General features: G+C 35.4%; 8 protein-coding genes across 9 annotated transcripts; 2 read left to right on the forward strand and 6 right to left on the reverse strand.

Annotated features, from left to right (window-relative positions):
* Positions 1 to 18,340: 18,340 nt before the first annotated feature.
* LOC142627063 (protein DETOXIFICATION 29-like) lies at positions 18,341 to 27,819 on the reverse strand. Its single transcript, XM_075800860.1, has 8 exons — positions 27,380 to 27,819; positions 26,732 to 27,273; positions 24,527 to 24,613; positions 19,787 to 19,843; positions 19,444 to 19,682; positions 19,155 to 19,273; positions 18,812 to 18,898; positions 18,341 to 18,622 (listed from the first exon to the last, which is right to left on the reverse strand). Exons 1-8 carry the CDS (start codon positions 27,725 to 27,727, stop codon positions 18,545 to 18,547), a joined length of 1,557 nt encoding a protein of 518 aa, XP_075656975.1. The 5' UTR covers positions 27,728 to 27,819; the 3' UTR covers positions 18,341 to 18,544.
* A 9,608-nt stretch (positions 27,820 to 37,427) lies between these two features.
* On the reverse strand, positions 37,428 to 46,916 carry LOC142629864 (protein DETOXIFICATION 29-like). Its single transcript, XM_075803910.1, has 8 exons — positions 46,488 to 46,916; positions 45,834 to 46,375; positions 42,842 to 42,928; positions 39,641 to 39,697; positions 39,310 to 39,548; positions 38,513 to 38,631; positions 38,140 to 38,226; positions 37,428 to 37,815 (listed from the first exon to the last, which is right to left on the reverse strand). The coding sequence occupies exons 1-8, from the start codon at positions 46,845 to 46,847 to the stop codon at positions 37,738 to 37,740; spliced, it is 1,569 nt and encodes a 522-aa protein (XP_075660025.1). The 5' UTR covers positions 46,848 to 46,916; the 3' UTR covers positions 37,428 to 37,737.
* Positions 46,917 to 53,203: 6,287 nt separating this feature from the next.
* On the reverse strand, positions 53,204 to 65,071 carry LOC142628067 (protein DETOXIFICATION 29-like). Its single transcript, XM_075802026.1, has 8 exons — positions 64,518 to 65,071; positions 63,864 to 64,405; positions 58,968 to 59,054; positions 55,731 to 55,787; positions 55,400 to 55,638; positions 54,510 to 54,628; positions 54,136 to 54,222; positions 53,204 to 53,812 (listed from the first exon to the last, which is right to left on the reverse strand). The coding sequence occupies exons 1-8, from the start codon at positions 64,869 to 64,871 to the stop codon at positions 53,735 to 53,737; spliced, it is 1,563 nt and encodes a 520-aa protein (XP_075658141.1). The 5' UTR covers positions 64,872 to 65,071; the 3' UTR covers positions 53,204 to 53,734.
* A 29,365-nt stretch (positions 65,072 to 94,436) lies between these two features.
* Positions 94,437 to 94,862, reverse strand: LOC142629042 (putative mitochondrial protein AtMg00860). The gene has a single exon (XM_075803039.1). It carries the CDS (start codon positions 94,860 to 94,862, stop codon positions 94,437 to 94,439), a length of 426 nt encoding a protein of 141 aa, XP_075659154.1.
* Positions 94,863 to 95,857: 995 nt separating this feature from the next.
* Positions 95,858 to 96,631, reverse strand: LOC142629043 (uncharacterized). The gene has a single exon (XM_075803040.1). The coding sequence runs from the start codon at positions 96,629 to 96,631 to the stop codon at positions 95,858 to 95,860; it is 774 nt and encodes a 257-aa protein (XP_075659155.1).
* Positions 96,632 to 109,961: 13,330 nt separating this feature from the next.
* Positions 109,962 to 118,257, forward strand: LOC142628082 (amine oxidase [copper-containing] zeta, peroxisomal). 2 transcript variants are annotated; one of them, XM_075802048.1, is made up of 12 exons: positions 109,962 to 110,446; positions 111,138 to 111,247; positions 111,373 to 111,678; positions 112,400 to 112,512; positions 112,645 to 112,975; positions 113,064 to 113,279; positions 113,399 to 113,635; positions 113,929 to 114,114; positions 114,955 to 115,095; positions 115,625 to 115,893; positions 116,417 to 116,498; positions 117,856 to 118,257. In XM_075802048.1, the coding sequence occupies exons 1-12, from the start codon at positions 110,212 to 110,214 to the stop codon at positions 117,976 to 117,978; spliced, it is 2,349 nt and encodes a 782-aa protein (XP_075658163.1). In that variant the 5' UTR covers positions 109,962 to 110,211; the 3' UTR covers positions 117,979 to 118,257. The 2 variants fall into 2 exon arrangements, with proteins under 2 accessions (XP_075658163.1, XP_075658164.1); XM_075802049.1 differs by lacking the exon at positions 109,962 to 110,446 and adding an exon at positions 110,859 to 110,877.
* Positions 118,258 to 124,896: 6,639 nt separating this feature from the next.
* On the forward strand, positions 124,897 to 127,056 carry LOC142627185 (uncharacterized). The gene has a single exon (XM_075800984.1). The coding sequence runs from the start codon at positions 124,978 to 124,980 to the stop codon at positions 126,856 to 126,858; it is 1,881 nt and encodes a 626-aa protein (XP_075657099.1). The 5' UTR covers positions 124,897 to 124,977; the 3' UTR covers positions 126,859 to 127,056.
* A 6,010-nt stretch (positions 127,057 to 133,066) lies between these two features.
* Positions 133,067 to 136,386, reverse strand: LOC142626957 (F-box protein At1g70590-like). Its single transcript, XM_075800705.1, has 4 exons — positions 135,690 to 136,386; positions 135,306 to 135,439; positions 134,742 to 134,924; positions 133,067 to 133,924 (listed from the first exon to the last, which is right to left on the reverse strand). Exons 1-4 carry the CDS (start codon positions 136,201 to 136,203, stop codon positions 133,757 to 133,759), a joined length of 999 nt encoding a protein of 332 aa, XP_075656820.1. The 5' UTR covers positions 136,204 to 136,386; the 3' UTR covers positions 133,067 to 133,756.
* Positions 136,387 to 144,179: the final 7,793 nt, after the last annotated feature.

The raw sequence follows: 144,179 nt of genomic DNA on the forward strand, positions 1-144,179 counted from the left end.
GTAATCATAGGTTATGCCCAGATCAGTGCACCCCCAATGTATTCAGAGTCTTAGGTTGTGTCGACGCTTTAAATGAACAAATGGGTCTGAACCTCACATGGCACGACGTCGTTTACATGTACGAGTGCCATAAACTTAAAAGCGTAGGATACTACCTTAAATCCAGATCTAGCATTGCTAGGCTCATATCCTGTCTTCCCAAATTCAACAAAGGCATGAAAGAAGACTTCCTTATCGCCTTGGGAAACTCGTCTGACGGCCCTCACTGCCCTGTCGAATGGGGAGACCCAGATGTGACTCGATAGGAGTTAGATTCCCTAACCCGTGACTTAGTCCCATTATCTTTCCCCTTTTTTGGTTACATTGCATATTATTACACCTTTCTTTGATATTTATTGCTGATTTAACCATGTTCGTCTCCTCGAATGTTTTTCACAGATAAACAACACGTACAGCCATGCCTAAGTCTTTGCAGCGTCGCAGACCTCAATTGCGTTCTTCGATTCGAAGTCTTTGTTAGCGAAGACCTACAAGTGAGAGCAGCTCACCTGATATTAGGATACGATCCTTTATCAGGCGACTTCCAAGAGATTGACAATGCGATCACCGCAGGAGACAAACGACGCAGAAAGATAGACGTTTCGCGACGAGGCTTCCTTTCTGACCACGAACTCCCAGACGACCCCTCCATCATTCTATACTCTCGCCCCATTGCAGCAATTCCTCTATCGGCACATTCCCAAACAACAGCCGTCCGAGAAGAACCTGCGTCCTCGCAACAATCGTTGGAGGAGGACATTGACCAATTTCGCCTGAAGAAGCTGAGAGACCTCGAGAGGATCAACTCGTCATCCTCTCGGACGAAGAGCACGTGCCTGCAGAAACTTCAGGCATAAAAGGTTTAATAATTGTACAGCCCGACTCTAGCTCCGAAGAAGACGACATGTCCACTCTTAGGAAGCTGATGTCCAAGAGGGGCATGAAAGCCTCTAAAAAGAACGCGAGTGAGTCACAGATCCCTCCCCCTTTGCCACCACCCCCTCCTCCCTCTGATCCTAAGATTCCCATTCTGGAGCCTAAGAAGAAGAGGAAAAACGAGGCCGAAGAGGCAGAAATGGAGAGGCAGAAGAAACTAAAGCAACAACAACTACAACCGAAAGTAAGCAAAGGAAAGGGGCGTGCCTCTTCGGTAGAGAGTGGGGAGAACCGTGACCTGGCCGAGGTACGCCGTACACAGGCCAACTGGACTCCCGAACTGAAGCTTGATGGGGCCCCTATCTCCTGTCAATCCAGCATCAGGGCGTTCCAGCAAGGACATGCTCATCACCTGGCTGAGGCTTTGGAACGGCCTCTTCTCCTACCAAAGGACATGGATGCCCTAGATAAGATGACCCAACCGCATCTTTTTCTCTCTCTCAAAAGGGACTTAGCTTTGGTGAGTGTCTCGTGTTTACCCCCGCCTTACTGCTTTCACTACACTTTAACGAAAAAATCGTTCTTATGTACTTTGAATTTGCTTTAACAATAATGCATTTATTTTAATACTTTAACGCAGGCCATTCAAGAAGTCTTTGCTACCGAAAAGTGGGTGGAAGACTTTCGAAAGAAAGCTGCAGCTGAACTTGAGGTCAGGCAGGAGACCGAGAAGTTTTTAGGCCAAGCTCTTGCGGAGAACGAGAACCTAACCAAGCAGCTGGCAGAGGAGAAGAGGGAGAGAGATGGTGCCGAGGCTAGCCTGAAAACGATGAGAACTCAGGTGGAAGGGCAACGCAGACTTCTGCGTCAGAAGGATGAGGACTTGTCCAAAGCCCAACAAGAAAACTCCAACTTGAAGAAGGAGCTTGCTCGAATGAGGGAAGAGGCTCGTACCCTCAAGGAAAGCACGGAGGCTGCGAAGAAGGCTGCTTACAAAGAAGGGGTGGAGGCGACAAAAAATCAACTAACAAAGGAGTTCGCTGAGCTATGCCAAGAGTACTGCCAACAAGTATGGGTGGAAGCTCTAAATGTGGCAGGGATTCCCACAACTTTCGAGTTGAGGAAGCCTGAGAACATTTGGCTTCCTCAGGACATCTAAGTGCTCGAAGAGCTTCCTCCTGTCACACCTACCCCCGAGACAGCGCCTTCAACACATCCATCCATGATTCCAGAGCCCATTCCAACTCCTAAAGAACCTGCGGGTTCTGACAAAGAGAAGAAACAAGGCGACGGAGCCGGGAAGCCTACGAGCCAGGATTCTAAGCCCAATGTTCCTCCACCAGTGGCAAGAGACAAAGGGAAACAAGTCCAGACCTCGTTCGAAGTGGAGCTGAAACAAATAGAGGAGGATAGCAAAGCAAAAAGGGCTGCCAGCACATCTAAGCAGGACCCCCCCACCAAGGTGTAGGACCTAGGCTAGTTAGGACTCCTTCCCCTTTTCTTATGTAATAATTTTTGTATTAGGGCTTTCATTTCTAGTGTATATTTTGACAAAAATTAATGAGAAATTTGAAAGATTTGATCTTCAAATGACTTCCAACCTTCAATACAAAAATACTAATTCGCTTCTCTTTAGCGCAAAATTGCATGAATGGAACAATTAACTCCACCTCCTAATACATAGTAAGGTCTTTGCAACATTTCGATTAGCAGTAACTTCAAATAACAGTACATACACTTAGCGTATATATGTAAATTATGCCTCCGAACCATAATACATGTAATACAACAATATACAATCTAAAAGTGAACTTAGCATTTAGTTTGGGGCATAAAGCAATCCATCAAACTTACTGTGGCTCATCAACACATCAACACTTATGAGGCATGGTTTCTGCTAATTTCCCCGAAGTAGAGGGTCTGAGGACCCGACGTAACTAAGGTTCTGTTTAACAGTCAATAGGATATCAATTTCCACGAGGTATGTGGTCCGAGGACCATGCATGACCAAGTTTCTATTTGATATTTAGAAATAGTGAATTGAAGTGTTAATTTCTCCAAAGTAGAAGGTCTGAGGACCCAACATAACTAAGGTTCTGTTTAACAATCAATAGGATATCAATTTCCACGAGGTATGTGGTCCGAGGACCATGCATGACCAAGTTTCTGTTTGATATTTAGAAATAGTGAATTGAAGTGTTAATTTCCCCAAAGTAGAAGGTCTGAGGACCCGACATAACTATGGTTCTGTTTAACAATCAATAGGATATCAATTTCCACGAGGTATGTGGTCCGAGGACCATGCATGACCAAGTTTCTGTTTGATATTTAGAAATAGCGAATTGAAGTGTTAATTTCCCCAAAGTAGAAGGTCTGAAGACCCGACATAACTAAGGTTCTATTTAACAATCAATAGGATATCAATTTCCACGAGGTATGTGATCCGAGGACCATGCATGACCAAATTTCTGTTTGATATTTAATAGAATATCAATTTCCACAAAGTATGTGGTCCGAGGACCATGCATGACCAAGTTTCTGTTTGATGTTTAGCAATAAATAAATCGAACTGCATAATGATAATTTGAACAACGAACGACAAAAGTGCTTTTTATTAATAATAATACCTTCGTAGGTTACTTACAGAAATGACCCTATGCCCGCTAAGCGATATGACCCTATGCCCGCTACATAAATGATCCGATATGGTCTTTCCCAATTTGGTGCTAGCTTTCCCCACGCTGGATTTTTGGAAGTACCCATGACTTTCCTTAACACCAAATCCCCAGGCGCTAGTGTCCTTAGCTTCACATGAGCATCATATCCTTATTTGAGCTTCTGCTGATAACAAGCCATTTGGAACATAGCGGTCTCTCGCCGTTCCTCAACCGAATCCAGGCTTCTTTCCAGGAGGCCATCGTTATCTCCCAGGCTGAAAGAACTCGTCCTTAATGTGGGAAACCCAGATTCTAAAGGTATCACCGCCTCGGCCCCAAAAGTCATAGAGAATGGTGTTTCTCTAGTGGATCTTCGCGGCGTAGTCCGATATATCCACAAAACGTGTGGCAATTCCTCTATCCATCTACCCTTTGCGTCATCCAGCTTTTTCTTAAGTCCACTGACTATAACTTTGTTAACGGTCTCGGCCTGCCCATTTCCCTAAAGATAAGCGGGAGTGGAGTATAACTTTGTTAACGGTCTCGGTCTCGGCCTGCCCATTTCCCTGAAAGCTTTACTATCAAATTGCACGTCATTATCTGAAATAAGTGTGTGAGGTACCCCAAATCTAATGATAATGTTCTTCTAGATAAATTTCTTGGAGTCCACATCCCTAATATTTGATAAAGGCTCAGCTTCGACCCAGTTGGTAAAGTAATCAGTTCCCACAAGTAGCCATCTTTTGTTTCCCACAGCCCTCGAAAAAGGCCCAACTATATCCAGTCTCCATTGAGCGAATGACCAAGGACTAGACAAAGGATTAAGGACACCACCAGGCTGATGAATATTGGGAGCAAACCTTTGGTATTGGTTACATTTTCTTACGTGGTCCTGAGCTTCTCTCTGCATATTGGGCCACCAATATACCTGAGTCAGAACTTTATGGGCTAAGGATCTCCCCCCAGTATGGCTTCCACAAATTCCCTCGTGCAATTCTTCCAAAAGTGCCTCCGTCGCTTCAAGATGTACACATAGCAGGTATGGTCCAAAAAAGGAGCGTTTATACAACTTCTAATCCTCGGATAACCAGAATCGAGGCGCCTTTCGACGAATTTTATCTGCTTCAAACTTCTCATCGGGCAGAACATCGCTTTTTAGAAAAGAAACCACGGGGTCCATCCAGCTAGGTCCGGGCCTTATCAGATGGATATGGACGACACTTGTGGTGGTTAAAGTCGGTTTCAACAAGTCTTCGACGAGGATAATCCTAGGCAAACACTGAGGCGAGGACGTCCCTAATGTGGCCAACGAGTCCGCATGCATGTTTCCACTTTTAGAAACATGCGAAAGGATGAAAGAATCAAACTTAGATTGTAAACATTTGACTTGGGTCAGGTACTCTTGCAGTCTTGGATCCCTAGCCTCCATGGTCCTCGTTACTTGGCCTACAACCAATTGAGAATCCGAGGACATATGAACTATCTTTCCCCCCATTCTCCGTACCATATCCATACCGACTAAAACGGCTTCGTACACAGCCTTGTTATTAGTGGCCGAGAATGCTAATCTCAATGATTTCTCAAAGGTAATTCCTTCAGGAGATACCAAAACAAGTCCAATGCCTGATCCCTTCTGGTTTGCTGCCCCATCAACATACGCTTTCCAAATCCAAGGCCCTTTGCATGTGATCATGCCAACTGATTTTTCATCCATGTGCGATTCCTTTGCAATTTCTTCTAACGATGGTTCAACGAATTCTGCCACCAAATCAGTGAGAACTTGGCCCTTCACTGAGGTGCGCGACATATATTTGATATCAAAAGCTCCCAGAATAATTCCCCACTTGGCTACCTTCCTCGAGTAGTCAGCACTTCGCAATACTCGCTTGAGAGGCAGTTAAGTCAAAACCACGACAGTGTGAGATTGGAAATAGTGAGGAAGCTTTCGTGTAGCATGGACTACGGCCAGAATTGCCTTCTCCAAAGGCAAATAACGCACCTCAGCTTCATTCAAAGATTTGCTAATATAATAAACCGGTCTTTGTACCCCACCGTCGTCCCTTATCAGAACCAAGCTAACTGCATGGACAGCTACAGCTAGGTATGCAAACAGGATTTCATCGACCTCCGGCTGAGACATGATGGGTGGCCGAGAAAGATATTCCTTAAGCTGCTAAAAAGCTAAAGCGCACTCCTCGAACCATTGGAATCCTTTCCATTTATTTAACAATTGGAAAAAAGGTCTACACTTATCAGCGAACCAAAAGATAAATCTGCTGAGAGCAACAGTCATCCCAGTTAGTTTCTGAACTTCCTTCGGATTCCGAGATGGTTGCAAGCCTTGAATGGCTCTGACTTGTGCCGAATTTACCTCTATTCCTCTATGAGTCACCATGTAGCCTAGGAACTTTCCGGAGCCCACCCCAAAAGAACACTTTGAGGCGTTAAAACGCAGCTTGTACTTCCTAAGTGTTTGAAAGGTGTCGTCCAAATCTTTCACATGCATAGGTACTGTCTTACTCTTCACTACCATATCATCCACATATACCTCAATGGTCTTCCTAAGCTGCGATTCGAACATCCTGGTCATCATCCTTTGGTAAGTAGCCCCTGCATTTTTCAAACCGAATTGCATCACTTTATAGTGATAATTCCCCGTAGGAGTAATGAAGGCAGTCTTCTCCTGATCACCCAACGCCAATGGTATTTGGTGATAACCTTGGAAGGCATTTAAAAAACTCATCCGAGGATGCCCAACCGTAGCATCCACTAGCTGATCAATGCGAGGCATTAGGAACGAGTCTTTTGGGCAGGCTTTGTTCAGGTCTATGAAGTCCACACATACTCTCCACTTTCTGGTCTTCTTTTTTACTACGACAATGTGCGCCAACCATTTTAGGTAGAAAACTTCTCTAATAGCCCCAGCCCTTTTGAGCTTGAGCACCTCTTCCTTAACGGCCTCGGCATGCTCTTTCGAAGAACGCCGATGTGGTTGCCTCCTAGGAACAACAGCAGGGTTGACGTTCAAATGATGGCAAATGAAACTTGGGTCAACCCCCGGAGCCTCATAGGGATCCAGGCAAAAACATCGATATTGTTTTTCAAAAACATCACCAATTCCATCTTCTCTTGGTGTGGTAGCCGTATCCCAACTTGAAAGAACCTTTCGAGGTCATCATTTATGAGAAATCTTTCCAAATCTTCACACGTGGCCTCCTCTGCTATCACCGTACCGAGCGCATCTAGAGTTGTTAATTGCTATTAGTCTGCCACAGCCGAGGTCGAGGATTCTGATTTGGCTTGATGCAGCACTACGGCCGATATACATTGCCTTGCTACTGATTGGCTACCAAGAATTTCTTCAATCAATCCACCCAAGGGAAATTTCACTTTAACATGTAAAGTCGAGGAGACAGCACCCAAAGTATGCAACCAAGGCCTGGCGACGATGGCCGTGTATGGAGAATATGCGTCAACCACAATGAAATCTACATCGACCGTTTTCGGGCCCGACTGTAAAGGCAAATGAATTTGTCCCTTTGGTATGACAGTCTTCCCTTCAAAGCTTATCAACGGTGAATCATAAGGAGTGAGATCCTCCAGCCCTAACTTAAGCCCCTTAAATAAGTCAGGGTACATAATATCCGCGCTGCTACCCTAATCGACCATGACCCTCTTGACGTCATAATTCCCTATCCTCAACGTGACCACCAGGGCATCGTCATGTGGTTGAATAGTGTCAACCCTATCCTCATCAGAGAATCCCAAAATAAGCGTACTCCCTTTGATCCTCTTCGGCCTCAAGCCAAACTCCTCGGCTTGGGAATGTGATACTGCCATCACCCTTGTAAGACAGGAACCGGTCCTGCCAAGTGCAGCGAAGATGACATTAATCATTCCCAAGGGCGGCCGAGATGAGTTGTTCTTCTGATTATTTGAACCTGAATGATTTCCTTGTCCGTTGGGTTGATACAGGTGCTGCTTCAATTTTTCCTCGCTAACAAGCTGCTCTAAATGGTTCCAAAGGGTCCGACAAGTCTCGGTAGTATGACCCACATCCTAATGATACTGGCAAAAGAGGTTCTGATTTCGTTTCGCAGGGTCCCCCGCCATCTTACTAGGCCACTTGAAGTAGGGTTCCCTATGGACTTTCTCCAGTAATTGGTGCACTGGTTCTCGGAATACAGTATTAACTACTTGAGGAGTGGCTGAACTAGATTGCCTAGAGAAATCTCTCCTCGGCTTATTGTTATGGTACCTGTCCGACCTGAAATCCCTTCTCTCCTGCAAGATAACCTTCGCCTTACCCTTACCTTGTTGTTGATCTTCTTCAACCCTTTTGTACTCGTCGATGCGATCCATGAGGCGACATACACTCCGCACACTCCGCACGAGCTTTTTGGTCAAAGATTTCCTTAAATCATGATCAGTTGGGAGGCCCACTTTGAAAGTGTTAATCGCCACTTCATCAAAATCTCCGTCGATTTCATTAAACATTTCCCAGTATCTATCAGAATACGCTTTCAAAGTCTCACCCTCCCTCATGGCCATGGATAACAATGAGTCCAAAGGCCGAGGGACTCTGCTACATGTAATGAATCGAGATGCGAATGCTCTAGTGAGTTCCATGAAAGAGTCGACAAACCCCGGCTTTAGTCCGCTAAACCATCTCATAGCAACAGGCTAGAGGGAAAGACTTTGTACATCAAGGCTTCGTTCTGAGAATGTACCACCATCCTCTGATCAAAATGGCTTATGTGTTCGACTGGGTCTGTCCTACCATTATAGATGGTGAAGGTGGGCCGAGTGAATCGCTGTAGGAGCCTTCCCTTCTCAATCCTGCGTGAGAAGGGTGACTTGGAGAGTTGGTGCAATGCTCGGCTCATAGCATCGTTTCCCAAGCTCCTAGAGGGAAACTTCTTATGCTTACGACTTGGAAGCTCATCCTCCTCATAAGAGAATGTTTCGCTAAGAGGAGTCCTGGACCTTAGACTGTAACTGTTTCCCCAGGACCCGTTAGAGGAAGGACTGGACGGAGGTGAAGCCCACCTTCGTCTAACACGGCGCAGATTTTCTTAAGGTGGTGAATCTCCCTCTGCATAGCCTTGGCATCATTCTAATGGGTGGCCCTGCTTCCACCACGCGAATGGCTTGCATCAGGGTGTACTGTATGCACACTTCCCTCTCGATCCCTCCGACGCTTAAGACGCTCAAAATGATCTTTGCGCTGGGACTCCTGAGACTCTGCATGATGCGAACCTAAGCCTGCCATGATGTTCCAATTCCTTCAATACTAGGTCCCCACAGACGGCGTCAATTGTAAGAGCACAATTTGTACCTAGACCCAAACGAGTGATGGGCGTAGGCCTAAAGAGCCTTATACAATGAAATTTGTAGAGTATGGGTTTGAAACCTAGGTTAGGGATATTGGAAAGTTGATAAATAGGCTAGAATGCCGCAATCTATGCAAGTAATAGACGAATATGACAAAAAAACTCTCCTTGGACGTAAGCCGAGGACAATTTGTATAGCCTTTCTATCTCTAAGCAAAAGGTTACAATTTTTGTTTTGTTTTCAAAAAGAGGTCCCCTCTTCTTTTCTCTCTCGTCTTCTTTTCTCTCTCATCTTCTTATAACCTTCTTCTTCTGCTTCCCTGTTTCATCTACGTGTAACACAGATCTTCCTCTTAGATACTTGTCCCATCCACCACCTTCTTAAAGTCTTTAAATAATAGCTGGAAGGCTGAATACTACTGTTCAGAGGTCATTTCCCCATTAATGCGGCTAGGGAGGTAGATGCATGGCCTTTAATGCGGTGGTAGCAGCTTTTTCCTCAGATATTTCTCACACGTTCCTGCTTCTAACGGGTGCTTAGATCATGCCTTTACCTAACAGATCTTCTAGAATTCTGTCTCCAAACCCTTTAGCAAGTCCTATGGCCTTTACTAGGCCTGTCCGAGGAGATACTTCTCATCGGTCCCTTGTAGTGCGGACTGGCTGGTGGGCCTCGAAGACTCTGGTTGAACAGATTTATACCAACTAACCAAGCCCAAGGCCCAAACGTGCATTTAAGCATTTTTATCCCCACAGTGAAAGTACAGGAATTTGGAGAATCAAAGGATGAAGATTGTGGATGAGTCAATCTTGTTTTTCTCTAGGGTTTCTTTCTTAAAATTCTCTCTGGAAGCTCTTTACATTTCGTAGGTATAAGGGTATCTATAGTAGGGTATGTATGAAATGCGAAGAGTCAGTTACAGCCAAACAGGGCATTCTAGTGACTCGAGCTAGCGACTGGAACGAGTCGCGAGTTTGAGTTGCGAGCTAACTTCCTGGCCAACTGGAAGTTTTGTCTTGTAATGCAACAGCTGGCATGACCCTTCAGCTCCCCTTACATGCTTCACACGAGTGCCATCTTTAGCTACTCGCCAATTGCGAGCCAGTCATAAGGCTCTTCTTGAATGCACACTCTTGAGCTCTTCTACACACTCTCTCACATACTACCCTTACATGATTCTCACCTAAATACATGGTTTCTAAATGCTGAATTACAAGAAAATTTAGCACGGAATAAAGCTAACAAAATGATTGAATAAATTCAACCTTACAAATACAATACTGCTAGTTAGGTTTAACCATGTGCTATATGTAACAATTTTTTTTAGTGTTGACCTTTTTTGAGTTGAATGGTGTAATTTGCCTTGGATTAAGAGGATGTCTAATCTATCTCTAATGCTTTTGCATTTTGTTGATATCTCTCTCTCTATCTTCTTTTCCCTTGTATTTTGTTGATCTCATTGTCTCTATAGCAACAGCTAGTCGGATTTGAGTGCTTTGATCAATGGTTCACATACCCTGGGCAGATTACTAAGGAGCTTGTCCCATCCTCTATCCTAAAAACAACCTGAAATGAAGTAGTCCTTCAAATCAGCCAATTCCACAAATCTCTCTTGGATGATAGGAGCCTTCGAATAAAACTGATTGTATCTCTCAAATTGTTTGATAGACCTAAACTTTGTATTGTCCATCTTCTTTCTCTTGTCAGCCTTTTGTGCAGTGGTCTTCTTCTTTGTAGTCATCTGCACAAACATAGTAGCAAAGACCACAAAAAAGAGCACAACATATGGTAACACCAAAAATTAGTAACAAATTAGTATCACTAACAAGGTCAAAGAAGTAGACCAAAGATTTAGTCTATAGCACAGATCTTGACATGAGAGAACACACAGCAACAAAACACAATAGAGTTTTTCATAAATAAAAAAAAAAAAAAAAATTCAAATAGAGCACACTGTGAGTGTGTGCTAAAAACTTTCAAGAAAAACCTAGGGCAAAATGTAGCACACACAACCAGTGATGCAAAACACAATTAGTGTATACCAAAGACACCCCACAAACATTACATTCCACAAACCCCTAAAAAAGTCTACGAGACATTTTACTATGGATAAGATATGCACAACACAACTCAGATCAAGAAACATACTCAAAAATGAAAAGCAAGCATGAGAGCATGTATATCAAGTATCATATTATCAATAACAACAAAACCCATTCAACAAACTCAACAAGAATTACCCAAACCATATTCAAAACACAAGTTTTAAAAACTCATCAAAAACCCAAAATCCAAGAAATTAAGGGGCATAAAATGAAATACTTTGAGAAAAATGGAAAACCCATACCTTTTCTTGAAGCTTGAAGTTTGAAGATGATGAAAATGGTGGATTTACTAGTGAAACACGGTGAGTTTGTGAGAGGGAGACAATGAACAGTCACAAAGTGTGAGGAAAAATGAAAAGTTTTTGAAAACTGCTCTGAAAGTAACCCTCATTGTGCAAAACATGCGATTTTCGTGACTGGATTGATTCGCGAACAAATCGCCAAAGCAAGCAGCCAAAAACCCTTGTGACAAAATTTGGAAAAATTTGTCTAAGTGTTTTTTGCGACTGGAAGTTCCACCCTCGAGTAAGTTGCGACAGGAGTCGCCAAACTTTCTGAGTAAACTTGCAATTGGAGCTTTCACTCTCGAGCAAGTCACCAAACTGAGTCGCGAGAATTTTAAAATCCAAGTTTTTGGAAATTTTTCTAAGTCGTTTTCGCGACTGAGGCCATGACCTGCCAGAAAGTTGCCAGGAGCTTCTAAGTAAGCTCGCGACTGGGGTCTCGCGACTAGCTTGACTCACAAGGCAAGTTGCCAAAACAAGGTTGTACAGTTTTTGAAATTTTTGAAATTTTTCAAAACAAAAATACTTTCCAAAAACAAGTAAAACACTTAAAAATCTTTTTGTGTTTGATCAACATATAATTGAGCATGTGCAACATATTTAATCATGTGCAATCACATAAATGAATATGGCATTCCTTGAACATAGACATGTGTGATGTGTGTGGGTACCAAAGATGAGATGATCCTTAGTCTAATGTGAAGTTTCAATGATCAATTCAACCGAGACATACACAATTAGCACGAGAAAAAGTGACCAATCTCAATTATAGAAATATGCATATATAACCTCCTACAAAACTTTATTACATAATCCTGATGCTTTTCATTTGGCTTCATACACATCATATCATTTGATCTTTTATAATCAATACATCTCATTTCGAGATCGATGCTTGAAATTTTTGATATTTCAATTTAATGAGCAAGCCTTTGGCTTTTTGAGCATCATACATTTTTCATAAAAGTCGCTTTCCCTTTTTCCTAGTCAAATACTAGTATGTGCGACGGTTTTTGCAGCTCATTATCTCTTTTCATATTGAGATTTACATTTGTTGAGCTCTTTAAACAACAAAAATAAATAAAAGAATGGGAAGATATATAGGCACAAGTCTATGCAAGTTTCAAGATCAACAAAACCAATGACTAATCATTCATGATAAGTTTGAAGATCTATTTACAACAGTCACATAAATTTCAAGATATATCCCACAATGATAGGAGTGCATAAAAAACAAGCTACGCTCGTAAATGCATAAAACCATTAGTACAAAGGTACAAGGCAAAACATGCTTGAGACGATACACAATAATATCGATCAAACTTTTTGGATTTTCTACTTTTTATGTGTTTTTGGATTTTTGACACAAAAAAAAATAAAGATTGACCAAGAAAAATGTAAAAACATTCAAAGCAAAAGGCAAACAAACAGAATATACTATACAAATAGCCAACAAAGTAGTGTGTGCCCTACAAAAGAGAAATCAAATCAAGATAAAGAGGTAAAGCACACATCACACATGAGATTCAAGGAATTGTACCAACACTAATGGTCTTACAGAGTGATTTAACCATGGACCATCGAGAGGCTTGGTGAAGATGTCCGCCTTTTGATTGTCTGTATGTATGAATTCAAGACATACAACTTTATCTTCTACCAAATCCTAGATGAAGTGGTAACGCATCTCTATGTGTTTTGGCTTTGAATGTTGAACCAGATTCTTAGAGAGATTTTATAGCACTGGTGTTATCATAGAAAACACATATTGTATCTTGAGGAATCCCGTAATCATGAAGTAGCTTTTTCATCCAAAGGAGTTGGGTGCAGCAACTTCCAGCAGCTATGTACTCTACTTCAGCCGTAGAGAGAGACATGGAATTTTGTTTCTTGCTCATCCAAAAGACAAGATTGTTTCCAAGATAGAAGCAGCCACCTGAAGTACTCTTTCGATCATCCACACTTCCAACCCAATTTGCATCTGAATAACCTGCGACGCAAGCATTAGATTCCTTTGAGTACCACAAGCCATAATCTGAAGTTCCATTGACATATCATATGATTCGTTTCACTGTAGTCAGGTGGGATTCCTTCGGAGCAGCTTGATATCGAGCACAAACACCCATGCTAAAAGCAATATCTGGTCTACTGGCCGTAAGATAGAGTAAACTCCCAATGATACTCCTATACAAGGTTGGACTCACTTCTACCCCAGAGGAATCAACATTAAGCTTTGTAGATGAACTCATGGGAGTAGAGGCATGCTTTTTGGAATCTAATCCAAACTTCTTGACAATATTTCTAGCATATTTTTCTTGTGAAATGAATATGCCTTCCTTCTTTTGTTTGACTTGAAGACCCAAGAAAAATGTAAGCTCCCCCACCATACTCATCTCAAATTCTTTCTTCATCTCCTCGAAAAACTCTATAGCTCGAGCGTCAATGGTAGCTCCAAATACTATGTTATCAACATATACTTGAGCCACAAGAAGGTAATCCCCGTCATCTTTAACAAATAAAGTCCGATCGGCATACCCTCTTTTGAACCCTCTATCCAGGAGGTAATGGGTAAGTCAATCATACCAAGCTCTAGGAGCTTGTTTCAACCATAAAGAGCTTTCTTCAATCTCAGCACATGGTCCGAGAAGTGAGGATCTTCAAAACCTTTAGATTGTTCAACAAACACTTCTTCATTCAGTTAACCATTTAGAAATGTACATTTTACATCTATTTGGTAGAATTTGAAGTTCATAGTGCAAGCAAATGACATAAGAATGCGGATAGACTTAAGTCTTGCCACGGGAGCGAAGGATTCATCAAAATCTACTCCTTCTACTTGAGTGTATCCTTAAGCCACTAGCCGAGATTTATTCCAGATAATCTCTCCATCTTCATCGGTCTTGTTTTTGAAGATCCATTTGGTGTCGATGAGATGAACATTTTCAGGCCTACGAACAAGTTCCCATACATTATTTCTCACAAATTGGTTTAGCTCTTCATGCATTGACTCAACTCAATTTTCATCTCGAAGAGCTTCTTCTACCTTTTTTCGGCTCAAATTAGGCAAGGTAGCAGTGGTATGTTACATGATTGGCCAGAAGTATGTTTCCCTTTCTAAGGCAAAGACCTTCATCCAAAGACCCAATGATGTTACTGATTGGATGGTTTTTAATCACTCTTGATGATGGCTTCTTTAATATGGACACTTCATCATTCCTGGAGAAAGGAGGATGAACTTTAGGAGGAGTGAGAGGATTTGATGTTCTAGACATGGATCTTGTTTCCATTCTTGAGTTCAAGGGAGTTGATTCCTTTTCCGATGAAAGTCCTTCAACTTCAATATCAAGAGCTTCGACCTCAACTGTGGGCTCTTTGGTGCTTGGCCCTTCTCCATCACTAACCATCTCTACGTTTGTTATAGCATCATCAATTTCTACATTGATGGATTACATTACTGTCTTTCTTCTCTTGTTGTAAACTCTATATGTCCGGCTAGTAGTAGAATACCCAAGGAAGATACCTTCATCACTTTTTGCATCAAATTTTCCAAAGTTCTCCCGATCATTTAGAATGTAACACCTACTTCCAAACACTCGGAAGTACTTCACTTTCGGCTTCTTTCCATTCCAAATTTCATAAGTAGTCTTCTTTGTTCCCACTCGGAAGAATATCCTACTACCAATGTGACATGAGGTGTTCATGGCTTCCCCTCAAAACTTTTGAGGAATTTTCTTGTTGAGTAGCATAATTCTTGCCATTTCTTGAATCACCCGATTTTTTCTATCAACCACCCCATTTTGTTGAGGAGTTTTGGGGGCTAAAAATTTCTTTTTGATCCCATTCTTCTCACAAAACGACTCAAATTTTGTATTCTCAAACTCCTTGCCAGGATCACTCCTTATCTTGACAATCGAAACCCCTTTCTCGTTTTGTAGTCTCTTGCATAGAATTTCCAATTTCTCACATGCTTCTAATTTTTCTCTAAGAAACTCCACCCAAGTGTATCTTGAGAAATCATCAACTATGACCATAATGTACCTCTTTCCTCCTAGACTTTCAGTTCTTGTAGGCCCCATTAAATCAACATGTAGAAGCTCTAAACAACGTGAGGTAGCAATCACATTCATCTTGTGATGACTTGCCTTTGTTTGCTTTCCCATTTGACATGCACCACAAATTATCTTCTCTACCTTTCCCAATTTTGGAAGTCCCCCAACAGCTTCAAGTTTAGATACTTTAGCTACTTGTTTGAAATTTGCATGCCCAAATCTGTGATGCCAAAGTTCCAACATGTCAACACAAGCACTTCTACAGGAAACTGGTGCCATAGGAACTACACTGTAGCAATTGTCGATAGTCCTATTTCCCTCCAAGACTTGAATCCCTTCTTCATCAATGATTATGCACCCCTTCTTTGAGAATTGAACAAGGAAGTCTTCATCACATATTTGAGTGATGCTTAAGAGATTTGCATTCAGCCCTTTGATGTATAAGATATCCTTCAATAGAGGTAATCTCGGTATCTCAACAGTCCCTTTGCCAAGAACTTGAGCATGACTCCCATCGCCAAAGGTTACATAGTCACCAACCTTCTCTTTAAGTGACTTAAACAGTGATTTATCTCCTGTCATATGACGAGAACACCCGCTATCAAAATACCATAAACATGAATTAAATACCTTCAAAGAAGTGTGTACAAATGAGCAAGCATGGGACAAACACCCTTGACCTTCAAACAGAAACTTGTCTTCATTTTCCATGCTCTTGTTAGATTGAATTTTATTTTTTAGATTATCAACCTTATCACATAATATTCTATTTCTTCTTTTATACTTCTTAATCAAAGAATTAGACTCACATAGACTATTGTGTAAGATGTGATTCTCATTTTCAAAATATTTCAGCATGTGAACAAACGTTCTAGCATGCTTCTTTGTTTTTAATAACTCTAGGAGTTCATTGTTCGGACACCCTTCAAACATACTCTAGAGTCATTATCACAAACATTCAAACCACAATTCAGCATAGCCTTCTTCATAGCTTCATCCATAGCTAAGGGGTCTAGGATCGTATTTAGGTAATTAAACCACAGCAAATGCACCCGTTCTCATACCAATGGAATGTTCAAAAAATGTGTAAAACACCTATGAATGTTTAGGCCCCCAAATTACAAATTACCAACACAAGTTTATTATCAAACAATGTATGTGCGGAATATGAAAATAAGCTAAAACAAAATAGGTAAAACAATCTAAACCGAAATTAATCACAACCACAGCAATAATTAAAGGGTAAAGATTAAGGGAAGAGAGATGTAAACACAAAGACAACACAACAATGTGTTATCGAAGAGGAAACCGAAGTCCTCAATGAAAAACCTCTCTACCACCCTCCAAGCGGTCAATAATCCACTAGAAGAAAAAGTTAAAATTTATGAATAATAGAAGACCCTCCAAGCCTAATCTACCCAGTGCACCTAAACCCTCCAAGCTTCTTGCTCCAACAGGATTACGCCGAACCTTGTCTTCTCTAGCTTACCGGATCCCACAATAGCCAATTGCATCAACCAAAATTAACTGGTCCCTTCCGAACTGCTTCCCAAGTACCAAAATGCCTCCTCATAGATATGGGTATGGTGAGATAAAGATTTGGCTAATGTCCCTCTCAAGGATGTAACAATAAAGACTGTGGATGAGTCAATCTTGTGGAGAATCAAAGGATGAAGATTGTGGATGAGTCAATCTTGTTTTCTCTAGGGTTTCTCTCTCAAAATTCTCTCTGGAAGCTCTCTACATTTCGTAGCTATAAGGGTATTTATAGTAGGGTGTGTATGGAATGCGAAGAGTCAGTTACAGCCAAACAGGGCATTCTAGCGACTCGAGCTCGCGACTAGAACGAGTTGCAAGTTTGAGTTGCGAGCTAACTGTCTGGCCAGCTGGAGGTTTTGTTCTGTAGTGCAACAGCTGGCGTGACCTTTCAGCTCCCCTTGATGCTTCACACGAGTGCCATCTTTGGCGACTCGCCAGTCGCGAGCCAGTTGTGAGGCTCTTCTTGAATGCACACTCTTGAGCTTTTTCTTCACACTCTCTCACACAATACCCTTACATGATTCCCACCTAAATACAGGATTTCTAAATGCTGAATTACAAGCAAATTTGTCACTAAATAAAGCAAACAAAATGATTGAATAAATTCAACCTTACAGATACAATACTGCTAGTTAGGTTTGACCATGTGCTGTATGTAACAATTTTTTTTAGTGTTGACCTTTCTTGAGTTGAATGGTGTAATTTGCCTTGGATTAGGATGTCTAATCTATCTCTAATGCTCTTGCATTTTGTTGATATCTCTCTCTCTCTATCTTCTTTTCCCTTGTATTTTGTTAATCTTATTGCCTCCAAAGCAACAGCCAGTAGGATTTGAGTGCTGTGTTGTGAAATGTCGATTGTTGCCTTAGATAGCTAAGTGTCACTTAAGTTCTTGATGATATTGTTTTGGTTACAACAAGGTGATCAAAAACTCTAAAACTACATAATAATCCACAACTTTTGTCATATTTGTCCATGTGTTAAACTGTAAGTGGTAGAGGAAAGCTAGTGAGACCATGTTGATGCTGCTAGTCATAGTTTATCATGTAAGATAGTTATAACAAAAATTGTGACAAAAGTTGTGACTTTTTATGTAGTACTAGAATTACTCTTGGGTGATGAGTAGGTGGTTTGGTTTTTGTGGATATATATTTTGTTGAATGAGTAATAGTGCATCATTGTTCTACATCTTGATTTATAGTCTAATTGGACTAGTGCTAAATTCGGAAATATAATTTGAAGAATATTTGCATGAGTATACTCTAGTTTTGTGATTTAGCAAATGGTTATAAATTTATGTTGCCTTTATTGTGTTTGCCAGAAAGAGGAAGGATGATATCTAGCCCGGATTTACCAAACACTCGCAGTTGGATAAAGGCATAGGCTAACCAAAAAGCCAACTCGTTTTAGCTTAGCTCCGCTAAAAATTAGCGCATCTACTGAGTTAAAATTGATCTAGATTTTCAGGCAATACGAAGAAATATTATTTGCTTCTAGTAAGGAAGTGAAATCATGAGCTCTCTTTGTCCCAGACCAAAAAAGTTGAATAAAATTAAGCTAACTAGCTTCAAAATGCTGATGTCAAATACTCATTAGCTGAACAATGATAATCTTATTCTTCTGCCAAAAAAAAAAAAAAAACTCAGGCATCTTTCCTTGAACTCTCAGCTCTGGTTTGTTTTCTCTACATCACTCTCTTTCGGCCCTCCCCATTTTCGTATTCTGTCTTCAGCAATTGATGCCTGCATTTCACACCAATTTAGTCAATCCTTCCATTCTTAACATGGGCTAATCGTTGAACGCTGTTTGTGTTTTGCAACTATATATTTAAGATTGAAGATGATTGTTTTCTTTCTTTCATTTTATTTTTGGTAAAATGTATTCATTGAGGATGGTTTTGCTAGTGTATGCTATGTGAAAAAAAGGTTTACCTCTTTGTTCCAGTTGGTCCTATAAACTATAATGAAGAGGACACCAGTCTGTACGATCGTTCCAATCATCATGCCGTACCAAATCCCCTGCAAGATTGAGAATGACAATGGAGTTCATGTTTCACATAAAAAAGAAAGGGTACGAAATTCATTTACTTGGTGATACATGGCTTATCTGAAGCAATGAGGTCCTCTTTGGGTATTACAAGTTTGTGATTGTTTTTTATTTTCATAATTTTCTCTCATAATTATTAAACATTCCTAGTATGCTTGCTTGCTACTTCCACCATTTTCACTTGGTAATAGAGATGAAATAAACAAAAAACAGGAGAGCAAGACTTACCGTGACACCCCAATCAAGCTTGTAACCCAGAATGAGACCCAAAGGGATCCCAAAAACGTAGTAACATGCGATGTTCACATAAGCAACAATACCTTGCCATCCTGCCCCAATGGCCACCCCTGTGAAAAAAAATTATTCACCCAATTAATTAAAATCTATTTCCATTTCCCTCAAGAATCTGAATTTTTATTTAAAAGATGAAGATAATATGATATAAAGACTAAAGACGCCAATGTGTTATAAAACAAAAGATCATAATTTTTTAACTAGAAAATTTCAAGTTTCTAACCAGAGAGAACAGGTTGAACATTGTTAACGATGATGCAAAGAGCCAGTACTGGCGTAAGCTCTTTGACGAGAGTTTCAACACTTGCATCACTCGAAAACAAAGATGGGTACACGTTTCGTGAAAGGATTAGAATGATTGAGATGATAACACCGATCAAGAATGAAGTTACCACGGCCACCACTAATGAAAATTTAGCTGTTCTTGGATGAGATGCTCCCAATTCATTTGACACTCTCACACTGCAAAAAATATATTTTGGTTTTAATTTTTCAGACATTTTGCAATCGAGTGCAGAAATATATATATATATAGCTTTGTTGAGGTGTGTTTCTCTGCCACTAACCTTATAGCTGCATTCATTCCAAGAGCTTCCATAATTGTCCAGCCCAATATGTTCATGCTACGACAAACATTGGCATGGCAGGAAATGGTTAATTAAAAAAAATTATAATCAAAGCACAATGATTGAATTAATTTCTTAGACTTTATAAAAAGATCCTATTAAGAAAACGTAACTAATATTTTCTTACACTTTATACAAATGATATTGTAAGGACTAATAAAGTTGATACAAACAAGTAGAACAAGATCTCATTAAGAAAACATAAATAAAAATTGGTTTAAATAAACAAAATCAAACAATCTCTGACATTCTACTCATTGAATGCACATATTTGAAAATGCCAAGAGCAAGAATTAAAGATTGAAATTTCTGTCACAAATTGATAAAATATATATATATATATATATATATATATATATATATATATATATATATATATATATATTACCTCATAAAACATAACAGAAAAGTACGCCTCAATTTAAAAAAAATATATATATTAATAAAATAAAGGCAAAGTTTTTCTTCCTTACACCAAATAAAAAAATAGATTTATATATTTACTTATATTTGTACATGCGATGTTGATTACATATGACAAAGAAATTTCCTAAAAAAAAGTGTTAAATTTAGAATTTTCATCAAGTTTTGATATAAAAAAAATTCTAAAATTTTAAATCTATTGATCATTGATTAAATTATAATAAAATTATATATATAATGAGACACGACCTTATCAACTTTGATGGAAGAGGTATAAAAGAAAGAACAAAGAGATGCAATTTCACAATTTAGCTATTAAAAATAAAAATGCAATTTCACAAACAATGATCATTGTTTTTAAACCCGAACCGGTCTGTCCAGTTCGACTGAGTTAACGGGAACCAATCCTTGGACCCGTTCTTAAAAATTGATGAAAATATGCTGCTGGCAGGACTTGAACACAGACCGTTTGTGAATACCATCTATTCAACTACACTCCATGCAAATCATTTTTGACCAACTATTCAACAATCTTTCGAAATCCGAGTAACAGTGATTTATTCCATTTTTTATATTGTTCAATTTTAATAAATCACAAATTAAGTTTGCCATGGTAACCATTATAAATAGTTAATTAAATAATTTGAAATGTCACCAACTCTTAGATAAGTTATTTGTGGGATGTGATTTGATGGGAACAAGCCTCTATATATAGTCTATTCAAAATCTTTATAAATAGTTGGGCAACTAATCTTGAAGAGTCACTAACAGATGCTAATAAGGATATCATGAATGATAACAAACCCAAAATGATATATATTAAGACGAAAATCACAACTACCTGCTTCAATCTAATGAAAATCTATAATTTTATTCTTTTTAAAAAATTAAATATAATACTCCTAAATGTGTTACTTTAAACCTCCTACTTTAATTATTGTACCAAACAAAACCACATAACATATGGTCCAAGCGTTTCAAAATTTTCAAGCTTTTGACACAATAACGAAAGTGTGGACTTTGAAGTGGCACATTTGAAATTATGGGTTGTATTTCTCACAAGAATATAATATTTTTTTCCATTAACTTTCCCCTTTATGATATGTTTGTCAAATATTGGTTGCAACTTGAAAGAATTATTTATTTATTTTAATTTTTAAATAAGTGAGTTTTCATCTCCCAAAGGAAGGTGCTTTTAAAATAATAATAATAATAATGTTAAGAAAGTTTTTCATTCGTTTTTTTGGGCTGAATAGTAAGTTTGTTTCTTCAAGAAAAAGGGAAATGGGTCTGCTCATTAGACTTTCACAGCTTATTATTTTGTTTGTGCTATGAATCTTGATCTGATTTATTGTCCTTTTTGTTCTCATTGTGTTGAAGTGCAGTTAGCATGAGAACTTGTCCACAATTGACATGATTACTTACAATAAAAAACGAAAAAGGAAATGAAAGTTGCTAGCACGAGTTCTTGCTCGTTACTAATGTACACTAAAAAAAACAAACAAAACAGAGCTGCTGGTGGCATGAGTTCTTACCAAAAAAATAAGGACAGCATGAGAAACTGATAAAGAACGAACTAAACGCTTGCAAGCAAATTAGGTGGAAACATATATGGGTAACAGGGATGTATGCAAAAAAAAAAAAAAAAAAAAACTCCTCTGATTTTGACATTTTGTGGTCATGTCACTTTGTGTTGTTGCAACAACCAGTGCCTTAATTTAATTGTTTGTGGTTTCGAGCATTCATTATCGACCGCCATTTATTACTATTTTGACCGTTTGGTGATCTTGACGATCAAGATATTATGGAAAATGGGAATAGGTAGATTTTATGTTATCGGTGTCTTTAAAATATTAGTTAATTATTTATTTTAGAAAAATTTTCACACTACCGCTCTGTTTGTTTCGCTGAAAAACTTTCTGTAAAGATAATTTTTCACATTTTTCAGTGTTTGGTAGTACAAAAAAGACCTGGTCAATGGAAAACTATCTTTGGTCAACGGAAAACCCAAATAAAAATAAGGTTTATTTTCTATAAGTTGTTTTCCAAAAATTTTTTTTGGAAAACAATCTCTCTCTCACACTTTGCATCTTCTATAAATATTATCTTCGTCTATAGCTGTGGAAAACATAATTTTTTGGCGTCTTCTCTCTCTCATAGTAAGTTTTCTCACTTTTTCTCTCCTCACACCCTCACTGTCACTAACTCTGGTCTCTCCTCTTCCCATAGATCTCTCTCTCTAACTATTTCTCCAGGCAGAAGTTACTTCTTTTTCATACATAAAGTGCAAAAAAATAAAAAAGAAGAAGAATGAATGAATGAAGTAAAAGATAGAAATTTTAAATATTTACCGTGGACTGATAATATTGTTATATAATGAATGATAATTGTTTAGAAGAATTGCATTTGTTGGTAAATACTTTTTTTGTTGGCAGATACTATGCAGTGATGATATATTATGCAGTACATTATGTAAATACATAATTTAGAGTAATATTGAAGACTTGTGGTTGATCATAATAAACAATTAGTATACCAACAAAAAGAGTAGATAATTAAAAATTATTGTTATTTATACTTATTAAAAATATATTCTCCTGTCAAATATATATATATATATATATATAGAGAGAGAGAGAGAGAGAGAGAGAGAGAGAGAGAGAGAGAGAGAGAGAGAGAGAGAGAGAGAGGCAAATGGTTGATATGTGTGTGTGTACGTACGTACGTTACTATCTATATATATGAACAAGATGAGTGGTAGAGATCATGAAAATTTGATAATTAATTAATTTTGATTGTATATTTTCAAAATTTTAGTATAAAAACCAAATTCATTCTTGGTTTTTTATTTATAATGATTACATTAGTTAGTTTACATAATATACATGTTTTAAATTATACAATAAATATTTTTAAAAAATTGCATACCAAACACTAGAATACATTCTCAAACTCATTTTCAAGGTCGTTATCAAACACTGGAAAATGAAATAATTTTCTAGAAAATGCTTTTTGAAAAATGAACCATTTTCCAGAAAATGTTAATGCTGAAACAAACAGAGCGTACTTTTATGATAAATAAAAAAAATTATTAAAATATTAATTATTTTTTTCTTATTTAAATTTTCTTTAAATAAATTATTAATCAATATTTTTAAGCCATTCATTAGTCTTTCCCTTTTATAATATATGGTCACAACTCACAAGGGCTACTAGAAAGTAAAAGCATTGCTTATTCCTATTCTTATTAGAGGAAAAAAAGAAAGAAAAAGAAAGACCTGCATGATTAGCACAAATTATAGGACGGACAGATCCAACTGCATCAAATGTGGTAGTCATCTTAATTTTTGCGTATAGAGAGAGTATCGAAATTATTAATTTAGAGTATTAGACACTATTTTGGTATTTTCTTGTCTTCTCAACTTGAAGTGAGTTGAGTTCTGTTTCTGTCTTAGAAAAAAATTGAATATAGTGAGACAAGAGTCGTCCTATTCTAATTTATGTCACTGCATACGTCACAAGCGATTTGACTGTTGACATATTAGAATTTGATGTTCATTAGTGCCTGGTATGTACGTATAGGACCCTATTAAACGAAATTGAAGTCAGCTGATAATCTTAAGGTAATTATTAATAAATTATAATAAAAAAATTTTAACATTATTTTTATGAAGAATATAAAAATTTATCAACAACTTTTATTATTTTATCATTCTTTCAATAAAGTATTTTTAAAAATTAATGTCAACTTTTACCCCCAAATAATATCAACTATAAAATTTAGTACCATATGGCACCAACTTATCCCACCAAATAATATCAACTACAAGATTTAGTACCATATGGGCACCAACTTATCCCGTACAGAGGTAGTTGGTGTGGTATGTAACGTTTTCCTTTATTTATGGCTAAAAGATGAATTTTATTAAGGAAAAAAGGGATCAGTCCCCGAGTCTATTCCTCCAAGATGTGGATTGATAGATTGGAGATGAAAAGAGCCCTAAAACGATTACAAAAAGGAATCTAGGCTGCATGGCCATGGGCAGCACAGTGTGCCGTATTTATGGCTTGGTAAGTGAAAATTTTATGTCCGGTATATTAGATATTTCTCACATAAATGTAGATTTTATGTGTGGAATTCACATGTGGACTCTATCTCTATATAAAGGAATGTATGGTATATTGGATGCATTGAAAAATTTTATATGATCAATGAGAGAGAGAGAGAGAGAGAGAGAGAGAGAGAGAGAGAGTTACCATATGGACAAGGCATCTACTGAAACTTCCGCATCTTGTAGATATCCAGCAAAGAGAATTAGCGCCATGAAGTACCACACTTCCAAGCTGCACAAAGATTAATTTAGAGATATATTCATCATTTAAAGGATTAGATTTAAAATTGAGCAATGTTGAATGAAATGTGAATCCCACAAATCCAAGTAAAATCATGTGAACCAATTGAAAAACGGAGATCTCATTTGGGTGCGTGTCACCCATCATGGATTTTTTTTTTTTTTTTTTGGCTGAATACTCCTTTCTTAGTAATATAATCATATAGGATAATTGTTTACTGATAAGATTATATGCAAAGTAATAATACTAATGCTTTTTGGAAAGTACAGTAATAAACTAGTAAATCAGTTCTAACCTTTCATTAAAATAATAGAAAAGAGAAAGAGAAAAGGAGCAATAATAACACGCCCAGACATGAAACAACTTTGTTTAATAATAGACCAGAAAGTATAAAGCATTTTATACCAAATAATATAAATTACCATGAAGATTTATTTTATCATCTAGGATGAAATAATTAAACTACAAACTTTATTCAGCCAAAAAAAAAAAAAAGAATTTAGTTAACGGATGTCCTTAAAATATTTGTTAATGGCCTTGGAATTGGAACCATTTTCTTTTTTCTTTTGCTATATATATATAGCCCTCCATTACTTTCCCAATCAGAGATTGTACACACATAGAGAGTCACACACACAAAATCATTTTCGTGACTCATAATATCAAATACAAGCTCTCTCTCTTTCTCTCTCTCGCTCGCTCGCTCTCGTACTCTTAGGGTCCATTTGGATAGAACTTATTATTGAAAACTGAAAATTGAAAACACTAAAGTAAAATAATTTTTAAATGTGTGAATAGTACTGTAAGACCCATTTTTAATGTAAAAGTTGCTGAAAAGTGAAATTTGTAGGTCTGTGAACAGTGCACATGTGCACTATTCACGGGAGAATTGGTCAACAATTGCGGCTAGAAAAAAAAAAAAAAAAAAAAACGCGCTGCTTGAAAACGCAAACGTGAAAACGCTATATCCAAACAGGCAATTAAAATGGAAAATGAAAAATAACTGTAAAAAAATTAAGTAATTATTGCACCAATGGTATGCAGTAATATCAATGTTGAAAATTGAAGAAAGAAAACGAAAGCTCAAAACTCAGTAAAAAGTAATGAACTTGTATAGACAGCCTATGCATTAAATTGTCTTTGCTGCCCTAAACATATAAGTTCAAGTTTTTTTTTTTGTCGGTAAAATTCAGGTATATTTAATACTATACTAGGGTCCGTTTGGATAGAATTTATTTCCTGAAAATTGAAAACTGAAAACACTGTAGCAAAATAATTTTTTTAAATGTGTAAATAGTACTGTAGGACCCATTTTTAATAAAAAAAATACTGAAAAGTGAAGTTTGTGGGTCCCGTGAACAGTACACATGACCCACTTATACACAGAAAAGGGCTGAAAAGTCTACTTTTGCAGCTACTGTTCATGCACAGTACATAAACAGTAGCTTTTGTCCCTTAAAAGCTGCAAAAAAAAAAAAAAAAAAAAACTGAAACGTGAACGTAGACGCAGACACAGACGCTGGATCCAATTGACACCTAAATCATATTTTAAATATTTGTATTTTAAAAAAAATGTTAAATTCTACACATATTGAAAAAAACACGTGAAAAACCTGCAATCAAATGAGTCATTGACAAGTGACAACACATGTTTTCAAAGTACGCTAGGAAGGTTGGAAATTATTAAATTTATTACAAATTTTTTTTTTAAAGATATATATGAACACTTAAAATACTCGTGCCAATCCTCTCGTCCAATGCATAGCAGTATTAGATGAAACTCACAATTATAATTATTTCATATCAAAAAAATTTAATCTGTGTACATACTATATATTATATGCGAGGAAATGCAAACACGGGTATAGATATAAAAGTATGATACACTAACAAGAACAATTTTTAAAAATTATAATATAAAACGGTGGATACGACATCAATATAATACAGTTACAATACAAATAAAACACGAATACGGCATTTTAAAAGAAGTGTTTGTGATTTCTCAATTATGTGTAAAATATAGAAACTTGGGATGTCTCTAAATGTGAAGTAACAATTTTACTAATCAAACAGTGTTAACATTGACATTACAAATGAGTTTCTTACCAGAGCATTACTGCGGAGGCCAGAGATAACTTAACGAATCCCCAAAGATTATGAAACGCCTTCAATGAGAACCCAGACCAAGCTCGACCACAACTCCCACTTAAAATGTACAACAGCTGCACTATCACTATGAACCACCAGGACGAGTCCAACACCACCGCCGCACCCACCAGACCCCAACCTAACTTCAAGATCAAAAGCCAGCTAAACACTGTGTGCAGAGCCAATGTAACAGCCGCAATCAAAGCTATCACAAAGATCTTGCTCTGTGATTGCAGAAACTTGACCATCGGAAAATTTAGAGCGTAAGCAAATAGCTGCGGAAGCATATAAAGTGCGAACACTCCCGCTGCGTCCGATATTGCTTCAGTCTGTCCAATCAGTTTCAACAGTGGCGCCGCGAAGAAGTACAAAAGACTGAGAAACAAACCTGTGGTGGTCAGGATCACCCATGACCTTTGCATGTAAATTCCTAGCATATCAATCTGTCCTGCTCCAAACGCTTGCCCACATAGCGTTTCGAGTGCGCTTCCCATTCCGAGCTATTGAAATTCAATTTTGTTAGAGTAGATACACAAAGAAAACCAATTGAGATACAAAGAATCAATATTGGTAACTGTGTATTGTAAAATTAACAGTAGAGGGTACCATGATGCCCAGTGAGAAGCCGGCGATGACAGAGTTTTCGATGGAGAAAGCGGCGAGGTCGAGTGTGCCGACCTGGCCCAGAAAGACTTGAGTGATGGCGCCGAGAGAGTATTGGCATATGGAGGTGAAGATGGCCGGACCAGCGAGGTACCAGAGCTTCTTTGATTCAGTAAGGAACGCTCTGTAAAAATCGACAGGACTTTTGATGGGAGGGATGTCAGCAGTATCGGCGTTAAAGGTAGCAGTAGAGGAAGTGTGTATTGCTACTGGAAGGGACTGTAGCTGGTGTTCTTGCTCTTGGTCCCCTTCTCTGGAGGACGAGAGAAGTGGCTGATTACCATTTTCCATGATTGAGATAGATAGAGAGAGAGGAGGAGAGAGAGAGAGAGGGATAGGACTTATAAGAGGGATAGAAAGGACTTATTTATAGTAAATTGTAGTCGGAAACGATTTGAATGTGAACTGCACGAATTCAGACAAGTATATATAATATTTAAACTCCATACTTTTAGTGTTTTTAAAAAAAATTAATTATTGATTTTTATTTTAAGGGGTTTGGGCTTTTTTTTTTTTTTTTTTTGGTTAAATAAGAAAATTCCTATTTGCACATCAATTTCTTCGCAAACTTTACTTGAAAGCAAGGCGTCTTGCATGACATGGTCAGGAATAGCGCTTGACGAAGACTGGATAAGGGTCTTCCTACCAGCAAGGGAAAGGAGACTAGCTTGCCATCCTGCTAGTTTTTCTTGCACCTTGTGGATGATGAAATTAAAATCCCTAGCACCACGGTTAGCAAATTTTAGCGGAACCCCATATATTTGTTAAATTTTTAGGTTTCTAGCATGCCCAGAGAACCACAAATTGCTCTTCTAGTATCTTCAGGAGTGTTTTTTGAGAAAAGGACTCTAGATTTTTCCTTGTTAACTTTCTGCCCGGAGAGTTGACAAAAAGTAGTTAGCACTTCATCAATTGCCTCACTGTTCTTTATTATGCACACAATATATCCGTTGAAGTGTCACTGCTCAAACCACTCAATTACTGTCAAGCATAATGTGAAGCGATATGAGGACTCATGTTACTAAGCCATACCCTTTTAGTTTGTTTTTATTGACAGAGATCAGATTTATTGGAGCATGAACTTATAGTGAAATGGCTTATGTTTTAGTTATCATAAAAGGAATTGGCATAAGGTTGTTTCTTATATAAAAAATTAGTAAGATTGTTTGCTTTTTAAAAAAGTTTATGACCATAGTTTTTCTCACAATTATTTTATTTGGCAAACTATGAGTGATGGAGAAAAAATGGTTAGTTCATGTGAAAGTATTAAACAATCAGTCACAGTCTACCACATAAGATAATTGTGAGAAAGATTATAGTAAAGGTTCTAGTCTTGGAATAACTATTACTCTACTAACTTAGTCCATTACCTATGTAATGCACGAATGGTTTTTGTACCGAAAGAAAACTTCGCTCTATAGCACGTCAAGTCCACCTACAAACGACAATTCACACGTCCAATTTCATAATTTGTTGAGTTGTGAGAATGTGAGTGGTCTACGTAAAGTGGTGGGCTACACAAAGTATAAAATGTCCACCACTCATAGTTACACAATTCAACAACTTGAGAAATTCTACGTTTCCAATGCACTTCGATGCTTTACACTCTGAATTAAGTTTGATTGAATCTCTTTTTGTTAAACCAATCGTCCACTATCAATTATACTTGTGAACCGTGATATATTAAAAATTTCATAGTCACTATTGCACATATATATATATATATATAACCAAAAACTAAAAGAAAATCCCATTAAATTCTAAATTGGTGTCTAATTTTGCGTCACGTGTCTTATCTAATTTTTAAATTTGTGTATCAAGTGAATTATTAGGTGCAAAAATCAAAAAGTCTAAATTCAATTAGATTCTAAATTGAATTTTAAAAAAGTTCAATTTTGTGCCATGTGTCTCATCTAATTTTTTAATTTTTGTGTCAAATGAATTATTTAGTAAAAGATTGTTTGTATTGCAATGAACAATACAATTATGTATTTGAATTTAATTAAAGAACAAAAGAAATAGAACCTAAGAGATTGTATCTAAATTTTGTCTATTTCAAAATTAACAATGATATTTAAGGATCAATGGTAACTATCTATTATAATTTAATACATAGTTTGATATGCACCATAACCTTAAAAGATCTACAATCAGTATCCTAAGTTAATGTTAATTTATAACAAAAGCAGCAAGGGCAAGTCAGCCACAGCGTGCATGCCATATTCTTTTACAACTTCTCAAGATCATCACCTAGAGATGAGCCTTCTTCCATCATTTATTACTTGCAACTACTCCACTACAGTCAACTAACCTTATAGTTCGTTTAAATTGAAAAATAGGAAGGGGAAGTAAAGTAGAATTAGACGGAAATTTCATTAAAGTCTACCAAACATGCCATTAAATTTTGCCATAGCCTAGTTCCATTCCGCTGAGGAAATGAATTTTTCCTCTCAAAATTATTACCATAAGCTACTTTCTAGTTTCTCCTTCTAATTACCAATCTTGGCAATAAAGCTTACAACCCAAAAACCAATTGGGAGCTCATTGCCCCAAACATTTTGAATCAAATCACCAATGAGTGTTGACATGAGTAGCAAAGTTGGCTCTCCATCTTAAACTCAGTCTAGGAGCTAAGCACATCTAGACATAAAATGAGGTAAGGTAAAGAAATTAAAGACCCGTCAACCTTTTACTAATATATTGTATGTACATTGAGCAAAAACAATTGCATGTACAAAATAATCGTGAATATATATGAATGTACATTGTAGTTATTTCACTCTTGTTTAACATTGCGTTTGGATAGGTGGAAAGAGGAGGGAAAGAAAGGGCTGGGTGGAAAAATTATTTCCTTCGTTTGGTTGATAGGAGAGAAAAGAAATGAGATATATAGGAAGCAAATGTACCCAATGTTGCAATATCTGCCTAATTTGAGCTGAAATGGACCGAAACAATGAAAGAAAAAAGTGAGGCATGCTCATAATGTCATTTATTAATCATCTATTAAATAAATAATTTTTTGTGGGTTTCAGTTAGCTCAACTGGTAAAGTCTCTGATGGTTGTATAAGAGATCTGGGGTTCAATCACCGCCTACACCAAAAATTGATTGGTGTCTTGGTCTGATGATAAAGAACCATCATCAGGAGCGGACGTCATAGGTTTGAAACTCTCTCTAAAAAAATAAATAATTTTTTTAGGTTTTTCAACAAAATAATAATAATAATAATAATAATAATAATAATAATAATAATAATAATTTGGTACCAGCTAATTCTTTCGTATTACACATCTCAAATTATAGGTATCTTGTGGACTTTAAATCTGGTACGTACGATAGAGCGGGATACCGACAGGGTACTAGAGCTTCTAGAACCAATGTTAATAAATTGAAAAAATCTAAGACGGCAATCTCTTTCACAATTTTTTTTTTTTTTTTTCTGTAATGTGCAAGTGTGAGTTGTGAATAAAAAAAAATTTTGGTTCATGTATAAGTAATAGACAATTACTTATAGATCCATTTGAGAACAGTTTATTTAACTTTTTGTTAAAAATTTTTTACTAAAAATGTACTAAAGTATATTTATACCTTAAATATATTTTAAAATGTGAGAAACGAAAGGGAAAAGTGTGGTTTTAAAAAAATGTATATAAAAGCTAAAATCTAAAAATTAAAGCTTAAAGCTGGTGTCAAACTCACCCATAACCTATTAGGTCAAGTTGTGGTAAAGAAATTTTGAAATAATACATAGTTTTAGCATGTCATACTCATAAGTCATAACACAGAATTAGCATCAAGCATATCGTCCCCATTCAAATTGAACTCATGATTAGCAATAGTAGATAAGATTTTCCTGGACCAGCTCCGGATTTTTTTAATAAAAAGTCTTATTAGATTCTCATTTTCTTGGTTGAAAAAAAAAGTTAGCATATCTAGACGACATAAGTTCAAAAAAAAAAAAAAAAAAAATTCCGCCTCGTGGATGAATCGGGCATTTTTTATGTTAACGGAATGTTAGGTGGTTTGTCATTACAAAAGAAAAGGAAAAAAAAAAATGGTAGATTTTTGTACCATACCATGACAAACGACAATTGCTAAAAATTGTAGGGGATCTATTTTTTACGTTAGCTGCTAATAGATAAATACAAAATATTGTTTAGCTTCAAACTTTTTGGTTTGCTAGCTTTTTTAGAGAGTGAGAAACTTTTTAACGCTTCTTGTCGTATTTTCCCTTCAATGAAGCCAAAAGGTCAAAAAAGGCAGAAAACAGAAAAAACACTTCTCTCTTTCTCTCTCTAATAAATATAAATATATATTTATATTTAATGTTTACAACCTATTAATAGTAAGTTGTATATTTAAATCCTTACTATTCACAATTGGTAAAAAAATAACAATTTTTTTTTTGAGAAGCTTTATTTGAAGTGTTAATTGATAAAAGGCGAAAATGCACTTTTGGTTCCTACATTTTGGGTCAATTCTCATTTTGGTCCCAAAATTGATTTCGTTACAAATGTAGTCCCTAAAAAAAGAAAATCGTTTTTAAAATGGTCCCTACCGTCAACCCACTGACGTAAATCTCCTACATGGCAGACGGAGTTCCTTGTTTGCTGACGTGGCGCTGATGTGGCAAAAAATTATTATTAAAAATAATTATTTGGCATTTTTTTAATGCCACATCAGATTTAAATTAATAAAACATTAAAAAAAAGGCCAGATCAGAAAATTCAAAAAAAATTTAATTCCTTAATTTTAGTTTTAATTAAAAACAAACCCAAAAAAAATACTTTTTTTTAGATTAAAGATTGAGGCAAAAGAATTGCCAAGCGAAGAGAGATTGAAGGAGGAAGAAAGAGTGAGAGATTGAGGGAAAGAGAGATAGATCGGGAAAGAGATGGAGATCGGGTCAACAAGATCAGTCTCCAGCGGCGGCGACGTTCTTCAGCAGCGGCGATGAGATTGGTCTTGGGTGGATCGGGTATTGTAGAGGGTGGGTTTGAGAGAAGTGTTTCGCGTCTGATCGGCAGTGCTGCTCGTCGGAGGGTGGAGGGACCTCGGTCCGTCGTCTGATCGGCCTTCTTGGTGGTTTTGGTGACCAAATCGGAAATGTTGACGGAAGTCTGAGATCTCCTCGCCGCTTCTTCTGCCAAGCCTTTCGCTCTCTTCCAAATGTCCTCCATTGTTGTTGATTTTTCTGAATCTCAAATCTGAAATTCTTTGTTTGTTTGTTTGTTTGTGTTACTTTTTTTAGTGGGTTCGACTTGTTGGATTGCTGGGTTCAACTTGGTGGGATTTACTGGGTTCTAAGGTCGATTTCTTGGTTCGACTTTCTGGTTTCTGAGGTGGGATTGCTAGATTTGCTGGGTTCAACTTGCCTAAGATGGGTTTTTCTGGGTTTGAGATTTTTTTTGTTTAGGTTGGTTATGTTGTATTTTTGGATTAATTTGGTACTTTGGGGCTTTGGGATTTGATGATTTTGTTGGTGTTTGAAAAAATGGTGGATTTGAGATTTATGATTTTGTTTTTTCGCTGAATTTTTTGGGTTGTTTTTGTGTGTTTGTTTCTTAAGAAAATTTTTGGGTTTGCTAGTTTGTTTGCCAGGGAAGAACATGAAGTTCATGTTCTGGAAAAGAATAAATATTCTTACGAAAAAAAAATGTAAAAAAAAAAATTAATTTAATTATATTAATGTTTAGTTTTATATTAATGTAAAGAAGAAATGTTTTTATATTTAATTTAATTTAATTATATTAATTATATTAAAATTGAGGAATTAAAATTTTTTTGAATTTAAATCTGATGTGGCATTAAAAAAAATGCCAAATAATTATTTTTAATAATAATTTTTTGCCACATCAGCGCCACGTCAGCAAATAAGGAACTCCGTCTGCCATGTAGGAGGTTTCCGTCAGTGGGTTGACGGTAGGGACCATTTTAAAAACGATTTTCTTTTTTTAGGGACTACATTTGTAACGAAATCAATTTTGAGACCAAAATAAGAATTGATTCAAAATATAGGGACTAAAAGTGCATTTTCACCTTGATAAAATAGCAACTGAACAATTTTTTACGCTCAATCTAATGCACTTGCACAGAATGACCAGCCTCTTCCAAAATTATAATATAATAACAAAAGCAAATAGGGCAATTCCCTATTCACTTCACTTGAATTTTCTGAAGAACTGTGTTATGATAATTTCAACGATATTGGACGTTGTACCAATTTTTTGGCTTCCGAGTAGATACTATATGCTTCCAACTTTTCGTGTTTGCTAGCATTGAAGAGTAAAAAGGGACTTAACAACCTCTATGTCGTCAAATCTACAAGTCAAACCCATATACTTATCCACTTTACTACTTCGTCAAGAATGTTAGTTATCAATCAATTATCAAACGTGCAGAGAGGGAGAGACCAAAAGAGCCAAACAGCTACAATTTTTTTTTAATTTTTGGACAAGGCTTCAAACGACAACTTTCTGCTCATGGATGTTACTCAGTTTGGGTAATTCAAGGTTTTGGGCAAGAGTGTTCTCACTGTGTTGTTATAGCCAAGCTTGTGTCGAAGATCACGGAGAAGAAGATAAAGGAGGTTGGTTTTGTTGTGGTATTTATTACTTACGTCAATGGCAGGGTTAGGATTTTAATTAAGATGGCAAGATTTAAGGTCAATATTAAAAATAAATAACCTAAAAAGATTATCAATATTATAACAAAATACACAAACAATGGTAAACAACTATAATTGTCATATAAAATTATAAACATGAACTATAATTTATTTGTGTATATTTAGTTTAACTTCATCAATAGCCCTCAATGATTATAGAGATATATCTCTAAACTTGTATACACATCTCTCTAGATTGATTGCTTTAGGGCAAATGTAGAATTTAACCTTTTTGTTCGCTATTTTTCAAAGTACTTAAATTTGGATTCATAGAAAAAACCTATAGTTTGATATATATATATATATATATATATATATATATATATATATATATATATTGTACGCACGGAGCTGGGCCCCATGGGCCTCAGGCCTAAGCCCCACGTCATATGGCCCTAACCCCCTTTTTGTCCTTCGACATCGGTCCAGACACTTTGGGGCCCAATCTATACTCCAAAGCTGAAATAGGACTTCACTAGCTTAAGTACCACCGGCAAATCCCCCCCCCCCCCTTGATCGTCTTTAGCCCGATTGGGAATACTGTTGCCCGGAGAAACCCTATATCCGAGTGCCCGGTAGTGCCGTAGGGAATGTCACTACCGAACGGGCTTTTAGCGGTGGGAGACAGTTCCAATGCCACTACCACTTTCCCACTAGAAACTCACCAAAAGATGATAGAATTGGACCCTCAATTGCACTAGCAGGTGGGGGGTAATCATGGCCCTTCCACTCATCTGAGGCTATAAATAAGGGAACGGAGGGAGAAATAGGGGTTAGCAATTTGAGAGAAAAACACAGAGAGAAGAAAGAGATTACCATAAGAAGAGGGAGAGGGACTTAGAGAAATGGAGGAATTCATAGAGTCTTAAGTGACTGCATGGGTCTCAAAGTGAAGGATCACCCATAGTAGGAAACTCAAAGCCTACAAAAGAAATAGATTGTGAACCCAAAATCGCACACTACATATTTTTGGCCCGCACACACACACACACACATATATATATATATATATAATATTCTAAATAATGTTACACCACCCAATAACTTGTTATTGAATTCATATTTTAAGATTTTCATCATTGGATTATTTGTTCTATATGTTCTTAACATGCATACTAATATTAATGTCACTCAATTATTATTATTTTTATTATACAAGATAGAATTTCTACTCTAACTTAATATAATATATATGTGTGTGAAACTATCTCTTGAGACTTGAACCCCGTCCCTTACCTCCCATACCCCACAAGCACTTATACTTGTGGAGTGACCATCGCACCAAGGGTGTGCGGTGGTTATGCCACTCAATTATTATTTACTGATGAGTAGTGTATGAATGGTCATCTGTAACATACAGACCATCTATAACAACAATGAGTAAAAGTACAAACGAGCATAAATGCATTAATTCCAGACAGCATTCAATGATCGGATGATAAATAGGCACGAGATAGTTATCTCCGTCGAATAATGTGCACTTAAAGGTCGGTTATAGACAGCAAACGTGGGTATTAAATGACCATCATTAAGCATTAAATCCACCAACTACAATGTAACATTAAACGGGGTATTAACTCAGTTTAAGGCTATATTAAGCAACGAAAGATAGGTAAAAGGACACGATTTACACACACTACAGAGTTGAGATATCTAAAGAGTTGAAACTAACTTCAGAATCGGAGGGTCCTTGGCAGGCCCCAAACCGATGTTGTTATCTATTTGTTGCTTTCTCTTACACATGATTTCAGGTCATCCATTGAACTGACGAGGAACATACTAATGAGGTGAAATTGTGCTTCATCAGTTTAAGATGAAACACAAGGACCATGTCAAAAAGACTCAATTAAATTGAGCATTTTACATCCAAAACTTCTTAGATGCAACTCTGGGTCTGGAGTTATTATTCACATTAGAATGATGAGCAACTCCAGGATTGGTATAAAGGTTTAACGCCTTTACCAATTCACCAATAAGTACCATAGGATCCTGTGCTTGAGACACAGGTACTTTTAGCTTATTTACTCGCTTTACAGCTTGCAATTTGAAACAGTTTAGCGAGTATGTCCAATCTTTCCACAAAAACGACAAACCCACAAAGGTCTATCGTGCTTCTTATTCTTAGGGAGGTTAGGATTCTTAGGCTTAGACTCTTTAAGATCAACCCTAATCTTCCTAAGAGGTGAAGTGCCTTCTACCAGTTTGACAGTCTCACTCTTGAGAGGTTCAGAAGAAGGAACAAAATTGGGGGAATGGGTTTCAGACTCCGATATGCTTTCTATAAAACTTAGACCCGTTTTGTCTAAGAGAGACTTCTAAACACTCAACAAGTGATCAAATTTAGAACTAACAGACCTATTTGTTTGTTCTCTAGGAACAGATAATTCTAGTTCCAAGTTCTTAATCTTATCAAGCAATAACATGTTTTCAGTCTTCACCTTATCAATCAAAGTATTAGCATCAAGCAATTTCAGCAACAAATCTTTCGTATCAAGTTCAAGGGAGGCAATTTTCTTTAAACCTAAATCAACATGCAATCCATCCTCTACAGCAACATTGCATAGCTTATTGAAAGCTTCTTGCAAATCAGCACATTCAGAGAGTTCTCCATCAGAAGGTTTCTCTTCAACCAAAACACTTTCATCAATTACAACAGTAGCTGTGAAAGCAATGAAGTTTTCATCTTCATCACTACCAGACTCGTGATCAGAAACTTCATCATCACTAAGGGATACAGCCATATCTTTACCCTTTGATCTCAAGAATGTAGGACATTCTAATTTCACATAACTATACCCTTGACAACCAAAACATTGTTGACCTAGAGAGTTACTAGAGGTTTGACCATCTTTCTCTTTTGATTTATTAGTATTATTAAGCTTAGTTGGTTCATTCCTCTTAAAGTTTCTAGGTTCAACATTGTTTTTACCTCTTGCCTTTCTATTGTTATTCTTAAGAAAATTTTTAAAGTTCTTAGCAAGATAAGCAATCTCTGTAGAAGAGAGTTCATTATCAAATCCCTTCCCATCAACATCATCAACTGACTTAAGAGCTAATGATTTGGATTTATTTATTTTGGGTAGATCTAGCTCATAGGACTGGAGAGATCCTACAAGGTCATCAACAGAAATGGAGTCCACATTCTTGCTTTCAGTAATGACAGTCACTTTGGGTCTAAAATCCTCAGTCAAGGATCTAAGTATCTTCCTAACAATTTTAGGTTGATCATAAATTTCACCCAAATTATAAGAAAAATTAACAATATCATTAAGCTTAGCAAATTCATCAAAACACTTATCATCAGACATTCTAATGCTTTCAAATCTAGTTGTTAACTGCTGCAACTTATTAATTTTAACTGTCTTTGTGCCTTCATGTACAATTTGGAGAATATTCCATGCAGTATGAGCAACCTCAACATTTGAGGTTCTCTTGAATTCCTCTATAAAAGCAACATTAAAAATAGCATTCATGGCAATGATAGTCTATTCCACGTCACAATGGCTTAGGTTTAGCCTAATTAGCTCTAAAATATTTGTCATTACTCATTAGCTGAGCAAGGAAAATATTTTTTTATTGTTATTGAAGAGTGAAAATAATTTCCGCAAAAATCTATAGCTAGTTTCCATGAACTCTCAATTGTCGTTTGTTTTGTCTACATCATTCTCCTTAGCCCCACCCCATTTCTTTATTCTGTCTTCAGCAATTGATGCCTGCATTTCACACCAATTTAGTCAATCCTTCCATTCTTAACACGAGTTAATTGCTTGTATAATGTAACTCTTTAACATGGACAGTGTTAATTACACACACCATTTTGCACACACGTCCATTCACTACGATTTCAGTTCAAATTTACTTATGTATAGACGCATGTACAAAATGGCATGTGTAATAGGTTTTACCGATTTAAGAATATCATTCCAGTTAGAAAGATTGAAGACAACTGCTTTTCGTTTTTTTTTTTTTTTTTTTGTGTGTAAGAGGAATTTCATTAGAAGCCACATATACATAAGATAAATGTGAAGAAAGTTTACCTCTTTGTTCCAGTTGGTCCTATAAACTATAAAGAAGAGGACACAAGTTTGTACAATTGTTCCTGTCATCATGCCGTACCAAATCCCCTGCAAAATTGAGAATGACACTAAAGAATGTTCATGTTTCACATTAAAAAAAAGGGACAGGAAGTTCATTTACATGGTGATACATGCTTATCTGATGCGATAAGATCCTCTTGAGTATTACACGTTAATTTGTAATTGTTTTCTCTTTCCATAATTTTATCTCATAATTATTAAACTTTAAACATTTATCTCCTAGGAGTTAGGCAATAATGGGAAGAGAAGAAGCTTATTTTCACTAGATAATAGAAATGAAACAAACAAAAATAGGAAGTAGAGCAAGACTTACCTTGACACCCCAACCAAGCTTGTAACCCAATATGAGACCCAAAGGGATCCCAAAAAGGTAGTAACAAGCAATGTTCACATAAGCAACAACTGCTTGCCATCCTGCTCCAATGGCCACTCCTGTAAAAAAATTATTCATCCAATTATTCAATTCTATATTTCCTTATCCCTCAAGAATATGTTTTTTTTTTTTTTTGAGTAACTGAATTGTATTTTATGAAGAAGATAATCTATCTATCTATCTATCTATCTATCTATCTATCTATCTATATATATATATATATATATATATATATATATAGCCAAAATTTAGAGAAACTTCAATTAGATTTTAATTAAATTCTCAATTTTGCGTCACGTGTCTCATTTAATTTTTAATTTTGTGCTAAGTGAATTATTGAGTCCAAAAATTGAAAATTCCAAATCCAATTAGATTCTAAATTAGATTTCAATTGGAGTCCAATTTTCCGTTACGTGTCCATATAAATTTTTAATTTTTGTGGCAAGTAAATCATTAGGTGTAAAAAGTCTAAAACCAATTATATATATATATATATATATATATATATATATATATATATATAATAAGAAACAATTTCATATTTTATAAATTTATGGTTTAAAAAAAATGTAAACTAATACTATGTATAATTTAAACCTGTGCATATGCACAAGACTAAACACTAGCATGATATAAAGACTAAAGAGGATGTGTTATAAATATAAAAGATTGGAATTTTTTTTACTAGAATTAACTCAAGTTAGTAAAAACACTCATAAGAGAAAGAATAAACTAACCAGAGAGAACAGGTTGAATATTGTTAATGACAATGCAAAGAGCCAATATTGGTGTAAGCTCCTCAACGAGCGTTTTAACACTTGTATCAGTCGAAAATAAGGATGGGTACTCATTTCGTGTCGCAATTAGAATAGCCGAGAGGACAATACCGATAAAAAATGAGGTTACTACGGCCACCACTAATGAAAATTTGGCTGTTCTTGGATGAGCTGCTCCCAATTCATTTGACACTCTCACACTGCAAAATATTTCGGTTTTAATTTTTCAGTCTTTTTGAAACTTACAAGAAATAGAAAAATAGCTTGGTGGAGGTGTGTTTCTGTCACTAACCTTATAGCTGCATTCATCCCAAGAGCTACCATAATTGTCCAGCCCAATATGTTCATGCTGCGACATCATTGGCATGGCAACAAGAAAGTAGGAAATGGTCAATCAAAAATAAATTATATCCAAAGCACATTGGTAATTAGCTTTAGATCCATGCATTGCACAGAATTTATGCATTCCTATGTGAGGAGGGAGTGAGATCTCGGATTCATCGTCTTCATATTATATTCAGTTTATACAAATAAGAGTTTGGCTAATGACTATCGTTAGAATATTTATTAGTAAACTATTTTTAAAAGGTTTTGATACCTCTTTTATGAGAAATATAATAATTGTCAATAAAATCAGTTGATTTTTTTTTCATTTCCAATAATAAGTTTCTATAATTCTTTCTTAAATAGAACATGTGTTAGCAAACTCCTACAAATAATATTTTGAGGACTAATGAAATGAAGATATATATGAGAAGCCATGGAGGATGGAATTTTATATTAATTTTGGCTCTTAAGATGAAAACAAAAATTTCATAACGACTAACTTTTTCTCTGCTTGAAGCAATCTTTATTCTGAATACAAATAAAGTTTTATTAGACTTTATAACTGGTATATGCAACATTACTCTGCCTCCATGTGAAGTCTTAGTGTTTGGTCTTACATGCATGAAAAATGAGAATTGCCCAATATATTATATATTGCACGATTGGGGATCCTTTGGACTCCAAGGAACAGTGACTTATTCCATTTCTTTCATTGTTCAATTGTATTTGCAACAGAAAATAGGAGCAATTCCATGAAATGTGTAAAATAGTATTACGTTTCTCATATCATATGTGCGGTAGATCTTATCGTATATTTAATTAATAAGATTTATCATTATTAAGAGAAGAATGAGTAGTTTCTATAATAAAAAAGAAGAAGAAGAATGAGTATAACGACATTATACTCATGAAGAGGAGAATAGACTGAACAAATTGCAAGTAATTCACCCCAATTAATAATTTATCTTGCATAAACAATTTCATAATCAGTACATGAATTGCAACTAGCCAATTGATTTTCAAAACCGAAAATTCTTCGTAAATTTTAGCTTAATCGAGACATTTTGAATGCAACACCCACAATCAACGGGAAACATAGGGAATTCTAAACAGAGACTTAGTCCTACAAGCAAATTAGATCGTGTATTGCAAGACAGTAGGAAAGTGATAGCCTTTGAATTTTAAGAAAGTTGCCAATCAAATAGTGCAAAACCATCCCAAGATACTTGCAAGACTAAATTGCTACCAGTACTTTAAGATCTTTTTGAATTTCCAATATTGAATATCTCTTTGCGTACAGCAGAGCATTCACATTAAATGTACTATGAAAATTATCTATTCTAACACCTCACTTTACAATACACTCAACATCTAATACTTTATTATTATACAATTTTATTTAAATATTTTTTCTTTTACCACTCAAGTCTCTTTCTATAACTTTCATTTAAATAAGGTTTTTTTTTTTTTTTTTATTTACCATACAGTAAACTGTTAAACTGTAGTAAGGTGTTAAAAAATTATAGATTTGACACTTTTGATGTAGTGGATTTTTTTTTAGTGTTTTGAGTTTTAAAATAGCATTTTAGCTATTTTAGGCATCTTTGATGTAAATAATCTACTTATGTGACATTTTTTTTAAGGCAATGTAGATAATTCTAGCTAGCTACTATTATTATGGTCACTTGGCTACCTTAAGCATGCGATTCTTATTCTTTTAGAAGGAAAAAAAAAATTAAGAAAAACACATGCATGTTTAGCACAACTCATGGACAGATCCAAGTCCAACTACATAACATGTGATAGTCATCTTTTTGCGAATGGAGAGAGTATTCAAATTAATAATTAGAGTATTAGTCTATTATACACTATTTATTTATTTATTTTTTCCCCAACGTGGGTGACTGAGTCTGAGTTTTAATTTGCTCAGAAAAAGATGTGAAAGCAAGGAAAAGGAGTCATCCTAATCTAATTGATGTCACTGAATATGTCACAACGTTGGCGTACTATAGATATATATATATATATATATATATATATATATATATATATATATATATATATTTTTTTTTTTTTTTTTTTTTTTTTTTTGAATAGACTTACTATAATTTAGAGACTCACTCGTGGACGTGGTCCATATTGCAGTCAGGAAACTTATAGCGGCTGTTTGGATAAAAAAATGGTCACTTATCATTCATTACTCATCATTCTATAACTCATTTCCTATCACTTAATAATCTCCAAATATCTCCAAAACTCGGTTTTGCGCCTAACTCAGTTCTGTTTATCAACTTCAAAAACTAAAAAATGTGGGACCCATTTTTAAAACTTAAAAAACTTAAAGGTCAAAAGTTGCAACTGGACTCAATGTATGTGTATTTACAAAATGCCATCATAACTCAGTTTTTATAACTCAAAAATACCCAAAACTTGTTTTCAATTTTTGCTAACTCATTACTCAAAAATCAAATAATAGAATGATGGAAACAAAACTTGAAAATAAATCCAAACAGCCTTTCTTTGCATAGGTGAATAATGAAAACAGAGTGATGGGTGATGGAAACACCAAAATCCAAACAGTCCCTTATCTTTTTAGATTTTTTTCTTTTTTCTTTTTGTGTTCTTGGTCCAATATGGTGGCAAGAACCCAAAAAAAAAAAGTATGCAAACTAATATTTTATTTTCTCATTTGTTAATAAAACATGCTTTTGGTATTGATGATTTTTCTAAACAAATTGAAGAGAGGAGAATTCTTATTTTCTTGAACAAGCTTATTTTCTTGAACAAACTTGTATTCATGATAGTATTTCTATTTCTTAATTAATAAAATTTTCAACTTCCTGTAAAAAATAGTAAATAAAATAAAAAATAAAAAATAAAAAACTTTTTTCCCCTACCGTGGTGGTTGTTGTGGCATGTCTAGCTTCCACCAAGGTCATGTACATCCAGTATATTAGATCTCTCTTACATAAATATAGGATTTATGTCGTTCATAAAAAATATATATATATATAAGCTTTATGTGTGGATTAATCCACCTCTCTATTATTAGAGAAATGTCTAATGAATGTATTATTAGAGAAATGCCTAATGAATGTATTGAATATAATTTTATAGTAAGATTGAGGTGATTTGGAGGATGGTGGAGAGAGAAGAGGAAACTTACCATATGGACAAGGCATCTACTGAAACCTCTGCATTTTTCAAATATCCGGCAAAGAGAATTAAAGCCATGAAATACCACACTTCCAAGCTGCACAAGATTAATTTGAAGATATATTCATCAATTTAAGGATTAGATTTAGAGTGTGTTTGGATACCGTTTATTTTGCTAAAATTGAAAACTATTGTTGAAATTACTGTAGATAAAGGTAAAAGTTAGTTGAAATAATACAATAGGGCCTTCAATAGTATCAAAAAGTGCAGTAGGGCTCATGAATAATAGCAAAAATAAGCTAAATAATAAAATAATTTTAATTTTCTATCCCAATCCATACGCACACTTAAAATTGAATGTTGAATGATGTGAAACAACAAATCAATATTTTAGTATGAACCAATCGAAAAAGGGGAGATCTCATTTGGGTGCATGTTGTGACCCATCATACCCCTCCCCAGGTTGTGCTAAGTAATAATACTCTAATACTTTTTAGAAAGTATAGTAATAAACTACTATAATAATGTTCCCATAAAAAATAATAATAATAAAAACCTTATAATAATGTCCGGTAAACACAAAACAACTTTATTGGATTAATACAAACTTTCACTAGCGTCATAGACATTTTCGTTTCAATGTTAGGTGAGAAAGGAAAAATAAGGGTTTGATTCTATCCTAGTGCTATACCAGGAAAGATATAACATTTAATAGTATAAATTATGGTTATCTTCTATCCATGAATGATTAAACTACAATCTTATTCAGAAAATAAAAATGTTATAGTAGCTTCCAATTCACTAAATTTTCACTTTTTGTTAAAAGAATAGGTTGTGATTAATATAATATTATTTTCAGACATTATTTTTAAAGTGGACCCATAACAATTCATAATTTCAATAATTATGAAAAGTATTGTTTTTTTTTTAAATAAAAAATGAGTTTTATAACTTAATTGATTGACACTTATTTTTTTACGGAAGCATTGACTTAGCATTCATAAATCAAGTAAATCAAATCTCTTCTTACTAACTATCAATACTACCCACTTTCACTAGCGTGATAGCAGGCATTCATTAGTAATCATTTCTCATTGGCTAGACAAGTAAACTAAAACTCGATACCCTAAGAAAATTTACATTTAAAAAAAAAAGTTGGTCGGGAGTGGAAACCTGTGATTAATAAAAATAAAGAAATAAATTGTGCAACCCCATCCATGGACTCGAAAGAACAAATCATTTAATACCACTGATAATTATCAAGATTCGATATATTGTTAAGAGAATGTTTAATTAATTATCAACTGCAATACAGATGTGGTCCTTAATATTTACTTATAATGATTTTTTTAATTTATTTTTTATATATACATGGTAGAATGTCAACTTATGACATCTACTTATAATTATTTTTATCATCAAGTAAATACATCAATCAAAGTTTTATGTAAGCGAGATTCACACATTGATCTATTATTCAATAACAATAAACTTTACCCGTTCAGTTAACGAAACCCACAAGTATCAGTTTTTTTTTTTTTTTTAAGAAGGGAAAGTATAAGCTTTTTTTATTTTTTGAGAGAGATGCACATAAGTTGAATCTGAATATTTCTACTTAAAACATTAAAAAAAAATTATAAATTGAACTAATCTTTTTCTTTTTTTTTGAGAAAGTTTCAAGTTATGGTATCCACTATTGATAATAACTTTCTATCATCAAATCAAGACATCAATCGGTTTTTAGTGTAAGCGAGGATTAAACTTCAGATCTTCTATTCAATCATTGAATACTTTACCAGTTGAGTTAATTGGAACTCACAAATTGAACTAATTTTGTGTCAAGCAGATATTATTTATTTTATAATTTATAAGCTTATATTTTATGGATAATTTTAAATTGCAAAAACTTGCAATTTAAAAATTTTATTGATGATATAACTATTAATTTTTTTTTTAATTTTGCAAACATAGAGAATATAAGAAGAATAAGTAATCTAATGATGAATTTGTCAAAATTCACTTCTTATAAATAAATATATATATATATATATATATATATATATATATATATATATATTGAGTAAGGTTGTAAACTAAGGCTACAACCAATATTATAGCTAAACTTTGTTCTTGAAATATTAAATAATGTTTTAAATAATCATTATAAGGAAAGAGTAATTCTTAGGTACTCCCGGAGCACAGAGAATGGTGCTCTCTCCTCTCACATTCACGATAGGGACCGCTCATTAAATTCATGATGGGGTCCACCATGAATGTGAGAGGAGGGAGCACCATTTCACTATACTTCGGAACTACTTAAAAATTTTCCATAAGGAAAATGGTAAATTCTACACTAACATGGAAAAAAAAAAACACATAAAAAAGCCTGCAAACTATTTGCTCAAAAAAAAAAAAATCGGCAGACCAAGGAGTTATTGATAACTACACGTATTATTGTGACTAACATCCTGGCTAAGATAGTGGAGAGGACTTAGGAGACCTAAAAAATTAGAAAAATTATTAGGTACTTCGGAGTACCATAAATGTGTATCTTTTTCTCTCACATGAATGATGGATCCTATCATAAATTTAATTAGTGAGACCCACCATTCATGTAAGAGATGAAAAGTACGTATTTATGATACTCCGATAGTATACAATAATTTTTCAAAAAATTATTATCAGTATTGACTTTTTAAATAAAGTAAATAGTAAGGTAGAAATTTTATTGATTAATTTTTTAAAAAAATAACATTATTTTGAGACATTTTAAAGGAGAATAGAAGAACAAATTAGAACAAAAAAAATTCTAGATGATGCACACACAAAATGTAAAATCCAAACCCTTATTATTATTTTTTATAAACAAAACAGTTTAAATATCATCAAAAGCTTTATAACTTAATAACTCCTCTGTTAAATTATAAATAAAATATATATATATATATATATATATTAAAAAAATTTACTGTAAACAGTGATATCAGATATGAGATTCTTACCAGAGCATAACTGCGGAGGCCAGAGATAATTTAACGAAACCCCAAAGATTCTGAAACGCCTTCAATGAGAACCCAGACCAAGCTCGACCACAAGTCCCACTGAAAATATACAACAGCTGCGCTATCACGATGAGACACCAGGACGCGTCCAACACTATAGCCGCACCCACCAGACCCCATCCTAACTTCAACATAAAAAGCCAGCTAAACAGTGTGTGCAGAACCAATACCACAGCCGCAATCAAAGCCATCACCATGATTTTGCTCTGCGATTGCAGAAACTTGGCGATCGGGAAATTCATAGCGTAAGCAAATAGCTGCGGAATCATGTAAATTGCGAACACTCCCGCTGCTTCAGATATTTCTTCGGTCTGTCCAATCAGTTTCAACAGTGGCGCCGCGAAGATGTATAAAAGACTTAGAAGCAAAGCTGTGGTGACCAGTATTACCCATGACCTTTGCATGTAGACTCCTAGCATATCAATCTGTCCTGCTCCAACCGCTTGCCCACATAGCGTTTCGAGTGCGCTTCCCATTCCAAGCTGATTGAAATTCAATTTTGTTGGAGCCACAAAAGCAAATCCCATTTTTCTCTTTTAAAACAAAGAATCAATTTTAACAAGTTCGTATTGTAATATCAAGAATAGAGGGTACCATGACGCCGAAGGAGAAGCCAGCGATGACGGAGTTTTCGATGGAGACGGCGGCGAGGTCGAGAGAGCTGACATGTCCGGCGAAGACTTGAGTGATGGCGCCGAGAGAGTACTGGCATATGGAGGTGAAGATGGCGGGGCCGGCGAGGTACCAGAGCTTTTTTGATTCAGTAAGGAACGCTCTGTAGAAATCGACAGGACCTGTGATGGGGGAGATGTCAGAGGCTTCGGGGACAAAGGTAGCAGCAGAGGAAGTGTGTCTTGCTACCGGAAGAGACTGTAGCTGGTGTTCATGCTCTTGCTCTTGCTCTTGCTCCTCTTCTCTAGCGGAGGAGAGAAGTGGTTGCTTACCACTCTCCATGAGAGATAGAGAGATAGGACTTACCGCTAAAAACTTGTAGCAGGAAAGGATTTGATGTGAACTGCATGAATACAGACACATATATAGCATTAATAAGTTTCTAAGTTTTTTGGTATGTTTTTAATTGACAAAGTCAAACAGATAAGGTTTTTCCAGGACTTATCATAGTGTGAATCTACTATGGAATACTTTTACAAGTTACAGCATTAACTTTTGCTTCGGTGCTAGACTACTGCTGGTACGCGGTCAACTCTTGAAGTAGTTGGATGTAAAAGTAAATGATGCAAGGCACTAACTGCTGTAAAAACAATAATTATCAACAAAAAAAAAAACTGCTGTAAAAGCAATTAGCCATACCCTTAACAACCAAAATATTGTTGATCTAGAGAGTTTAGAGAGGTTTGACTAACTTTCTCTTTTGATTTATCAGTATTATTGAGCTTAGTTGGTTCATTCCTCTTAAAGTTTTTAAGTTCAATATTGTTTTTACCTCTTGCCATTTTGATGTTATTCCTATAAAAAATTTTAAAGTTCTTGGCAAGATAAGCAATCTCTGTAGAAGAGAGTTCATCATCAAATTCATTCCCATCAACATCATTAACTGACTTAAGAGCCATTGATTTGAATTTTTTTGTTTTTGGTAGGTCTAGCGCATAGAACTAGAGAGATTCGACAAGGTCATAAGCAAGAATAGAGTCCACATCCTTGTTTTCAGTAATGACAGTCACTTTTGGTCTAAAATCCTCAGTCAAGGATCTAAATATCTTCCTAACAATCTTAGGTTGATCATAAATTTCACCCAAATTATAAGCAGAATTAACAATATCATTAAACTTAGCAAATTCATCAAAACACTCATCATCAGACATTCTGATGCTTTCAAATCTAGTTGTTACCTGCTGCAACTTATTAATTTTAATTGTCATTGTGCCTTCATCCATAGTTTGGAGAATATTCCATGCAGTATGAGCAACCTCAACATTTAAGATTCTTTTGAACTCCTCCATAGAAATAGCATTAAAAATAGCATTCATGGCTTTACTATTAAAAGCAGCTACTTCTTTTTGAGAAGTTGACCACTCGCTTACAGGATTAGTCAGTTTCTCCCATCCGTATTCAATGGAGTTCCATACTTTCTCATCAATAAATTACAGGAATGCTTTCATCCTTACTTTCCAATAGGCATAGTTATTCCCATCAAAGTAAGGTGTGATCACTAGAGAGTGACCGTGTTCCATGACAACAGGGGTCAAAGATCAACTCTTAGATCAAAGGATCCAAACACTAGAGCTAACCCGCTTTGATACCACTTGTAAAGTTTTAGACCCCTTAACACAATATGTTTAACCTAATATTAAGCCAAGTTGATTAACAAGTTTGTTAATTAAAGTTAGGTTAAACCAATATGTGTAAATAAATATAAAGCGGAAAATAAATAACACAAAGATCTGATGACTCTAGAAAACTTAACGGGTAAAAAACCTAGGGAGAATTAACCTAACTATCCTCAAGGTAAAAAATAGATCCACTAAGAAAGAATTGAAGTTTGTACAATAAGACTAGGCCACTAACATCATATTGCTACCTTGAGTAGAAAACTTACTACCATGACCACGAGACAGCTCCGAGTCCACGAACTATTTCTTTCCTTGATCTTTTGCAACCACAAGTTCTCCTACTTGTGACTTTAAGACTCCACTCAAAGTTTTCAGATTTTCTTTTAAGTTCTTTAAACAGCAACTGAAGCGATCATCAAGCTCTTGACATGAATCTTGATCTTGATATCCCTATGTGTGTGTATGAAAGTAAACACTTCTAGATCTCACAAAAAATTCACCACACAACACTCAAAAGACCTCTAAAATGTAGTTAGGGTTTTTTCTTTTATATGTGAAGTAAAACATAAAACCCTGCACGTCAAATTGGAAAATCTACAGAAAATTAAATCTGCACGTGATTCGATCGATCAAGTCTAATTTTCTATCGATCAAGCTTTGCAAATTTTGTCCAATAAATTCTGCAATTACTCGATTCCAATTTGACAAATAAACACACTTTGAGCAAGCCTAAACCTAGATTCTATGTTTTGATCATGGTTTGTCAACACATTACATATTGAAGTTCTAATACATTAGTCCCTAAGATCTTAGAACCTAACACCACTACTTGGGCTTCGCTCCTAAAATACACTGGATTAGATTCCCCAAAGTGCGGTTAACCACTTTTGTCTGGCTACCAATCTGAGGATGACTAATGTTGCTGTAATTTAAGGAAGTGTCAAAACGCTTCCACAAGGTTCACCAGAAGTGACTGATGAACTTAGTATCACAGTCAGAAGTGATGTACTTTGGCACTCCATGCAAACGCACAACTTCTTTAAAGAACAGTTTGGCCACTCGAGTAGCATCTGAAGTCTTCTTGCATGCTATGAATTGGGACATCTTCAAGTACCTGTCAACCACAACAAAAATAAAATCCATACCTTGCTGGGTTCAAGGAAGACCTAGTATAACGTCCACAGACAGATCCTCTCATAGTGCTTGTGGAACTAGTAAAGGCATGTATAAACTAGTATTTTGAGATTAACCCTTGGCAGTTTGGTAGATGGGAGACTTCCTCATATGATTTCCAACATCCCTCTTAAGTTGTGGCTAATAATACCGCTCCTCCACCAGTGCTATAGTCTTGTCTCTACCCAAATGTCCACCCAAGCTTCCACCCTCCAACTCCTTAATAATCAACTCCTTTAATGAACTTTTAGGGATGCATAATTGATTACCCTGAAAGACAAAACCATTCTGGTTGTACATACTATTGACAGCAGTATGAGTTTGTTAACACTTACCCCAAATATCACCAAAATCCTCATCATCCGTGTACAGCTTCTTGAGGCAATCAAACCCTACAACTTCAATACGCAATGTAGTTAAAAAAGATGATCACCTATTGAGCGCATCTATCACTTAATTAGTGACACCAAACTTGTGCTTCAATGTAAAATTAAAGCATTGTATATAAGCTATCCACCTAGCATGCATCCGATTAATGCTAGCTTAACTGTTAAAGTGCTTCAATGCCTGATGTTCTGTATATAATGCAAATTCCCTCTGAATCAAGTAATGCTCCCAATGCTTAAGGGTTCGTACCATAGCACAAAACTCCAACTCATAGGCCAACCATTGACTCTGATCTTCACAAGCTTTCTCACTGAAGAATGCTACTGGCCTATTGTCTTAGGAAAGAAGAGTGCCTATCCCAACTACAGATGCATCACACTCCACTTGAAACACTTTCTCAAAGTTGGGCAGTGCTAAAACTAGCGTGGTACTCAACTTCTCCTTAATCAAGGCCAAAATTTGTTTTGCCTCCTTTCCCCATGAGAACCTCCCCTTCTTCAAACACTTAGTAATAAATGCTACTATGCTACTGAAATCTTGAACAACCCTTCTATAGAAGGTTGCCAGGCTATGGAAGCTTCGCACATCACCTACTGTCTTTGGAGTTGGCCATTCTCTGACAACACGAACCTTGTCCTCATTAACATGAATACCATCCACACTAACCACATATCCTAAGAACAGCAACTTATCAGTCAAGAAGCTGCATTTCTTTAAGTTGATATACAACTCATTGGCCTGCAACACTGTTAGTACTTCTCGCACTTGATTATAGTGGGCCACTTTCGTCTTACTATAAATCAAGATATCGTTAAAATAAATTACCACAAACTTCCTAATAAATAGTTTCAATACTTGATTCATAAGCCTCATAAAAGTACTAGGAGCATTGGACTGTCCAAAAGGCATTACCATCCACTCATACACCCCCTCATTTGTCTTGAAAGCTATCTTCCACTCATCTTCAAGTCGAATCCAAATCTAGTGATACCCACTCTTGAGATCCAACTTGGTGTAACACTTGGACCCATTCAACATATCAAACATGTCATCTAGTGGACGAATAGGGAACCAATACCTAATTGTGATCTTATTGATGGTCCGACTATCCACACACATATGCTAGCTCTCATCCTTCTTCGGTGTTAATAATGCTGGTGCTGTACATGGACTCATACTCTCTCTAATTTGCCCCTTGCTCAGGAGCTCATCCACCTGCCCTTGTAGAATCTAACCCTCTTAAGGATTCGCCCTGTAGTGTGGCAGATTTGGTAGACTAGCTCCAAGAACTAAATAGATGCAATGCTAGATGTCACGCATTGGTGGTAAACTATAAAACTGCAGGCAGCTCCTCTAGAAACAGCTCTTCAAACTCCTTGATCAATGGTTGGATTGCCTCAGGATTCTCAGCAACCTTCTTCAGCTCTCCATCCATCACCACTACTACATAGACCTATTTCAACTCCTTACACTCCTTGTCAAACTCATCATCATTGTTGATTATGAGAAGTGATGGTTTCTCCTCCACTTTAGAAGTTTTGGGTACACTGCCTTCTTTAATAGCACCAAGAACAATTTTTTTGTCATTCTCAAAGAACACATACACATTATCCTTACACCTATAAGTAGCATCTACATCATACTGCCAAGGTCTACCAATATTAAATGACATGCATCAATTTCAACAACATCACAAACTATTTCATCTACAAAGTATTTACCTATAGAAAAAGTAATAGGACATTGTTGAGTAACAACGGTTTCCGTACCTTTCTTGATCCAACCTATTTTGTACAAAGAGAGATGTTTTTTTGTCTTTAATCCTAGCTTGGCAACCAGACTCTTCAATGCAATGTTTAATACGCTACCACTGCCAATGATCAAATCACAGACCCTCTTACTGATGGTGCAACGTGCTCTGAAGATCTCATTTCGCTGATCATGGTAATCCACCCTTGGTGTGAGCAACAATCTCTGAATCACTAAAGACCTCCTTAATGACACACCTTCCTCATTTGCCTAAACATCATTAGGATCATAGGCATATGGATCAGCATCATTATACACCTCTTCACCCCCTTGTTCACTGTTTGCCTCGCCCTCTTTTGCCACCTCTAAATTCACTGTGGCTCGCTTAAGGAAAGTACTAGATTAATGCCCTGGCTCTCCACATCTGTAGCACTTATTCCCAGTAGGCCTAGCATAGGGGTTGGTGTTCGCTATCGACTGGACTACAGACTTGCTACTGCCACTGTGAATTGGTTAACACCACTATTCTCCCTAACCACAGGTTGTGATCGTGGTGTAAACATGGATCGTTTGCCTTTGTTAGCAATGGAACTAGATGACTCTGAATTGTAGTTGGAAAACTTCAAACCTGCCCTGAGATGCTGATATTCTATTTTCTTGAATAGGGTTATAGCCTCATGTAAAATATATAGGGTTTGTAAGGATACCTTATCTCATATGGAAACTCGTACCCGTGTACAAATCTAGATATCTGTTGATCTTCAGTTTCCTCCAAATCATTTCGATTTGCCAACCTGTCAAACTCCTCCATGTACTCATTAACTATCCGAGTACCCTGCCTACAATCCTGGTACTGTCTGAACAACTCATGCTGGTAATCTGGTGGTAAGAAACAATCTGCCATTAATCTCTTCATCCTCCTCCATGATCATATCGGAAGCTTTCGTTCACGGGTACAGTTTAACTGAACACAATCCCACCAAGCAAATGCTCCCCCCTTCAATTTGTATGCCACCAAACACACTTATCTGTCACTGACCCAATCCAGATACTCTTCAATGGAGACATTACCATTAAAGGATGGTAATTCTACTTTCATCTAATAGTCTCTCTGCTCTTAATTATCTCGGCCACTATCTCTTGCAAGACCATGATGATTCCCAAGGACTCCTTCAACATACTCATCGTCCTTGTTGTTCTCTTCATTGTAGTCTTGCAGTTTGTTCCGATTTGGACCACGATAGGGAGGGCCACGCACTCGGTTGTCACATCGCTCTTCTTCATCAAGGTTTTAGTTAAGCAAGGTGACAAGCACTTCTTGAATCTAGTCCAAAGTTTATTGGGTTGAATCACGAAACTATTGATTTTCATCACGAAAATCAAGGAGCTCAGCCTTAGTGAGGACTGGGTTGTTGACGTCATCACCATTGTCATTGTTGTAGTGGTCACCGTCTCGTCGATTAGCCATTAGACTAGGGTAAGTCAAGGCTCTGATACCAACTAATGTCATAGAAGCTTAAAGAAAGCATACACAATGTTCTCTTAATAGAATAAAAACTTAACTATTAGCTTTTGGTAGTAAATCTTAAATCCACAAGGAGATAAACTAGAATATACTAGAAAAAGAATTTGACAAAAGTCTGTATTTATTTATAATAGTCTAATTTGCCTCTGACGGCTATAAAGCATATAAATACTATAAAAAAAACATTTGAAACCATAATTCACATTAATTACATGATTAGGTGACAAAATACCAAAACTTACCAAAAATGACAAAATTGAGTTAAATGCAAAATTACAAACTGCTGACCTTAAGGGTCGTCCCAAAACAAGCAGGAACTTATTCCAACTTTTGAGCAAAAAGTTATTAAGGAAACAAAAATTATTATAAATGGCAAATTTGCAGTTTTCGGGGCCTAAATGATGGAATTCACCATTTTCAGGAGCACCTCGTGACAAAACGACAATTATTGCTCAGAAGGCTGTTTCACTTCAGCTTGCCAAATTTCATGCAATTCCAACTCCAAGGCCCATGATTTCTACTAGTGTTTTTTTGCCTTACGCGTTTATTTCAAACGCACGTGAGAGTCCGGGAACATCACAATGGCTTAGGTTTAGCCTAATTAGCTTTAAAATATTTGTCATTACTCATTAGCTGAGCAAGGAAAATATTTTTTTATTGTTATTGAAGAGTGAAAATAATTTCCGCAAAAATCTATAGCTAGTTTCCATGAACTCTCAATTGTCGTTTGTTTTGTCTACATCATTCTCCTTAGCCCCACCCCATTTCTTTATTCTGTCTTCAGCAATTGATGCCTGCATTTCACACCAATTTAGTTAATCCTTCCATTCTTAACACGAGTTAATCGCTTGTATAATGTAACTCTTCAACATGGACAGTGTTAATTACACACACCATTTTGCACACACGTCCATTCACTACGATTTCAGTTCAAATTTACTTATGTATAGACGCATGCACAAAATGGCATGTGTAATAGGTTTTACCGATTTAAGAATATCATTCCAGTTAGAAAGATTGAAGACAACTGTTTTTCGTTTTGTGTGTGTGTGTGTGTGTGTAAGAGGAATTTCATTAGAAGCCACATATACATAAGATAAATGTGAAGAAAGGTTACCTCTTTGTTCCAGTTGGTCCTATAAACTATAAAGAAAAGGACACAAGTTTGTACAATTGTTCCTGTCATCATGCCGTACCAAATCCCCTGCAAAATTGAGAATGACACTAAAGAATGTTCATGTTTCACATTAAAAAAAAGGGACAAGAAGTTCATTTACATGGTGATACATGGCTTATCTGATGCGATAAGATCCTCTTGAGTATTACACCTTAATTTGTGATTGTTTTCTCTTTTCATAATTTTATCTCATAATTATTAAACTTTAAACATTTATCTCCTAGGAGTTAGGCAATAATGGGAAGAGAAGAAGCTTATTTTCACTAGATAATAGAAATGAAACAAACAAATATAGGAAGTAGAGCAAGACTTACCTTGACCCCCCAACCAAGCTTGTAACCCAATATGAGACCCAAAGGGATCCCAAAAAGGTAGTAACAAGCAATGTTCACATAAGCAACAACTGCTTGCCACCCTGCTCCAATGGCCACTCCTGTAAAAAAATTATTCATCCAATTATTCAATTCTATATTTCCTTATACCTCAAGATTTTTTTTTTTTTTTTTTGAGTAACTGAATTGTATTTTATGAAGAAGATAATCTATATATATAGCCAAAATTTAGAGAAACTTCAATTAGATTTTAATTAAATTTTTAATTTTGCGTCACGTGTCTCATTTAATTTTTAATTTTGTACTAAGTGAATTATTGAGTTTAAAAATTGAAAAGTCCAAATCCAATTAGATTTTTATTTTTATATATACAAGATAAAATTTCTACTCTAGCCTAATTTAAGTGTATATGTGTGTGAAGTTTCCTCCTGAAGATTTGAACTCCGTCCCCTGCCCCCAACACCCCACAAGCACTTATACTTGTAGAGTGATCATTGCACCAAGGGTGTGTGGTGGTAATTCCAATTAGATTCTAAATTGAGTTTCAATTGGAATCCAATTTTCTGTCACGTGTCCATATAAATTTTTAATTTTTGTGGCAAGTAAATCATTGGGTGTAAAAACCAAAGAGTCTAAAATCAATTTTATATATATATAATGAAAAATTATTACATATTTTATAAATTTATGGCTTTAAAAAAAACGTAAACTAATACTATGTATAATTTAAACCTGTGCATATGCACGAGACTAAACACTAGCATGATATAAAGACTAAAAAGGGATGTGTTATAAATATAAAAGATTGAAATTTTTTTACTAGAATTAACTCAAGTTAGTAAAAACACTCATAAGGGAAAGAAAAAACTAACCAGAGAGAACAGGTTGAATATTGTTAATGACAATGCAAAAGGCCAATATTGGTGTAAGCTCCTCAACGAGCGCTTCAACACTTGAATCAGTCGAAAATAAGGATGGGTACTCATTTCGTGTCGCAATTAGAATAGCTGAGAGGAAAATACCGATAAAAGATGAGGTTACTACGGCCACCACTAATGAAAATTTGGCTGTTCTTGGATGAGCTGCTCCCAATTCATTTGACACTCTCACACTGCAAAATATTTCGGTTTTAATTTTTCAGTCTTTTTGAAACTTACAAGAAATAGAAAAATAGCTTGGTGGAGGTGTGTTACAGTCACTAACCTTATAGCTGCATTCATACCAAGAGCTACCATAAGTGTCCAGCCCAATATGTTCATGCTGCGACATCATTGGCAGGGCAACAAGAAAATAGGAAATGGTCAATCAAAAATAAATTATATCCAAAGCACATTGGTAATTAGCTTTAGTTCCATGCCTTGCACAGAATTTATGCATTCCTATGTGAGGAGGGAGTGTGATCTCGGATTCATCATCTTCAATATTCAATTCACACAAATAAGAGTTTGGCTAACGACTGTCGTTAGAATATTTATTAGTAAACCATTTTTAAAAAGTTTTGATACCTCTTTATGATAACTATAATAAATTGTCAATAAAATCAATTGGTTTTTTTTTTTTTTTCATTTCCCATAAAAAGTTTCTAAAAGTCTTTCTTAAATAGGACATTTGTTAGCAAACTCCTACAAATAATATTGTGAGGACTAATGAAATGAAGATATATATGAGAAGCGATGGAGGATGGAATTTTATATGAATTTTGGCTCTTAAGATGAAAACAAAAAATTCATAACAATTAACTTTTTCTTTGCTTGAAGCAATCTTTATTCCAAATACAAATAAAGTTTTATTAGACTTTATAACTGGTATGCAACATTACTCTGCCTCCATGTGAAGTCCTAGTGTTTGGTCTTACACGCATGAAAGATGAGAATTGCTCAATATATTATATATTGGGCAATTGGGGATCCTTTGGACTCCAAGGAACAGTGAATTATTCCATTTCTTTCATTGTTCAATTGTATTTGCAACAGAAAATAGGAGCAATTCCATGAAATGTGTAAAATAGTAGTACGTTTCTCATTTCATATGTACGGCACATCTTATCGTATATTTAATTAATAAGATTTATCATTATTAAGAGAAAAATGAGTATTTTCTGTTAAATAAAATAAAAGAAGAAGAAGAAAAAGAAGAAGAAGAATGAGTATAACGACATTATACTCATGAAGGGGAAAATAGACTGAACAAATTGCTAGTAATTCACCCCAATTAATAATTTATTTTGCATAAACAATTTCATCATCAGTACATGAATCGCAACTAGCCAATTGATTTTCAAAACCGAAAATTCTTCGTAATTTTAGCTTATTTGAGACATTTTGAATGCAACACCCACAATCAACGGCAAACATAGGGAATTCTAAACAGAGACTTAGTCCTACAGACAAATTAGATCGTACACCGCAAGACAATGGGAAAGTGATAGCCTTTGAATTTTAAGAAAGTTGACAATCAAATGGTGCAAAACCATCCCAAGATGCTTGTAAGACTAAATTGCTACCAGTACTTTAAGATCTTTTTGAATTTCCAATATTGAATATCTATGTGCGTCTAGGTACCGCAGCAGACCATTTACATCAAATGTGCTAAAAAATTTATCTATTCTCACACCTTACTTTACAATACACTCAACATCTAATACTTTATTATTTTACTATTTCACTTAAATATTCTTTCTTTTACCACTCAAGTCTCTCTATAACTTTCATTAAAATAAAGTTTTTTTTTTTTTTTTTTTTTAGTTTACCATACAGTAAACTGTTAAACAGTAGTTAGGTGTTAAAAAATTATAGATTTGACACCTTTGATGAAGTGAATTTTTTTAATGTTTTGAGTGTTAAAATAGCATTTTAGTTATTTTAGGCATCTTTGATGTAAATAATCTACTTATGTGACATTTTTTTTTTAAGGCAATGTAGATAATTCTAGCTAGCTCCTATTATTATGGTCACTTGGCTACCTTAAGCATGCGATTCTTATTCTTTTAGAGGGGAAAAAAAATTAAGAAAAACACATGCATGTTTAGCACAACTCATAGACAGATCCAACTACATAACATGTGATAGTCACCTTTTTGCGAATGGAGAGAGTATTCAAATTAATAATTAGAGTATTAGTCTATTATACACTATTTTTTTTTCCCTCAATGTGGGTGACTGAGTATGCGAGGAAAAGGAGTCATCCTAATCTAATTGATGTCACTGAATATGCCACGACGTTGGCGTACTATAATTTAGAGACCCACTCGTGGACGTGGTCCATACTGCAGTCAAGAAACTTATCTTTTTGGATTTTTCTTTTTGGGTTCTTGGTCCAATATGGTGGCTACCAAGTCACCGCCACTATTTTCAGATCCAGACCGGACCGAAAGATTGGACCGTGAAAATCAGAAACTGAGATAAAAACAATTTTTTAAGCATAAAGAATTAGATTTTTTGTTAATTCTGTGAACCCCTAACACCAGGTTTCGACTACACGAACCGATGGCAAGAACCGTGTGGTTCAACCCCTTAGCAATTTTTTTTTTATATAAAAATAACTTAATACAATTTTATTCTACTTAATTAAATTATCCATCTCTTATCATGAATAAAAAAAATTATAATTAAAATCTTTCAAAGATACTCAATTTTACTTCAAAAATTAATCATAAATTTTAATTTTTTTATAGTTATTATTTTATTTTATTTTATTAACTTTCTTATTTAATTATTAAATATATGCTTGAAAATCATTAAATTTCTCTCACATATATAGATATATTAGTCAATTTTGCAAGTTTTATAAATTTAATATCTATATTTAGGCTTTAATTAATTATTAAATTAATTATAACATTATCACGGTTCGACCCCGGTTCAACCTCAGCTCAACTTGAAAAACTTTGAACCTCTCCCTTTTATGGTTCAATGAATGGTCCGAATTTCAAAACCATGGTCACCGCTACAAATGTGGATGCCACATGGTATGGACATTTCAAGAACCCCAAGAAAAAAAGAGTATGGAAACTAATTTTTTACTTACTCATCTGTTAATAAAACATATGATTTTTTTATACAGATTGAAAAGAGAAGAGAATTCTTATTTCTTGAATAAGCTTATTTTCTTGTACAAACTTTTATTCATGATATTATTTCTATTTCTTAATTAATAAAATTTTCAATTTCCTATCAAAAAAAAAACTTTTTTCCCCTACCGTGGTGGTTGTTATGGCATGTCTAGCTTCCACCAAGGTCATGTACATCCAGTATATTAGATCTCTCTTACATAAATATAGGATTTATGTCGTTCATAAAAATAAAATTTAAAAAAAAAAGTTTTATGTGTGGATTAATCCACTTCTATATTATTAGAGAAATGTATAATGAATGTATTGAATATAATTTTACAGTAAGATTGAGGTGATTTGGAGGATGGTGGAGAGAAAAGGAAACTTACCATATGGACAAGGCATCTACTGAAACCTCTGCATTTTTCAAATATCCAGCAAAGAGAATTAAAGCCATGAAATACCACACTTCCAAGCTGCACAAGATTAATTTGAAGATATATTCATCAATTTAAGGATTAGATTTAAAATTGAATGTTGAATGATGTGAACCAACAAATCAATATTTTAGTATGAACCAATTGAAAAAAAGGAGAGATCTCATTTGGGTGCATGTTGTGACCCATCATAGCCCTCCCCAGGTTGTGCTAAGTAATAATACTCTAATACTTTTTAGAAAGTATAGTAATAAACTACTATAATAATGTTCCCATAAAATAAATTTTAGAAAAAAAAAAAAAAAAAACTTATAATAATGTACGGTAAACACAAAACAACTTTATTCGATTAATACAAACTTTCACTAGCGTGATAGACATTTTCGTTTCAATTTTAGGTGAGAAAGGAAAAAACAAGGGTTTGATTCTATCCTATTCCCATGCCAGGAAAGATATAACATTTAATAGTATAAATTATGGTTATCTTCTAACCATGAATGATTAAACTACAATCTTATTCAGAAAATAAAAATGTTATAGAAGCTTCCAATTCACTAAATTTTCACATTTTGTTAAAAGAATAGGTTGTGATTAGTATAATATTATTTCCAGACATTATTTTTAAAGTGGACCCATAACAATTTATAACTTCAATAATTATGAAAAGTTTCGTTTCTTTTTTAAAATAAAAAATGAGTTTTATAACTTAATTAGTTGACACTTATTTTTTTACGTAAGCATCCATAATTCAAGTAAATCAAATCTCTTCTTACTAACTATCAATACTACCCACTTTCACTAGCTTGATAGCAGGCATTCATTAGTAATAATTTCTCATTGGCTAGACAAGTAAACTAAAACTCGATACCCTAAGAAAATTTACTTTTAAAAAAAAAAAAATTTGGTGGGGGGAGGAAACCTGTGATTAATAAAAATAAAGAAATAAAGTGTGCAACCCCATCCATGGGCGAAAATACATGGTGTTTCGGATGCATGTGTGTGGTCCACTTTTATGTGAGTGTGATGATGCATGCATTCGAAACACCTCCATCCCTAGACCCAAAAGAACAAAGCATTTAATACTATTGATAATTATCAAGATTCGATATATTGGTTAAGAGAATTTTTAATAAATTATCAACTGCAATACAGATGTGGTCCTTTTAAAAATATTTACTTATAATGATTTTTTTCCTCCGATAATTTACTAATTGGAATTGAAAGTTTTTATTTTTATTTTTTATATCTACATGGTAGAATTTCAACTTATGACATCTACTTATAATCATTTTTATCATCAAGAAAATACATCAATCAAAGTTTTATGTAAGTGAGATTCGCACCTTGATCTATCATTCAATAAGAATAAACTTTACCAGTTGAGTTAACGAAACCTACAAGTATAAGTTTTTTTTTTTTTAAGAAGAGAAAGTATAAGTTTTTTTTTACTTTTTGAGAGAGATGCACATAAGTTGAATCTGAATATTTCTACTTAAAACATTAAAAAAAAAGTATAAATTGAACCTTTTTTTTTTTTGAAAAAATTTCAACTTATGACATCCGCTACTGATAATAACTTTTTTATTATCAGATTAAGACACTAATCGATTTTTTGTGTAAACGAGCATTGAACCTCAAATCTCTTATTCAATAATCGAAGACTTTACCAGTTGAGCTAATTGGAACCCACAAATTGAACTAATCTTGGTTGTACATTATCTATGGGAAAAATTTCAAGATAATTGTACCAGTTTTTATTTATGTACAGTTTGACTATTTAATAATTTTTGGAAAAAAATAAAACCAAATTAATATAATATTAACTATATTTAACTTGTATCTAATGGACTTGATAATAAATTCAAGTTATTTATGCTTTTCTTGGTCCAATTTGGATTTAATTTTAATTATAGTATAACTGATCATAATTATAAAGAAACAGAGGGATATTCGTTCTGGGTGAGTTGAATTGTGGGTCCAGAGTCTTGTTAAATTGATGTCTAGGAAACCAAATGCAATGAAGTGAAATTGAGTTGATTCACACATGCACCTACATTTCCTTTATAGCAACACAAATTGAAATTTTGAAACGGGTTCCAGGTAAAGGTTTTTATGGTTAAATAAGAGATCTGTGGTTCAATTCTCATCTATACCAAAAATCAATTGGTGTCTTGGTCTGATAATAAAAATCTATTATTAAGAGTAAACACTATAGGTTAAAATTCTCTCAAAAAGTTGAAATTTTCAAACAAAAGAATAATATTTTTGACTTATTTCCAAAAAATTATACAACGTGATATTTAAGGAATTCTTATTAACAAGTGCTATTAAGTCTTAAGAAATTTGTTAAAAAACTATTTTAAAAAAAGTTTTAATACCACTCTCATGGAAAAAAAAAAAAAACTTTTATAAAGTTAATTGTTATTTTTCTTTTCTCATAAGAAATGTCTTTAAAAAAAATTTGAACTATTGCTATTAGAGCATTTATTGACTTTTTCCTATTTAAAGTCACTTGCAATTTTTAAAGATATCCCTATCTCTTAGAGCATCTCCAACAAATGTTCTATCTCTATTTTTTGAGATAAAATCCTACTGTTCACCCTCCAACAGCTTCTCTAAACACACAACTTTTCCAATTTTTTTTTGAAGTTGCTACAGTGCTTCTCTAGATATAGAGAACACTGTAGCAACACCAAATGAATTTTTATACTTAAAAAATTCATACATCTCAATAAAAAAAATTCTTCCTCTCTCCTCTCACAGCTACAAATACAACAATCTTTCTCTCAAAAATCTCTAAACTCAAGCATAATCAGATTATCATAATACAAACTCAAAAACATAATTTTAAAATTAATCAAATCATAACCAAAAAAAAAAAAAAAGAAGGAGAAGAAGAAGAAGACAAAATTAATCTGACCCATCTAGACTGCGTTGGGGACGAAGATGAGCAACAGCTCCAGGTTGGCCCAACTTCTTTGGGAGGAAGATGACCCATCTGGACTGCGTTGGGGACGAATGTTCTGGAATCAAGTAAAAAAAAAAAAGCAAGAGAGCTGAAAAAAAAAAAAAAAAAAAAAAAGCTGGAATGTTCTTAAATGAGGGAGAAAGAAAATAAAAGAGGTGGGGTGGGGGGCAGATAGAGATAAGGAAAACGTGTGTGGTGGAGAAAAACAAGGAAAAAAAATAACGTATGGAAATGAGAGAAAGGAGAAATAATATAAAAAATAAAAAATCCTAATTGAGAAATGTTATTACAATATTTTAAAAATATTTTCACAATAAATTTTAAATAACAGATTGTAATTAGTTAATATTGGTGAGTAAAAAAATAATTTCAGTGATGGGTTCAAATTAGAATTAGTAACAACTTTTCAGATAAATTTTGTTGTGAAAATATTGCGAAAAATGTTGTGAATATGACACTTTTTATTGAAAAATATAATTATTAGAAATAAATATAGGAAGAATAAATGATGATAAAAAAAATAAAAAATGAATGAAATAAATAATATTTAAATGAAATAGAGTATAAAATAGAAAATTTATTAAAAAATATATTTAAAAAAATCGATAGCTAAATGGTAAAAGTCTAAACAGCATAAAAATTTGAAAAAGATGTCGGAAATGCTCTTATCAAATAAAAATACAGAATTTGTTACGTCGTTTTTATAGGAGGCACAAATCAATTTGCAATACTGCCAAGGATGAAGCAGAGGACACGATGGAAAGTAAGTAATTAACTGGTGCAGACGGCTCTGGTGCTCTACCCATTAATATTTCAAATTGTCTCCGTCAACCTTTTTTTTTCTTTTAAAAACGAGTTGTCTTTGTCAAACAGTTTGTTTGGTACATGTGTTTAAATACATGTTTTTAGTTTTTTAGCTTTTAAATAATATTTAACATATTTTTACACTTTTTCACTCACACGTATTTCTAAAAAATACAAGCGTTGCTAAAATAACATTAAAGGCTGTTTGGTAGTGTATTTTGAACAACAGTTTTCAATGCTTAAACAACATTACACGTATTTTTATATATTTTTTCACTCAAATGTATTTCCAAAAAATACAAACAACATTACTAGAACAATATTACCAAACGGGTCTTCTAAGTACATATATTACAATATAAACAAAGTTTAACTACAAAATTAATTGTATCTTAAAACTACAAACTCACTCAATAGTTACCATGATTTTTTAGTAGAATTATGGTATGCTTTTGTATTAGAACCTCTTTCCCTCGCTTTTGTATTAGAACCTCTTTCCCTCTCCCTTGTGTGTGTTTGTTTCTCAAAAAAAAAAAAATATTGTAGCTAAACTTTATTCTTATTATATTAAATGAAATTTTTAATAATCATTATAAGGAAAACCGTAAATTCTACGCTAACATGGAAAAAAAAAAACACATACAGCCTACAAACTATTTGCTCAACAAAAAAAATGTCGGCAAACTAAGGAGTTATTGATAACTACCCTTATTCTAAAATATTTGTGACTAATATTATCAGTATTGACTTTTTAAATAAAGTAAATAGTAAGATAGAAATTTAATTTATTAATTTTAAAAAAATAACATTATATTGAGACATCTTAAAAGAGAATAAAAGACCAACAAATTAGGAAAATAAAAATAAAAAATTCTAGATTATGCGCACACAAAATGTAAAATGCAAACCCTTATTATTATTTTTTATAAACAAAACAGTTTAAATACTATCAAAGCTTTATAACTTAACTCCTCTGCTCGACATTAGGTATTTTCATTCTCCTGCTATTAAATTATAAAAAATATATATTAAAAAAAGTTTGCTGTAAACAGTAATATCAGATATGAGATTCTTACCAGAGCATTACTGCGGAGGCCAGAGATAATTTAACGAAACCCCAAAGATTCTGAAACGCCTTCAATGAGAACCCAGACCAAGCTCGACCACAAGTCCCACTGAAAATATACAACAGCTGCGCTATCACAATGACACACCAGGACGCGTCCAACACTATAGCCGCACCCACCATACCCCATCCTAACTTCAACATAAAAAGCCAGCTAAACAGTGTGTGCAGAACCAATACCACAGCCGCAATCAAAGCCATCACCATGATTTTGCTCTGCGATTGCAGAAACTTGGCGATCGGGAAATTCAAAGCGTAAGCAAATAGCTGCGGAATCATGTAAATTGCGAACACTCCCGCTGCTTCAGACATTTCTTCGGTCTGTCCAATCAGTTTCAACAGTGGCGCCGCGAAGATGTATAAAAGACTTAGAAGGAAAGCTGTGGTGACCAGTATCACCCATGACCTTTGCATGTAGACTCCTAGCATATCAATCTGTCCTGCTCCAACCGCTTGCCCACAGAGCGTTTCGAGTGCGCTTCCCATTCCAAGCTGATTGAAATTCAATTTTGTTAGAGCCACAAAAACAAATCCCATTTTTCTCTTTTTAAACAAAGAATCAATTTTAACAAGTTCGTATTGTAATATTAAGAATAGAGGGTACCATGACGCCGAAGGAGAAGCCAGCGATGACGGAGTTTTCGATGGAGATGGCGGCGAGGTCGAGAGAGCTGACATGTCCGGCGAAGACTTGAGTGATGGCGCCGAGAGAGTACTGGCATATGGAGGTGAAGATGGCGGGGCCGGCGAGGTACCAGAGCTTTTTTGATTCAGTAAGGAACGCTCTGTAGAAATCGACAGGACCTGTGATGGGAGAGATGTCAGAGGCTTCGGGGACAAATGTAAGAGCAGAGGAAGTGTGTCCTGCTACTGGAAGAGACTGTAGCTGGTGTTCTTGCTCTTGCTGATGCTCCTCTTCTCTAGCGGAGGAGAGAAGTGGTTGCTTACCATTCTCCATGGGAGATAGAGAGATATATAGGACTTACCGCTAAAAATTTGTAGCAGGAAAGGATTTGATTTGATTTGAATTGCATGAACTCAGACACGTATATATACATTATATAGCAGTAATAAGGTTTTTCCAGGACTTATCATAGTGTGAATCTACTATGAAATTACTTTTACAAGTTACAGCATTAACTCTTGCTTCGGTGCTAGACTACTGCTAGTACGCGGTCAACTCTTGAAGTAGTTGGATGTAAAAGTAAATGATGCAAGGCACTAACTGCTGTAAAAGCAATTAGCCATTTAGTTAAGTTTGCTGACTTGTATAAAAAATTAGTAAGATTGATTACCTATGCTGATTACTGACGTAATTACTTACCTATGTCATGCAAGAATAGTTTTTGCACAGATCAGAAAGAAAACCTCCCTAGAGCTAGTGCACTCAATCATTCACAGCTTTTGCTTCTTCTTTTTTTTAATAAATTTTTTATTGCATAGGAAAAAAAAAATAGCCTTTACTCATCGACTCCATATCACGTGAGGACGAAAGTCACCGCATACACCACAACTTCAATGTGTAATTTAACATTTAATCTTATTGGTGGAAGCAATCATCTACTATATATTATACTTGTGACATTACATATTAAAAAATTTGTTGTTACTATTGCACATGATTACTAAAGTTTTAAGACTTCTATGAAATTTAGCCGTTGTACTTTACATATCTCAAATAATTTAATTAAGGAACATAAGATATAGTACTTTTTTTTTTTTTTTTGAGAAGGATAAGATATAGTACTTAAGAGACAATAACCAAATTCTGCCCATTTTCTAAATTAACAATGATATGTATAAAAGGCCTAAATTTTGTCTAGTTTCTAAATTGTAGAATGATGTTAGAGATATTATAAATTTTTGTGTTACAAATTACAAAAGAATCCAAACATTTTTTTATTACATGGTTGAAGTCCACCAATTAAATCCATTGCCACATCAAACCACATTCTTTGTTACATTAATTTGTGTGTTTTAGTAAAGTTTGTAGTAACGTTAGCATTTTCTAAGATTATATGATAATGAGTAGTATATATATACACAGAGATACATAAAAGGTCTACAAAATATTATAGCAACAAAAACTCAACCCAATTGAAACTACAAACTATTGGGAGGGAAAATTGTTTAGATGCTTTAGTTTTTATAAGCCAGTATTCTACACAACAGATTGTCAACATTACCCATTTAATGTTTCACATGGCTACATACCAAACAATCTCTATTCAAAATTTATTACAATCCATTGTGTTATCTACGGTAGGTAAACTTCCATTCTAATAGAATAATAATAATTTTTTGTTAAATTTTATTCATGAGCCATGATTTTTTATTCTTGATATAAATTTTATTTTTGTTTGGTTAGTATTGATTCATAAAATTATTTTTTGATTCATCAAATCAACCTTAGTTTCATTGGTATTAAATAAATTTATTTAATTTAAATTTAAATACAAAAGTGCCACTTGAAAATATCACTTTAGACTCCCAACTATATTGAGTCAATAATATCTCCAACCTTTTGGTAATATGTCAAAATAATTTATATGGTTAAATTAAGGATAGAAAAAATTGAAGTAACTAATGGTGATAATAAAATAATTTTTATGCCACGTAAACTTCTGCATGGACTTCCATGTGACTTCAATTAAAAAATAAAATTTATATTAAAAAAAAATCAAGTAAACTAGGATATGTAATTACTTATGATTTTCTTATGCTTAAAAACCTAACATAAACTCTGATTCTTTCGCTCAAATAAAAATATTAAAAAAACATACACGCATATATCTAGCTTTCTTTTCCTTGGTTTTCTCAAAAACCAAACATAAATTGATTAGACTCATGGCTATCGATTCGAGGCACTCCATGGGAGCGACAACTCTTCCACTACCAATGCCTACCAAACCCACACCCGTGACCCAACGATCTCTCAACCCCACTCAGATAAACTTGCTGCCCATCAACTAACCAATTTTGACCTCTTATTCATCTCCTACCAGATCTTCATAGCTGTTTGCCGCACCTCCATTGACAACAATTAAATTTTTACTATCCCATTTATCACATACTCACGGTAACTTTTTCTATCTATTATTTATGCTATGTTTGAAAGTTTAGAGGGAGAGAAGAATAGAAGGGAGTAAAGAGGAAGAGAGTGGTGGGGAATGGTTATCCTCCACCTTATTTGGATACTTTTAAAATTAAGTAAAATGGGAGAATAATTAGCTTTTTTATAGTTTGTAATTTTATTAATATGGTAAGAGCAAATTTAGTAATTCATTTGATCAAACATTTCTATACTCTACTCTTCTTCCAAATCACTCTAATTTGGAGGAATTAAAAATGAGGAATTAGAACCCTTACAAATCCCTTCCCCTCTTCCATTAAAAAACATCCAAATAATGTAATTTAACTTATTCTCCCTCCCTCTACTCTACTCCCCTCTACTCTCCTTTCATCCAAGCAAGCAATTAATGACGAATACTAAAGCTTCAATTTTTTGTAGTGACACAATACCAAAATGTTAAAAATTAAACTGATACATTTAATACATTAGAGAACATTTAGACACGGATAAATGTTAGAAGCCAATATGGAAAGTAAACCTAGCATATAATCAAGTAAGATGATGTTAAGGATACTAAGCTCTACTTATTTGTAGTTAGTTCTTAAATTTATATGTAGGGATTTAAAATTTTCTAGCTTGAGTAATGATAGGGATCTAACAAAAGTTGATAACCATTTGACAACATTCCTATCATTACTTATTTCTGTATACCTAGAAAAGCTAAATGTAATGGGATGCCAACCAAACCATTAATGGTACAAGAATATCTAGAACCAACGTTAATATACATGGCTCTAGAAGTTATATGGACTTTAGCCTTTGATAAGACTCATAAGTCATAACACAGAAATAGCATCACACATGAAGCAACACATCTATTTCAGGCGAAAATGGGCATGTGTCCATTTCGCCAAAATTTTCTAACAAAATGTCATTCTTCTAAAATTATCTAACAAAATGCCTATATTTTAAACTTGATTTTCTAAAAATTGAATTTCAATGAAAAACTCGATTTTTACAAAATCAAGTTATGTGAAAATCAAACTTAAAAAAAAAATAATAACATGGAACTCAAGTTCCATGTAAAATTTCTCACATTACTCGATTTTCTAAAAATTGAGTTTTAAAACAGGAACATTTTGCTAGATAATTTCAGAACAATGGCATTTTGCTACATCTTTTGAGCGAAAAAGACAAATGCCCATTTTGGCCAACTATTTCATATATCTTGGCGTCATTCATTTCGTCCCCATTAAAATTGAACTCCTCAAGCAAAAAAACATTAGTATATATGGAAAACATGAATAGCACATACGAATATGACATACCCGGACCAAACAAAGGGAAATAAAAATTAAATAAAGAAAGAAAATCTTTGTAGTTACTCATTTTCTTAATAGAAAAAAAAAAAATCACTTTTTGCATACTTTTAAAATGAATCCAGATGACTAAATTAAAGTATACTCTAATGTTTTATGATGCCGACAATTGAAGTTACGACGATTGGTAGGTGGTTTGGCATGGGAAAATAAATAAATAAATAAATATTTGTTCGGTATCATAGTAACTTCTAAAAAATTGCTGGGGAATCAAATTTTTATATGTTAGCTGCTAAATGCTAATGGACACAAATATTCTACAGCTTTTTTTGTTTTTTCTGGAAAATAAATATTCTATAGCTTCAAACTTCCAGTTTGCTAGGACTTCAAAACACATTTTTGTCGGAATAACTAGCTAATAGTCAACGCATTTTTTTTCTTATATTCAATAATCTTATTCACTTGGGCTTTCCCAAGAGCTCTGCATGACTCATGACTAATAGCTCATGCTAATTGATAAAAGGTAAATACATTTCATTAGTTATTATACACAATCAATCAAGTAATTTTTAGGTAATCTCAGAGCATGGCGAATACATGGTATTCTTTCCACTCATGTTCATAGTATAATTTATTTATTAAATTCATGATATTTAAGTATTTTCTCAATCATACATCTATTTTCTTTTTGCATTTTAGATAAAAATAAATGGATATTAAAAATCATGACTTTAAGGTACAATTTTTGGGTAAAAGGAAAGTGTGTGTACACTTTTGTAAATTTTTATTTTTTATTTCTTTTGGGAACATATACACACTTGTGTAAAATAATCAGTGTGAAATAGATATTACAAATCGATAGACGCAATCTCGTTGCAACAATATTTTATGTTTGATAACTTCGAAGAGTGAGGGGCTGGAACAACCTTTGTGTGGGCTAAAATCTACTTGTCAACTTGTTCGCCAAAACATTTTTTATTAGCTGAATAGTTCGTCAATTACTTCCTCAAAGAATGTTAGTTATCAGTCGTTCCTTAATTTCAGAGTCACTTCAAACGTAAGATAGAGACCGATCAAAAAGCCAAAAACAGCCATACTTTTTGAAGAGACAAAAAGATATACAAATTGATCATATTGAAGAAAAGAAAGGGTCGTGCCCAATGACAAAGCCCGGCATATATAGCAGCATGAACAAGACGACAAGGTGATGTTGAAGCTGCAATGTCCTTTCTGTATGTTTTTGGATTTTGTGGAATAATTAGATTGACTGAATCTCTCTATCTCTCTCAACCTCGTTCACTAAATTCCGCTTATTACCACCCAATATATATATATATATATATATATATAATAATTAAATTCCACTTATTATCACCCAATCTATGTATATAATAATAAATAAAACTGAGAGAAAATATAATTAAATTTTAAATTGAAATTAAATTAGAGTCTAATTTTACACTATGTGTCCCATATAATCTAAATTTTAAATTTTTTGTGCTAAGTGAGTTAATTCAATGTAAAAATTGAATTTCAATTAGAGTTTATATTTGTGTCATGTGTTCCATCTAATCTAAGTTTTTTAATTTTTGTGTCAAATGAGTTAATTTAGTGTAAAAAACAAGGAGTCCAATATAAGTAAACCATAAAAAAAATATATAAATTTTTAATGATTTTATATTTATGAGCCTTCTTTTGTATAACTAAAAATAATTCAAGTTTATAAGTTTTATATATATATATATTAATAGCCAAAGCTAAGAGAAAATCTAATTAAATTCTAAACTGAAATCTAATTTTGCACCATGCGTCTCATCTAATTTTTAAATTTGTGTGTCAAGTGAATTATTAGGTGCAAAAGTTAAAAAATCTAAATTCAATTAGATTCTAAATTGAATTTTAATTGGAGTTCAATTTTGTGCATGAGTTCTGTAAGTGCACAATTGCACCTGGACCCAAAGAAGATTATGGGCTCAGGCCCAATGAGCCTTAAACAATAAAATTTGTAGAGTGTGGGCTTGAAACCTAGGTTAGAAGTGCTGGGAGCTTGATAACAGGCTTTTATAAACAAATACAGGTAAATAACGAACGATAATTGCAAATGGATCTCCTTGGACTTGAGCCGAGGACTACTTCTTTATTATTTTTCTTTCTTTCTTACAGGTTACAATCCTTAATTTCTTTTCTTTTTCTTTAGAGAGAGAGAGTAAGCGAGAGAGAGAAAGAAAAAGATCCCCCATCTTTTTGCATTCCTCCCCCTTAAATACTTTTTTCTTGATGCATTTTGGCTAGTGACTAGAAGTTTCAGCCCTACTGTTCAGGGGTCACCTCCCCATTAATGCGGCTAGGAAGGTAGATGCAGAGTCTTTAATGCGGAGGTGGCAGCCTTTGCTCTTGATATTTTCTTTAATACTGGTGCATCAAGAAAGTTCAGGGTTTCCCCCTTTAACCATTAGTCTTTCTAGAGTTGTGCTTTGACCTTCATAATGAAGCTTTGAATTCTCTTGGGCTTGTCCGAGGAGAAGCTCGTCCTCGACTGCACCCTCGGACCCTCGGCGTATGGGCCAATTCGTAGAGTTCAATTCTGGAGCAGGTCGGCCCTCCATGCTACAGTCTAAAGGTCCATATGCCCATTTGGGCCAGTTTACCCCTCACAATAGCCCCTCAAAACTCTATTTTTCATCATCCGAGGAGAAAAAATAGGGTTTTGATTCAACGATAACCTATCCCACACGTTTTGTAAACAGCTGCACGTGCGGAAACCGTTTCGCGTTCCAGAGGATGCCACTTGGCGGTTTGATTTTCAAAAACGCGCGCATTTATTACCGTAAGTTACACCTTGTCCCCCACGTTCAACGGTGAGATGAGCATCCAACGGCCCTTGTTACTCCATGAAAATTTGGGCGGGACAAATGTAATTTCGAGGCCGCTTCCCGCACGTCGTGACGCTTCGGAAACCTGCGCCTTCATTTATTTCTCCAGAGGCTAATCCCATCAAAACATCAGCAATCGCCTTTTGTCTGCGGAAATCCGTGGAAGTTTGTACAACTTGAAATTTGTAAGTCCTCATTTCTTTTCTCTGAACCCTTTCTCCTCGGACCCTGTCCTCGGCTACCCTTATAACAGTTCTCACTCTTAGAACTTAGTTTTTCGTTTCTTTCTGATGGGAAAGTTTAAATGTCTAGTTGATACCGCCGCTGGGATGGAAGGTTTTAGAGCCAAGTATCATATTCCCAGCGATGTAGGTCTAGAATGCTGCCCGGCGGAAGCCATGGCCGGTGCTAGGAAAACCGGAGAGGTCATCATTCCCATGGTCGCCTTCGTAGAAGGTGGGATGACCCTCCCAATGAAACCCGTAACCAAGGAGTACCTCCGCAACCACCGGTTGTGTCCTGATCAGTGCGCCCCAAACGTTTTTAAAGTTTTAGGAAACGTCGATGCTCTAAACGAGCAGATGGGTCTGAACTTCACTTGGCATGATGTCGTTTTTATGTACGAATGCCACAAACTCACTGGAGTAGGTTATTACATCAAATCCCGCTCCAGCGTAGTTAGGTTGATTTCCTGTTTGCCAAAGTCCAATAAAGGCATGAAGGATGACTACCTAATCGTCTCTGGCAACCGGCACGGTGGCCCCTGCTGCCCTGTTGAGTGGGGAGATCCAGGTGTGACACCCTAGGATTTAACTTCCCCTAACTTCCTAAATCATCTAGGCATATGTATTGGCATTTACTTGAGCGTCTGACTTCAATTTATTATACGTTCTACGTATCTGACCGTGTTCACTTATTTTGATGTTTTTCTTTGCAGATAAGCGAAACGTGCGCCCCCGCTTAAGCCACTGAAACGTTGCCGATTTGAATCGAGTGCTACACTCTGAAGTGTTCGTCAACGAAGACTTACAACTTAGGGCGGCTCATTTGATTCTTGGTACAAACCTGTCTCCTCGGACTTTCAGGAGATCGAAAACGCAATAATTGCGGGTGACCGGAGGCGAAGAAGGATTCATGTGGCCAGGCCGCACTTCTTAGCTGACCAAGACCTTCCCGACGACCCCAACACCATTCTGTACAACTGTCCTATCGCGGCAACCCCCCTCTCAACACACTCCCAAGCAACTGCTATCCCGGAGGAGCAGGTGTCCTCTTCACATACACTCGACAACGAAATAGATAACTTCCATCTTGAGAACATCGAAAGACCTCGAGGGAACCTATTCGTCGTACTTTCTGACGAGGACGAAGAGCCCACCGAGGCCTCTGGAGTTGAAGGGTTCGTTGTTGCCCACCCCCCAGTCAAATCCGAGGAGGACATGGACAGACTTCACGGCCTTCTGACCAAGAGAGGCGAAAAAGTCGCTCAGAAGAAGACAGGAGGGTCCCAAGCTCTTCCATCCTTGCCACCTCCCCCTCCTCCAACCGAACCTAAGCTTCAAGCTGAAGAGCCAAAAAAGAAAAGAAAGGGGGAGGCCGAGGAGACTGCTGGCGAAAAACAAAAAAGACCGAAACAACAGCCGACCAACTCGACGCGAAGCTAGATAAAGGCAAAGGCAGGGGCTCTGGGCCAGTTCGAGAGTGGGGAGATCCGGGATGTGGCCGAAGTGCACCGAGCACCGGCCACATGGTCTCCCCGACCTAAAACTAGACGGTGCACCAATTTCTGCCCGATCTAGTATCGGGGCAATCCAACGAGGCCACGCCCGCCATCGGCCGATGCGTTGGAGCGCCAGCCTTCTTTGCCCAAGGACATGGAGACCTTGGAGGGAATGAGCCAACCCCAACTATTCCTGTCTTAAAAAGGGAGTTAGCCCTGATAAGTTTTAATTTTTCATGAACATTTCCTCCTTCATAATACTGGATTAATGAGAAGTGTCTTGCTACATCTAATTTCTTAACACTTTGTGTAGGCCGTTCAAGAAGTCTTTGTAGTCGAGAAGTTCGTAGAAGACTCTCAGAAAAAGGCTAGACTAGAGCTTGACATTCGAATGGAGACTGAGAAGTCCCTAGGCCAAGCCCTTGCAGAAAATGAGAAACTCATCTCTCAGGTGGCCGATCTCAAAAGAGAAAGAGATGGTGCCGAGGCCAGCCTGAAGACGATGAAGACTCAAATAGAAGGGCAGCGCAAGCTTCTCCATGAAAAAGACGACAAATTAGCCCAAGCCGAGAAGGAGCGCTCGGAATTGGAGAGGGATAACTAAGGTTCTGTTATCCGAGGACTACATTTAACCAAGTTTCTGTTTGATTCTTAAGAACAGTAACTTCAAATGTTAATTTCCCCAAAGTAGGAGGTCCGAGGACCCGGCATAACTAAGGTTCTGTTTAACAAATGACAAGACATCAATTTCCACAAGGTTTGTGGTCCGAGGACTACACTTAACCAAGTTTCTGTTTGATTCTTAAGAACAGTAACTTCAAATGTTAATTTCCCCAAAGTAGGAGGTCCAAGGACCCGGCATAACTAAGGTTCTGTTTAACAAATGACAAGACATCAATTTCCACAAGGTTTGTGGTCCGAGGACTACACTTAACCAAGTTTCTGTTTGATTCTTAAGAACAGTAACTTCAAATGCCAAAGGTACTTATAACTTTGAAATTTTAACCAAAAAAAGCACGTTTTATTAATAATAATACCTTCTAAGGTTATTTACATTCCACGGACGTGGTACAATTCTTTCATCTAGGTTTGCTAGTCGATACGACCCTATGCCTGCTACTGAAACAATGCGATAGGGGCCTTCCCAGTTGGGTCCTAGCTTACCCCAAGCTGGGTTCTTAGAAGTGCCTACAACTTTTCTTAGTACGAGATCACCAGGTGCAAGTGGCCTTAGCTTCACATGAGCATCATATCCCCGTTTTAGCTTCTGTTGATAGTAACCCATTTGGACCATCGCTGCCTCGCGTCGTTCCTCAAGTAAATCAAGACCTTTCTCTAGGAGTCCATTGTTATTCTCGGGGCTAAAAGAGCTCGTCTTTAGGGTGGGAAAACCAAATTCCAGAGGTATCACCGCCTCGGCTCCATAAGTCATAGAGAATGGCGTTTCTCCCGTGGACCTGCGCGGTGTGGTCCGATATGTCCACAGAACATGAGGGAGCTCTTCTACCCATCTGCCTTTCGAATCATCCAACCTTTTCTTGAGCTCGCTGACTATGACCTTGTTAATGGCCTCGGCTTGCTCATTTTCCTGAGAATAAGCTGGGGTGGAGTATCTATTTATGATACCCATGTCACCACAATATTGCCTAAAGGCCTTACTGTCAAATTGAACGCCATTGTCTGAGATAAGTGTGTGTGGTATACCGAATCTAGTGACAATATTTTTCCAGACAAATTTCTTGGAATCAACATCTCTGATATTTGCTAAGGGCTCGGCTTCAACCCATTTAGTGAAATAGTCTGTTCCCACAAGAAGCCATCTTTTGTTTCCTGCAGCTCTCGAAAATGGCCCCACTATGTCCAAGCCCCACTGCGCAAAAGGCCAGGGCTGGAGAGAGGGTTGAGAACCCTCCGGGTTGATGAATATTAGGGGCGAACCTCTAAGCATTGATCACATTTTCTGGCATAGTCACGAGCCTCCCTCTGCATGTTAGGCCATCAATAACCACAGTCGAGCCTATGGGCTAAGGACCTTCCCCGAGTGTGGCTTCCACAAATCCCTTCATGCGGTTCCTCGAGAAATGCTTCCGTTGATTCAGTGGTGCACACACGACAAGTACGGTCTGAGAAGGATCGTTTTGTACGGATTGCGGTTCTCGGATAACCAAAAACGTGGCGCCTTACGACGCACCTTCTGTAGCTCGGACTTGTCCTCAGGAAGGATGTCGTTCTTAAGAAAAGATATGACCGGGTCCATCCAACTAGGTCCAAGCCTTATTAGATGGATGCGAGCCGCCTTGGCGGGGATAAGAGTTGGCTCTAGCAAATCCTCCACAAGGATAATCCGGGGCAAATCCTGAGCCGAGGACGTTGCTAACGTAGCCAAAGAATCGGCGTGGGTGTTTCCACTCCTAGAGATGTGAGCTAAGACAAAGGAGTCAAATTCTGCTTACTGACGCTTGACCTGGGCCAAATATTCCTGCATTCTTGGGTCCCTAACCTCCATGGTCCCCATGACCTGGCCGACCACCAACTGAGAGTCCGAGAATGCATGGACTTCCTTTCCACCCATCTTATGTAACATGTTCATGCCTACCAGAACTGCTTCGTATTCGGCTTCATTATTAGTAGCCGAGAATGACGGCATAGAGATTTTTCGAAGATAATTCCCTTGCGGGGATATCGAACAAGTCCCACACCGGACCCTTTCCGATTAGCGCCCCATCCACATACATTTTTCCAAGTCGAAGGCCACTGCGGCCGTGATCACACCAATTGATTTTCCATCCATGTGTGCTTCTTTTAGAGTCTCTTCGGCAATGGTTTCGATAAACTCTGCCACCAAGTCAGCGAGGACACGGCCCTTCACCGAGGTGCGAGTCTTGTATTTAACGTCAAAAGCTCCTAAAATGGTTCCCCACTTTGCCACCCTACCGAGTAGTCGGCGGCGTAACACCGCCTTGAGAGGCAATTGGGTCGGAACCACTACGGTGTGAAGGCTTGGAAATAATGAGGAAGCTTGCGCGTGGCGTGAACTATGGCCAGAAGCACTTTCTCCAACAGCAGATAGCGCACCTCGGCCTCATTCAAAGACTTACTAACATAGTAGACCGGTCTTTGCACCCCGCTGTCATTCCTTATAAGGACCAGGCTGACCGCGTGGACGGCCACTGCCAGATAAGCAAACAAGACCTCGTTCGCCTCGGGGCGAGACAAGATGGGTGGCCGAGAAAGATATTGCTTAAGCTACTGGAAAGCTAATACGCAGTCCTCGGTCCATTGAAACCCTTTCCACTTATTTAACAATTGGAAGAAATGACGGCATCGATCAGCTGACCGAGAGATAAACCTATTCAATGCAGCAGTCATTCCGGTCTATTTCTGGATCTCTTTCGGGTTCCGAGGCGGTTGCAAATCCTGAATAGCCTTAACCTGCACTGGGTTCACCTCTATGCCTTTGTGAGTAATCATGTATCCCAAAAACTTTCCGGACCCCACGCCAAAAGAGCATTTTGAGGCATTGAGCCGCAGCCTGTACTTTCTTAGCACCTGGAATGTGTCGGCTAGATCTTGGACGTGCGAAGGTATTGTTTTGCTCTTTACCACCATATCGTCCACATACACCTCAATAGTCTTCCCCAGTTGCTGTTCGAACATCCTGGTCATCATTCTTTGGTAAGTAGCCCCAGCATTTTTCAACCCAAATGGCATGACCTTATAGTGGTAGTTCCCCGTTGGAGTAATGAAAGCAGTCTTCTCTTGATCCTCCAATGCTAATGGAATCTGATGGTAACCCTGGAAAGCATCCAAAAAACTCATTCGAGGATGTCCGACAGTGGCATCCACCAGTTGATCAATACGCGGCATTGGGAACGAGTCCTTGGGGCAGGCTTTGTTCAAATCTGTGTAGTCCACACATACTCTCCACGTTCCATTCTTCTTTTTAACCACAACCGTATGTGCCAACCATTCAGGGTAGAAAACTTCTTTAATAGCCCCAGCCCTCTTGAGTTTGAGCACCTCTTCCTTTACAGCCTCGGAATGTTCTTTGGAAGAACGCCGATGTGGCTGCCTTCTCGAAACAATGGTAGGGTTGACATTCAAACGATGGCAAATGAAGCTCGGATCTACACCTGGAGCCTCATACGGGTCCCACGCAAAAACATCAATATTGTCCTTCAGAAATTTTAACGACTCCACTTTCTCCTGGTGTGGCAAACGTATGCTGACTTGGAAGAACCTCTCTGGATCATCAGCTACCAAAAACTTCTCTAACTCCTCACAATGAGCCTCCTCTCATGTCATCATTCCAAATGCATCAGGAGCTGTTAACTGCTATAAGTCTTTGGTGATCAAAGCCGAAGACTCGGCTTCTGTCTGGTGCAGCACTGCAACCGATACGCATTGCCTGGCCACCGATTGGCTGCCGAGAACTTCCTCAACATATTCCCCCGAGGGGAATGTAACTTTAACATGCAAAGTAGAGGAGACAGCTCCCAGAGCGTGCAGCCAAGGCCTGGCGAGGATGGCTGTGTATGGAGAGTACGCGTCAACCACAATGAAATCCACTTCAACCTTTTCTGAGTCGGATTGAACGAGCAAACGAATCTGTCCCTTCGACACAACGGCCCTCCCTTCGAAGCTTATAAGTGGCGAGTCATAAGGAGTAAGATCTTCCAGCTTCAATCTTAACCCCTTAAATAGATCAGGGTACATGATATCTGCACCGCTACCCTGATCTATCATCACCATCCTCACATCATAGTTCCCTATCCTAAGCATAACTACAAGAGTATCGTCATGGGGTTGGATAGTCCCTACTTTATCCTCCTCGAAAAATCCCAAGACGGGCAAATTTAGCTTCAACCTCTTCGGCCTACAGCCCGACTCCTCGGCCTGAGGATGTGAAACTGCCATCACCCTGGTGGGAGCCGAGCCGGTCCTGCCAGGTGCAGCAAAAATAACATTAATTGTTCCTAACGCCGGCCGGGATGAATTATTCCTCTGATTGTTTGAGCCAGATTGACTGCCCTGCCCACTAGGTTGGCACAAGTGCTGCTTCAGTTTTCCTTCACTGACAAGCTGCTCCAAGTGGTTCCAAAGGGTCCTACATTTCTCGGTAGTGTGGCCCACATCCTGGTGGTACTGGCAAAAGAGGTTCTGATTCCTCTTCGCAGGGTCTCCTGCCATCTTATCAGGTCATCTAAAGAAGGGCTCCTTACGCACTTTTTTCAGCAACTAATGTACTGGTTCTCGGAACATAGTGTTCACGGCCTGAGGTGTTGCCGGGCCGGACTGCCCAACGTAATCTCTCCTCGGCTTGTTATTGTGGTACCTGTCCGACCTGAAATCCCTTCGCTCTTGCGGGATAACCTTCTCCTTGCCCTTTCCTTGCTGTTAGTCTTCCTCCACTCTTTTGTACTTGTCAATACGGTCCATGAGGCGACGTACGCTACGGACGGGCTTTTTAGTCAAAGACTTTCTCAGATCGTGATCAGTAGGAAGGCATACCTTAAAGGTATTAAGCGCCACCTCATCAAAGTCGCCATCTATTTCATTAAACATCTCCCAGTAACGGTCGGAGTATGCTTTCAGCGTCTCCCCTTCCCTCATGGTCATGGATAACAGCGAGTCCAATGGCCGAGGTACTCTGCTACACGTAATGAACCGCGAAGCGAATGCTCTAGTAAGTTCCCCAAACGAACCTATAGACCCCGATTTAAGGCCGTTGAACCACCTCATAGCAACAGGTCCCAAGCTAGAGGGGAAAACTTTACACATCAGGGTCTCGTTGTGAGAGTGCACCGCCATCCTCTGGTTAAAATGACTCACATGCTCCACCGGATCAGTCCGGCCATTGTAGATGGTAAAGGTGGGTTGAGTAAACCTCCTGGGAAGCCCCCCCTTCTCAATCCTCCGTGAAAAAGGAGATTTGGAGAGTTGGTGCAACGCTCGACTCATAGCATCATTCCCTAAGCCCCTAAAAGGAAGCTTCTTGCGTCTGCGAGCTGGTTGGTCGTCCTCCTCGCCAGAGGACATTGCGCTGGGGGGTGAGCATGACCTTGAGCTATAGCTACCTCCCCATACCTCCTCTGAGGAAGGATTAGATGAGGACGGTGAAGACCTGCGTCTGGCGCGGCGTAACTTTCTCTTCAAACGATTAATCTCCTTCTGCATGGCTTTAGCACCATCCTCATGGGTGGTGCTACCCCCACCATGAGCATGGCTAGCCCCGGGGTACTCTGTATGGACACTTCCCTCACGATCCCTTTGACGCTCAAGGCGCTCGAAACGATCCTCCGGTTGTGATCCCTGTGACTCTGCATGGTGAGAACCTAGGCCTGCCATGGTATCCCAACCTTTTCTAGACTAGATTTCTCATAGACGGCGCCAATTGTAAGTGCACAATTGCACCTGGACCCAAAGAAGATTATGGGCTCAGGCCCAATGAGCCTTAAACAATAAAATTTGTAGAGTGTGGGCTTGAAACCTAGGTTAGAAGTGCTGGGAGCTTGATAACATGCTTTTATAAACAAATACAAGTAAATAACGAACGATAATTGCAAATGGATCTCCTCGGACTTGAGCCGAGGACTACTTCTTTATTATTTTTCTTTCTTTCTTACAGGTTACAATCCTTAATTTCTTTTCTTTTTCTTTAGAGAGAGAGAGTAAGCGAGAGAGAGAAAGAAAAAGATCCCTCATCTTTTTGCATTCCTCCCCCTTAAATACTTTTTTCTTGATATCTTTTGGCTAGTGACTAGAAGTTTTAGCCCTACTGTTCAGGGGTCACCTCCCCATTAATGCGGCCAGGAAGGTAGATGCAGAGTCTTTAATGCGGAGGTGGCAGCCTTTGCTCTTGATATTTTCTTTAATACTGGTGCATCGAGAAAGTTCAGGGTTTCCCCCTTTAACCATTAGTCTTTCTAGAGTTGTGCTTTGACCTTCATAATGAAGCTTTGAATTCTCTTGGGCTTGTCCGAGGAGAAGCTCGTCCTCGGCTGCACCCTCGGACCCTCGGCGTATGGGCCAATTCGTAGAGTTCAATTCTGGAGCAGGTCGGCCCTCCATGCTACAGTCTAAAGGCCCATATGCCCATTTGGGCCAGTTTACCCCTCACAAGTTCTATCTAATTTTTTAATTTTTATAGCAAGTAAATTATTGAATGTAAAAACAAAAGAGTTTAGATCTAATTAAATTTTGAATTATATATGTGTATATATATATATATATATATGTAATTATGATTGTTTTTAAATGTATCTGTGCATATGCACAGGATTACACACTAGCATATATGGTTTTCAATTCACTGAATTGAGGAGCTGGACAACACAAAAAATATTTGAAATTAAAGAAAAGTGTTTTTTTTTAACATTTTTTTATGATGGCTATAGTTATTGATGAATTATGTAACCCTTTAGAGCATTCACATCCGGTATCTAAAAAATATTCCATTTTACTATCCCAAAAGCTACTTTATCAATTATACCATACCATTTTACAACACACCCAATATCTCAACTTTTATTTTCCTATACAATATATTAAAATAATATATCTATACAATAAAATATATTTCATTCTCTCTCTAATTTCTGTCTCTCTCCTCTCTCTCAACCACTCACCACCTCACCACATAGAAAACCCAATACCCCCAACTCAAAAACTCATCCCTAACCCCAAACAAACCCAGCATAGAAATTCATCTCAAACCCCAAACAACACATCCACCTCCCAAACCCAAATCAACCCAACCATCAACAACACAACCACCCACCAATCCACCCAAAACTTTCCAATCACCACCCACCAATCCACCATCAACAACACCACTACCCACTAATCCACCATCAACAACAAAATCACCATCCACCGACCACCATCAACAATACAACCACCACCCAAACCCAAAACTTTCCAATCACCACTCATCGATCTACAAACCACGGCACCACCCAAATCCACCATCAACAACACAACCACCACCCATCGATACACCACCTCGGCACCGCCCTGATCTGCCACATCTGCCACCACATCAAACTCATGAGCTTCACCAACCCATGAGACCCACGGCAGCTTGATTCAAGGGAAGAGAGAAAGAGAAAAAGAGGTGAGAGAGAGAGATAGAAAAGGAAAATAATCTACTTAGTGGAGGCAAGCACGGTGGGGTTCTACTTCATTAGCGGCGACCAAGACACCAAGCCCACACCACCATAACCATCTACCTACGCCACCACAATCATGTTGACGCACAACCTGACCGACGCCGTGTGATCTAAGAGAGAAAACTGAGAAAGGCTTGGCACCAATTTACACAAAGAGGGACAAGAGAAAGGGGTTGAATGAGAAAGAGAGAATCAAAAACTAAAAAGAGAGAAAGAAAGGAAAAAGTCTGACAAAAAGAGAGAGAAAAAATAATATAATATCATTAATATGTTTACCATCTTGCTACAGTGCCATCATAAATGTACAATGGCACTGTAGCACAATTGTAAAAATTTTACAATTAAGAGACTGGGTAACTGGAGTTTTAAGAGCTTTGGTGCTAAAACATAACTACACATAGCATTTGCAAGACCAATGTAAATGCTCTTATGGTTCAAATAGAAGCATATATTTTCCCAAGTGGGATATACAATGAAGTTGAAATGATATGAAAGGTTCTTGTCAAAGAAAGAAATTATATGAAAGGTAGTATCATTTTTTTCTAGCACACTGGCACGGTAGCTCAAAGTTTTACTTACCTAATAGTAATACTACTAAGAGCATTCTCATTGGCAATTGTAAATGGTATATGTAAGGAAAATTTAGCATAAAGGCACAAAAAGAGCCCAGTAGCAAAACTTGTAAAATCTTACGATTGCAATTTTTTTTACAATTGTGCTATAGTGCAATCTTAAATGTAGGATGGCACTGTAGCACTTTAGTAAAAATTGTAATATATTTTAATTGATAAAGTGGAAGAGAGATAGGGGAGAAGAAAGAAAGAAATGTGAAAGACATATTTTATGTAATTAGCTAATCCTTTGACAAAACGCACTTTACTTGTAATTTGATAGATTTAGGATGTGTTTAATACTTCAAGAAATATGTTGTTCAAGCCAAGTATTCAAGCCATGAAGATTGGACCAAGAAACAAATGAAGAATGGTTGTTCATTAAAGCTAGACAGATTCCCGATAGCTCTCGGCAGATAGCTATCTATCGAAATTTAATGAGTCTCAAAAACTCTCGACAGATTCTATCTATTGAGATCTCGACAGCTGTATCTATCGAGAATTACGAAATTTAGATTTCTAGATCTGATTTTCGGCCCATGCTGACATGTATGTGTAGGGTTTCTTTTCTCACAACCCTAGACATATATAAGGCTTATTTTAAAGGATGTCACATAAGAGAATACAAGGAGAACACAAGAAAAGGTGACCGGTGCCTTATTGTCTCTAAAAAAAGCTATTGCGTCTTTGCGCCTTAGGATTTTGTAACCAAGTGCTTCTTGAGCTTCATGGTTGATGAAGTGAAGAACTTTGCAGCCAATAATCTTCTTCAAGTTGGTGAGTGAGTTACGTACTGGAATTCATGCAAAGGAGTTAGTCATGTACTAGGATCCGTGCATCAAAATGTGGCGTTCATATATTAGAGAGTTCAGAGATTCTGAAGCAGTAGAAGGTTTTTACTGTAAGTTCATCTACGGAGATTATAAAGTCTAGGGATAAATGTTTTATACTAGATCTGAAACTTTTCTTTACTATAGTGGATTACTTTTTGGGAAGGTTTCTCCCCAGGTTTTTTACTGTGAAACTAGTTTGTTTCATTTGTTTTTCTAAGTCATCATATCTTGTCTTATTTAATTTTTCACTGTGCGTGATATTGACATGATATTAATGTTTGTTTGTTTTAACAAGTTTTATTTATAATAAATCTAATTAATAACTTGGGTTTAAAATTTGTTAATTCTATCAACCGGGGTCTAAATTTTCCAACAATAGAGTTGTATTGAAATATATTATATTATTTTAGTGACTAATATATATTATTTTAATGAGTAGAATAGGAAAATAAAAGTTGGGATGTTGGGTGTGTTGTAAAATGGTATGATATAATTGATAAAGTAGCTTTTTAAGATAGTAAAATAGGATATGGTGGTATTTTCCATTGTAAATGCTCTAAGAGGGCATTTGACTTTATTTAACTATAAGAAAATTATTAAGTAATGGACAACGTTAAATTGATATATATGCTCTCTCTTACATTGAAGTCCTAATTATATTCTTAAAATGTATGATATTGAAGTGAAAGTATTATTAGATAGATAAATAGATAGAGGAGGGTTGTGACTTGTGATATGTATCTTAATCCCATTTTGGAAATAGAGGATGAAAGAGACAAAGATCTATTATGGTTTGTTCAAGAAAATTTTTTGTCTAAAATTCATTCAAGTGATTGAGTTGTTGAGTGAGATCAAGTAAAGTTATAGTATATATGATCACTTGAGCAAAGTGTTGGGTCCCAAATAATATTTTCAACAATATTAACAATCCAACATAGCAATCACACACAAGAACACAAATATTTACTTGAAAAACCCTTTTTCTTTGAAGGGAAAAACCACAAGACAAACTCCGAATAATTTCACTATTATCAAATCAATTACAATAATTCTTTTGTATGCCTCACGGCTAAAGAAAAAAAAATCTCTCTTATTTTTCTTTGCTCTCACACACACAAATTTATCTTTCTCAAAGGTGGCAATCATTTTCTCTATTCTTAAATATGAAGCATTCTCTTTCTTTTTCTTATGCGGCACCTTCAAAATCGCAAATAAACCTTATTTAAATAACCCCAGCCACAAACCCATTCTAGTAGCACACAAATACTAAACCCACTTGAACTAGGAATACTAGCTAGCTACAGAATAATAATACAAGCTCATATGTGGCCTTTTGGTCCACGTGCTTTATGCACCCAACAATCTCCTCCTCTAGCCCACTAATGGGAGGAGATCTTCATTCTATCTCTTCAATTCAATTCTGTGTCAGTCAAGCCAACACAAGGTTTGACCTTCTTCATTATCTTCACCAATACTGAGAACAACTCATCAACATCAATCTCTTTCATTCTCAAATAATTAATTTCATCTTGGATTTCTTTAATCCAATCCCTTGGCTATCTTCTTGAATGCGGCAATACCTTACTCTCTCCTTCCTCTTGCGTTCCTCCAAAGTGAAAATCTCTTCTCTCTCTTGGTTTCACGCTCTATTTTCCCTCTCCCCATAGAGAGGATCCTTGGGCCAAAGCCAAAGCCATCAAATTCTTTGTAGCATTGTCTGTTTATAAGACTTTTTTACTATTCTTTCTTGGACTAGGAATACATTACATCTTTAACAAAGAATAAACTTCCTTCCACACCAAGGAATAGTCTTTCCTTCTATAACAAAGAAACCCAAATTAATTTATCTTTCTTCAACTAGGAAACTTAATTGACTTTCCAAGTCACAATTGGAATTTGAGGCAATTTCCCAACACAAAGTGTGCTACACATGTAAAGTCAAGCAAACTTTCTATTTGGGACATTTTAGGTTTGCTTCAAGCTTTGCTTGAGTGAAGTATCAAACAAAATCATTCGAGGCTTCAAAATTCTGTAGAATGGTACAAAAAGGTGATTAAATGATTTCAGTTGCTAGATTGAAGTATAGGGAAGACAAGGCTTCAATAGTACACTTGGAGTCTATCAAAGTTGAGAAAGAAAGATGGAAAAAAAAAAAAAAGACACCACTTGTGTCCAGTGCAATAATGCATTGGACATGTTGGGATTCAGACACATGTCCATATCTCAATTTATCTAGTGCACTAATTAATGCACTTGACATAAGCTCCACACACACACACACACACACACAAACACACACACACAAAAAAAAAAAAAACTGCATTTGTATTAAGCTAATAATCAATTACAAAGCTCTATTCTATACATACATAGAGTTATGAGAAAAAAAACTGCAAACTAACACTAATCCCCAAACAATTTCGTTTATTAGCAATGTTTCCAACTCGAGTTTAAAAAACTCAATTTTGCTCTTAGAACTCGAGCATAAGAGACTCGATTTCTTTGTTTTCCCACCTAGTTGCAATTTTTTCCTTTGCTTTGCTTTCCTTCTTCCTTTATTCTTTTTTTCTTTCTTTCTCCATCTTCCTACTCCTACCATCCCACTACTCTTCTCCTTTCTCAAACATCTAGCGTGTTCTTCTTCCTCCACTCTCCTTTCTCAAACGTCCAAAGCCCCAAGAACAAAACCCCAATACAAAATTTATCGGATCGAAAACCCAAACCCAAAAAATAATAATAATAATAAATAAATAAATAAAAACCCTCCGGCAAAGAGGACAAGGAAGCAAGAGATCCTAGCACCATTCTAAATGCTATGCCACCAAGGCCCGTCGAGTTCAACTTGAGGTTCCTATTAGCATCCAAGCCACAATCACGGCTTTTGATCAGGTGCATAGCTCTCTATCTCTCTATGTGTTTCTAGACAGACTAAAGTTTGCTTGAGTTTGTTGATTTCGTTTCTCTCTGAGTCTATCGAAGTTGAAGTTGGTTGAAATTGATCAAAGTTTCTCTCTAGGACTGGCAAAGTTAAAGTTAATTGAAGTTGTCTATCGAAGTTTTGGGTCTGTTGAAGTTGGTTGAATGTGCTTTAGGTCCATGCTATTCGAGTCTTCAAGACTCGACTTCTAAGAGCAAAATTGAGTTTTTTAGATTCGAGATGTTTGTTTTTTAAATAATTTAGAAACGTTATTAACTAATGAAATTGTTTGGGGATTAGTGTTAGTTTGCAATTTTTTCCCAGAGTTACGTGGGAAGAGATTATAAATAAAAAATAAAAAAACTAATTTGCTAACAACCTTACTGACATGTCAAAATAGAATTGACAGATCAGATGCACACATGGCACTGGTTGAAATTGTAACTAACTCCTAATCATAACTTTACACTATACGACCTGTAGCTTACATGCTGTATTTACAAACTCTACACAGAATGACTGTGGTATAGTATCTGTTCTCAACAGAGTCACCTTCAAATAGCATATAATTGAGCTTGTGTTGAGCAACAATAGAGACAACAAGGCTTGCAGCATTTGCTTCACCAAGTAGAGGATCAAAAGGCAACAATTTTGATTTGGCAAAGATAACATCTCACATTATCACTTTACACACTGCAGCACAAGTGGAATTGTTTGACCAAACCATTACATAAAAGATTCTCGAGGCCAAAGAATGCTCTTGCAAACTTTTTTTAAAACCTTTCTAATATCATTCTAAGGATAGGAGAGGAACCTTAAAAAATAACTTGGTTCCTAGAGCACTAGATTCTGTTAAACATTATAGCTTCAAAAAGAGTGAAGTTGTTTCCATCTTCAATATTTTAACTCTGACATGAGATATCTAATTAGAAGGCCGAATAATTGTCTTAATCTACTCACTAGAGGAAAGGGTGCCCAAGGTATTTGCCCTTATTGGCCAAGGAGAGACAGACCAATTGAAAACAACAAATGGACATTTTAGGAGAAGATGTTCTAGTGTTTCTAGTTCATGCTTCCACAATATTAGAATTACGTAGTTAAACGATTAAATCCATCATCTCTAAATAGTTTAAGCGATTGGAAAAATTGGTAATTTATCACACAAGTCACAACACACATCTTGTGTCTAATTGATAAGGTCCTAACAGTAACGCTAGTAGTTGGTGAATCAAGTGGCCTTTGAATGAAGCAGCAGGAATGCTTTATACTTAAGTGATGGTTAGTAGTAACAACACTAATGGTATTTGATGTACAAGCATTTCCAATTGTGCTGATCTGTAATGTAATTAGACATGAGCTAATCCTAATTACACGTGTTGTATTCCAATTAGACATGTGGTTCAGTTTGTTAGAGTTGTGAGGCTTTTTTTTTTTTGTTGAGAAACAAGAGTTGTTAGGCTGAGTTAGCAGAATTTAGTGTAGAGTTAGTTACTTGAGTAGTTGTAAGAAACTGCCAAAGGTTCGAGTAGGTCAGAATAAATACTGTAATTGAGCTTGTAAAGGATATTCACTGAATAAGATTGACTTTGATTCCCTCTATCTCTTGTCTTTTCTTCTATGTTCACTAGGAGACCTGGCTGTCTCAGACTAGCCATGAACTTTAACTGGCTTTCTAGACTTAGGTCCTTATCACTGATTGAGTCCTTATTATAGTCATATTTAAAGCACATAGCATAGCACAACTAGTGTAAGATCAAAGTCATGGATTTGGATCTCCCCATTTCCAAGGAAAATGTATAGTTTCCATCTAATGGCTAATATTTAAATTATAATAAATGGGTTAACAAATTCGTTTTTGAAAAATTTTTATAGGAAATTGAAAAAATTGTCAAAATTTTGTCAATTTTCGATAAAACTTTTTTCAAGAATTGTAAAGTATTATGTGCCTTTAGGGCACACATTAGTAAATTCCATAATAAATTTAAGGTCTAAATTGTTTCTGGTGATTTACAAATTTGTAATTAATTTAATTTAATCATAGTTAAATTTAATTACAGTAAAATTTAAATAAATTAGCATAATTTAGACCCTACATTTGCTCCATTTTAAATCATAGCCATTAAATAGTCACTCTCCATTTCACTTGAAAATGTGAAATGGTGAAATGGAAAAGCATAATTTAGACCCTATATTTGCTCCAAATTAAATCATAACCAAATGGTCCATTTCAAGTGAAATTGAGAGGACTTTTAATTTTATGCCACATATTATATATTTTTATTTATCTATTAGAATGATGAATACAATTACAAGAGCAGGGGTCCAGATTAATTACACGTGGACAAAGGATATGGGCTAAAGATTAATTACATTTCACTATTTCAGACTTGTTCCTTGATGTGGACACGTCACGTTCGGAATTAAATTTTATGGACTGTGCTATGTTGTCACTTGTCAGGCATCCCAAGTTAATTGTGGACCAAAAGAAGAAAAAGCCCAAGTTTCGAGGACACATATTCGTGCCACAGACATAATGGAATATCATCAGTCCAGTATATCCACATAATGGAATATCATCGGTCCAGTATATCCTGTTTTAATTAACTGGGGAAACATTAATATGTTCTTTGAGGATATGCGTGCGTTTGGATTAAAATAAAAAATTAAAATTATTTTATTATTTAGCTTATTTTTCTACTATTTATGGGCTTCACTGTACTTTTTAGTACTATTCATGGGTCCTACTGTACTATTTCAACTAACTTTACCTTTATCTACAGTAATTTCAGTAATAAGTTTTCAGTTTCAGTAAAATAAGCAGTATCCAAACAGACCCTGTATATTACTAATTATTAACCGGACCTCTATCTATATATATATATATTTATTTATTTATTTAATAGAAGAAATCACTTCTCAAGCCCAATGAAGTCCAAGTATAATGAGGCCCAAGAGCAGTGCAGCCCAATATATATATATATCTTGGAAGAAATCACATCTCAAGCCCAATGAAGTCGAAGTATAACGAAGCCCATGTGCAGTGCAGCCCAAGTCCAGCATTCAGCAGCCTATCGGTGTTGTACAAGCTAGTTATCATGTTAGTTATGCAGCAAAGAGTTGTACCAATAGATATTAACCAGTTTGTTGCATAGTTACTAGTTAGTATTAGAATTAACATTTAATTAATTAACTCTGTTAGAGATCGAGCTGTACATATAGATATTAACCAATCTGAAGCCGTGTTAGAGTTGCATAAATACCTGATCTAACCTATCACAGATCAATGGGGGAGGAAATATTTCCCTCAATAACTAATCTCTGTTCTTGCTTCCCTCACTTCCTTTGTTTCCTGTACCTATTCTCTTCAATAGTTAGATTTTTTTCACAATATTCATGGGTCTAATCTTAGGGGTTAATTCAATCGCTGAAAAGCTTAAAATTGTGGGTTAGAACTAATAATTACCCTTAAAATAATTTTTTTTAAATTGAATGAAAAACACTCAAAAAGTCAAGATTTGAACCAAAATGTCAAACAATCGAAGTGTTACTCGGCACTTTGATCACAAAAGTTTTAGTGCCAATCAACTCTTGAACCTAAAACACCAATGGCTCGTTTGGTAATGTTGTTCTAGTAACGTTGTTTAAGTTTTTTGGAAATACGTGGAGGTAAAAAAGTGTTGTGAAAATATATATTTTGTTGTTTAAACTAAGGGTGTGCAGCCAACTTGCCAAAACCGACCCGACCCGACCCAACCCAACCCGCTGGGTTGGATCGATTTTTAGGGTTTAGTGGGTTGGGTTACAAAAAAAAAAAATTTGATAACGGGTCGAGTTAGGTTCGGGTCATAAAATTCCAAACCTGCTAAACCCGACCTGACCCACCCATATATTTAATATATATTTAAAATATATTATATAATTAATAAATTTTTTTAAATAACCAGCTCTTCTTATCCTATATAAAAGCCAATTGGTTTACACAAACCCTAGTAAATTACTATTCTTGTTTAGTCATTAGTATTGTTTGCCTTTAAGAAGTTACATTGATACTAATTTTTGAGTTTTTTAATATATTTATATTTATATATTTTTTTGCTCAATTTATTAATACTAATAATAATAATAATAATAATAATAATTATTGTCCAACCCATGAATTCAGTCCAATCCATGTGGGTTTGGTTGGGTTGGACTTATGTGATGAGTTGGGTTAGGGTGAATTTTTTTTAACTCACCATGGTGGGTTGGGTCAAAAAATCTCATTAACCCGACCTATGCACACCCCTAATTTAAACAACAAAAATTGTTATTTAAATACCCCTACCAAACACCTCCCAAGTGTCTACTAAAACTTAGTCCAACGAAATCAAAATTTCGGATTTTAGCACTCTCTTTCAACTTGGACTTTAATTTTAAATGTTTCAAAGGATAAATATTAGTTCAAAAATTGCATAGATAACAAGATGGGAGGGAAATTCAAGTTTTCTACCAATTATTTTCTATAAATACAAGCAACAATCACCCAAAGAGGACATTGAGATTTTTCAAAGTGAGAGAGCTAGGAGAAACTCTATAGAAATTTTGGGAGAACTTTTGGGACAAAGACATTAGGTTGCTTCAATGCAAAGTTACTCCAAAGAGTTTAACGTAAAACACTCTTAGCATTCTCATACGCTATCCATATAATTATCTTTCAAACGATGCAATCACCTAGACAACACCACAAGCACAAGTCCTCAAAGACTTAAATGGAAGATCTGTGGATTGATCCAAGAAGAAGAGCAGTAAAGAAGTCTGCATTCTTGAAGGTGATATACTATCGAATCACTTAAGAGAAATCGTGCATAGGTAAAAACTTGTAAACCCTATTTCATCTTCATATAATCAATTGGGTGAAAACATGATTTTGATGAGATGGGTTAAATCAAATTCCCATGTGTATAACAATATGTCCATCCATTTTAGGATTAGATTTGAAGTTTTATAAAAAAATTTACAAAATTAACATATTTAATTTCTTGCATTGCATAGAATGGCAATGTTCTAGGATGGGTGCATAATATGATATGGATGTTAGTTTCATGAAGACCAATCCTCAAACTAGGAGATATGGTTACCTTACACCTTCTCATTTAGTAACCTAGCCTCCAGACTTAGATCTTGGGTTCAAAGACCATTCCTAATCAATGTAATTTTTTTTTTCTTTAGATTGTAATTAAGAATTTAGGGGATGTACCATTTTTGTAATTAGAAATCAAAGCGATGTAATTTTACTTCTTTTTAGATTGTACACAAGAACCACAGCCGTGCAAATTTATTTCTCATTATGAAATTTTAAAATTTTTCAATGTATTTCATGGAAGGTTTTCTTAATCTAAGGGTTTTCCTTTGGGAGAACAAAATCGGTCATTCACTAATTGTAACAAATTAAACATTATAATTTCTCTAGTTTCAAATTAAATTACTTTTTAAATCATATCAATTTAAATCTTGAATTTGTTAGTTTGATTTGGGGATTTTATTTTTGGGGCTTTTTTTTTTGGAGGTTTCAATTGATACTATTTTAAAAGTCTATGATTCAATTTCAAACTAACAAAACTATATGGTTTAATTTGTAACAGTCTTACACTTCATGGTTCAATTTGAAATCACTCATACAGTTTTGGAATTAAAGTTTAATTTGTCCCCTTTTATTGTTGAACTTGAATGTGGGTAAAATAAATGTGGTCAAGCCTTTTAATTTAGAACTAACAAAAAAAGGATTTTATTTCATATATATATATAGGTGATTTCGAAGAGGTTTAACTTACCAAAAATTGAAAATAGTTAGAGTTAAGTAAAAACGAGATTTCAGCTATTTTTTGTGACGATTTATTTTGATTATTTTATTAGTTTAATATTTCTTTTATTTGACTGTAAGTGCACAATTTGTATCCGAACCCAACTGTGTGATGGGTTTAGGCCCAAAAAGCCTTATACAATCAAATTTGTAGAGTATGGGCTTGAAACCTAGGTTTTATGGATATTGGACAACAGATAGGTGGGCTAGATCGCCACTTTCTACACAATCAGTGGATAAAAATGACAAAAACTCTCCTCGGACGTAAGCCGAAGATGACTTATATTGTCTTTCCTTTTTCAAACAATAGATTAAAATTGAAGATGAGGTGTACAGTGCTTTCTTTCTCTCTTTTTCTTTCCTTTGTTCTGCGATCCCCCCCTCTAATGCCCTTTCTGTTCCTTTATATTACTCTTCTTCTTCCCTTCATATTCCACGTGTAGCACAAATTACTCCATTAAATACTTGTCTCATCCACCACCCTCTAGAAGTCTCCAAACAATAGCTGGAAGGCTGAACATTACTGTTCAGAGGTCATTTCCCCATTAATGCAGCCAGAGAGGTAGGTGCAGGGTCTTTAATGCGGTGGTAGCAGTGGCGACGCCACATATAGGTCAGGGTGGTCCCAGGACCACCCTGACCTGAATTCTTTTTTTTTAATATATATATATAATAAAAAAAATTTATTTATCTACCTATAAAAAAAAAATTAGGAACACCCTCAAAAAAATTAGGAACACTCTCAAAAAAATTTTATGCCAATAAAATTAAATTTTGGTAGATTATTTGTTACATTTTGGCTGGTATCAGTTTTTAGAAGAAAAAAAAAGAAAAACTCTTAAACTGACAAACTCGTCAGCACAGCATGTCATTACTTGCGTCGAACGCCTAAAAAACAAATCCAACTATCGCAAAGGTCGGCTTCTTCTTCTTCTTTGCTTCGTCTCAGACATTCTGCTAGTCTACCTCTTCTTTCTTTTTTTACTCTAGTTTTTGCTTTGTCAAGTTTTTTCTTTAGTTTGCTTTTTAGACTTTTAGCTTGCTCACCCCACCCACATGACAAAGCTTTGGAAAAGACAAAACTCAAAAAGCTAACAAAAGATTTTGATTTTAAATTTATTTATTGAGTCTTGCCTCTTCCCAATATGATATACATATATACACTCTTATTGTACTATTTTTTGTTGTTGTTTTTCATTATTCAATTACATATTTATGTTTTAATATTCTAAAACAAAAATTGTTATGTAATAACTAAATGATTTGAGTGTCAAAAAAGAAAAACTAATGATTTGTTTATTTGAGTTTTACTTATTTGGATCAATAATTTTATGTTGTATAAGAAAATATATATATTTTTTTTTTAATTTTTTTTTAGAAATCCTGAAACACCCTGAAACGGTACGTCGAAATAGATCGGTACCAAATATTTCGTTCCACTAAACAAACCGAAACAAGGTCCAAAACGGTATTCATAACATTGATTTCAAGCAAAAAGAAAAAGCTAAAAAAAAATTTGAACTAAAATCTAAAAAATAAAAAAATTGTAATAGAAAATCTGAAGAAAAAAAAAATTGTAACAAAGCAAGCCCACCAAGGAACACCCTGAGAAACAATCCTGGAGCCGCCATTGGGTGGTAGCAGCCTTTTTCCTTAATATTTCTCATACGTTCTTCCTCTCTATAACTGTGTGAAACATATCTTTACCCACCAAATCTTCCATAATTCTCTCTCCTAACATCATGACGTGTCATACGATCTTCACTTGACTTAGCCTAGAAGATGCCTCTCCTCGGAAAACATCATCAAACTTTCTAACAAGAGCTGACTTGTGGGCTTTAAAGATTCTGCTCGGACAGGCTCACACCACCAAATCAAGCCTAAGGCCCAAATGCGTGTTTCGACCATTCTACCCCCATTATAGCCCCTCAAAACTTCATTTTTCTCCTCATCCGGGAAGGAAAGTGAAGTTTTGACTCAACACCACAACCTTCACACGCTTTTCAAATCAGTACACGTGAAAACATCATTTTGCCTCTTTTAAACCGCTACTGACGCTTCGAAATTCGCCAAACGCGCATTAATTGCTGTAGGTAACGCCCTGTTCCCCATGTCCAAGGGTGTGATGTACATCCAACGGCTCGGGTCTTTCTCAAATTTGGGCAGGATAACTCCCACTCAATGCCGCCTCCCATACGCCAAAACACCTAGGAAACCGAAATTCAACCTCTCACTTCAGAAATCAATCAAATCTCAAAAGTTCCTATTCTCTTTCCTCTCAAGAAGCTCGCGAAGAAGTATCTACCTATTTCCCGTAAGTTCTCAATCTTTTTAATTCATTTCTCCTCGGCCATAGTCTTCGGCCATTAATTATATCCTTTCCCTCTCTAAATCTCCATTCTTACCCCCAGCAAATGGGTAGATTCAAGTGTCTGGTAGATATTGACGCCGGTATGGAAGGTTTTCGGGCCAAATACCGTATTCCCCAAGACGTAGGTTTGAGATATTGTTCCCCTGAATCTATAGCCAACGATAGGAAAGAAGGAGAAGTTGTCATTCCTATCATCGCATTCTTAGAGGGTGGGATGACACTTCCCATGAAAAACGTAACCAACGAATATTTCCGTAACCATAGGCTATGCCCAGATCAATGTACACCCAACGTATTTAGAGTTTTAGGTTGTGTCGACGCTCTAAATGAGCAAATGGGTTTGAATCTCACATGGCACGACATCGTCTACATGTACGAGTGTCATAAACTTAAAGGTGTAGGATATTACCTCAAATCTAGGTCCAGCATTGTTAGGCTCATATCTTGTCTTCCCAAATCCAATAAGAGCATGAAGGACGACTATCTAATTGCTTCGGGAAATTGGTCTGACAGTCCTCATTGTCCTGTCGAAGAGGGAGACCCAGGTGTGACTCCATAGGAATTAGTTTCCCTGGCCTTGGACTTGGTTCTTCTAACTTTACCATTTCTAACTACATTATATGTTATTCCTTCTTCATTTGGCATTTATTGTTGATCTAACCACATTTATTTTCTCGGACATTTTCGCAGACAAACAACACGTACGGCCCCATCTGAGCCTTTGCAGCGTTGCAGACCTCAATCGTGTTTTACGATCCGAGGTATTTGTGAGCGAAGACCTGTAGTTGAGGGCAGCCTATCTCATATTGGGATACGACCCTCTGTCATCTACCTCTGGTCGAGACATGATTGGTGGTTGAGAAAGGTACTCTTTAAGTTGTTGAAAAGCTAAAGCACACTCCTTGGTCCATTCGAATCCCTTCCACTTATTCAGCAACTGGAAAAAAGGCCTACACCTGTCAGCGGACCAAGAGATAAACCTGTTGAAAGTAGCAGTCATTCCAGTTAACTTTTGAACCTCCTTTGGATTCCGAGGTGGTTGCAAGCTGTTGATTGCCCTGACTTGCGCCGGATTTACATCTATTTCTCTATGAGTCACCATGTAGCCTAGGAACTTACCAAAGCGTACACCAAAAGAGCACTTAGCGGCGTTAAGACGCAATTTGTACTTCCTGAGCGTTTGGAAGGTGTCATCCAAATCTTTCCCATGCATAGGCACCATCTTGCTTTTCACCAACATATCATCCACATACACTTCAATAGTCTTTCCCAGTTACGACTCGAACATCCTGGTCATCATCCTTTGATAGGTAGCCCCTGCGTTTGTCAAACCAAATGGCATTACCTTATAATGATAATTTCTCGTAGGAGTAATGAAGGCTATCTTCTCCTGATCACCCTAGGCCAAAGGTATTTGGTGATAGCCTTGGAAAGCATCCAAAAAACTCATTCAAGGATGTCCAACCGTAGCATCCACCAACTGATCTATGCGAGGAATTGGAAATGAATCCTTAGGAAAAGCCTTGTTCAGGTCAGTGAAGTCCATACACACTCTCCACTTCCCGTTTTTCTTCTTCACTACCACTGTGTGTGCCAACCATTCCGGATAAAAAACTTCTTTAATTGCCTCGGCCCTTTTAAGCTTGAGCACCTCTTCCTTGACAGTCTCGGCATGCTCTTTAAAAGAGCGCTGAGGTGGTTGTCCCCCCGGAACAATAACAGGATTGACATTCAAATGATGACAAATGAAGCTTGGATCAACCCCAGTGGCCTCATAAGGATCCCAGGCAAATACGTCTACATTGTTCTTCAAAAACATAACAAATTCCATCTTTTCGTGATGTGGTAGCCGAGCACCGACTTGAAAGAACCTTTCAGGGTCGTCACCAATAAGAAAACTTTCCAATTCTTCACATGTTGCCTCATCTGCTGTCACCGCATTGGACGCATCCAGAGACATTAATTGCTATAAGTCCTCTGCAACCGAGACCGAGGGCTCTGGTTCAGCCTGCTGTAAAACTGCAGCTGATATACACTGCCTCGCCATTGATTGGCTCCCAAGAATTTCTTGAATCAATCCCCCCGATGGGAACTTTACTTTGATATGTAGAGTTGAGGAAACAGCACCCAGAGCATGCAGCCAAGGCCTTGCCACGATGGCCGTGTATGGGGAATAAGCGTCAACCACAATGAAATCCACATCAACTGTTTCCGGACCTAACTGCACAAGCAAGCGAATATGTCCCTTTGGTATATAGTTTTCCCTTCAAAACTTATTAACGGCAAATCATAAGCAGTAAGATCCTCTAGCTTTAAATTAAGCCCCTTAAACAAGTCAAGGTACATAATGTCAGCACCACAACCCTGATCAACCATCACTCTTTTCACGTCATAACCCCCTATCCTCAATGTAACCACCAGAGTATCATCATGCGGTTGAATGGTCCTAACCTTATCTTCATCCGAGAAGCCCAAAATAGGTGGAGTACCCCCTTTAATCCTCTTCGGCCTCGAGCCAGACTCCTCGGCGGGAATATGTGACACAAACATCACCGTAGTAGGACAGGGGCCAGTCCTGCCATGAGCAGCGAAAATGACATTAATCATTCCCAATGGAGGCTGGGATGAGTTGTTCCTTTGATTGATCGAACCTGAATGGCTCCCTTGTCCATTGGGATGGTACAAAAATTGCTTCAACTTCCCTTCACTAACCAACTGCTCCAAATTGCTCCATAATGTCTGACAATTCTCGGTGGTATGACCTACGTCCTGATGATAGTGGTACATAAGATTCTGGTTGCGCTTCGTAGGATCTCCAGCCATCTTGTTAGGCCATTTGAAGTATGGTTCCTTCTGAATCTTCTCCAGCAACTGATGTACTGGTTCTCGGAATACGGTATTGACTACCTGAGGAGTGGCTGAACCAGATTGCCCAGTGAAATCTATTCTCGGTCTATTGTTATTGTATCTATCCAACTTGAAATCCCTCATCTCCTGAGGGATAACCTTGGCCTTTCCCTTACCTTGCTGCTGATCTTCCTCGACCCGTTTGTACTCGTCAATATGATCCATGAGCCGACGTACACTCCATACAAGCTTTTTAGTCAGAGATTTCCTTATGTTGTGGTCAGTTGGAAGGCCACCTTGAAAGTGTTAATCACCACCTCATCAAAATCGCCATCAATTTCATTGAACATCTCCCAGTATCTATCAGAATATGTTTTCAAGGTTTCTCCCTCTCTCATAGCCATGGGCAATAGCAAGTCTAAAGGCCGAGGGACTCTACTGTAGGTGATGAATTGAGACCCAAATGCCCTGGTGAGCTCCATGAAGGAATCAATAGAACCCGTCCTGAGGCCATTAAACCATCTCATAACAACAGGTCCCAAACTTGAGGGGAAGACTTTGCACATTAAGGTTTCATTCTTAGAGTGTACCATCGTTCTCTGATTGAAATGACTCACGTGCTCCACTGGGTCTATTCTGCCATTATAAATGGTGAACGTGGGCTAAGCAAACCATCGTGGAAGCTTTCCCTTCTCGATCCTGCATGTGAAAGGTGACTTAGAAATCTGGTGCAACGCCCTGCTCACAGCATCGTTTCCTAAGCCCCTGAAGGAAGACTTATTATCCCTACGACCATAAAGATCGTCCTTCTCATACGAGAAAGTTTCACTAGGAGAAGTTCTGGACCTTGGCCTGTAACTACTGCCTTAGGAGCCCTCAGAAGAAGGATCAGAAAGAGATGGTGTCCGCCTCCGTCTCGCACGATGTAACTTCTTCTTAAGGTGATCAATCTCCTTCTACATGGCCTTCGCGTCATCCTCATAAGGGACTCTGCTTCCACCACGCGAATGACTCCCTCTGGTGTGCACCATATGTACACTACCCTCTCGATCCCTTTCATGTTCAAGATGCTGGAAATGATCCTCGTGCTAGGACCCTAGAGACTCTGCATGATGTGGATCTGAGCCTGCCATAGTGGTCTAATTCATTTAACACAAGGTTTCCCACAAACGGCGCCAATTGTAAGTGCACAATTTGTACCCAGACCCAACTGCGTGATGGGTTTAGGCCGAAAAAGTCTTATACAATCAAATGTAGAGCGTGGACTTGAAACCTAGGTTTTATGGATATTGGACAACAGATAGGTGGGCTAGATCGCCACTTTCTACACAATCAATGGATAAAAATGACAGAAACTCTCCTCAGACGTAAGCCGAAGATGACTTATATTGTCTTTCCTTCTTCAAACAATAGATTGAAATTGAAGATGATATGTACAATGCTATCTTTCTCTCTTTTTCTTTCCTTTGTTCTGCGATCCCCCCTCTAATGCCCTTTCTGTTCGTTTATATCACTCTTCTTCTTCCCTTCATATTCCACGTGTAGCACAAATCACCCCATGAAATATTTGTCTCATCCACCACCCTTTGGAAGTCTCCAAACAATAGCTGGAAGGCTGAACATTACTGTTCAGAGGTGATTTTCCCATTAATGCGGCTAAAGAGGTAAGTGCAGGGTCTTTAATGCAGTGGTAGCAGCATTTTCCCTTGATATTTTTCATACGTTCTTCCTCTCTATAACTATGTGAAACATATCTTTACCCACCAAACCTTCCATAATTCTCTCTCCTAACACCATTACGTGTCATACGATCTTCACTTGACTTAGCCGAGAAGATGCCTCTCCTCGGAAAACATCATCAAACTTTCTAACAATAGCTGACTTGTGGGCTTTAAAAATTCTGCTCAGACAAGCTCATATCACCAAATCAGGCCCAATGCCCAAATGCGTGTTTCGACCATTCTACCCCCACACTGACCATTATAAGACTTTTTCTTTGGGATTTTTTTCACAGGATTTTTCCTGTTATATCTATTCCCTTTTTATGTGTGTGTGTTATAGCTTCTTCTTCTTCTTTTTTAATCTATTATTATTATTATTATTATTATTATTATTATTATTATTATTATTATAGTTGGAATACAACTCTTAAGTGTCAATTTTTCTATACTTCCACAAATATCCCCATTATCCAACTAAAAATTATTTAAAGTAAAAACTCAATCAAGAATTTTTCTTTTTTCTTTTTTGAAAAGAATCAAGAATTCTAATTATATTCTAATTATATTCCAATTTTTATGTCAAGTATCTTAATCATCCACGACTTTGATACTAAATATCTTAAAATTTTTAATTTTGTGCTAAGTGTCATTACATCTTTAATCTATGTCAATTGTCTTTATATGTAAACTAGCATGTAACTCCATGCAAACGCATGGATGCACTTAAAATTAAACAAAAATTTTTATTATAAAAATAAAAATAATTAGTCAAATTATTATTTAAAAAAAAATATAACACGTGCATTCATGCATACGTATAGATACATTTAAAATTAAACACAATTTTTATCATAAAATATAGATAATTAGTCAAATTATTTTTTTAAAGTAAATATAATTAGTCACGTATTAAAATTCTTACCTAAATTTAATACTACTTATGATCATTTTTTTTCTAATGTTTAATAAGATAGAACGTGTGGTAATTTTTATTTTATTTTTTTTTTGAGAAAAATGTGGTGATTTTTATTGAGTATATGTAATTTTTTTTTTAAATTTTATAGTTCATTAATATTAGATTCTTTGTATTTTGCATTCATTAACTCACTTGACACAAAGATTAAAAAACTTAAGTTGATACATGGCACGTGCTTAAGTGGATAATTATGGTGTAATCCCCACATAAATTTAGATACATGCAAAATTGGATTATAATTTCAAATTCTAATTCAACTTTCTCTAAGTTATATATATATATATATGTGTGTGTGTGTGTGTGTGTGGGGGGGGCGGGGGGACCCGAGGACCGAAGATGGGAAGCACCGTTGTAGCCTGCAATTGTTCCTCTAGAAGGAGCATCCAAGACCCGAGGAGTGAGGTAGTCCGAGGATAGAGTGGGAAGTAACGGAGCGTCCTTGGGGGATATAATGGGTGCAAATAAGTGCCTCAGGGGATGAATGAGATCTTTGTGGGAAGTTTCTTGTAAAAGTCTCACATGTTCCTTCGCATTGAATGGTTGGCAACAGCTTTATCAGTTGCATTAATGAGGAAATAACCTGAATAGTGGATCCACAGTTCAACAACTCCTTCCACCACCTTCACCAGAAGTCTAGTAGGACAAGTGTCCTAAGGAGATTTAGGAGAATTAAAGATGGATGGCTACGATACAAGATGCCATGAAGTATATAAAGGAAATTAAGAGACTCTTAGATAAAGGGGAAGCAAGAAGAATTGAAAAAGGGAGATCACATAGAGAATAGTACCTGAGAGAGGGTGAACAGTATTTGTAACAATCGAGAACATTGTCCTCGAGCAAACTTGTAAAGATCCATTCATATATTAAAACCTTAGACTTTTGATCTTTCTTTCCCTATCTAGGTCCTCAAGTGAAACCCAAACTTGTTCATCCAGCTCTCTATACAAATATCTATTGATTTGGGCTGGGTTTAGGAACTTCAATTTCACTATTTTCGGTGGGCTTGGGTCACCTAACCTCGTGTTCTTATTATATATATATATGACTTATAAATTTGATTTTTTTTAGTTATATGATTATATTTTTTATGGTATATTATATTGGACTCCTCGTTTTCTACACTAAATTAACTAATTTGGCACAAATATATAAAAATTTAGATTAGATGAGACACGTGGTGCAAAATTAAACTCTAATTGAAATTCAATTTTTACACTAAATTAACTCACTTGCACAAAATTCTAAAATTTAGATTAGATGAGACATGTGACGCAAAATTAGACTCAAATTGAATTTCAATTTGAAATTTAATTGGATTTTCTCTTTGCTTTACCTATTATTATTATTATTATTATTATTATTATTATTATTATTATTATTATTATTATTATTATTATTATTATTATTATTATTATTATTATATATAAATTCATGAATTTAAACTTAATAAACATGAAAGGGCTCAATTAAAAAATTTATTGAAATACTCTTATGTAAAACTTTGATTAATACTTCTAAGTTCTAACCTACTTAAAACTATTTTAAGTTCATTTAAAACTAATCATGATTTTCTTATAGAAACTTATTATTAGTTCACATTTAAATTTTATTGGAAAAGTATACTATAATTGTAGTGGGACAAATGCAAAACGAATTTTGGGCCTAATTATAATAAATATAAACACTAGGCCCAACTAGAATATCAGCCCAAGCAATGGGGATAAATCCCATGATGGCCAAACCACTTCTTAATCAACGCAAAACCTCGTATCCTTGATTAGGCCCAACATCCACCTAGGCAGCATGCAAAGGTCACCTTCAAGGTCTACTTGAGCTATTGAGAAGTTGCAAAAAGACCAAACTTCTCCAAGGTAGTCTTCTAAAGGTTCTTAGTGATTCCATAACCGCTTTTGCATCGAGATAAGTTGCTTGTCTAACATCACTGCATTCAATGCAGAAGGACAAGCCTGAACAGTAGGAGGAACCCCAGAAGCTTCCGTTCATGATGAAAAACCTGTAAAAGAAGAGTCAGATAAGACCAGGAGTTGTCCAGGTGAACATATGTGTTAAGGACATATTTTATGTAGTTGGCTAATCCTTTGACAAAAAGCACTTTACTTGTAATTGGGTAGATCTAGGATGTATTTTATACCTCAAAGAACATGTTGTTTAAGTCTAGTATTAAAGCCATGAAGATTGGATCAAGAAACAAGTGAAGAAGAGGTGTTCACTAAAGCTGGACAGATAGCTCGACACCTGTGGACAACTGCTCGACAGTTGCTCGACAGATAGCTATCTATCGAGGTTTAATGAAGCTCAACACCTACTATCTATCGAGGTATCTATCGAGATTATGGAAATTAGAATTTTCAGATCTGATTTTCGGCCCATGCTTTTGTATTTGTGTAGAGTTTCTTTTTTCACAACTCTAGACATATATAAGGCTTATTTTAGAGGCCGCCACATAAGAGAATACAAGGAGAACATATGAAAAAGGTGATCGGAGCCTTATTCTCTCTGAAAGAAGCTACTGCTTCTTTACGCCTTAATTAGGATTTTGTAACCAAGTGCTTCTATATCTTCATTGTTAATAAAATGAAGAACTTTGCAGCCAATATTCTTCTTTCTCAAGTTGGTGAGTAAGTCACGTATTGGGATTCGTGCAAAGGAGTGAGTCACGTACTAAAATCCATGCATCAAAAGGGTGGCGTTCATATATTGAAGAGTTCAGAGGTTCTGAAGCGGTAGAAGGTTTCTGCTGTGAGTTCATCTACGGAGATTGTAGAGTCGAGGGACAAAGGTTTTGTACTAGATCTGAAACTTCTTTTTACTATAGTGGATTGCTTTTCGGGAAAGTTTTCCCCCAGTTTTTTATTGTGAAACTGGTTGGTTTCATTGGTTTTCCTGAGTCATCATATTTTGTTTTATTTACTTTTCCACTGCATATTATTTGTGACATGATATTAATGTTTGTTTGTTTTAACAAGTTTTATTCATAATAAATCTAATTAACAACTTGGGTTTAAAACTTGTTAATTCTATTAACCGGGGTCTAAATTTCCCAACAATATGAACCGTGAAAAATATCTCAGAAGTCTTTATTAATTATGAAAAGCCATAAAAAGAAGAGCCCAATAAGACCAAAGGCAATCCAAGTAGCAATCTAGGTGGACTAGGACAAAAGATGAAGAAGAAGAAGATGACTCATATAAAAGGAAAAAAAGAAGACTCAAAGGGGGCAAGTAATAAATGACACTGAAATTATTAGAAGAGACTCTGGTGTTTTTATGTGTTTTTATCCAAACTTCCCATTGTGGATCAATATCAACCCATATCACAAATTAATTGTAACACGTTTTTTGCTTAGTATCTTAATCCAAAGAAACAAGGGCAACGCACCTACAATCTTATATAAAAATGGTTGTTCATATCTAATTTGAAAATATACACATGAAATAAATTTATTGCATCACAATTAAAAAAAATGAGAAGTAACAAATATTTTTGTTTTCCACCTAAGACAAAACAATAAAGAAATATAAACAATATGCATATTCTACCAAATAATATATTCTTACAACGTTTTATAATAGTTGACAAAATATAAAAAATAACCTTTAAGCATTCAACTTAGACAGAAATTTTAATTTTGCATCTAATATTAATTTTAATTTTTAAAATTATAAATCAATGAAATTACAAGCTAATTTAAACAAAAGAGTAAACAAAAGAAAAACAATCAAAATAAATTTTTTTTTAAAATTAGGAAACTTTATAGTACTAAATGTGGTTGGAGTGGGATGCTTATGCGATTGCTTTCCACGTTAATCTTGTTGGCTTTCAGTATCATGGAAAAAGATAACGCATATCTTCACCCCCCACGCCTCTGCATTATTGACCAATTGCTAGCAAAGAATGTAGATATATATCAATTTAATGTTAATGGAAAATATACTGAAACGAGTAACTAAGGGACCACTGCCACTGGAAAGCTTAATTTTTGTATTATCTTTTAGTCTGTAGATTTGTTTGGCAATTTTGTAGTTTTTGGAGAGAGAGAGCAGAGCTGAGATCACCCACTTGGATTATTCAAACCCTTTCTCTACAAGGTACGTACGTACTACAATTACTCGTTCAAATTAACTATGCAAAAATAACATAATTTAACAAAACAACTAACAATAAAAACAAAGATAGGGACAAATAGTTAAAGCTGGGCTTGAAAAGAAAGTTTCTTCTGGCTTTTAATGGGGATTGGTGGTGGCAGGTGGGGTAGTAGGGTTAATTTGCAAAAGCAAGCTTTGCTTATCCAGCATTTTACAATATTGAGTTCATTACGTGCTGGGGTCTACATGCACACATGGTTGCACCGCCAACGTCATTTTGGCCACGAGAAGGGTACATGGCTATGACCAGGTTGGGCTCTTTTGCTCTGACTTTTGTGCAATACATAATCAGCTAAAGGAAAATTTGGTGCCATTGTTGCTTTCGTGTTTCGGCTATGACCGGCCAGGTTGGGTTCTTTTGCTTTGACTTTTGTGCAATACATAATCAGCTAAAGGAAAATTTTGTACCGTTGTTGCTTTCGTGTTTCAATTAACTTCCGATAAAGTTTCTTTAATTTTTATGGACAAATAATAATTAAGAATCCAATTATTATATGCAGTTTTAGTAATCACGTGTAAGTTTAACTAAAAAAAAAAAGAACTAAAGATTTGAACCCACCTACGAGACTACATCAGAAACCAAGTAATGTCATAATGCGAAGGTCATAAGTTGCTGATATTCTACCATATCAATCCCAAATTCTCATCTTTCTTCTTCCTAAAGTCGGTGATAGATGCATATACGATTTGCGGCCTCAGTCAAGATTTCTAAAAAGGGGAATTTCTCTAAGTCTTAAAGCTATACCAGCAAAGCCAAACTTCTTGATTGATTGAACTGCTGGACATGACATATCTAGAATTTTGATATTAGAATTAATTAAAAGTTTATCACTTTTGGTGTCTTTATAAACATTTCAGGTTCTTAATAAAATAAATCTTATTCATTAAAAAAAAAAAAATTATACACAATTGGAACAATATTAAAAAGGCAAATCCATTTGTTAGTTTAACAAAGCGGAAATGAACTGCACACCTTCTCTGGCCAAAAAAGAAACCCTGCCTAAAAATATTTCCAATATATAGTGTCTAGCTAGCTATAGTATTAAAAAAAAAAAATCATATTCGATTTTACTGATACATTTCCCTTTTATCACGATTTTTTACCCAATACTTTTTATATATCTAATATAATCTAATCTAATATTTTATAATAAGAGTCGTATACTTGGGATTGGGATCTAGTGCAGGGGCGACGCTATAGCCAACCCAGGGGGCTCAAATGAACCCCTGAACTGGCCAATTTTATATATATATATATATATATATATATATATTTCTTTTTTTATATTTTTTTTTTACCTCCAAAAATAAAAATTTGAACACTCTGATTTTAAATTTTTTTTAAAAACCTTACTGAAATGAGCTTGAATATGATTATCTTAGTGTTATTTTCACAATATTTTTTACAATAAATGTTAAGTGGTAAGTTGTAACTGGTTTTTATCTAGATCCACATTTTGCATCATTTTTTTACATTCTTTTAATAACTTACCGCCTAGATTTTGGTATAAAAGTGTTGTAGTAGCACTATTCTTAAAATTGCTCATTCATTAAAAATAAATAAATAAATAAACATTCTCTCTTAAAAAAAATAAATACACTTCAAAAGCAAAAACTTATATCAATTATTATTTTTTCTTAGTTTCATGTTTACTCCCAATTCTACTTCTAGGTGTTTTACTATTCTTTTTTATCATATATTTTTATATAATTGATATTAAATATAATAAATTATTATTAATTTTGACAAAAATATATGATTAGTTGGTTAATTATATTTATTTATGCATTCAATGGTATTTGTCTTGCCAATATTTAAACTATTAATAATTTTTTTAGACTATATTGTATATAATATTTAGATTACTATTTTAGATTATTGTATATATGAGAGTTGTATATACTGGAAAAAAAAAAAACATAATCAATTTATTTTTTACTCCCACAACAAGTTTCTAGTTCCAAAACTGTTGACCCCTCTAAAAAATAATCTTGGAGCCAATACTGATCCGGTGTAATATCATCACCTAAGCAATTATTAACCATTGAGTATGAGAAAATAGTTTTAAAAAAAAATAAATAAAGCATAAAGATAAAATGGTAAAAAGTTGGAAGTTAATTTTTTTTTTATTCAAGTGCTAAGATTAAAAGTGACTTTTAAAAATTTCAATCTCAACGTTTGATTTGCTATTGCATGGTACAGTAGCCATATGCATGTAGCCTTCTCTTTTTTGCCGCCAGAGGCATTATTTGAGTAATACTGTAATACCTCTTAGTCTCTTACAATTCCCTTAACAAGTGGTTATCAAGTCTCCTTCACATTGATAAAGGGTTACATTAAAAGGACTACAAATCTTGTTGGTCCGACCTCTAAAACCTTGAACCTCTCCATTTTTTGGTTTTTTGAACGGTCCGGGTTTCAAAACTATAGAAATAAACTGGTATTATTAGAGTCAATGTTCATGTTTGATTATAATGTATATAAATCTACATATATTTCCAAGTGTATAGAGACATAAATGTTAGTTTTAAATCTCCCCTCCAATGTCAGAACTTCAAGCAATTACTTTTTTTTCTTCTTCTTGCACATTTTGACATGGATCAGTTCAGCCTAAAACTAAACAACACAAATCAGTCCATCCCCAAATTAATTAATTAATAACATAAATCACATATCTCTCTCTCATGAATCTCTTTCTCTATCTGACTATTGGTATCTCTGACTTTAAGAGTAAATAGTGAGTGTTTGTGAGTTATAAGTATGTGTCTAATACTGATTGTGTGTATTGTTTATTTATTTATTTTTGTTATAATGTTATTTATGTGAATGTGTGCATGTGTGTATAGTATAAATATAATAAAATTTTATATAATTTAATAATTATGAAATATAGAGGGTTTGTTACATGTTTGTATATTTTTATCATATTATAATAATATTAATTTTGTTATAAAGTTAGTGATTAAAAAAATAGTAAAATTAGTGATTTTTAAAGCATTTGATTGGTTAAGTAGACACATAGTGTATTATTTATATATGTATGGAGCGGTGTGGCTCTTGTTGGGAAATTGACTGAAATTCCAATTGTGACTTGGAAAGTCAATTAAGTTTCCTTTTGAAGAAGAAAAATTAATTTGGGTTTCCTTTGTGTGGAAGGAAAGACTATTCTTTAGTGTAGAAGGAAAGTCTATTCCTTGATGTGAAAGGAAATACTATTCCTTGGTGTGGAAGCAAAGTCTATTCATTGTTAAAGAAATAATGTATTCCTAATTCAAGAGGGAATATAAAAAGAGTCTTATAAATAGATAAAGATATAAAGGATTTGATGGTTTTAGCCCAAGGGTCCTCCCTTTGGGAAGAAGGAATGAAAATAGAGTATGAAATCAAAAGAGAAAAAAATAGATTTTTGCTTGAGAGTAACCAAGGAGGAGAGAGCAAGGTATTACTGTCTTCAAGAAGATAGCCAAGGAGAGCTATGTGGAAAAGAGAAAGAATAAGAAAAGAAACTAGAGAGGAGAGAGCAAAGGGTTGCCACCTTTGAAAAGATAACCAAGGAAGAGAGAGCAAAGTGTTGCCTCCTTCGAGGAGATAGCCAAGGAGGAGAGAGAAAATGGTTTGCTTTGAGAAGACACAAAAAGTGTATGTGAGTGCAAAGAAAAATAAGAGAGATTTTTCTTTAACTGTGAGAGACATGCACAATAAATATAATAATTGATTTGATAATAATGATATTTATTTGGAGTTTCTCCCGTGGTTTTTTTCCCTTCAAGGAGAAAGGGTTTTCCACATAAATATTTAAGTCTTGTGTGTATGATTGCTATTTGGGATTGATAGTATTAGTGATAATATTATTTGAGACCCAACAACTCTTTGGGTCAATAATTAATACAATGCACATGAGTTGAGTTTTATCATTTAGTTTAAAATATTTTTATAGAAATAATGACAAAGATAATGCCAATTGCATAAAAATACAAAATATTATACAAACTTTACAAAATAAAATGATTATAGCTATCTACGTTGACAATAGATAATAATGAAAACTCATAATGATGTCAAAATAAAAAAACTTGTAGAAATAAATAGTAAAATGTTATGTATTTATGTGATTTTCTTTTTATTGACAACTCGATATATTTTAGTTACTTTTTTAAAATTTTTTATTAAATTTATAATTTTTAATAAGCACCCTAAAAAGAAATCCTAGAGACATCGCTGTCAGCATGCCAACATACAAGAGGGCAAATGGCACCTTCAGTTATACGTACTACTTGCAAAGCTCTCCTGTTTCTGTCTCTCACATATCATCCTACTATATGTCCATATTTTTTAAATCAAGAAAAATCTTATAGCCACATATATATCACGTGTTCACCCAATACCATTACTAATTATTTGTAAGAAAGCATTTCCCTTTATTATTATATCAGAAGAAACAAGACCAAACTACGTGTATCAAGGAAAATTTTATTTAAAAAATTCATAACCCATGATACAAAAGTGAGGGAGGTGCATACACAGGTCGTTCACTATTAAAATAAAATAAAAAAATTATTCCTTCCAATTAAAAAGTGACATAAAAATAAAAGAAAAAAACTTTAAAAGGCCATTTTTATTAAAAACATATATATACACATAAGGGTGAAAATAAACTAATCAAAATTCCAAATTTGCACATAAATTCTGTCTCGGTCATCATTCATCAATCATCACCATCATCTCCCCCAAAAAATGACATCAATTCGTGGGAGTCAAGAAATAAATTTCTAGACGTTGATATGCTTGTGCACATGAAGTCATGAACGGATGAAACCCACAATCACAGGACAATAAATAAGAAAAATAGTAATTAACCTTACGAGTCTTATTTCTTAACTAGAGCAGATATCCATACATATGACGTCTCAGACAAATAGTTGCTCATATCATCCGACTCTATGCCCTATCCTTTGTCCTTATCAGCTTCGGGATAAACTTTTTGTCCAAACTCAATAAAAAAAGAAAAAAAAGAAGTAAAAGATATTATAGTTTTACTGGATAAAATTTACATGGTAATTAATGAATAGAGTCGGATGATATGAGCAACTATTTGTCTGAGACGTCAAATGGGATGATAACTCTCTAATATATATATATTTGGTAGGTTTCAACTATGCCTCTTTATAATTGGCGACACAATAATTTATAAGTTCAATATAATAAAACTTGTATTTTTTTTTTTTTTTAAAACACCGTGCATTATTGGTGTGATAGTCACTAGGAGTGGCAATTTGTGTTCGTATGTCGGGTTCATGTCATGTTAACTCATGAGTATCCGACTATATAGATCAACACTAACCTAACATATTTATTAAACGGGTCAAGATTCCTTAACCCTAACACGATCCATTTATTAAATGAATCAATCATGTCAACCTGCTTATTAGATTTTATCAAAATGAAGGAAAAAAATTATGAAAAAACAAACAAATAAAATATTGTTAATATAAAATTCAGAACTAATGAGTAGTAACAACACAAATAATCATTCAATATCACAAATAATCAATCATATTATGTCAAAGAAAGTAAACCACAACAACTAATAAGTTTATATACTTAGGGTTTGAAGGGTATATTAGTAAAATGTCATTTAATTAAACCGATGAAATGGGTTCCATAGGTTGAACAGTAACCCAACCCAACCCATTTATTAAACAGGTTAGTCGTATTTATGACACAAACTCATTAAACCTCAACCCATAACCTGTTAATTTCGTGTCATGTCGTGTCGAATTTGTGGGTCATGTCCAATTTTGCCACCCCTAATAGTCACTCCATATAAGTACAAGTGTTTGTGAGCTAGATGGTAGACCAGAATTCAAATTAAAAAGAAAGAGTTTCATAGACATAATATTAGTAATTATCGCAAAACTTTGGGCCATAACAAAGGTACATAGCTAGCATTGTAAAAAGATAAAATCAAAACTAATCCCTTTAGTAGTGCATTGTTAAGGTAAAATTTTATAATACAATCAAGTTATTTATTTTATAAGAAATCAAGCCAGTTCAATTTAAAATCTATAATTTTATTAATTTTTGTTACTTAATAATGAAAAAAGTCTCTATATATAACATTTTTAAAATAAATTTTAAGTGATTTATTATTACTAACTATTAGTGTCGGTTTTTAGTAAGTAAAAAAGTAATTTTAGTATTGAGTTGTTGCAAAAGTATGTCGTGGATCACTGGGTTTTAGAAAAATAATATATTTACAACTTTTCACAATAGATAAGTGGCAAATTATAACCGGTAGGAAATTTTTTTTTTTAAAAATTTTAAATTACCGATCAATAACAACTAAAAATCAATAAAAAAAAAATAAAAATGTCGTGGAACACCTTTAAGACAAAAGCCAAAGAAAAAGTAAAAAAGAAATGACAAGGAAAATGTGAAACCTCAACTACTTCTCTGTTATTATCGAGAGTTTCACTTTCACTCCTAAGTAGAAACTCGAAACCCTTTTTTTTTTTTTTTTTTTTTCCATTTTCTTTTTGAATTTTTTGTGTGAAAAAAACCCATTTGGCTTTTTCTATATATAGATACCTCAAAAGCGATCTGTAAAATCACCCAAAACATCAAAGCCTGTTTAACCAAAACCAAAGTACAAAGGCATTTGCACTTTGCACTTCAAATTCCCATTTCCATTCTTGTTCGGTTTTTATTTTCCTGGAAAGTGAAAGAGCGAGAGAGAAAGAAGAAGCCGAAGAAGAAGAAAAAACGTCGGGGGAGACTCTCTCTAGACATTGCTGTATGTCAGTGGAGTATTACAGTGACAATTACTACGGTGGATACGGTGAGCTTGCCAACCCTTTACAATGGCCACAACTCAGGAAAAAACGACGCCTTGTTGCCTCCAAAACGACACCACCACCACCACCACTGCCAGATCATCATTACCACCACCTCAACCTCTTCGAAAGCCCACCAAGGATTGGCCCGACCCGTCTCAGGATCCGACCCGCAAGAGCTCTTCTGTGCCGACCATGATCCCTGCCTTTGACACTCTCACTGACCCAGCTCCTACAAACACTGCTTCTGCTTCATCCAAAGGTTTTAAAATTGAATAAATAAATAAATGAATGAATATATAGTCTTGCTCTTTTTCTTTTTTTTTTGAAGTTATGTTTTTGTAGCTTGATCTTTATTTTTGAACAGTGATTTTCTTTAAAACTCTGTTTGGTTGCTGAGAAAAATGGAGGAAAAAGAAGGAGAACAGGAACTCTTGTGGGATTATTTTATAGTTTATTTTTTAGGTATCTGTTGTTGTTTGAATTCCAGGATCAGCTAAAGAAAGTAAACAAAGTGGGGTCAAAAGAGTGGACCTTTTTGTCTTCTCGGGTCCCAAATAATTAAAATGTTATCGCTTATAAAGATTGCAATTTCTCTTCCCCCCCCTTCATTTTTTTTTCCTTTAGCAGTCAAACACTAAACAAGTTTGCTTTGTTCTCTATAGGTGTTAAATCTGTTGGTTTGAGTTTGAGGTTCTCAATCTCATCCTAAACGTTCTTTCTTTATTTTTACTTAGATAATTTTCAAAGTTTTAAGCTGTCAAAACAGATTATGGGTGTGCATGATTGACTTGGTTGGACTATTCTGCCTCCAATTGCTGACACAAGGAAAATGGCATCTCAAATTTCCAAATCTACGAAAGCGCCTTTCTTCTTAGATTATATGAAAGGCTGGATTGCATTACTTTTCAGTTATGTTGCTTAAAGATTTTGTCTTTTTTGTTCTTGCATAGGTATCCTAAGCATGGTGAGAGCTCAAACTAGTCACCCTTTGGACCCTTTATCTGCTGCTGAAATCTCTGTGGCAGTGGCAACTGTCCGGGCAGCTGGAGCAACCCCCGAGGTTAGTTGCATTATTATTATTGTTAAACCCGAATTATGATTTGGATCATTAAATAATAAGGGAGTTCATTTTACTTGTTTTTTTGTGGTGCTTGAATAAGTGATACGGTTTCTTGCCTTTTGTAGGTTAGGGATAGCATGCGCTTTGTTGAAGTCGCTTTGGTGGAACCAGCAAAGAGTGTTGTTGCATTGGCAGATGCATATTTCTTCCCTCCTTTCCAGCCATCATTACTTCCCAAATCAAAAGGTGGACCTGTAATTCCTAGTAAGCTTCCTCCAAGGCAAGCAAGACTAGTTGTGTATAACAAAAAGTCGAATGACACAAGTGTGTGGATCGTTGAACTATCGGAAGTTCATGCAGCAACTCGAGGTGGTCACCATAGGGGCAAAGTTATTTCGTCCAACATTGTTCCAGATGTTCAGCCTCCCATGGTATATTATCTGCTGTCAGTTTCCTTGAAATTAATCTGAAAATTTCTTATTAGTTTATAAGATTTTAGTATATGTTTCAAATGCTAATTAATAATAATATCATTTGTGATGCATTCTTTTGTTTCAAAAAATTTGAATAACCCATTGGAATTTAAATAGTATTTGAAGTTAGATCAATCATCTTGATTGTGCCATTGAACAAATTTGGATACATCACTACCAAGGGTAAATTTTGTTTGAAATGAGTATCCATCATCATAAAAGACCTTATTTTTTAGTTATGAATACCATGTGTTATAGATACTTAAATTATTTGGTTGGATTTGTAGTGGGGCTCTAATGTGAATTTACACTGAAAATTTTCTATCTTGAGAAAGTACTAACTGCGCATTTTGAAATGGTTCTGATTTTAAGAGAAAGAAGCTGAAGTAAATTCATACAACCATGCTACAATATAGAATTCCTATTTTTATCCATTCACTGAGGGAGTTTTATGAACACCTTAGTAACCTTCCCATTGTATGATTTTTTATTCTTTCATTGATTTTGTAAATAGATGATCTTTTGATTGATGATCAGCTATGTCTTATAGTGATCCTTTGATAGCATGCTTTAACCTTGCAATTCCTCCCCACTAAGCATTAGCCTAGTTCTGTATTAATTGCTGCTGTAACTGTTCGTCCAACACTCATGTTCTTCTTGGTTGATTCTATTGTTACAGGATGCTGTTGAATATGCTGAATGTGAAGCTGTTGTAAAAGACTTTCCTCTATTTAGGGAGGCAATGAAGAGAAGGGGCATTGAGGATATGGATCTTGTGATGGTCGATGCCTGGTTAGTTACAGCATTGAGATTCTTTTATATGGATATTATATGAGAACATGTTATAATAGACATATGTTACTTTGACTATGTTTTTAATGAATTGCACTTTTTTAACTCTTCGGTGTGCTAACTTTTTTACAGGTGTGTTGGATATCACAGTGATGCTGATGCTCCTAGCCGCAGACTTGCTAAACCTCTAATCTTCTGTAGAACTGAGAGCGACTGCCCTATGGAAAATGGTTATGCTCGCCCAGTTGAAGGAATCCATGTACTAGTTGATATGCAAAATATGGTGCTTATTGAGTTTGAAGATCGTAGACTTGTTCCCTTACCACCTGCTGACCCATTAAGAAATTACACTCCTGGAGAAACACGAGGGGGTGTTGATCGAAGTGATGTGAAACCCTTACAAATTATTCAGCCTGAGGGTCCAAGTTTTCGTGTTAATGGGAACTTTGTTCAATGGCAAAAGGTGCTTGTTTGCCAAACTACATCAATGGTTACTTTTAAGTTTACCAAGTTGTATTGCTTATCGTTTTATTTTCATTTCTGGTTGGCAGTGGAATTTTCGTGTCGGTTTCACTCCCAGGGAGGGTTTGATAATTTATTCTGTTGCATATATTGATGGTAGTAGAGGTCGGAGACCTGTGGCCCACAGGTTAAGCTTTGTTGAGATGGTGGTCCCTTATGGAGATCCAAATGAACCACATTACAGGAAGAATGCATTTGATGCAGGGGAAGATGGGCTTGGGAAAAATGCACATTCACTTAAGAAGGTCAGGATATTTGTCTTCTCCCTGCTTATTTTCTGTCTTTTTCTTTGCAGGATTGTCTACTACTTTCACTTTGTTTTAATTTTAAAGTATTTATGTTTGACGTAATTCTAGCATTGCAGGGTTGTGACTGTTTAGGCTATGTCAAGTACTTCAATGCACACTTCACAAATTTTAATGGGGGTGTTGATACAATTGAGAATTGTGTTTGCTTGCATGAAGAGGATCATGGGCTTCTGTGGAAACATCATGATTGGAGAACTGGTTTAGCAGAAGTTCGACGGTCAAGAAGGCTGACAGTGTCTTTTATATGCACTGTGGCTAACTATGAGTATGGATTCTTCTGGCATTTTTATCAGGCAAGTTAGTGTAAACCTGAATTCAATTTGATTGCTCGCCAGAATCACTCACTTTGTCATGTTAAATTGCAGTATTTTTCCTTTCATATTGTAACAAAGTCCTCTGAGGTCTGTAATTGGGCTCCTGTTACCTTCTTGATGGCAACATTTGGTTGTATAGTTACATTATTTTGAATTGCTTGCTACAATTGGCTGACCTTTTTATTTTTTATATCTTGTTAGTTTGCAGCATGATTTTCTTTTTTTAAGTATGCTACTCAAGATACATTCTCGTTACTTTTCTTCTGTTATAGGATGGAAAGATCGAAGCAGAGGTTAAACTCACAGGAATTCTTAGCTTAGGAGCATTACAACAAGGGGAAGCCCGAAAATATGGTACGACCATTGCTCCTGGCTTATATGCACCTGTCCATCAACATTTTTTTGTAGCACGTATGGACATGGCAGTTGATTGCAAGCCTGGTGAAGCATTTAATCAGGTAGGTTTACACATGCTTAGGGTTCTTTCTCCAATTGTACTTTATTATTTGTTTTATTACATGCAGTTTAATGCTGACCTATCCTGTCATATATATATATATATATATTGTTAATTGAGCATTCTTAATGAGGTTTGATTCTTTTTTAGGATTGATATTAATAAATTAAAGCAAGTTCATTCCAAGGCCTACTCATCTCTTGATGGATAGTCTATTCTTCTGTTTTTTAGTCTACAGTTTGTTCTGTTTTTTTTTTCTTTTAATTTTTTTTTTTAATGTCATGTTAAACTCTATTTGCTGGTTCACCCGCTATTACCCATGCTCAGTATTAGCTGTTCTCTTTGTGATTTATGGTTCAAAAGAATTTGGTCGCTCATCAGGTCAATGACTACTGTACCTTTTCTCTGTCCTGAGGTGGCTTTGAAAGTTTTAAGAACCTTCAGAATTACATAAGCCCTTTCATAGAGTCTTTGGGGAAATATGATGTGATATTATTGGGTGAACTTAATGTAATTCCTCGTCCTGGAAGGTGAGCCTGGTTGTATGTGAGACTTGGCTAGTAGTCTATGTAAACCTACAGTTCTAGGATATTCACAGATCTACTGATATGGCTAATGATATATTGCCAAAAGATGGAGGCATTCAGTGGATATTTCATATTGATGATGATTTCCCATGTAACTTTGATTGATTTTCACCCTATAATGCTATGAGTGGGTACCTTTTAATTTTTTCTGCTCTTACAAGGACTATAACATCACTGGTCATTTGAACAAAAAAAAAAAAAATCAGATTTTCCCTCATGTTGTTTGGTAGGTCTGAACTTTTTTGCTCTTTCAGGTTGTTGAGGTGAATCTTAAAGTTGAAGAGCCAGGGAAAGATAATGTTCATAATAATGCTTTCTATGCTGAAGAGGAACTACTGAGATCTGAAATGCAAGCAATGCGGGATTGTAATCCTTTATCTGCTCGCCATTGGATTGTAAGATATGTTCTTGCTGAAGTCCTATTGTAACTTGTTTGGAACCTTTCTTATTTTGTTTTTGCTTATATATTTGAGATGACAAGTGATGTTAGTTTCAAGATAGAGTGTTTTATTCCCTTTGATTCATGATTGGTAGGACAGCTGTTGTTGCCTACATCTAATCCTCATCCAGTGTTGTTGAAACTGTTATCACTCAATTACTGTTCTAATCTTATAATATTTTTTTGTTGTTTTTATGATTCCTAGTTCATATGTTAGGAAATTTAATTGCTTTATTCTGAAGTCAATGAATCCTTCTGCCATTTGTATTGGACTTGTTAAATAGATTCTGGAATGTAGTCATCATGTGTGTCAGTAATTCTGCAACTGTTGCAGTGGTAGGTCTCGTAACTTGCTTGGTATTTTGTCTTTCTTTTTCCTTTGCTTTGGTGAGGAGTTGCTTGTGTTGGAGCATATGCGTTATCTTCTTTGCAGTTTAAGTTAGTTGATAAAATTCCTGAATGATGCATTTGAATTCTTAATTCAGATCAGAAACACAAGAAATGTCAACCGGACTGGACAGCTAACAGGTTACAAACTTGTACCTGGTTCAAATTGTTTACCATTAGCTGGTTCTGAGGCAAAATTTCTAAGGAGAGCCACTTTCTTGAAGCATAATCTTTGGGTCACACCTTATGCACGTGATGAAAAGTATCCAGGAGGAGAGTTTCCTAATCAAAATCCACGTGTTGGGGAAGGATTGGCTACTTGGGTTAAGCAAAATAGATCATTGGAAGAAGCTGACATAGTTCTTTGGTTGGTTCTCTTCCTTTATATAGATAATGTATATATTTGTAACTATTTAGTATTGAAATATGTTGATAATGCATGTGATTGTATGTATGAGTGCAAGTGTGCGTGCAAATTTATTTTCAGGAAGATATGCTTTATGTACCATGTGAATGAAATGTGCAAATGTTTATATATGTATCATTTAATTTGATTTGCCTATGGACATCTAGCCTTGTGGCATTCCATCCCCTTCTGTGGGGGGTTTATCCGGAGGTCAAATCTTCTCGACTTTCACTTATAGAAAAAAATAAACATATATTTTGATTATGATCAGGCAGTAGTAATGCATGCAACATATATAGTCTTGGGCTTGCTATAAGCTCACACTTTCAGCTACAGTGGAATATGAAGATTTTTGTATGCATGGTTGAGCTTAATCTAGCGTTTAAGGGATCTAGACATCTCTTGGTAAAATGATATATTCTTTCTCATTCTAATGCATGTAGTCTCACGTGCTGAATTTGATTATGTTGTCAAATTATTGCAGGTATGTATTTGGAATGACACACATTCCTCGGCTGGAAGACTGGCCAGTGATGCCTGTAGAACGCATTGGTTTTATGCTCATGGTATTCTACTCATCATATCAACATTTGTCTTCGTCAATGTTTTTCAGGTTCTTCAATTTTTTTGTTTTTGTTTTTGGGTTGGTTTTTTTTTTAAAATTAGTATGTTGAGGTTGAGGTTAAGGATCCATAGCAGACCCAAAATTCTAGGACTAAGGCTTCATTGTTGGTTTCATGACTATAGCAAGGTTTCGAATTCCATTTCATATCAGCCTATAGGGCTGAAATTTTTCACACTGGCTACCAAGTGGCACAAGGAACCCTTTGTTCCATCTCGCCCAAAATACCGGTCCATTCTGGCTTGTTTTGATCCAAAATGAGTTTCAAAGCCCCTTCAATTTCATCTTTGAGCCACTGACCTTCATCACATTGCCGACCTCTGCGTTCAATATCGGTATTCACACTCTTCACACCAAATGGGGATGGACCGGATGGTGATGAAATGTTGCAGTTTGCAGCAAACGAAAGACAAAGAAGAGAAATCATAAACCCAAATACAAAAAATTAAGAGAATCTGTTATTAAAAAAATAAATAAATAAATAAAAGCAATAGTTAAAGAGGAGATGGTGAGATCTGGGAAAATAATTGAAGTGGAGGCATGAGATCTTACGACAATGAGAGAGGGTGTGATGAGAAAAATAAATTAAAAACCAACGCAAAGATCATGTGTGGAGCATTGGAGGCTTGCTGAGTATAAAGGAAACTTCTAGGAAACTTCATAGAATAAAACAAAACAAGTCTTTGATGCTTGTTTATTTACAATGATGCTACATTTAATTTTTTTTTCCTAAACTGAAAGATCTGTTTAATTTTTATTTATTTATTTATGTTATCTAGTACCTCACTTACATTATTAATTTGATTTAAATAAATTACTTAAAATTTAATTACTTTTCACAGGTTTTTACCTGAAACGATATATTGATACAAGCCTATACCAAAATATTCCATCCTAGTAACCAATCCGGAACGGAATTCCAAATTATGGACTATACACTTTGAACATATTTCACTCTATTTTACTTACAAACAGGGCTAATGCATATCACGGTTCCCATGGATTTTAGATTTGTAGGAATCAAAGCTTCTATTTCTGCAACTTATGCTTTAAAAGAATGATTTTATTAACGTGTGCCCTAAGGGCATACAATAATATATCATTTTTAAAAAAAAGTTTTATCGAAAATTGAAAAAGTTTTGACAATTTTTTCAATTCTTAATAAAAATTTTCCAAATCTGAATTTGTTAATGTATGCCCTAAGAGCATACATTAACCGGACCCTTAAAAGAATTCATACTTATTTGTTTGCAGATATCTCAGAGAGAATATAATCTGATTCTTGTTTGCTATTAATGCAGCCACATGGGTTCTTTAATTGCTCACCAGCAGTGGATGTCCCTCCGAATGCAAGTGATGTGGAAATTAAGGACAATGGGATGGCTGTAAAGCCTATACAGAATGAGCTACTAGCTAAGCTTTGAAAGCAATATTTAACAGGATTTCAGTGCTGCTGTTTATTATGAGGGTGAGAACAGGATTACATTGCTGTTTAATTTGTCGGATTTAGGTATGTTTGTCAAATAATAGAGCCATAGGCCGTACTTGATACTGTTTGAGTATTTTATGTAACATGATTATAAGGATTAAGGTGGCGTGCCCGCCGTGTCATTGCATGGCTCTTCAAAATACTAATATAAATCAGTGTATGCTGAACCACCTGTATTATATGATATTTTATGGTGCTGAAGACCTTAACATGTGATGATTGTGATCTCTCTCTTTACTTTTTTTTTGTTTTTGTTTTTGTGTGTGTGTGTGTGGTGACAACCCAAATTAACATGTGTTGTATATGGTACAGTGAAGCACATTGTCATTGCATGGCTCGTCAACTTGTACCATATATTTGGTTTGGGTTGGTTTCTCGAAAGATCGAAATTACTCAAACCCAGCTGGCTTGAAACTATATAAAATGGGTTATAGTTTAAATAATATGAATTTTCAAATAGTTTATATGTGACCAAACTTCCGTAGATACCTACTGGGATTGTGTAGTCAGTATAATTAGTGTTAAAAGACTGGCTCATTGTTTTCATTGGATTTGGATGGAATGATCAGTTCAGCGTTAAACTTTAGTACTAAACTTTGAAAGTCAATGCGGTGGCTATTGTGTACATGACAATCAGTTAGGTTCGCAGGTTGATAGGAGTAGCTGTTTTGTATTGTTTATCAACTGCAGTCTACTCTGCATAAAACTTTTCCTGTTGGCTGTTGTAAGTTGTGTCTGCTGTCCCAAGAAAAATAAAAGTTTGGAAATGTCAAATGTCATCAATAGGCGGCGCCCCAAGCCTAGATTTTCAAAGTTAGCAATTGGCATAGATTTTCAAAGTTTGCAATTGGAGAAGGTAACTTATGCAACCAAATCATGAAATATTTCGATCCGTACACGCGTGACATCATGTACATCACACATATGATCTCACATATTTTGAAAGAAATATCTTATAAAACTATTTCATATGATATTTTTCCTAACGATTGATAACTTTCAAGTGTAAGGTCAATAGGTTATGTCATGGTGTGAATTAGTTAGATAGATCCTCCAGGTTACAATAACTAATCAACCAATTCAAGCTTCAAATTTCTATCTAAGAGAGTGATTTAAAAAATAAAATAAAATTTTAATTACTTATTGGTGCTGTAAACATGTGATTAGACCCTTGTTATTTTCATCAAATATGGAAATATTAGTTTTTTTTGGGTTAGAAAGTTAGTACTTTGAAATAGAATTTTTAAACTATCTAATTAGGGTAAGGTCATAGAGGAGTATTTTTCAGATTTCCTCTCCTCCTGATAAGTCAAGACACATGATAAATTCTTATGGTTTTGTTTTCATAGTACTATATCAGTCTTTTATGTTCTCTCTCTCTCTCTCTTTTTTTTTTTGGACAGATTTCTCTCTCTCTCTCTCTCTCTCTCTCTCTCTCTCTCTCTAACACCGTGTTTGATTGCACTTTAGCAAATGGAAGGAAAAGAGAAAATAGTAATAGAAGAGAAGAAAAAATTATTAAAAAAAGAGTGCAAATTTGATAAGGATGTGTGAAAGGCTACTTTTACCCGTCCACTAATTTTGTGCCACATCAGATTTGTGTAAATAAAATATTAGAACCAATCTCACACAATCACACCCTCTAATACCTAATGGAACAATAAAAAATTAAACACAGAAAACTAAAAATTCAGTAAATACCGTTGAAGGTTCCATCAAAGCCGCCGGAGTCTAAAAAATCTGTTGGAGCCACTGGGCTTGGCCTAGGCTGAATTTTCAAGCTTTGGTATTTTCTTTAATTTTTATGTATCCCTTTAAATGGTCAAAATTTTGCGCATGAGATTTGTTCGTTCTGTGGGGGTCTCTTATAATTAAGTAATACCAACTGTCTAATTATGATTGTTAGCAAGTGCTTGGTATTAGGAATCTTGAATTTGAGCTCTGGCAAAAGAGAAGGGTGGGTAAGATTTTGCCAGGCACTTTGATTATTTAGGTCTACTTGCTGAATTTTTAATCTTTTAACGATAATGGCCAATACACTGACTCATTTAGACTATTCTATAGGGTTTATAAAGCAAGGTATTTCTCAAATAATTTCCAATGTGATGGGAGACAGAGGAGCTGAGGAATGAGATGAGATTTTAGGACTCTTTTTCACATTTGGTCTGAAAATGTGAAATAGAGGTTTTTTTTTTTGGTGATATTATTAGGTGTATTAGGATGTATTAATTTTATAATGAGTTTTAAGTAAAAGACTGTTGTAGCATGTCATTATTGGCTGGTGTAAACCAAAAGGATTACATCCCGTCCTTATTGAATGTATTCTCTTAAAAGAATCAAAAGGAAAATATATTTCCTTATGTATGTTTAGATGTAAAGTAAAAAAGAAATGAAAAGAAAAGAGAAATAATTTTTACTTATTTGGTATGTAAAATGTAAACCAAAATAAAGGTATATAAATTATTTTTTGTGCAAAATTATTTGACATTTCTGCCTTTATGAATATGTTTGATTTTTTTTTTCAATACATTTGATTTTAAAAAAATAAAAAATAAATATATTTTTTGTTTGGTTGATAAATGAAGGTAAAAGAAACGATGTGCTTTAATTTCATTGGCCTCTATGTAATTATATAATAAATATAAGTATACTCAATATTTAATGACTTTGAATTTACATGTTTACGAGGGGATTATATATATGTATTTGTTTTTTTTAGTCATTAGACTTGAAATAAATTTAGAAATAATAAAAAAAGGTATTAGTTGTCATTTCTTAAAATAAAATTACAAGTCCAAAATTCATTTAATATAGTGGTTAATAGTTGTCTAAGTTCCATATCATCTCCCATCAAAAAAAAAAAAAAAAAAGTTCCATATCATCAATTTCCTAAAAGGTAAATTGGTAAAATGACCCCCAGTTAAACAAGTCAAAATGGATTTTATATATCTAACCTGAATTGACATATTTATTAAATAATTCAATTCTTGTCAACTTGAATATAACACAAATCCACTAAACTTTAACTCAAACTTATTAACTTTGTGTCTTATCAGTGGCATGTTCATAAATTGGGTCAATATTACCGCCTCTTCCCTCCTGTTTGCAAGGAAGTCAAGTCTTCTCTATGAGTTTTTTTTTTTTCCTTCTCCTTTGAGGTAGATGATATTCTTACAAACATAAGAGGTTTTAGATATCAAAGCAGACACCCTCTTAAACAATAGAGGAAAAGAAAGGCGCTCAAGTCAAGATATATGTGTTACTGATTATCAACCAAAAAAAAAGTATTCAACTTGGCAGCTCAAGTCCAGGAACGTCAGAAGCAATTATATATATACATGTACAGATGTACTTCCTTGATTTTGGCCTATAATTGCGACCATTACCCCAACCCCAGAAAGAATGTTAACAAATTGAACTGCACAATATTCTGTATATTTTTTTCCATAAAAAACCATTCTGTAAGGTAAGCATTAGAGATTTTCTAACCCTTTATAAAAAATGTGAGCATTAAAGACGGTTAGGCTCACATCACAACAATGACCTAAATTTTTATTTATTTATTTAGCTGTAGGTGTTCATATCAACAATAAAAACATTTTTATTTTTAGAAGGAACGATAAAAACAATTGGTTTATCATTTTGAATAAAATTTTCATATAATTTCACTATGGTATGACAGTTAACTCACCTTCATACCAATTATTATTATTATTTTTTTTTTTACAAAGCAATGGTCAGAGTTTAGTTGATTTGATGGCCAAGATGTTCCGTTTAATTTTTTTTCTTCTTGTTCTTTTTAAAGGAACTGCATTTATGATTTTTTCCTCATGACTATGATTTATACAAAAATCTATCATAAATGCCTTGATATCTCATACATTGTAATTCCTTCTTTGAAATTCATTACTATTCGTTTTTTTTTTTTTTTTTTGGAAGTAGTTTTGCTTGATGGAGTCTTAAAAATCTAGACAATGTAATATATATCTTCTTTTTTTATTTTTTAACTGATGGAAAGTGAAAATGAGTGACATTTGTTTAACTTCCTCCATTTACTAACGTACTAGTCAACAACCCATGCAATACAATAAAAAATTCAACACGAAAAAATTCAATAAAATATGATTGGGTTTTGTTAAGGGGTGCTTTTAGAGCAATTGTTAATAAACTATTTTTAAAAAAAATTTGACACCAATTTTATGAAAAATAGAAAAAACTGTCAAAATATTAATTTTTTTCTTTTTCAATAAATTTTTTTCTAAAATAGTTCATTGACAAATGCCCTTATGGCATCTGTTTACATTTCCTAATATGATTTTATATATTTTTTTTAAATTGACTCTCTCGTTTAATTTTGTATATAAATATGAATATTATAATTATGATAGTTATTAACAGGTATTTATTATGATTGTTATGTACATTTATTATGAGAATTATTATTATAGATATTTATTATAGTAATTAATAAGTATTAATTATGATTGTGTTTGAATATGGAAAAATATGTTTTATTAATCAAAGAAAAATATGATATGGCAAGATTCTAATTGAATTTAAACTTTTATATATATATATATATATATATATATATATATATATATATATATATATTAGAATATTGATATATAAATTGTGAGGCTTCAAAAATTGATGCGGAAAAATATTATGAGATCAACCAAAAATCAAACCTCTTCAATTTTAGATATATTATAGATTACAGAATATATTTCACATCCAAAATAAATGAATAAAATTCCTCCATTTATGATCAATGTTCTTTGTAATTTATGCTCTATGTATGATTGGAGTGGAAAAGGAGACTACGGAAAACGGGGGAAGGAAAGGGAAGAGCTATATTTATCAAATAAGAAAAAGAAGAGGAAGAGCTATAAAGGAAAATGTGGTTTTCTATTATTTAGTCGAGGTAAAAGGGAGATAAAAGAAAGTGGGCCTGTTGGAGTTTTCATTTAGGGGTGTACTATTTTTTTTTTTCATCCAAATTGGAAAGAAAATGGGAGGGGGAATGGAACTAAGAATAAGATAAGATTACTAAATTAGCCCTCCACTTTTCCATCCTTACACTTATATATATTGTACTTTTATATAATAAGGGAATAATAATAATAATAAACGTTGTGAAATTTTTAATCATGGAAAGAAAAATTCATAAAATGCAGTTCTTTAACTTTAATAATAATAATAATAATATTGCAATTCATATATTGTACTTTTTTGAAATTCATTGTTGTATCAAAAAAAGATATTCATTGTTAAAGTGCCCAAATTTTGTTTGAAAATAATAATCTAAAAAAAAGTGCCCCAAATTAAAGAATATAAAAACTATGTTAAAAAAAATATCATATTCTTCATTATATACACACACACGCCCTATCTCACAAACACCAAACAAATACAAAGAGGGATCCTTTAAGGGTGACTCGAGGATGCTATCTAGAGTTTTAAATTCAAGAACTTAGTAGAGTAGAGTTTGTTGAAAATAGGCTAATTTTAGGCTAAATCTACTTTACTATACTCCTCATCCCTCCCCCTTAATCCAAACGGACCTTAGGGATTTATGAGGTTTTGGAGACCACTTGATCAATTCATGGAGTTGATATTAATATGTATATATTTAGCTATTAAACCTTCTTAGTTTTTTTTAGGAAATTAAACCTTCTCAGTTGATTTACGAAAAGCAAAAATATAATTTTAGGAAAGATTTTCCTTCCTTCTATAATTCAATTGACATTGCTTTAAAATGATGTGAAAAATAAAGATTGGTGGATTTCAAAAATAATAATAAATAATGTTTGAATTTTTTTGTGATAATTTGTGATATATTAGTTTCTAAAAATCATGTAATAACATTTGTAGTATTTCTAGCACCATCACTAAATTTGTATTAAGTTTCTCTAAATTTCCCTTCTAGGAGAAAGTTTTTTAAAATGTCATCTATTCGAAACGAGTGAATTAGATATTTGTGATATAATTAATATTAGAAAAAATTATTAGCACAATTTTGATATTTACTTAAATCATTAAAGATGTTATAAAAACTAATCTACCAGCTTTAGATAAGAAAAAAAAATTAGAGTGTTGTTATCTTAAAAAATACAAAATATTCCACTTCATAATATTCTAAAAATTATCTTTAAAAAATTTATTTAAGTTGTATTAAAATTGAGGGTGATATCCTAATTGAATGAATCCCAAGAAAATAAAAGCTCATTTGGTATGTGTATTTAAACAATAAATTTTTAATTTTTTTTAAATTTGTGTTAATAGAAAATATATAAATATATATAATATTATTTAAAAATTAAAAATAAATATTTAAGTTGATTAACTGAACATGCCTCGTTTCTCTAATTTGACAATTCTTACATTCACGCTCTCTCCATGCAAGTACCAAGCACTCTTCCACTTGCTTTCCTTTCTTCGTCAAGTCGCTCTAGTTCCCTAACGTACAAACAACGGTTACAGTCACATTCACACTCAAAGTAAACTGACCGATTGGACTCTCCCTAGTCCCCACGCGCTCATTTCATTTCACAACCATTTCCCAGAAACCCAAAAAAAAAAAAAAAACATTCACAACCCAAACAGACAACTTTATGAGTCTGTTTGGATAGAACTTATTGCTGAAAACTGAAAACTGAAAACTGAAAATACTGTACAAAAATAATTTTTTAATGTGTAAAAATTACTGTTCATCCCAAAAAGTACTGTTCATTGGCCTAAAATCACTGTTCAGGGCCAATGAACAGTGACACATGCGCGTGGAAAAAAAAAAAAAAAAAAAAACTGCCCAGACGTGGACGCAGCCTCCTATCCAAACGCATTCTATATAGTACTTAACTGAAACTGCTTTCTCTCACTCTGCGTACACAGAGCAAAACTGCCGTGTCAGTGAAACGGCACTCTTAAAAAAATGGCCACAGAGTTGGAAGAGAAGTTGATAGAAGAAGAACTCGGGTACCCGATTCGGCTCTCGGAGCAAGTTCGGGCCGCGGTGGACGAAGCCAATTGGTTCAAACTTGAGTGTACTGAAGTGGGCAAGCAAGTGGACCGGGTCTCCCAGATGCTCCGAACCATGACCCGGTTCGCTTCCACGGCTCAGTTTCTTTACGACCGGCCGATTCGGCGAGTGACCGCCGAGGTGTCGAAGAACTTAGAGCGTGCCCTAACCCTAGTCCGGAAGTGCAAGCGCCGGAGCGTTCTGCGACGCGTCGTTACGATCGTGAGCGCCGCCGACTTTCGCAAAGTTCAGAGCTTTCTAGAGTCTTCCGTCGGCGACATGCGGTGGCTTCTCAGTATCTTCGACACCGAAAACGGCGGCTCCGGCGGCGGCGGCGGCATCAACCTCTCGCTCCCTCCGATCGCGAGCAACGATCCGATTCTCTCTTGGGTTTGGTCTTTCGTCGCCACGCTCCAAATGTCCCAGCTGCCTGAGAAAATCGAAGCCGCGAACGAACTCGCTTCGTTCGCGCGAGACAACGATCGGAACAAGAAGATCATTATCGAAGAAGGCGGAGTTCCGCCATTGTTGAAGCTCCTCAAGGACGGCGAGTGTCTCGAGGCGCAAATTGCCGCCACGACGGCGATTTATAACTTGGCGAATGAGGAAGAGAGAGTCCGAGCGATTGTGAACGAGCTCGGAGTTCAGATTATAGTGCAAGTGCTCTCGGACTCACCGATGGTGGTACAAACTCAGACCGCGAGATTGGTGGCTCGAATGGCGGAGTATGACCCGATTGCTCAAGAGGATTTCGCGAGAGAGAACGTGATTAGGCCGCTGGTGACGCTGTTATCGTTCGAGACCTTTGTGGATGATCATAAGGACCAATTGAGTAAGCAAAGCTTTCATTCAATTGTTCAAATTAATAAGCAAATGGAGAAGAAAACATTGACTAGACCCAATAGCAGACCTTATTCGAATGCAAATTCAAATTCAAATATCAATTCTAATTACTATCATTATTATTATCATAATAACGAGGGGAGTAGTCGGGCCGGGCAGCATAGGAGAGAGAGGGAGAATGAGAAGCCGGAAGTGAAGCTTAGTTTGAAAATTAGTTGTGCCGGGGCATTGTGGATGCTCGCCAAAGGGAGTGTGTCGAATAGTAAGAGGATAACGGAGACAAAAGGGTTGCTTTGTTTGGCGAAATTGGTTGAGAAAGAAGAGGGTGAGTTGCAATACAATTGCTTGATGACTATAATGGAGATAACGGCTGCAGCTGAGTTTAATGCTGACCTTAGACGCTCCTCGTTTAGGATTAATTCTCCGGCTGCCAAGGCAGTTGTGGAACAGCTGTTGAGGGTGATTAGAGAGTTGGACAACCCGATATTACAAGTTCCAGCCATAAAATCGATTGGTTCATTGGCTAGGACTTTTCCAGCTAGAGAGACCTGGGTTATTGATCCGCTGGTGACTCAACTTAGTCATAGAAACCTGGATATGGCTGCCGAAGCTGCCATTTCGCTGGGGAAGTTTGCTTGTCCGGATAATTTTCTCTGCGTGGAGCATTCCAAGACAATAATCGAGTATAATGGTGTGCTGCAGTTGATGAGAATGTTAAGGGCCAATGAACGGACACAGTTGCACGGTTTGATTCTCCTTTGCTACCTTGCAATACATGCTGGTAACAGTGAGGCCTTGGAACAAGCTAGGGTTTTGACTGCCCTCGAGGGGGCAGACCGAACTGTGGTTGCACAGCATCCTGAGTTGAGAGAATTGGTTTCCAAAGCAATATACCATCTGAATCTGTATCAAGTTGGTGTTCAATCTCAAATGCATTCATTTGTTCCTTGAATACAAACTTTAGAGTAGTGGACCCAATGTTTTTGTAGGGGCATTACTATGTTGTTCAGTACTCTTGAATGGGGTTGATGCTTTTTGATTAGATGAAAACATGGGTTATAGAAACATACACAGTTGCTCAATAAGGAAATACAATAGTTTATTAAATTAGATTGTCTTGCGGAAATGAAATTATGCACAGTTTAAAGCAGATTGGTTTTGTAGATCTGTTGTTTTTAGGAACTGGTTAAAATTCACGTCCCCCTCCCCCCCCCCCCCCTTTCTCCCTCTCTCTCTCTCTCTCCCCGTTCTCCTTTCGCATTAAAATGTTTTCCCTTGAAAATTTTCGTTATATCAGTTATAGGTACGGCATAGCTGAAACAGTAATGGATTTGATTAATACCTATAGTGCACTGGTGCAGGTAATGATACTGTTTTGACTCTTTTCACCTGCTATTTTCTTGGTCAGTGCTGACTACATCCCTGAATTATGTCCCCTTAAACTATGCTATGTTATTCCTTATGCGTATGAATTATGGTTTTCTTAAGTAAAATGAGACATAGAATTTCCAAGCAACCATCCCCAGTTCTTCCTATCTTGCATGCTTTCTTTGTAGTGTGATTGCCCTATGTTTTTTGCGTTTTGCTCTCTTTATGACCTGCAGAGACTTGTTCTCTTGATTAGCATTAATTGGCTTTTGAGGACAGAGCATTTTGATCAGCAAGGAGTCTATGAATTAAAATATGTTCAGCGTCTTGGATTATCAGAGGTATGATTACGTGCAGTTGTCATTATCAAGTTGAAATTCCAAAAGTGCTAAAGTTCTATTTGTTAGAGATATTTTGGCTACAGATTTGTGATTAACATATATGTCAGTATTTTAAATTTAGTTGTGTAAATGCTTCATGCATGTAAACTAAAATTTAGACTTTCAAGACAACAAATATGATTATGATATGTTAGATTGAAAATGGAAATTCCGGTCGTATATTCCTGATAAATGCATTGCTTTGAGGAATATATTCTTATTATGCATCACTGACACACTTTGAGGATGAAACTCCAGTAGTATGCTGAATGCGATGATATTTAATTTAGAAAGAAGGGGAGTCACAACTTTGGCAACTGCGACAACGAGGTGGAGAAAGACAATCAAGCTTACAAATCACACATCCATTTGGGGGAAATGTTTCAAATCCCTAATAGCCCAACAAGAAACAAAGAGTTCCAATTGTCAAGTTCATTTAGATTGTGTTACAGCTAGAGGGATAATTTAAAGAAGGATCATGAGAGAGGAAAAATTAGTCCTATGACTGTACTGGTAAATACAGGGCATTCATTCCTACAATTCACAATACAATACATATGATACACTAGTAGTATTATTAAAAATCTTATCCTTGAGAGGATCTACTTCACCAAATTTCATCATAGCTAAGTTCATGGAACGTGAGAAGCAGATGAATAATCACTGCTTCCGGAAGAAATCGAAGAATTTCTTGGGAATCCTACAAGATCTTCATATTTTTATGGCTAACCATTTCTTTGTTTAATTTTACATAGCAAACTTTTAACATCTTTGCTTCGATTGATTCTACAAACGTTGCTAGTTATGGGGGAAAAGCAATCACATGGATCTTTTAGTTTATCATCATAAGCTGCCAAGTATATCTTTCAATCTTAAATTTTGACACCTATGGGGGGGGAGGGTTCTGACAACTCTTAGTAGAGGCCCTAGGCTTATAAGGTGAAATCATTGTTTTTGTTCTAGCAGTGGGATACCCTGAGAGGTTTTAGTTCTTAACTTGTTCACATGTCTTCACTATGCCTTCCTATTTGCAAAATTGTTTAATTCAATTCATTCCAAATGTCTCAAATAAGAGCTATACCAACTCTGTTCTAGAGCATGGTAGGGCAAGGCCAGGATAATTTTGCACTGTCTGTTGGATTCATGCTTTGTGTTCTCATCTTTTTTGGTTTAGTCTGATGGACTGCACCTTTGATTTTCACAATATATGTCTGCACTTCGTGAACTTGATCGTTTCGGTTCGATTTTGTGTTGATTCAGACTTACGTGAGATGTAACATCCTGGTTCTCGCTTTTTTGTATGAGTTTGATGTTTTGTTTTCAATTTTGTTATGTGTGTTTAATTGTATAAAGTGGTTGGAAGCCTACCATACTACTAATAGCTAGAATCATAGTTTGGTGTTTCTAGACATCTTTTATTGAGTTGATGACCATCCAATAAACTTCAATTATTATGGAGAACAGCTATATTTTGAGAGGTATTGGCAGACTATTGGATGGTTCTTAACCTCCTTGTCTGTTATAGCTTCATTATTAAATTGAGTTGCCTCGTTGAAGTTTCGCATCGACAACATACAAATAAGTCTTAATCAAGAATAGTTCTTGAAGATGCGAAATGTTACTTTTTAAATCATGTCTTCAATGCTCTTACGTTGTTAAAGATATGTGGAACGCCCATAACTGTCATTTACTTGTTTATTTTTAGCAGTAGTGATGTTTTATTACCCAATTCAGCGAGGATTTTAAACCTTGAATGCCTCGGATTTGAAATAACATCTAATCCTATAGAATTTCATAAATCCTTAGCTGCACTCCGAAATAATGACTGGGTATTTCCAACCTAAATATGTATGGGTGATCTTAGCAAGGATTAACTCCAGACCAATATGGGTACAGGTAATGAAAGACACTTGCATGTCCCATGCATTATGCCAAATCCTATTTGATGGGTATTTTGATTGAGACCTTACCGGAATAGTCTTAGAAAAACAGGATAGGGAGTGTTGAAGTTCAATAACCTCGATCTCATTTTTTTCCCCCAAATCGATTTGAATCTTTATAAGAAACCATACAAAGAAGAGAAGTGCCACCCTAGAAAAAATAATGTTGATTTTACTATCGAAAACCTTATATACTTTGATGAACTCACGTCTGTTCATCCTATTGGTTTCCTGAATTCTCTTCACCCGGTGTTTGCCCAACAAATTCTTGAGGGACAAGGAAAATTTCAATCCTGATGTGCAAACTAACGTCCTCAAGTTATTTTTCTAGAGTTCACCCAGAGTTATATCCCTCAGGTTTGAGCCTTACTCAAAAGTATATTTCCACCTCTCTTTGAGTAATGGACCTATGGTGTAAAGTTAAGGAAACACCCGAAACAAATGAAAAGTGAATGACTTCAAGAGATCAAAAACGGAAAAAAAAGACATGTTGATGATGATGAAGTAGGAAATCCTAGTGAAAGAGAATAAATGGAGAGTAAGTCTAAAAAGAGAAAATAATAACAATAACAACATTTTTTACCACCACTGAGGTGGTAGGTTGTGATTGGTGTACAATAAAAATAATGTTAATAATGGTACAAATCAAACGAAAGTGATGTTGCACTAATCACAGTCATCAACCTCAACAAATTGTGAAATTGGCTGTGCCTGTAACATTGTTGTCTTTCCTATTCTATTCCTGAGACTCCCTTCAATAAAGTGAGTCACAAGAAAAATTCATAATAATTTCACCACACCTATTTAATTTGCCAACCAACTCACACCTAGCAAAACAATTACAAAGTAAGAAAATGGTTTCGGAAACTCACTTCTGTTTTAGAGAGAGAATTTTGGCGGTTGGAAACGTAAAGAATATGTGTTTGTTGACAATAGTTCTTTTGAATCGTTTTGAACCACTTCAGCAGCCCAAAGAAAGAATTATTGTCCAATATTAGGCCCAGAAATGCCCCTCCTCTTTGTTTTTTAGTAAATTTTTTTTAAAAAAAAAAAAAAAAAAAGTTGAAGGAGAGAGGGTGACGTCTTCTACGTTGCTGTATGAGCGTCCCCACTGGTCACACGTGAGCTCGATACAAGGGTGTTTTGAACTTTGGGCTTAGGGTCACTTCTTTTTCGGTATACTTCACATGACTTGTTTATGGTATACAATTTTCTATAATTCTTGCCCATGTAGGGCAATTCTAACAATTTTTTTAATGGTAGATTAGAATTTCAAAATTATGTTATTTGTTCCATGATAATTGTTTTTTTATTATCATGCCAAAATATCAAATTGGTTTTTTGGTGTATGTGGGTTTATATCTCAATTTTCATATTCAACTTTAAAAAATTTTATTAGTGAAACTAACTGAAATTCATTGAAGTAATGCAAACCTAAAAAGCAACAAATTCGACAAAATTGGGCTGTATGTCCGTGTTGGACACAAACATGCCTCAAACACAATTGTATGTTTTTGTGTGAGTTTCTATTAAAAAATAATAATAATTGAGACACATCAACCATAGTCATAACACAATTTGGATATGATTGATCTTTTTTTTTTGAAAGCTCATCTATTTGTTTTATAAAATCAGATTTTTTTTTTTTTTATAATTTAATTGTTACAATATAACTAGATGAGAGAAATTTGAAACTTCAATTTTCCTTGTAACAAAGACTAAATAGTATCATTTAGTTAGTTACAAGATTCTTGGCATGTTTGCCGAAAATAATAACTTCCACCATTCCTACACTTTCTAGCATAAAGATGACCAACCTCCTTTCGATCCTTTACATCCACACATGATTTCCACCTTGAATAAGATCTTGAATTTCATAATTTGATATGCATAATTATTACCACCACTTATTTGATTTCTATTTCCTAATTTATTTCAATATGGTTTCCACTTTCCACCAAGGATTTCCTAATTTTTAATCCCATCCAAGATCCTTTCGAATACGTAAAAACAAGAAGATTAACGTAACAATTATTTTTTTCTATAAATAAAAGATGCAATCCTTATTTGTTATTCTGAATCAGATGACCTTGGATGTACATCATCCGATATTTTATGATGCCCCGTAATTTACATCATATCTTAAGAACTTTTATACGATTCTCTCAGTACTAATTAATTAAAATATTTCTACCTGATGATACCAATACAGAACCAGAGTAGTGCTGAAATACAGAACCATTAAATCCAGTACTAAAATCATATGCTTGAAGCCTTGAATACAACGGAGGACTTCTATGTACGAACTTGGGATTCCAATCCCAACTTTTTCTTTTACGTAAAGAAGAAAATAAAATTTTCGATTGTGCCAACATTTTTTTTTTCTTTTCATATCATCAAAGGAAAAAAAATTCCAGTGCAGTCATTAAAAATGGCATGGGCATTGACGAATGGACATCCCTAGAGGATAGCACAGTCATTAACCATTTGCAGCTCATTCAAAGGATGTAGTATCTCTTATATCAGCTACGTACAACATCTCTATACATTTTGAGAGTCTCATCGGTGATGAGACCCACATATATGAAAGAAATGTTGAAAAGAGCTGATACATAAAATACTTTTTTGATTCGGAAAGCCTAAGCGATGGCCCTATGACAATTCGGAAGCCATCGCGAACAAAAATGAGAACACCTGAAGTTATCACCTATAAGTATAACTCCATTGAAACACCTTAAGTTATCACCTATAAGTATAACCCACCTATAAGTATAACCCAATGGAGTCGGAAGTCTCAACACAAGTGTCACGAAAAACACAGAACCTAGCGCGACTCCACATGGTATCCATCAGACCATAAAACCTAATCACCATGAACACTTTCTAACGCAGAAAGAAAGCCAATGCCAAGCATCTGGCTAGTAGTATAGAAGCATGGAAATGGCAAAGGTTACGTATGAAGTAAAGCAAAATAATGCAAACGTGCAAACTATTGTTAAACTCTCATTTCTAATTGTCTGAATGACTGAAGCAACAGCCAAATTGTACCTCAACTTGCCATGAAAGCCATAGTTTGGAACAGTCAAGGCATCAACCATGCCTCAATAGAGCCCTCAACCTTAGTGAATGTCCATCAGCCTGAATACTTATTTTTCTCAGTTAAAAGAATGGAGGCTCACAAAAATGCTACCAACTTTTACAATAGTTTCGTGTGAATGCAACTGGTGCAGCAAGTGACTTCAATTCCTATGGAAGATGAATTCAAATATGATGGTGGTGCAATATAATGATAGTTGAATTGATGATGAATTATCCAAGTAATGGAGACAATAGATCGAGTAATTTCTCCTTCCAATTCCATATAATACAACAATAATTATTTTTTTTTAAATCCATATATTATATACAACACTAAAATCTCAAGTGAACCATCCAAGTAATGGTGACAATATATCCTATTTCTCCTTCCAATTTCATGTAATACAACATACCTATATAATAATAATAAAATCCATATATTATATACAACAACAAAATCTTTACAAATAGCAGTTAAAAACTGATTTCAGGCATCAAGTGAATCATTTATGATCCAATGAATCTACAACATGTCCTGATCATAAGAAAGAAATCAGAAGCTCAGTCACTAAGTTCAATTATCTATGGGACATTAACACCCTGGGAGTTACTTTCATCGATAAGGATACCTTCAGGGCTATTCACTGGTCATTTGCTCAATCCAATTATACTGCAAGCAATTTGTAATTAAGGTCGCAGGTCCTGGATCCATCAGATTACATGAACAGCACACCTGGTTTTGTTTAGAAGATACAGGACAGCTAACAGATTCCTCAATGATGCAACTGAGAACTCATACAAGGTAATTGGTCGAGAAATTTCAAACTGCCCAATCCTAAATTCAACACAACTAAATGTGCAATTAGAACCATTAGTTTGGGCTTAAAAAAACAACTTTGCCTAGGATAAGGCTAAAATATGCCAAGTGTAGTAAAGGATAGGGACATAAGTTCTTCATCTATAGATTCTATACCCTAAACTACGAAGTTCCATCACTCATCAGGAAGAATATAACTAAAGGAAAGGCTGCCAAAAGGCAAGGACAGGGATATGTACAGGTTTACAAACCATTTATAATATAGCTCAGCGAGATGAAGGCAAAGCTCGCCAATTGTCAGCAAGAAGCATGACTCGATCACGTGAAGTTGCTGACAATTGTTGGAGGATTACATTCTTCACATGAGCTGCGGCTCTTTCTCCAGCACGGGAGGCAAGTTCCAGGTACACTACAGCTTTCATCATGTCCCCTTCCTGCCCAAGTGTAACCATCAGAACCACCAAGAAATTATTCAATTAACATAAAGTACTACAATGTAAATCTTTAAACACCATATTTAATCCCCCCCCCCCCCCCCAAAAAAAAGCCCCACAAGAAGAAGGCAAATAGCTGTCTTTTCTAATCATAACCTTAAGTTTTTATAATCAGAGTTGGAAGTAGCATGGGAAGACGGTGAATGTGGTAAAAAATGTTGTAAGTTTTAAAGCTAACCATTAAGCTTGATTAAATTAGACTCTCTTAATCTTAAATTTAGAAAGTTATCATACCACCAGGAAGAGGGCAATGCAGAAAGACAATGTGTTGAACAAAAATCACAACTTATATACATCTAAGCTTCATGCCTAACCATATTATGATCTCATAATATTGTCTGATCTCATCTTCTTTTGATCTTTCAGCATTTCATTCTTATTACAAGATTCAATGTCAAGACTTACCAAGAAAAGATTCAATGACATCAGTCTTAGCATAAAGAATCCTACTCACTTTTTTCCTTCACAACACCATTCAACTAATCAAAAAAAGAATCCTACTCACTTTACTTTTTTTATATTTTTTAATTAGTAAGCAAGCAACACATGCACCTGTGGGTTTTGAACCCACAACTTAATACTCCACCCACTCTTGGGGAGGAAGTACCATTTGAACCAAAGCTCATCAGCTACTCACTTTACATAAAAATATAGTTATTCCTATAAAAATAAATAAATAAAAACTGTGGGTCAATTATTTACTTTGTGCACATATTTCCTTCAAGTACAATGAGAATGGTGTAGACATGTTACTTACAGAAAAGAGAGCAAGTCCATGCTCAAATTGTGCTTTAGTGTGACCACGATCAGCTGCCCGCTTCATCCACTTTCTTGCTAGTTGATTACTACGCACCAAACCTTCACCAGATGAGTAGCATAGCGAGACATTGTACATAGCACGCACATACCCACCTTCTGCAGCTTTTAGATACCATCTAGCCTGTTTCAGGAGAAACCTATCACAAGCAAAACCTTGAATATGACGCACCAAAAAAGGAACAGAAAGTGCCTAATAATCTCAGATATTCTCATAGAAAACAGCCGAATTTAAGAGAGGAAATTGGTAATGCAACTGTGGCAGGTCATTTGTTGCTAAAATTGCATTAGAGTCAACATAAACACGACAAGAAATTTTTGATATACAAAATCTAGGAATATCCGAGATATAACAAAATATGTAGCATCCTTAGTGCACTACTAAAAGCCAACAATCTAGTATTGGCAAATGTGGAAAAGTTAAACCAATCTCAGAGCATTTCCTACCCAAAAAACAGCTCACTCATAGATTAAGAATATAGTGAGTAAGTGAGGAATAACATACAGCATCTTTTATACTGCAATTAACCCCTCGACCTTGATGCAGACAAAGTGCAAGTTGGTATTGAGAACGGACATGTCCAGCAATGGAAGCTTTATATAACCATGTCAAAGCTTCCTTCAGATTTGGAGGTTCAGCTACAAGCATTATTAGAATTTCAATAAGCACAAGATTGTGTAAATAATGAAAAAAAAAAAAAAATACAATCAAAGTCCAGCAATTCAGAACTCTGCACTTAAACATATCAAGGTTCCATTCGGCTTTGCGTTTTTTAGAAAATGTGTTTTTCAAATGAAGGAAAAAAGTGCGTTTCCAAATCACAGCTCACGGAGAAAATGTCCACATTTTGTTGTTCTATTGATATCCACATTTGAAAACAAAAAGTACCTTGCAAAAAAGAAATGGCCAAATTGCACTGTCCAGCAGGGTCACCAAGCTCCGCAGCTTTGTGATACAAAGCAACAGCCTTGTCCTTGTGACCTAATTCCCAGTAAATCAAACCGGCATCCACCATAGCCAGAGCTGAACCACGAGCCGCGCCTTTCAAGAACGAGTCCAGAGCCTTGTCCAAGTTAGGGCGGACCCCACCTTGACCGTGCTTGAACCGCTTCCCCCAATGCAGCAACAGCATCGCCTCTCTCAACGGCTTGAGCGCCTCGCTCCACGACTTGCACACCAGCGACGCGGCTCGAAGGTTTTGGAGGCTAAACGACGCCGCGATTTTCGTCAACACGTCGTACGGGAGCGCCGAGAAATCCTGGCCGTCGGATGGTCTTGTGGTGTAGAATCGGATCTGACGGGTCGAAGTTCGCGTGGGGAATTTTGGACCCTTGATTTTTGATAGTGGAAGGGAGAGGAAGCGAGAACCGTCGGATCGAGCTGGCCAAGTTTTCTGCTTCATCTTCTTTTGGGCTCTCACTCACACACTCTCACTGTGTTTTTGATTTTGTGTACCTAGCTAATGAACAATGGAGCGACGGTGGCAATGGATTCTCTTACAGAGTTTAAAGCAATCTCAGCCGCCCGTTTGTTTCATTCATCGCTTAGATCTCGCCACTTCAGAGTTCAGAGGAGGTCGATTCGTAACGTTCTGCTGATGCCAGGTGAAACTTTAGGAGCCGGAGATTTTGCAAAATAATATTATTTTGATAAAATTTTTTGACACAATTACAAAATTATTTATTAGTAAAATAACTTTTTAAAAAATATTAATTAAAATATCTTTTTTTTTAGAGAAAGATTAAAAAAAAAAAAAAAAAACTTAATGTGGAGTCTTGAGTACGCAACTTTAGCCTTGAATTGCAGGCACAAATATAATAATAAATCATTTATGAATACATCTGTTTCATAAATTGTTGAAAATCGCAAAGCAAACTTCTGGATCTGCCAAGACACGGAAAATAATTAAATGGGCTCTGGAGATATGAAGATATACTCTAAAATACTACAATGTTTTCTAATAAACTCAGTACATCTGCAAAACCACTTGATTATAAGTAGTAATGCTAGAGGAAAGAGAAGTATACATATTACCAGTAACAGCAACAAAGCTATGTTAGTCAAAAATTGAATATTCATATATTATATTTAAATAAAATAAAGAGAGAGGGAAAAAAATAAATACATTTCCAATTCATAAAAGCCTCAGAAGCTTAAACCAGCAGACTTAGCCACCAAACCTTAAAAAAAAAAATCAAAAAAAATCAAAAATTTTAAAAATTTAAAAATGAAAAAGAAAAAAGAGGCAACCATAACATTACAACTTATAGGTAGTCCGAAATTCATGAAATGTTAAATTGTATAAGCAATCACAGCAAAAACTCGTAAAACGAGATCAGGATTAAATGAAGTATGGATGATCTAAATAAATTTTGAATTAATTAAAAAAAAAATTGGAGCAGAAGTCATAGGTAGAATTTAAACGAAGCTTGCAGGAGCTAATTAAATAATATTAATGTGAAATTTCAAATCAATAGAGATTAAACTAAAACGTGAAGTTTCAAACAATAGGTATAGTTTTCAACATGCTCTAATTTTGCTCAGCAATTAAAAACAAAGAACAAGAAGTTGAAAATTGAAACAGAAGAAGAAAGTTGTAGAAGAGAGGAGAGGAGTTACAAGGATCTTGGCTCCGAAAGAGACTGTGAGGACGACGTCGGAGTTGGAAGGATCGTTGAGGAGACGGAGGAAGAAATCCAAGAGCCTTGAGGACGGCGGTTACGAAATTTCCCATTGCTACTGCTCAGATCTTTCTCTTTCAGGGAAAATGGGCCATTAGCCATAATTGCTCAAGAATATAGTTAGTAGGTACTATTTCAAAAGTTAATATAATACTAACATCTCGAGGCTAAGAGAGTCGATTTTGGGGGCTAAAATCGATTATTTGAGATTCGATTTCCATGATCTATCACCTCTGACGTGGCATTTTATCCACGTGGTGTCCACCTGAAAATCGAATCTTAGAGACTCGATTTATAAACCAAAAAAATTTCAAGTCTCTCTAAAAATAAAAAATTATCTCTAAAAATAAAAAATTAAGAAATCCCAGAAACATGGGTCGCAACCTGGGTCACGCGCTTGGGTCGCGCTCCTGAGTCGCGACCTGGGTCGCGACTTGGGTCTCGCGACTTGGGCCATGCGCCTAGTTCGCGACCTGGGTTGCGCACTTGGGTCGCGCTGCTGGGTCGGTGGCGATGGGCTTGTGGTGGCTAAGCTTGTGCAGGAAGCAGATGGTAAGGTAGTGAGGAGAGAGACATGGAGAACAGATGCAGAGGAAATGAAACTTAGAAAAAAAGAAGAAGGAAAATAAGAAAAAACAAAGTGAAAGATATAAATCGAGTGTCAAATACTTGATTTCCAGGTAGAGTCCACGTGGAAAAAATGTCACATCAGATGTTAGTAAAAAATATAGTTTATAAACAGTACCTACTAATTATAATGTTTAAAAATTAATGTTAAATTCCCATTTTGCCCTTCTCTTTCTCTTTCTCTTTCTCTGATGGGATCTCTATTTATATAATAATAATATATATTGAAAAAGCTATCAAATCCTAACTTATTATATTATATTATATTATATATATATATATATATATATATATATATATATATATATATATATATATATATTCATTTTGTGTAGGGCAGCTAAAAGCTAGTTTTGTATCCCAAAAACATGCAATGTCAGAATGCTAGAGCATAGAGATCATAACTAAAACAGAAATCTGTCTAAATTACTAAAACGGAACTCTGTATAAATAAATATTGCAATCACTCGCAATTTCTTTAATTAGCACAAAACTCAAATGATAAAAAAATAATAATAACTAAATAATTCCAAATTGCCTTTTTCATTTTTCTTTTTTTAACAGATAGTCCAAAACAAATACTAGGACAAAAAACAAAATCAACTTACACACTCTCCAACTGACTCACCCCTACCCGCACGTGTCCTCGAACATGGAAGGTGAATCAAACAAGTAATCCAACGTGCCATGACCGGGTGAAACCTTGACCCCACATATTTCAAAATTGAATTTCAATTAATTTTTACAGTAGTATTTCTTTCTATTTCAAGGAAAAATGGGTGTAGGTCGGTGCTGTGTTACCCTATTCTACTGCTTTTTTTCCCTCCATACTTTTCTCTCTTTGTTCTTTCTTTTATACTTCATTTAAGTTGAAATTAATAACATAACTCATACACGCAACATAAGAATTCAATCCATATCCATATCAATAGAAATAAGAACAAGAACAGGAAAGAAATTTTTTGAAATTCAATTTGGATACAGATATCCTAGTTACTTATCAACAATCTGTTGGTCACAACAATTTACCAAAACGAAACTAACGTACTATTATCCATCATGGTTCTATTCTATGATTCATCATAAGTGCATTTCCTTGATAAAAAGTAAAGATAGAAAGGAGTGGATCTACATGTTTGCCCTTTTTTTATTCATTAACTACTCGCGAAATTATCATATGATCTCTGCAAAAGGAATGTCCGCGCCTTCAAGAAGTTTTTTGATCTCCCGGGATAGACGATCACTTATAGTGCACCAATTGATTGTCCTAGTGAGTGGGAAGAGCTTATGGACGTTGATTATAATTTCTGCATCTTCCATCTCCAACACGATGTCGTTTGCCTCTCTGAGATAGGCAGCAATAGTTGCGCTCCATTTTACAAATGAGTGAGCGCAACCAGAAAATCTCTTTTGGCATCTTCATGCAATTTGACATTCAGTTTTCGAGTGTGTGCTTCATGGCGTTGGCTCATCCTAACTAGAGCAATCCTCTTTGCAGTGTAGTTATCAATCATGAGATTGAAAGATCGCCTTAGTTCTTCAAAAACTTGATCACTCCAGAGTGTAGGGATAACTAGAAAATGAAGATGTTAACATGTATAGTGTTGTGGGCTTCTATTGCAATAGACTTCTATAAGTTTCATTTTGTTGCAATAGACTTCTATTGCAACAAAATTTTTTCGTTGCCCACTGATGCGATAAAGTTTGTGGCAATAGACTATTGCAATAAAAATTGCATTGCAATAGTTTGTTACAATAAAATATTTTTATTATCATTAAAAATACTTTATTGCAACAAAAAATATTGTGGCTATAAAAATTTCGTTGCAATGATTTCTACATCTTTGGCATCTTCCATCTCCAAAATGACGTCATTTGCATTTCTAAGATAAGCGGCAATCGTTGCACTCCATTTTACCCCAGTGCAGCAACAGCATCACCTCTCTCAACGGCTTGAGCGCCTCGCTCCACGACTTGCACACCAGCGACGCGGCTCGAAGGTTTTGGAGGCTAAACGACGCCGCGATTTTCGTCAACACGTCGTACGGGAGCGCCGAGAAATCCTGGCCATCGAATGGTCTTGTGGTGTAGAATCAGATCTGACGGGTCGAAGTTCGCGCGGGGAATTTTGGACCCTTGATTTTTGATAGTGGAAGGGAGAGGAAGCGAGAACCCTCGAATCGAGCTGGCCAAGTTTTCTGCTTCATCTTCTTTTGGACTCTCACTCACACACACACACCACTCTCTATGTGTTTTTGATTTTGTGTACCTAGCTAATGAACAATGAAGCGACGGTGGCAATGGATTCTCTTACAGAGTTTGAAGCAATCCCAGCCACTCGTTTGTTTTATTCATCGGTTAGATCTCGCCACTTCAGAGTTCAGAGGAGGTCGATTCGTAAAGTTCTGTTGCTGCTAGGTGAAACTTTAGGAGCCGAAGATTTTGCAAAATTATATTATTTTGATAAATTTTTTTGACACAATTACAAAATTATTTATTAGTAAAATAACTTTTCTTCCATTCAAAAAAAAAATTTAATTAAAAAATCTTTTTTTTTTTAAAAAAGAAAGATTATAAAAAAAAAAAAAAACCTTAATGTGGAGTCTTGGGCACGCAACTTTGGTCTTGAATTGAAGGCACAAATATAATAATAAATCCTTATGGTGCTAATTTGACGTTTAATATGTTAAAATTATGGTGAAATTGATATCTTATCTTCATTAAAGTTGTGTTTCAAGTGTGGGTTCTACTTAGCTCAACCGGTAAAGTCTCTCATGGTTATATAAGAGATTTGGGGTTCAATTCCCGCCTACACCAAAAATTGATTGGTGTCAAACTCTCTCAAAAAAAAAAGTTGTGTTTCAAGCAACCATTTTATTTGTCCAATCCACGAAAATTAAAGTGATGGGTTTAATGAACTTAAAAGACGTGAAGAGATCCTAAATTTCATCTACCATATTATTAGTTTATAGAATTTTTGAGTCATTTTATGAGCTGAGGTTGCAATAATTCAGCCAAAATTTAGAACATTATTTTCTTATATAGTGATTTTTACCTCATACAATCATCCACGCTTGAGCAACTTCTTTTTTACTACATTTGATGGGCTATGCTTGACAAGTGACATCAAATTATTCAAGATTCTCATGAATCAAAATTTGTTGTTACATGTATCCATGGAAACTATAATCTGGACTAAAAGCTTTAAAATTAAACGATTCAAGCCCGTAATTAGCTTGACTATTCCAAATTCCTAGTAGATAATAAAGACACATTTTCTTGAGTAAGGATGAACTTTGCCAATAGTTGGTTGCTTTAGCTCATTGCCTCCCATTTTTTTTTTCAAGTTAGAGAAACGATAATTCTCTACTTGTTAGCTTTTAAATGTTAAACCACCCTTCTACCATTTGGTAAAAATATATTAAACCACTTATAATATGATAAAAATAATTTTTTGTCAAAACAATCAAATAATTCAAGGAGCTCAAGTAAAGCATTTTATTAAAAATTTAAGATCGAAGATGCATGTTCTTACTCATAAGGTAGTCCGAGTTCATCATCATATCATTACTAGGGTTTCCTTGTTATTATATTTTGGTTACCAAGACAGCAACATGACTTTAGGAGTTAAGGTTTTTAACATTTTGGTTACTGGTTTCAACCTTTCAAGTGATGCTTTGTGGGATGAGGCCCAACCACTTTACTCGATTGCCACAATATGAAAGCAGTTGGTTTTCAAAGTATATTCTTGAGGATGGCACCATTAATATTCGGTCTTCTAAACCTCATAATATGCTATATTTTAGTATCAAAGTACTAAAAGCATGCATTACCTGAAGTTGTAATAGTAAAAAAATATACCATTGTGCTACAGTAACTTCTTACAAGTAAAAGGCTATTGTAGCAAGATTGTATTCTTAAATAATATTATTTTATTGTGTCTCCAATTTTTTATTAATACAAAGAGGAGAGATAGTTTTGTGTTGATATATATATATATATATATATATATATATATATATATATATATTATTTTAATGTGTTGTATAGGAAAATAAAATTTGGAATGTTAGGTATGTAGTAAAATGATATGGTATAATAGATAAAGTAGTTTTTGAGATAGTAAAATAGAATTTTTGAAGATACCACATTGGAAAATGAGTGTGAGTTAAAGAGGTTTAAAGCCTATACTGTATATTCAAGAGTTAGGCCATTTTGGATATACATCACTGTAAGTTTTTTTAAGACTTTCTCCCCTCTCCCCGCGTGTGTGTTAAAAAAATATTTAGTATTCTCAAAAAAAAAAAAAATACCAAATGCAAATTAGCCTCTTAACATTACTAAACCAATTAGATGCTCGTCCTCATCCCCATGTTGTTCAATTCCTCTTATTTTAGAAGAAAGTTTATTTGTTTTGAATTCTATCTCCTTTTGAAATGCAAATCATGTATTAAGAGTCTCAAACTCTTATTATCTAACAAATACATACATACATGCATACATACATACATACATACATACATATATATATATATATATATATATATATATGTTATGAACTGAAAAATTAAAAAGATAACTTAGTTGATTCGAGGTAACTAGCCTCCTAAACTTGAGAGGAACAATAGAGTTTTTTGTTTAATTTCTGCTTAATTCTCATTAATGCATTCAACATAGATAAATAGCCAAGTATGATATAACCTCATCAACAAATCCTAAAATATAGGAACTAATCCTCTCCTAAAACATAGGAATTAATTTGAATACAAATAAATAACAATACTAATTTATCTAGGAAGCCCTATTCTATCTCTAACAACATATATTCTTTAATCATTTTTGTGAATAGAATAGTTTTGATTTTCACATCCTTGAACTCATCGAAAATGACAAATTTAATGTGTGAAATTAGACTAGGCTTATTCGAAATCACAAGATCCCTTTGATCTATCTTTTCCACTGCATTAATCCTTTGATCTTTGAAGGCGATTTGTATGGCAGGTGCATCCTCCAACATAATACTCTTTTGATTCTCTGAAATATCATGGGATCCTTGAACTTTTGATTGTTCTTTGATTTCCAAAAGTACATTAGATTGTTTATCTATGACCTCTATCATTTGATCCCACGAATCTTGCATCTTTGCTTCCATCCTTATCATGCTTTTGGACATGTCCTTGGTAATTATATCCAACATTCGGTTGACAATCTCTGACATGTTCTCCATTCTTTGTTTGCTAGGATTGACACTATTGATAGGTAGATGTGACTTTTTTTTTGTTGGACGTTGCAGTGGCTGTCTGGAAGTATGGTTTTGCCTTGGGTTGTAGATGGGACGATAGTGTGATAGTGTGGGATGAGAATACGATTGAATTTTTTTTTTCAAGAAATTGGATGGATTTATTGGCTCTAATACCAAATGTTATGAACTGGAAAATTAAAAAAATGGAGGGAAGTGTGGACATCATCATGAGAAACATCCATTGGATTTTTTGTATGATCCAAAGCTTGAATTTGAATGAAGCACCTAGAAATGAAGCAGTAGCTGGAAATGAAGCAGTAGTTGTAAATGAAGCAGCACCTCCGAATGAAGCAACTAGAGCTCGTGTTGGTAAGAACCAAGTTTTCTTGTTTTTTATTACACTGAAATTTGATTTATTTTTTAATTTTTTTAGCAAATTTTCCTCTGGGAACCACACTTGTGCTAATGGAGATGTATCTTTAGGGAATTCGTGAGGAATTCGGTAAGGTTATTTAACAATTTTTTTCCTCTTTTTTCTTATTGTTCATTAAGTTATACTTTTCTTATTGTTGCTAGAATTTATTGCAACCAAATTTTTGCTGCGATAGGTTACTACAACAGTAATTTTGTTGCAATAAAGTACCTCTGCAAACTTATTGAAACAAATCTTTTTATAAGGAGGTGATTATTCTATTGCAACAAAATTATTACAAAAATTGCAACAAATAAAATATTTTTGCAATAAATTAGTACTTTTAAGTCCCTATTACAAAAAAAGAAAAAGAAAAAAAAAAGCTTTACAAAGTAAATTAGTTCCTATCGACACTA

Source organism: Castanea sativa, chromosome 3, assembly GCF_040712315.1.
Source record: "Castanea sativa cultivar Marrone di Chiusa Pesio chromosome 3, ASM4071231v1".
In the NCBI taxonomy this organism is placed as follows: Eukaryota; Viridiplantae; Streptophyta; class Magnoliopsida; order Fagales; family Fagaceae; genus Castanea; species Castanea sativa.

Coding starts and splice junctions, on each gene's coding strand:
- LOC142627063 (XM_075800860.1), bottom strand. CDS start 27,727: ATGGAAAATGGTAATCAGCCACTTCTCTCGTCCTCCAGAGAAGGGGAC. Junction 27,274..27,379: donor GCTTCTCACTGGGCATCATG/GTACCCTCTACT, acceptor GAATTTCAATAG/CTCGGAATGGGAAGCGCACT. Junction 19,683..19,786: donor GGAATGAATGCAGCTATAAG/GTTAGTGGCAGA, acceptor TATTTTTTGCAG/TGTGAGAGTGTCAAATGAAT.
- LOC142629042 (XM_075803039.1), bottom strand. CDS start 94,862: ATGGTGCCTATGCATGGGAAAGATTTGGATGACACCTTCCAAACGCTC.
- LOC142629864 (XM_075803910.1), bottom strand. CDS start 46,847: ATGGAGAGTGGTAAGCAACCACTTCTCTCCTCCGCTAGAGAAGAGGAG. Junction 46,376..46,487: donor GCTTCTCCTTCGGCGTCATG/GTACCCTCTATT, acceptor AATTTCAATCAG/CTTGGAATGGGAAGCGCACT. Junction 38,632..39,309: donor TATTCAACCTGTTCTCTCTG/GTTAGTTTATTC, acceptor ATTTTTTTACAG/GAGTGGCCATTGGAGCAGGA.
- LOC142626957 (XM_075800705.1), bottom strand. CDS start 136,203: ATGAAGCAGAAAACTTGGCCAGCTCGATCCGACGGTTCTCGCTTCCTC. Junction 135,440..135,689: donor GGCCATTTCTTTTTTGCAAG/GTACTTTTTGTT, acceptor TAATGCTTGTAG/CTGAACCTCCAAATCTGAAG. Junction 133,925..134,741: donor ATGGACTTGCTCTCTTTTCT/GTAAGTAACATG, acceptor ACACTTGGGCAG/GAAGGGGACATGATGAAAGC.
- LOC142628082 (XM_075802048.1), top strand. CDS start 110,212: ATGGCCACAACTCAGGAAAAAACGACGCCTTGTTGCCTCCAAAACGAC. Junction 113,280..113,398: donor ATGCACATTCACTTAAGAAG/GTCAGGATATTT, acceptor CTAGCATTGCAG/GGTTGTGACTGTTTAGGCTA. Junction 113,636..113,928: donor TCTTCTGGCATTTTTATCAG/GCAAGTTAGTGT, acceptor CTTCTGTTATAG/GATGGAAAGATCGAAGCAGA.
- LOC142627185 (XM_075800984.1), top strand. CDS start 124,978: ATGGCCACAGAGTTGGAAGAGAAGTTGATAGAAGAAGAACTCGGGTAC.
- LOC142629043 (XM_075803040.1), bottom strand. CDS start 96,631: ATGAGGGATTTCAAGTTGGATAGATACAATAACAATAGACCGAGAATA.
- LOC142628067 (XM_075802026.1), bottom strand. CDS start 64,871: ATGGAGAATGGTAAGCAACCACTTCTCTCCTCCGCTAGAGAAGAGGAG. Junction 64,406..64,517: donor GCTTCTCCTTCGGCGTCATG/GTACCCTCTATT, acceptor AATTTCAATCAG/CTTGGAATGGGAAGCGCACT. Junction 53,813..54,135: donor GGACCAACTGGAACAAAGAG/GTAACCTTTCTT, acceptor TGTGAAATGCAG/GCATCAATTGCTGAAGACAG.